This window comes from Bactrocera dorsalis, chromosome 1 (genome assembly GCF_023373825.1).
Source record: "Bactrocera dorsalis isolate Fly_Bdor chromosome 1, ASM2337382v1, whole genome shotgun sequence".
NCBI classification, from domain to species: domain Eukaryota; kingdom Metazoa; phylum Arthropoda; class Insecta; order Diptera; family Tephritidae; genus Bactrocera; species Bactrocera dorsalis.
The window spans coordinates 42,369,928-42,512,732 of record NC_064303.1 but is presented as its reverse complement, the minus strand read 5'-3'; the positions used below and the strand labels follow the sequence as shown (position 1 = coordinate 42,512,732).

General features: G+C 36.9%; 4 protein-coding genes across 18 annotated transcripts; 3 read left to right on the top strand and 1 right to left on the bottom strand.

Annotated features, from left to right (window-relative positions):
* Window positions 1–16,891: 16,891 nt before the first annotated feature.
* On the top strand, window positions 16,892–19,936 carry LOC105227308 (F-box/WD repeat-containing protein 5). 4 transcript variants are annotated; one of them, XM_029551702.2, is made up of 9 exons: window positions 16,894–17,088; window positions 17,141–17,423; window positions 17,554–17,711; window positions 17,794–17,977; window positions 18,030–18,820; window positions 18,874–19,211; window positions 19,277–19,427; window positions 19,492–19,595; window positions 19,654–19,936. In XM_029551702.2, exons 2-8 carry the CDS (start codon window positions 17,150–17,152, stop codon window positions 19,579–19,581), a joined length of 1,986 nt encoding a protein of 661 aa, XP_029407562.1. In that variant the 5' UTR covers window positions 16,894–17,088; window positions 17,141–17,149; the 3' UTR covers window positions 19,582–19,595; window positions 19,654–19,936. The 4 variants fall into 4 exon arrangements, with proteins under 4 accessions (XP_049318497.1, XP_029407562.1, XP_011204891.1 ...); XM_049462540.1 differs by having other exon boundaries at window positions 16,892–17,088; window positions 18,057–18,820; window positions 19,492–19,936; XM_011206589.4 differs by having other exon boundaries at window positions 17,145–17,423; window positions 19,492–19,936.
* LOC105227298 (uncharacterized) lies at window positions 19,937–20,798 on the bottom strand. The gene is made up of 3 exons (XM_011206568.4): window positions 20,569–20,798; window positions 20,406–20,514; window positions 19,937–20,350 (listed from the first exon to the last, which is right to left on the bottom strand). Exons 1-3 carry the CDS (start codon window positions 20,647–20,649, stop codon window positions 20,115–20,117), a joined length of 426 nt encoding a protein of 141 aa, XP_011204870.1. The 5' UTR covers window positions 20,650–20,798; the 3' UTR covers window positions 19,937–20,114.
* A 5,546-nt stretch (window positions 20,799–26,344) lies between these two features.
* Window positions 26,345–28,317, top strand: LOC105227337 (NADH dehydrogenase [ubiquinone] flavoprotein 1, mitochondrial). Of its 2 annotated transcripts, none has more exons than XM_011206623.4 (4): window positions 26,345–26,499; window positions 26,690–27,043; window positions 27,113–27,947; window positions 28,015–28,317. In XM_011206623.4, the coding sequence occupies exons 1-4, from the start codon at window positions 26,451–26,453 to the stop codon at window positions 28,199–28,201; spliced, it is 1,425 nt and encodes a 474-aa protein (XP_011204925.2). In that variant the 5' UTR covers window positions 26,345–26,450; the 3' UTR covers window positions 28,202–28,317. The 2 variants fall into 2 exon arrangements, with proteins under 2 accessions (XP_011204925.2, XP_011204917.2); XM_011206615.4 differs by having other exon boundaries at window positions 26,360–26,499; window positions 26,675–27,043.
* Window positions 28,318–30,495: 2,178 nt separating this feature from the next.
* Window positions 30,496–134,318, top strand: LOC105232893 (cholecystokinin receptor type A). 11 transcript variants are annotated; one of them, XM_049462575.1, is made up of 8 exons: window positions 30,496–30,675; window positions 30,855–30,955; window positions 83,589–83,747; window positions 83,992–84,083; window positions 102,740–103,267; window positions 103,337–104,025; window positions 122,088–122,347; window positions 130,028–134,318. In XM_049462575.1, exons 5-8 carry the CDS (start codon window positions 102,779–102,781, stop codon window positions 130,279–130,281), a joined length of 1,692 nt encoding a protein of 563 aa, XP_049318532.1. In that variant the 5' UTR covers window positions 30,496–30,675; window positions 30,855–30,955; window positions 83,589–83,747; window positions 83,992–84,083; window positions 102,740–102,778; the 3' UTR covers window positions 130,282–134,318. The 11 variants fall into 11 exon arrangements, with proteins under 11 accessions (XP_049318532.1, XP_049318531.1, XP_049318533.1 ...); XM_049462574.1 differs by having other exon boundaries at window positions 30,496–30,680; XM_049462572.1 differs by lacking the exons at window positions 30,496–30,675; window positions 30,855–30,955 and adding exons at window positions 82,489–83,425; window positions 83,498–83,532.
* The last annotated feature ends 8,487 nt before the right edge of the window (window positions 134,319–142,805 follow it).

The following is a 142,805-nucleotide window of genomic DNA, read 5'->3' as shown; positions in this document are numbered from 1 at the left end:
TGACATCTATATATAATATTAGCGTGCCTTGATAAAGTCGAATTCACTACCAGAAACAAGTTATTCGCATTCCATTGAACAAACGATTGAAAACATACAATTGCATTAAAATTTTATATAATGTATATAATTGTTCACTCCTTACATTTTAAAATAAATATTATGTATATGTGTATTTCATTTAACATAAATAAAGTTTTCAAATTTTTACATATAAACATATAATATAACAAGTAAGAAAGGGTTAAGTTCGGGTGCAACCGAACATTTTATACTCTTGCAACTTGCAAGACTCAAAGCCAGGGAAATACATTAAGCTGTGAAACGTCAACCAGAGGATCGAAATCTAAGAAGTTTTATATATACATACATACATTTTATATAACTCATACACTGACCGACAAATTTGGCATAACATTTGTTAGAAAAACGAAAGTCACTATATGTATGTTATGAAAGTTGGGTTATTATACATATTGATATTATCCATTAACTATTATCATTAAAGTAGCTCACTTACAATCACCAATCATATGGAACAAGGTAAGCCTGAGCACAATATGGACATTAAACATATTATAGGGCTTGGCCACGCCCGTTGTTCCAATATATCTTACATTTCGGTGCCCTTTCCTACTGTGATCCGCTATGACAAATTACAATTGGTCATTATATGTATTTATATATATGTATGTATGTATGTATATAAATCTATATCTATCTCGATTAGTTTGAGGTAATACGCATAATAAAAACAATAAAAAGTTGTCGTTGCCCACCCTTTAATAATTCTAATGTACATATCTCCTAAACTACTAAAGCTATATCAATCAAAATCAATAATATCTGCGCTCAGAGATATTATAAGAACTCCTATCAACATTGTGAAAATGGATGAAATCGGAATATGACTCCGGTTACTCCCCATATAACAGTACTGTCCAAAACTACTAAAACGCAATAAATCAGAGACATTAAATTTTACCTCTGAGATGATCGGATGTGCTTTATGGGATCCGGAGCAAAAATTAGGCGATGGGCGTGGTTCCGCCTACTTTTTGGTGAAATCACGTATATCGGGACCCGACAGATAAGTTTCGACTAAACTTAGTACGTGGCATTCTTATATTCCTATATCACACTACAACAACGCCTACTTTCCATACAACGCAATTTAAAGTTCCATTTGATTCTTTCACTTCTTAGTACACAAAACGAGAAGTAATTAGTCTAACGAGATAAAATTTTATACCAATAATTTCATTAAAGTACGCCACCATATCATCAAAAATTGTCCAAATCCAAACAAAACTGTTCAAGCTCCTATGTATCGAATATGTGGACACCAGGACTCATAGTTGACTTTTGACTAAAAATATCGACCAATGAAGAGAGAATCCTTTCCTAGCAATAGTTATTCTGTGTATTATAAATGAATTGAACCGGGTCAATACTTTCCTGAGCCCCCATATCTATACTAATATTATAAAGAGGAAAGATTTGTACCTATGTTTGTATGTTTGTAATGAATAGGCTCAAAAAGTACTGGGCCGATTTAAAAATTTTTTTCACCAATAGAATGCTACATTCTTCCAATTTGACATAGGCTACATTTCATTTTGAAAAAAATTAGGGATCCTTGGTAAAATTTGAACAATGTAACCGAAGGAGTAGAAAAATTAGTCTTAAAATGTCTTTCGTCGAATGCGCTGCCGAAATTATTAGCGATAGAACAAAATAATGTACAACAATATTGAAGAACATCATAATGTCCACAAAAAACTCCGCGGTACCATATGTCCAACTATTGTAGTTATGTCACTACAACAACTTTTTTCATTTTAACATTAATGAAAATGCTAACCAAATTCAAACCATGCTATTTATATGTTTATATTAATCCTTATCCAAATAAATTATTTTATGTTCAAGACCGTTTAACTACCTATAAAATAGTTTTTAAATTGGACTTTCCATTCAAAAGATATTACGAATTCAAAAATTCAAAAAGTAAACAAAACCGCCATAGCGCCGTGGCCGTTGTTTGCGATGCATTCTGAAAAGCGCGCCGGGCCAGAGAAGGTAAAGTATAGAGAAGGTGCAAATTGAATTCTGTATGATGTTCGATTTGGCGGCTAACAGAGCCGATAGAATCAAAGTAAGGAATTCGACGTTGTCGCTGCTATTTAGCAGAATTGAGCACGTGCAGTGGCAAAATATATTTAAAACGACTGAATTCATTATTTATTACTGTTATTTTAATTTTTTGATGATTATTATTTTTATTTTTTAATTTTTCAAAAGTGCCCGGCACTTAAACCATCAAAGAAGTTGAACATAAATAGACTTACATACAAATATAACTGTGGAATTTTTTTTAATACAAATAAAAATATTTGTGAAAAAAGTGTTTTATATCCAAATTTCCAAAAATAAATAATTGTCTACCCGGCGCGATGCCGGGACGGGCTGCTAGTACCAATTATAAAGATTTTCGAACATACAGGTGACTTTATACTGGGCATATTGGCCAATATTTGAGTTATCTCAATGAAAGTTAGAGAACGTGTTTTACTCATAACAGTATATGTATGTATATTTCTGCCTGAAATAAATACCAACATGTTTTAAGTATGTGGCATGCAATAATTAGTAGATAACTAAACTTCCTTGGTCAGTGTATGAGTTATATAAAGTATACATATGTATACTCGTATGTATATAAAATTGCTTAGATTCCGATCCTCTGTTCGACGTTTTACGTCTTAAGATATGTCCCTGGCTTTGATTCTTGCAAGTTGCAAGAGTATAAAATGTTCGGGTGCACCCGAACTCAGTCCTTTCTTACTTGTTGGTATTCAAAATTATGCATAATACTACTTTATATTAATGACGTCTTACGCTGTTCTCCACTACTCGTATAAACTCCTAACTACTGTACCTATTTAAATAAGATTTAGCATACTGTGTAGTTTGTTTCAACATACTCGTACGAGTATAAGGAAGAATAGTTTATATTTCATTCTGTAGTCGCGAAATATATATCGTTTAGTATTGTCTAATTACTGTCTGGTGATTTCCGACAGATCTTGTCAGTTATACCTCTCAAAATCTTGAATTTTGACTACCCCCAATGTTAAAATTTAATTTTCGGGAATCTTTGAGAAATTTAAGAGAAAAACGTTTATATAAGTATTACTGTGATGTGCTGATACAAAAACAGTGTCAATTTATCTATCTATCTTATCTGTCCATCTAATTATGCAAATTTTCCATTATATTAGGTTTCTCTGCTCTAAGTTTGTCAAAGTTGTGCGAAATTTTGATATTTAATTTCTTCATAACATGAATATTGCCCATATCTGAACAATTTCTTTGGATATTACATTTTTGCCTTAGAAAATAATCTATACCTAATTTCGTGAATATATCTTGTCAAATGCAAAAGTTTTCCATGCAAGAACTTGATTCCGATCGTTCAGTTTGTATGGCAGCTATATGTTATAATGGTCCGATATCGACAGTTCCGACAAATGAGCAGCTTCTTCAAGAGAAAATGACGTTTGCAAAATTTCAAAACGATATCTTAAAAACTGAGGGACTAGTTCGTATATATACAGACGGACAGACGGACATGCGTAAATCGACTTAGCTCAACATACTGATCATTTATACAAGTACATATATGTACTTCATAGAGTCTCCGCCGCTTCATTCTTGGTATTACAAACTTCGTGGCAAACTTAATATACCCTGTTCAGGGTATAAAAACTATAGCAACCCAACGTTCGTAGAATACAAGGTACATCGACCTTAAACCAGCATCTTCATACTTACAGTGGGACGAATTAAAAAAAAAAAAACAAAGAATTGTTATATATTGTTACTATGTTTTTATTTTTGCGTTTTTTGTTCAATTATCCGATAGTCCGAGGTCTTATTTGAATATTTGAAAATACGTTCGAGATTTAAAACAAACATCGCTAAATTTTGTCACTACATTCTAGGTAATCCTTCTAAACGTTTTTGAATGTAATTTTTTGATATTAAAAATTTTCCCAATTATATTTTTAAACATTTTTTCATATTGGACTTTCGCAAACTCAACCACTTCAGTTTTAACTCTTTACATACATATGTATTCCTCCAAATGCTCAAGACCGTCGAATGCGGGATCCAATAAGTCATTACTCTGTTTCTCAGAAACTTCCACACGGAGTTTTTCTAATAGAATACCTAGATGAAATTTTCTGTTAAGATTCCAAAAGAATGTTCCAGAATGCCTTAATTTAGGAGAGTAGTTAATATGTATTTGTTGGAGGTCGGCGTAGATGAACTGATTTGTTATTTGATTGAATAAAATATTTGCTTATTTTTCTAAATGCCAAAAATTTAAAGGCATGATGTATAGCCTTGTAAAAGTTCCAAAATCAGTAACTCCCTTCTCTAAATAAAAGCAGCAGCGGCAAATGACTGCCATAAAATTCTCATTCCCATTGATTTTGTATGGCGTAACCGAAATATCGCGGCGGCTAAACGGTTAAAAAAATCGATTTTAGTTAGCTGTAGCAGGCGAAGTAATTGCAATTTTTCTAAAAAATTTCTTGACGCACCATGTTTTTTGCTTGTATAAATGGATGTACATAAGTATTAATAATCATTTAGTTCGTTTTGAATTTCATTTCCTTTGTACTAATTTTATAACTCAATTGAGAATTTGACGTAAAGTTACTGCTTTATTTAAAGATGCCACGTCGGCGTTAACACAGAGCGGTATAAAACGCTCCAATCAAGGCCAGTAAAATGTAGATTAAACAAACTTGCAGGAAGTACGTTTTCTAACTAGACATTCATCTAACAATTATAAAACGAGTTCATAATGCGTTATTAAATGTTCCTTGCATAAAAAAAAATCAGCTGGCTAATGTGGCAATTGATACTAGTTTTAAACTAGAAGATTTGACTCCAGTGTGGCTATATTTGTCATTGAATTCGAATAAAATATTTATCGAATGTTACTTTTTACGATTTATACGTAGCATGTGTATGTATCTCCAAGTGTGCTGTATTAAAAATCAAGAAATCATTATCGCCGTTGTATTGTGCACTACAAGAAGGTTGAATTTTTTACTTTGACTGCACTTATACAAGTATGCGATTTTTTGTGAAAAAAAACTTGAAAGACAAGTTTTTAAATTTTTAGAGCTTAACCCTGAGCGTTCTATTGAAGTTCAAAATTGATTTAAATAATTGCTAAAATAGACAAGAGTCTAATACGTACAACATTTTAATATTTGTCAAAAGCTTTTAAGAAGCATGAGCATATGCACATACTACATATCTACATATGTACATAACATTTTATTGACGAATTTAATTGTAATATTTTAATTTTAGTATGCCAAATTTTGTAGTTAATTTCAGCAAAAACTTTTCTAAGATTATTACATTTTTTACAACTGGCTATAGAACTTATAAAAATCAAAAGTTCAAATAATTGCCACACTACATTTGCAAAGAGATACTTATACTTAGAGTTAAATTGCGATAAATTAATGCTTCATTCATATGTTGTGGAAGTGGTTATTATCCGATTTCACCCATTTTCACTCCATGTGACGAAATGGGGATCCGGACCTTTTGAAAACTTGTAAACCAAAAATAACCCTTCTAACTATAAAACTATAATACTGGAAACAACTTTCGCTTTCGAACCATAATTCGTGCTCCTGAGTGTGCTGACCACCTTATAAAAAACCAATAAGCATGAAGTACTCAAGTGCGATGGATGGGCCAAGGACTGAGACGAGCGCATATTCGGTGTGGGATTCGCGGTGGGAGAGTGACTCCGTCGCAGAGTTTTGGCATTCACCCCGGTGGATAAACGTTCAGCCACATCAAAGCGAAGTTCTTCAGCATATCGCTGATTTGCGCCCACGTCCCGACGGAAGAGAAGAACGATCCTGCTTGGCGACTTTAACGCCAGGGTGGGCAAAGAAGGTATCTTTGGCACAACGGTCAGTAAATCCGGCTTACATAATGAAACATTCCCAAATCGGTTGGTTGATGGACTTCGCCAGGGCACGAAAAATGGTTGTATGTATAATAGTACAAAATTTTAGCATTGAAAAATTCATGAAGCTACCTGGCTATCTTCGGATCGAAAAGCCACCAACCAAATCGATTATGTTGTGATAGATGGAAGACACGTTTCCCGTGCTTTATACGTGCGTTCGCTGCAAGGTCCAAGCATTGACTCGAACTACTATCTTGTTGCAGAAGATATGCACCCGCATTTGTGCAGCAAAAAAAGCAGGTCAACAAACACAGGGAAGGTTCGACGTCCAGAAGCTGCAATCACAACAGACAGCCTAAAGATTTTCAACTCGACTTGCACTCATGTTCTTTGGGAGCACTCATCAGCAACTCAGTATAAGGGAATTGTGGGGAAAATTGTGTGAGAATCTGTGTGAAAAATACGGCGACTAATAAAACGTTTCAATTGGGCATTATCAGTGTGGTTTTAGGCCTGAAAAAAGAGCCGTGAAAAGAGGATCGACACATACAAGCTCTTCATCAATTTAAAAAAAAAAACTAACAGTCGTCGCACTCGCGACTTGGCTCCCACGTCACTGTTGACAGTCATAACTTCGAAGTCATAGATAATTTCGTCTATCTTTGAACCAGTATTAACACCAACAACAATGTCAGCCTCGACCTACAAAGCAGAATAATTCTTGCCCACAGGTGTTACTTCGAACTGAATAGGCAATTGAGAAGTAAAGTCCTCTCTTGATGAACAAAACCAAACTCTTAACATCACTCATTATTCCCGTCCTGGTATATAGTGCAGAGGCATGGACGACATCTGGTGAGTTTTCAAGAGAAAAGTTATGCGAAAGATTTACGGTCCCCTTTACGCGTTGGCCACGACGAATATCGCATTCGATGGAACGATGAGCTGTATGAGATATTTGACCACATTGACATAGTTCAGCGAAATAAGAGACAGCGACTGCACTGGCTAGGTTATGTCGTCCGTATGGATAAAAACACTTCAGCTCTAAAAGTAATCGACGCAGTACCCGTCGGGGGTAGCAGAGAAAGAGGAAGACCTCTACTCCGTTGAAGTGATCGGGGGAAACGGACCTGGCTGCACTTGGTATCTCGAATTGGCAAATCGCCAAAAAAAGAAACGATTGCCGCGATGTTGTTAACTCGGTTATAACGGCGTAAGCGGTGTCTACGCCATTAAAGAAGACAAATTTTGAAGAGGCAACCTGAACATGCCTAACTTCGATCTCAAGATGGCAACAAAGATGAAATGGCAGTCTCCCATGTTTTTTGTTATGTCACGTAAAGTCCAGTTTAGCAAAATAGTATTCAAAACATAAATTTTAGCAAAATATCTAAAATAGTAACTAAACATATACATACATATGTAGGTATGTATGCATATGTATGATTAATATTTTAATGATATGTATGTATTTGTATATGTAAACATTATGCAACAATTTTTTAAATCATTTTTCTCAAAAAAACAACATTCCCAACATTTGTAAAAGAAAGTAATTTGTACTTTTCCACAAAAATTTTTTCATGCTCATAAAAATTGTAAACGGTTCAAGAGCTCAAAGCATGCGTTATTTTAGCTCCAACCTACCTACCCGACGCCTTTTCATGACGACGCAATTTTGAAATTGATTATATAATGTTATCAAATGCCCACACAAGCCTCAACCTCATTGGCAATGTATTTGACAGATTGCTGGCAATGTACATTGCCGGTCGAGATGCCCCGTAACTTGCAAACTTCCTCTTCCTAATAGATAGCAGTTTATTTTAAAAGTTTTGAATTCTACATAGGAAATATATATACATAGGATTATTAATATTGATATGCTAAAACCTTTCGCTTCAATGAAATTTTAATATATTTTTTTTTTTTTTAAAGTAGGAGGAAGCATCGAAAGCCGGAGTGCGGGACTTTAATCCGCTAAACCTAACCTACTCCCACCTTATGTCTCTCCCAGGGGACCACTGGACAAAGTATTACTTCATGGGAGAGAAGAAGACGTTTAAGTCTCCTCTATTGCACGGACTGACTGACGCCTAATCTGTTCTAATTGTCTCAATTTTGTCATTATTTGATTTTCCGCTTCACTGACAGCTTTCCACTTTACAGAGGACTCGCACATAAGTGCTGTCAAATTTTCCACCGTGATACTACCTCAAAGGGTGATTTTCAGCTTTTCCCTTATGCTTGAAAACCGAGGGCAATAAAAGAACACGTGTTCAGAGTCTTCTCTACACTCTGAACACGTCGCACAGTATGGACTAAAGTCATGACTATATTTGAAAAGGTAGCTTCTGAAGCAACCATGCCCACTGAGTATTTGGGTAAGATGGAAATCCAGATCCCCATGTTGTTTACCTATCCACGAATGTATGTCCGAAATCAGTCGGTAGGTTCACCGTCCTTTACATGAAGTTTGCCACTGTTGCTGCCACATTGCAATGCTTTTATTTCTCTCTTCTCTTTTTGCTGTGGTAGACGTCTCTGATAAATTATATATTCGCGCGAATTCGTCTCCCTGGATGTCAATCGGTGCCATACTGACTAATACCTCGGCGGCGTCATTTGAAATAGTTCGGAAAGCACTTATGACTCGTATTGCTGAAAGCCTATGCACTGTGTTAATTGGTCTACCATATGATTTTGTTTCTAGCGCCTGTATCCATATTGGAGCCGCATACAGGATCACTGAACTTATAGCCTTAGCTATTAAACATCGTCGGCTGGAACGCACACAGCCTTTATTAGCCATCATTCTAGATAACGCATTATATATTTTATTCGCTTTACGTGTCGCATTTTCCAAGTGTTCCTTGAACTTGAGCCTTGAGTCCACTATTACCCCAAGATACTTCAGCTGCGGCTGTAAAGTAATCTCACATTCACCTATGGTTAACGATATGTTCTCTTCAATTTTCCTAGAGCTTATGAGCAAGACTTCTGTTTTCTGCTCAGCCAGCCCTAGACTCATGGTAGTAAACCATCGGCGCAAGCCATTTATGCTATCATTGCATTTGACCCGGTGGTCATCCAGATGTTTGGCTACAGCTACCACTATGAGGTCATCCGCATATGCGATTGTTTTCACATTTTTTGGTTGCGGTATTCTTAACACCCCGTCGTACATCAGGTTCCATAGCAGCGGGCCTAAAACCGAGCCTTGCGGTACTCCACTGGAGATAGTGTAGCTCTGAGTGCCCTCGACCGTCTCGAATAGCAATCTCCTATTTTGAAAGTAACTCATTATAATATTTATCAGATAATGAGGAGCGTGTATATCGTGCAGAGCTGTTATTATATTTGCCCATTTTGCGGAGTTGAACGCATTCTTCACATCCAGGGTTATTAGCGCGCAGTATTTTTTTGTGCCACCTTTCCATCTTTTTCCACTTATTGCACATTTCGCAGTATCAACTACTTCCCTTAGTGCGTCAATAGTGGACCTCTTTTTAATAAAGCCGTATTATCTCTCTGATAATCCGCCGGCTTTTTGGATTGCTAACTCCAAGCGGTTTCTTGCAATGCTTTCGTACACTTTTACAATTGTGTCGAGCATGCAAAGAGGTCGATAAGATGAAGGTTCTTCTGGTGGCTTTTTTGGCTTTGGCAGTAGAACCAGACGCTGTATCTTCCACGGATCGGGGAATGCCTCTTCTAATATACACGCATTGTACATGTTAACAAATAAACTGGGCCTTAGGGTTATGGCTTCTTTAAGGGCTCTATTTGGTATACCATCTATTTCTGGCGCTTTGGAGTTTTTAATCTTTTTCGCAATAGCCAATAGTTCGTCTTCTGTGACTAGCAGGGGTGGCTCCGTAGCTTCGTTTCGTCTAATATAGGAAATGGGGGCATGTGTCGGGAATAACGCTTCGACAACGTTTGTCATAAATAATGCATTCTTGGGTGGCTGCGACTTATTTTTGAACTTTGACATACAAATTTTGTTCAGACGCCCTGGAAAACGTCGGTTTCAAATTCCTTTTGACGCCAACTTCGTTTTCGAGAGGTATTTCTCGGACAGCGTTCCGTTTCCTGGGAGAACGAAACTTCAGCAATTATCGCCATATGGTCGCTATTTGTATACATGTTTGACACCTTCCACTCAGTATGCCTGCTAAGCGCGTCGTTAGCAAACATTAGGTCTATTATTGAACCTTTATTTCCCTTTTGAAAGGTATTTTGTGTGCCACTGTTTAAAATCATAAGGTTTGTTTGGCTCAGAAATTCTAGAATGAGACGACCACGATGGTTTGTAATTCTGCTACCCCAAGCAGTAGACCATGCGTTAAAATCTCCCGCTATTATTATTGGCGATTTGCTTCTGATTTCTAGAGACAACTCCAGGAGGAAATCTTCAAATTCGCTAATTGTTGCACTAGGACGAGCATAGCAGCTTGCAAAAAATATTCCTTGTATTTTCGCCCATGTAAAGCCATTATGGGTTTCTTTGGAGCGAGATGTGTAGGCTTGTCCTTTGCAGGCCCATATTGCTGCTTTGCCACTTATATCTTTACACCAAGTGCTTTCCGAGCGTTGCGAATATTGTTCGCTTAATATGGCGACATCTATGTTTTCTTCTAGCACCGTCTGTTTAAGAAGGTCTTGTGCTGCAGCGCAATGATTGAGATTTAGTTGCAATATCTTCATTTTTTCGTTGACTTCAACATATCTGCGTATTTAGGACAGGCCGTACTTAGAACAGAGTGTTCCCCTTTGCAGAGCATACAACTCGGGGAATTCGTGCATGTCTTTGCCATGTGACCTGGGATTCCGCAACGAGTACAAAGGGATGACCTATCAATGGGGCTGCTACATTTGTGTGCTATATGTCCTAGTTGGAAGCACCTAAAACAGCGTGTAATAGGTGTAAACTCCCGGAGACGACAGATAGACAACCCGATCTTTACTTTACCGCACTTAAGTAAAGTTTTAGCATCCTTAGCTCGTAGGCATATATGAGCTATTTGGGTGCCACTCCGAGTTTTCCGCAGATTTTTTATATTTTGCTTCCCAAGGTTTTGGATCCCGCACTCCTTTTGTAGTGCCTCACATATTTCTTCTGGTGTGGTTATCTCATCTAAGTCTTTGCACGTTTTGGTAATATTATGAGTTTTTGGATGTATTACGGCCATCTCACCAATAACTCCTTCTAGGGCGTTTTCGAACTTGTCGGATCTCTTGTCTGCTTGATTTTTTAATTCAATTAGTAGGTCTCCTTTGAGGGTTTTTCTAATGTACCTCACGTTTGAACCCAGTTCTTCAAGGCCTGTCGCATTTTATTTTTTTCAGGATGTCCGCATACGACGCTCCCTCCTTTTTTGTTAAGATTATAGCGTCTGGCTTCGATCTGATCCTCGTCTTGATCGGTTTCTTTTTTCTAACGACGTCTACCCATTTCTCGCCTGCGGGCTTGTCTTCCAAACTGTCTTTGTGTATGCATTCAGTGACCTCACTACTCGTATATATTGCTTGCACTTTATGACTCATGTTTTTCGGCTTCTTCGTTGGTGGCAAATATCCCAATATCTCGCGAGCTCTCTTTGGGGCATTTTTATCACTTTTGATAGGGGATACCTGCGACGCATTACCATAACTTTTTTCGACGGGTTTTCCTGCTTTTCAGTCTTGTCATACAAGCTTGTGATACAGCTTACCAGATCACGCATAGCTTGGTTAATATGTCTCTGACCAGACATCATGCTTTCAAGTTCTTTAATTTTTTACCCAGTTTGCATAAAATACTGGGATTTTCATTATTCTAAAGCTGCAAAGGAGGCAAATTTGAACCTTTGCCTGCTTGGTCGGCATTTTCGTATATTTTGGCTGATCCAGCAGCGGTAGCTTCTTCAGGTTTGCCTTTTGGAGGCGTTCTTAAGATTTTTGAGTTCCTTTGAAAAGGATTCTCTGGTGTACATCCCAAGCTGTTCTCAGAGGCCATAACTCTGCCAGAGAATAGTTGGGAACACCTGTCAGTGGGTACGTTCAGTCCTTTCCCCTAATAAACCCTACTTATATTTTGGTGGTTGGCAATGCTGTAACCAAAGCAAAACGAAGAAGGAGAAAAAAGAGAAACAAAACAAAAAACAGCTGACAGACTAAATCAAAACGGCAAAAAAGAATTGAGTGCACGTTTTGATTAACTGTTACGTGTTCCTATTTAATTTTTATAAATTTACCAAAAAAGGGGCAGGTATGTGCCAAATAAATTCTATTGAACTAAATTAAAGTACTTATCTATTTTTTGGTGTTAGCATCCAATCAATTAAAAGTCCTGTTCCAGTCCCGGTAAGTCTTAAACAAAAACAAGTTTGCTATCACTTCCACGTCTACTTCCACAGACTACTTTCACGATCTCGTCACTGCCTGCGCATACCGATCTATGTTCGCGAAAATGTTTGATTTTTTACGATCGGTGTGCGCACATATGTTTTATTTTTTTTTTATTAGGAGATGTAAAAAAAAAATCATCAAAAGACACTGTTGTCCTTACAACAGTAGTGTGGGACTTTAACCCACTAAAAAAAACATATCAATAACAAGACATAGCTTTGATGAATTACCCTGCAAAACTACCGATTAAGTATTACTTCGCAGAGCAAGCTAAGCCTATTGACAATAACGTCTCAAGGATTTTCGAACTGGTTTAGGCTGTTAGCGGCCCAGTGCTTAACATAGTTCCACACCTGCTTTGACGGCAGCATGTGTGGCACTATGTTATCTAGTATTATTCTTTCAGAAATTTCCGTTTCTAAAAACGTCCAATCCTCCTCATATTTTGGACAATGGAATAAGATATGTTTGGCATTATCTTTTCCATTACCCCATGATGAGCATATTTCTACCTCCTCATGGCCATATTTGTGAAGGTATTCCCTAAAACAGCCATGACCACTCAGTAGCTGCGTCAAGTAAAAATCAACGTCGCCATGCTTTCTGCTAACCCAGGTTTCCACATTTTCAATCAACCTGTGCGTCCATCGTTCTTTGGGCGTTGAGTCCCACATAGATTGTCATTCTTTCAGACTCTGTTCTCTTTCTTCCTCGCGCTCTCTAGCTGTTAGAGGCTTGCCGTTACTTTTGCTTTTACTGTACACTCTCTTTAATTCACGAGCCATTATTTCAGGTGGAATTATGCACGAAATCACTCCTGCGGCTTCGTGAGACACTGTACGGAAGGCGCTGGCAACTCTAGGTGCACTTAACCGAAATAAGGACCTTACCGATTTCGCATACGTTTTTTGCTTTAGCGCATTAGCCCACACTGGTGCCGCATACATGACTATTGACTGAGTCACTTTTGCCAATAATGGCCTTTGGTTCTGAATTGGCCCGCCTGTATTAGCCATTATTCGACTTAAAGCCGTGTTAACTCCCGCCACTTTTTCGCAAGCCTTCCCTATGTTTGTTTTGTAGCTCATCCTCGTATTAATTATTATTACGCCTAAGTATTTTAGGAATGACTGTGACGTTATTTTATGCCCGTCAATATCCAAGGTGACGACTTCCACTCTCTTCCTGCTAGATATGAGCACTGCTTCAGCTTTCTGTCCTGCCAGTTGAAGCTTCGCTGTTGTTAGCCATCTCTTTTTTTTTTGTGCAGTATTGCTGCATAAGTCCTCGATTTGGGGAAGTTCTTTTGCCACGATTGTCACCGCTATATCATTCGCATACCCTATTATTTCCACTTCCTTCGGTGTTGGAAGTCGAAGGATTACATCATAGAGGATGTTCCATAGTAGTGGGCCTAGCACCAATCCTTGTAACTTTACCCCTTCATCCGTATCATACAGCAGTACTCGGTTCGAGAGATAGCTATTTATGATACGCAGAAGGAACGTTGGCGTGTTCAGGGCCTCTAGTGCTTTCATTATGTGGGCCCAACTAGCGGAGTTGAATGCATTTTTATTGTCCAGCGTGACAACGGCACAATATTTTTTGGAGCCGTTCATCCACCTCGATGGCTTTGTCCGCAATTTCGGTAACTTTTTTGATTGCGTCAATTGTCGAGCGTCTTCTGCGAAAGCCCTAACTTCTTTAAGGTGTTTTTCTAGCCGATCACTTATTATCCGTTCGAGGATTTTACCCATAGTATCGATCATACAGAGGGGCCTGTATGAACTTGGGTCTCCTGCCGTCTTGTTTGGTTTGGGTAGCAGAACCAAACGCTGTATTTTCCATTTATTCGAGAAAACTCCATCCCTCAGGAAGAATTAAAGAAGTCCGTAAAATATTTGTATTTTGGTGCTTTTGCGTTACCAAAACGTTCCGAAGCTTTCGTGACTTCATTGTCATCCACTGCCAGAAAAACTGGAGGCTCTAAGCTATCTAGGTCTACTGTTTGCGTTTGTTGCTTTGGAAACAGAGTCTCTACTATCTCCTTAAGTAGTATAGGGCAGGTCCGTATTTGTCCTTTGTCACCTCTAATTTTTGTCATTACCGCTTTGTACGCTCCATCCCATGGATTTTCTTCCGCTTTATCGCAGAGTTCTTTAAAGCACGCAGCTTTGCTTTTCTTAATTGCTGCTCTTAGCTCTTTCCGTCTTGCTTTAAATGTTTCGCGTAGTCGCTCAAATTCCACGCTTCTTCTACTTCTTTGGTATCTCCGCCGGATTTTGTTGCAGTCACTTCTTAAAACAGCAATTTCGCTATTCCATCAATATACTGGCTTTCGTCGGTGGTTATATTTTTTCCTTACCATAGCAGCATCGCAAGCTCTGCTAACGTGGTCAGTCAACAGTCAATAATTTTGCTTATTTATTCGCGCCATTTGAACTGCTTAGTTTTTCGTCCATCATTATTTTAAATAATTCTTCATCTATTGATTCGTCTTTCCATCCTTTACTTTGAACTTTTTTTGGTCACCCAGTTCTCTTTTGACATTTATTACTATTGCAAGTGTCTATTATTATCTTGGTGGTCACCATGTGTGTACTATATATATCACATATTTGCCACTTCGTCCTGCTAGGGATCTACTCCCAAACGCAGTGTCGATTATGGAACCATATCCATTTTTTTTTTCAAATGTATTCTTGGTTCCCGTGTTTAGCCGCACCACATCAAGAAGCGAGAAAGCTTTGAGCAAGGCATTCCCACGTTGGTTAGTTTTTCTGCTTCCCCATTCCAAGGCCCAGGCGTTGAAATCTCCTGAGATTAGATTCGGAGTTGTTGTTTGGGCATCTCTAACAAGTTCGTAAAGAATTTTTTCGTACGCTTCTATCGATAAACTTGGTAGCAACTATAGATGTGGGGTACCACAAACTTTTGCTCTGGCATAGAGCGATCGGCTAGTCAGTGTTCTTCCCTGCACCGCCTTATCGCCGCAGAGACATATTGCCACTTTACCTGTGCTATCTGAGACCCATGTTCCTGCCTTTAGATTTTTGTATTGCTCCCATATTATTGCGACATCTATTTCCTTTTCATACACTGTTTGTTTTAGCAGTTCCTGAGCTGCTTCGCAGTGGTTTAAATTAACTTGGAGGATTTTCATTTTCTATTGCTGCTTGCTGCTAGGTAAACTGGGCATCTTTTACTACCGATTTGATGGTTTGTATTCGACCTTCCATTGAGTTTGCAGGATACACAAAATGGTTCCTTCACCCATGCTTTAGCAAAGTGTCCCTTTTCTCCACACTTCATGCAGCATTGCTTCTGTCTTCTGGGTTTGTGTACTTGCCTGCTATGTGGCCATATTCGAGGCATCTATAGCATTTTTTAGGTTCGCAGTTTCCCGTATTATGCACACGACCCAGCCAATCTCGATTTTTCCTGCGTCTAGTAGATGCCTTGCGTCTTTCTCTAGGAGGCTTAAAAATGCTGTTTGTGTTCCTGCATACGCTTTTCTAATAGAAATCTTCTCCACATTGAGTTCTTTGATCTGCAACCGAACTGCTTGAACTACATCATCTTTTGTAGTAACATCGTCTAAGTCCCGAATTTCTATCCGTTTCTCGTGCATTAAGACTCTTATTTCCACCTTTTTGCTTAGAACGTTACAAATTTCTTCCTTGTATCCATTGCTTTTGTGTTAAAAGGTGAACCTGCTTTAAAGGCTTCAAAAAATAGATTTTTTTGGGAGGGAAAGTAATAATTTATTCAAGCAAAATTCTAGGCTTTATAGTTATATATTTGAACATCTTTCTCAAATTTTTTGGATACGAAGTCCTTGATATTCTGCCTTTGAGAAGCAATTGCCCGATGCACCTCGCATGTGCATTTTTCGGACGGCGGGCAGGATGCAGGCCGCAGTTTCTATCGGAAACAAAAAATTCAAAGAGATTCATTTTTTTTTAATAATTTATTTTCTAGTTAAACTAAGAAAATTCCAAAAAAGTGTAAAATTTTATATTTTTTTTTAATTGAAAAAAGTGATTTTTGACCAAAAACAATTTATTTTATGGTGTCTAAAAATATGTTCGAACTTGACTTTTCTTAGTTTTTTTTGAGTTTAAATAGAAAATAATTTTATGCCAAAGATAATAAACTTTCCCTCAATTCCATACAACGTTATAGATAAAAGAAATAAAATTACAAGAAATGTTCCGCTTGCCTGTCGCACATGTTCACTGTGTGAAGAACGAACGCAAAATGGATTTGTGTGTCGTGTATGGGCGAAACGAATTCACACAGATCGAACGCACATGTGTGCCGTGTATGGTCCTTTTTAGCGAGAGCGACAACTGAGAGCCTGCAGTCGTGCAGCTGTCTAAATAAATGTGTCCATAAGATCGTGTGTATTTTAATATTTGATAGATGCCGTTTGCAATCTGTCGCGCTCTATTTATTCAGCACATAACTTGCAAACTTCGTCTTCCTGATGGCTAGCAGCTGCTAGCACCTAAGGAACAGACTTGTTTATTGTTGACGTTTGGTGTTTTTATTTACTATATTATATATTTTTGAACGACACAGTTGAAGAACTTGTTACGCCAAGAAAAAGTTATTTTTGTACATTTGTTTTGCGTGGCTTAATTTTCACAACATACAACTTTTTGAAATATTGGGTAAAGTTGATTTAAATAAATAAAAACTGAAACTAAAAATTTCTTCCAAAAGTAAGGCTCTATGGAAAATAATTGGAACTTATATAAAAAATCTGAAGTGAATAACTGGGACGATGATGATAATTTTTGTAATACAAACAAAAGTAACAAATTAAAATGGTGGTCCATACCCGAACCAATATTATTTCGAATATATTGGTTGCTGCCAATAAAGGACTTACTCAATGCAGGAGTGACTTGTAAACGATGGTTCACCCTCTCAAATGACGAACTTATGTGGAAACAGAAATTTTTACTTCATTATAAAGTGGAACCTACAATAGGGCTCAAACCGGGTATGCCAAAAGCAAAATGTAAAACAAAGACTGTCGGTATCCATAAAAACACTAATTTTAAAAAAACAGCTTTATGTATTTTCTTGGCAAATGCGGGCCTTATATTTAATAGTTGAATTGTATGTTGTAGGAGCTGAATCATGGAAAAGTGAATATAAACGTTTAAACTGGAATATACCTTTTGTTCAATCGCAGCGCCTCGAAGCCCACACACATCAAGTGCTTCATGTTAGTTTTTCACACAATGGGGAAATGTTTGCCACTTGTTCAAAGGATGGTTACGTAATAGTACGTTGCTCTTTTGTGTAGTAAATTTCAAAAACTTCCTACATACAAATAACTTTTCTTCTAAAACTTTGATTATTAAAAGGTCTGGAATTCAAGTCATCCTTGTACAGAGAAGTATTCGCACAACATGAAGCAATTTAGCTGGAAATATACTCAATATTCCCAGTTTAATCAAAGTGATACCCTTCTTCTCGTATCTGGTGTACATTTCGGATCTCCAATTAGTACATCTGGAGAGATCGCAGTCTTCACTGTAGACGGAAAAGGTTAATATTTAAGCAATATTCTGTATTTTTAATTGATGAACTTGTTTAATAGATGGATCACGTTTACGTTGTCGTGTAGTAAATCGCCCATATGACATATTTGGGGCATGGTTCAGTGACCAATACCTAATATCTGGAGATTTACATTGGCTGGCTCATCTGCTTAGTTATTCTGAACTATGGTTAAATAAAGCAAATCAGGAAATTGATTCGGAGCATGTACCTATTATGAACAAGTTGTATAAATTCTATAACAAAAATGCTAGTTCCGTACGGGCTTTAATGGTAGCTAATTGTCCGTGGTTAGATAATTTAAATAACCCTTTGGTCGAAGAAGTTAAACTTAGCAACTCAAAGCAGTCTTTTGATGAAGTGTTAGTTATAAATGAAACGGAACCCACACCAACAACTTCTGCAGGAAATCCACTTTCCCATGCAGCCACATTACGAAGATCACAACGTAGTGCTACACCCGAGTATCTATTAAACAAACTTCAACAAAGTGCATCGACTTCCACCAACACCATTACTTCGTTTGGAAATATTTCAAATCATAACGACTCCACTATTCGTTATTTAGATGAGTATCGGCGTGAATACCCCACCGAACATGAACGAAACTCATCAGGGGAATCTGATGACGGTTTGGATTTTACGGATGACTACGATGATGAAATGGAGAGCTCTGTACCCAAGTACTTAATATTCTCAACTGGATCGAAAACTTATACACCACACCAAATAGGAATTAAACGTATACGAAATGTAACATTTCCAAAAAAACTTGATCCCGGACCTTCACTAAAAGAAAGAATTGCCGCAAAAAAGGCCGCCGAAAGAGAGGTACTTGTAGAATTATTTTATACTTGTTAAAATTGATAAGGAAAACATTTTAGAACCAATTGCGAGCTGATCCTGATTGGTGGAATTACGACTCTATTGCTCATTTATTTGACAAGGTAGACAAAGTAATAGACTTACATGGTCACATTATTGGTATGGCGTTAAGCCCTGATAATCGTTATTTATATGTCAATACTCGACCGTGGCCAAAAAATTATGTGATAACTAATGCGCTAGAACCACCTCCAATTGCGCAGGAAATAGACATTCATGTTATTGATTTAATGACCTTGAAACGTGTGGGTAACATGTTACGTGCCCATAAAGCTTACACTCCAAGTACAGAGTGTTTTTTCATATTTCTCGACGTATGTGAAGATTATGTTGGCAGGTATAATCTTAACATATCGAACAATATCAAACAAAAGATTTACTTTTGATATACCTTATTTTTAGCGGCGCGGAAGATATGCATGCATACCTTTGGGACCGATATTATGGTATATGCCTTGCGAAATATAGACATACTGATGTAGTAAATAGCGTTGCATTCAATTCTCGTGACTCGGAAATGCTCGTAACGACCAGTGATGATTACACAATTAAGGTTTTGCAATTTTATAACACCAATTTTATAATTAACAATTTTGATTGAAAAAAATCAATTTTAGATCTGGCGCTCTCGAGCAAAAGCAAAACAATTCAACATCGAATCAAGAAATCATAATGAGGCTTTTGAATTAAAAAAACCTTTTATATAACGCTTAAAAGAAAAGTAATATACGTAAGTACTTATGTTTGGATAAATTAATTCTAAAAAACAATTCCTTTAGCGTTTGAAAGGCAGGATTGCGCAATTTTTCTTCTTCAAGTATTCTCATAATAAAATTTTAGAGAATATGTTAATAAATACATACATATGTTCCTTAAACATTAAATATACGGAACAGAAATGATGAAATAAGTTTGTTGATAAATTTTTATTTATGTTTGATAATTTAAAGTATTTCACTTAATAAGTTTTTAATATGGTATGAAAAAATGTCAATTGGTAAATTTTTGGTTCAAAATACCAATGTAACAGACGTGCAAATAAACCAAAACAAAACAAATTAATTATTTTCAATATTATTTATTTATGATAAATTTAGGTAAACGAACCGAAAGGTTGCAATTTATTTAGAAAAGAATTACACTTAACTTGGGATTTACAAAGAAAATAACAAACTATATTGTTGCAAAATTTGCATAATGATTCTGTAATTGGTTCCCGTTAAAAGTTTGTAACTTAATATCAATCACTTAAAACGTGGGAGCCATTGTCATCTTTTGGTTGCTGTATTTCAGTAATATCTATTTCAGATTCTCTGTTTTCATTACTGTTGTTATCCGTTACATCTTTACCGTGATTATGGCTTTTATTGATATTTCTCCGGCGCTTTTCAGGATGCCCAAAACAGTGCTCACACTCGTCATCGTCGGAAGATGAGCTTTCTCCGAAACTTACAGGCTTTTTATATATGCAGCAGCCTAAGTAGAGAAAAGTATTAGAATATATTGAAAGTGTACATAATTTTGCGCTAACACTTCGATTTTTTTTTTCCCATGCCTTCATTATCAATGGTACCCTCACGCCAGGCAACTTGTCTGTCCGATTTGGGTTTTTTTAAACGAAGACGTAGTACTGGAGTTGACTGATTAAAACGCAGCAATTAATACAAGAACATTATTTGCCTTTGTTCACTTACATCAACCGAATCTTCCAAACTCGCAGAATTATCTACCACTACAACTTCAGTGGCGGAGTCTCGCAATGCAAGAGTATCCATTATATTTTTCTAATAATTATACGAATTACGTATTTTCCGCAATTGATTAACTATTCATTACAGTAAATTCCAAACAACCTGCGACATTAATCAATTAATAAATTTTATAATTTCTACTACCTGATTTGACATTTTTCCAAGTACCCAAATGGTTGCCATATGTCCACTAATTAAAGATATTTTTAACACATATCTTCGACGTACTAATTAATTAGGGGTATTCTCTTGCTCTTGCAAAACCCGGTGCACGGTGCAAGAATTGCAGATTTACAACGGCACAACAACAAACACATGCAGAAAAATATTTGCAATGGCTGTAAAATATGTCAGACCAAAACACATGTATATTTGCGTGCAATGTCACGCAAAAATAAAATTGCAACCCTGTTGTAGTTGTCATTTGACATAAAGACATATTACGTCGTTAAATTGTTGAGAAAGGTAAATTTTAATTAGATTTTATAATTTCTATTTAAATTATAAAGTTTTGTTACAGTTTTTTTGTTAAAAATGTATGCAGAAGGTGCGCCAATTCACAATAGCCATGCACAATAGTCATTTACAATAAATTGACTGAATGAGTCGCGCATATATCACTAGATTCTGCAATGGGTGCTCTCGTGCCCTTGTATATTTCGGTGTAGTATTTCTGCAATCTGCAATCTTGCAAGAGCAAGAGAATACCCCTATTGTAGTTACAAGTTGCGAGAAAATAAACAAAACAGATTAGGGTAAAGGTTCAGGAGAGCGGCTTTTCCGAAAACGTGCACCAATTTTCATGGGAAAGGTCTTAAAATTCGTGTTTTTAATTCCAATTTACGAATATATATGGCGCGTTATCTATTTTTCTGTTTTTTTGCAATAAAAACAATAAAAAGTATTTAGATTTTGCACGATATTTACGCTATAAGTGGCATCACTGTTCGAAATTCAATTGAGCACTAGTGATACAAACAGTGATCAGGTTCGAAATATCGAAACTCTTGATATTCGAGACTAAACAAGAATTGATAAAAATGAGAGATATATAATAGAAAAATATTATTAATTGGAAAAATAAAAAGAAGTTAAAATATCGATATACTCAATATTCGAGTCTGAAAGAAAATTGGTAAAAATAAGAAATATGTACATAATAGAAAAATAATAATAATTGGAAAAATATAAATAAACTAAAATATCGATATTCTCAATATACGAGTCTGAAAGAGAATTGGTAAAAATGAGAAATACATAATAGGGATATTCTCTTGCTCTTGCAAAACCCGGTGCACGGTGCAAGCATTGCAAATTTACAACGGCACAACAACAAACACACGCAGAAAATTATTTGCAATGGCTGTAAAATATGTCAGACCAAAACCCATGTATATTTGCGTGCAATGTCACACAAAAATATAATTGCAACCCTGTTGTAGTTGCCATTTTACATAAAGACATATTCTTCTTCTTCTTTACTGGCGTAGACACCGCTTACGCGATTATAGCCGAGTCAACAACAGCGCGCCAATCGTTTCTTCTCTTCGCTACGTGGCGCCAATTGGATATTCCAAGCGAGGCCAGGTCCTTCTCCACTTGGTCCTTCCAACGGAGTGGAGGTCTTCCTCTTCCTCTGCTTCCCGCGGCGGGTACTGCGTCGAATACTTTCAGAGCTGGAGTGTTTTCATCCATCCGGACAACATGACCTAGCCAGCGTAGCCGCTGTCTTTTAATTCGCTGAACTATGTCGATGTCGTCGTATATCTCGTACAGCTCATCGTTCCATCGGATGCGGTATTCGCCGTGGCCAACGCGCAAAGGACCATAAATCTTCCGCAGAACTTTTCTCTCGAAAACTCGCAACGTCGACTCATCGGTTGTTGTCATCGTCCAAGCCTCTGCACCATATAGCAGGACGGGAATTATGAGCGACTTATAGAGTTTGGTTTTTGTTCGTCGAGAGAGGACTTTACTTTTCAATTGCCTACTCAGTCCGAAGTAGCACCTGTTGGCAAGAGTAATCCTGCGTTGGATTTCTAGGCTGACATTGTTGGTGGTGTTAATGCTGGTTCCTAAATAGACGAAATTATCTACAACTTCAAAGTTATGACTGTCAACAGTGACGTGAGTGCCAAGTCGCGAGTGCGACGACTGTTTGTTTGATGACAGGAGATATTTCGTCTTGCCCTCGTTCACTGCCAGACCCATTTGCGTTGCTTTCTTGTTCAGTCTGGAGAAAGCAGAACTAACGGCGCGGGTGTTGAGACCGATGATATCAATATCATCGGCATACGCCAGCAGCTGTACACTCTTATAAAAGATTGTACCTGCTCGGTTCAGTTCTGCAGCTCTAATAATTTTCTCCTGCAGCAGATTGAAAAAGTCGCACGATAGGGAGTCGCCTTGTCTGAAACCTCGTTTGGTATCGAACGGCTCGGAGAGGTCCTTCCCGATCCTGACGGAGCTTTTGGTCCCGCTCAACGTCAGTTTACACAGCCGTATTAGTTTTGCGGGGATACCAAATTCAGACATTGCGGCATAAAGGCAGCTCCTTTTCGTGCTATCGAAAGCAGCTTTGAAATCGACGAATAGGTGGTGAGTGTCGATTCTCCTTTCACGGGTCTTTTCCAAGATTTGGCGCATGGTGAATATCTGGTCGGTTGTTGATTTTCCAGGTCTGAAGCCACACTGATAAGGTCCAATCAGTTTGTTGACGGTGGGCTTTAATCTTTCACACAATACGCTCGATAGAACCTTGTACGCGATGTTGAGGAGGCTAATCCCACGGTAGTTGGCGCAGATTGTGGGGTCTCCTTTTTTATGGATTGGGCATAGCACACTTAAATTCCAATTGTTGGGCATGCTCTCATCCGACCATATTTTGCAAAGAAGCTGATGCATGCTCCTTATCAGTTCTTCGCCGCCGTGTTTGAATAGCTCGGCCGGCAATCCGTCGGCCCCTGCCGCTTTGTTGTTCTTCAGGCGGGCAACTGCTATTCGAACTTCGTCATGGTCGGGCAATGGAACGTCTGCTCCATCGTCATCGATTGGGGAATCGGGTTCGCCTTCTCCTGGTGCTATGTGCTCACTGCCATTCAGCAGGCTGGAGAAGTGTTCCCTCCATAATCTAAGTATGCTCTGGGCATCGGTGGCTAGATCACCTTTGGGGGTTCTACAGGAGTATGCTCCGGTCTTGAAACCTTCTGTAAGTCGCCGCATTTTTTCGTAGAATTTTCGAGCATTACCCCTGTCGGCCAGCTTATCAAGCTGTTCGTACTCACGCATTTCGGCCTCTTTCTTCTTCTGTCTGCAAATGCGTCTCGCTTCCCTCTTCAACTCTCGGTATCTATCCCATCCCGCACGTGTTGTGGTCGATCGTAACGTTGCGAGGTAGGCAGCCTGTTTTCTCTCCGCTGCGACACGGCACTCCTCATCGTACCAGCTGTTCTTTTGCACTTTCCGAAAACCAATGGTTTCGGTTGCAGCTGTACGTAAGGAGTTTGAAATGCCGTCCCACAGTTCCCTTATACCGAGTTGTTGACGAATGCTCTCAGAGAGCAGGAGTGCAAGCCGAGTAGAAAATCGTTCGGCTGTCTGTTGTGATTGCAGCTTCTTGACGTCGAACCTTCCTTGTGTTTGTTGGCGTGCGTTTTTTGCTGCACAGAGGCGGGTGCGAATCTTGGCTGCAACAAGATAGTGGTCCGAGTCGATGTTAGGACCTCGGAGCGCACGCACATCTAAAACACTGGAGACGTGTCTTCCGTCTATCACAACATGATCGATCTGGTTGGTGGTTTTTCGATCCGGAGACAGCCAGGTAGCTTGATGTATCTTCTTATGCTGGAATCTAGTACTACAGATAACCATATTTCGGGCCCCGGCGAAGTCGATCAGCCTCAACCCATTTGGGGATGTTTCCTCGTGGAGGCTGAATTTACCGACCATAGTGCCAAAGATACCTTCTTTGCCCACCCTGGCGTTGAAGTCGCCAAGCACGATTTTGACATCGTGGCGGGGGCATCTCTCATAAGTGCGCTCCAAGCACTCATAAAAAGCATCTTTGGTCACATCGTCCTTCTCTTCCGTCGGGGCGTGGGCGCAAATCAGCGATATGTTGAAGAACCTCGCTTTGATGCGGATTGTGGCTAGACGTTCATTCTCCGGAGTGAATGATAGTACTCGGCGACGGAGTCTCTCTCCCACCACGAATCCAACACCAAACTGGCGCTCCTTTATATGGCCACTGTAGTAAATGTCACAAGGACCTACTCGTCTCTGTCCTTGTCCCGTCCATCGCATTTCTTGGACGGCGGTGATGTCAGCCTTTATCTTTACGAGGACATCTACCAGCTGGGCAGCGGCACCTTCCCAATTAAGGGACCGGACATTCCAGGTGCATGCCCTCAAATCATAGTCCTTATTTCGTTTGCCATGGTCGTCATCAAAAGGGGGGTCTCTCATCCGAGGCTGTGTTTGCTTTTTCATTGGGGGTGTTTTTTTACGTGGCGGGTCCCAAACCCAGCGCACAACCCTAAGTAGGGGATATTTCGCCTTCTCACTTTAGCTCGCCTTCAAACGGATGTTCTTAGGCTACCCAGAGGATACTTGGTCAAAGACCGGAAGTCGTGAGCTGTTGAGAAAGGTAAATTTTAATTAGATTTTATAATTTCTATTTAAATTATAAAGTTTTGTTACAGTTTTTTTGTTAAAAATGTATGCGGAAGGTGCGCTAATTCACAATAGCTATGCACAATAGTCATTTACAATGAATTGACTAAATCAGTCGCTCATATATCACTTGATTCTGCAAAGGGTGCTCTCGTGCCCTTGTATATTTCGGTGTAGTATTTTTGCAATCTGCAATCTTGCAAGAGCAAGAGAACAATTTAAATAGAATAAAAATAAAAATTATAAAATCCATTTAAAACTTACCTTCCTCAACAATTTAACGTCAAAATATGACTTAATGTAAAATGGCAACTACAACAGGGTTGCAATTTTATTTTTGCGTGACATTGCATGCAAATATACATGGGTTTTGGTCTGACATATTTTACAGCCCTTGCAAATATTTTTCTGCGTGTGTTTGTTGTTGTGCCGTTGTAAATCTGCAATTCTTGCACCTTGTACCGGGTTTTGCAAGAGCAAGAGAATATCCCTATTGTTTTTATTGCAAAAAACGGAAAAATAGATAACGCGCCATATATATTCGTAAATTGGAATTAAAAACACGAATTTTAAGACCTTTCCCGTGAAAATTGGTGCACGTTTTCAGAAAAGCCGCTCCCCTGAACCTCTACCAGTTTTTCATATATTTATAAAAATAACATAAAAACTAATTTCTCTTATTGATTAACTAAACAACATCAATAATTACGTGTTTATAACTTATAGAAAGTATAATTTTAACAACTAAAGACGTGTTAAGTGTAAAAGTAAATTTATCATTTCGGGAAATACGATGTTTTTTTATAAAAACAAAGAAAATATTGATTTTAAAGGCTCGCGCCATACATATTCGTAAAGTAGAATTAAAAACGAGTATTTTAAGGCCTTTCCCGTGAAAATTGGTGCACGTTTTCAGAAAAGCCACTCTCCTGAACCTTTACCAATTTTATTTGTTATTATAGTACTTCTAAGCGTGCGATTCTGTACTGTCATACAGTCACAAGTCTCTAAATTTGAGATTATAATTCTTCTTTTTTGAATTCGAGGTGTTCTGTACTTAGCTTCACACAATTTTCGATAGACGTCGCTATTATAAATTAGATTCAGCTGTCATATGTGACAATAGTATTTATATAGACCACATAATAACGAAAATGGCAGGAGCCCTGGTGAGAATAAATTTTCTTCAAAGACCAGCAATAAGTGAGTATCCTCAAAGTATATAATAATTAAAAATTTTAATAGTAAATCAAGATTACAATGTTGGAAATTCCAATTTGCTATTTATTATTTGTTATACCTGCAAGTATTGATTATTCACGAAGTACTTATGTAATTCAAACGAAACAAAAACATCGCACTTTGTCAAAAAACATAGTTTTATATTCAATAGGTGCCAGTTTGCCTGCGGTAGCACAACGACGATTACAAGGCACTTCTGCCCCGCCTCCAGGAACACCACCTCCTCAAACGAAAACTAAATTTGGACCTCTAGCCGATCAAGACCGCATTTTTACGAATTTGTATGGTCGACATGACTGGCGTTTAAAAGGTGCATTAAAGCGTGGCGATTGGCACAGAACCAAAGAAATTATATTAAAGGGTTCTGACTGGATCATCAATGAACTTAAAACTTCTGGCCTTCGTGGTCGCGGTGGTGCAGGTTTTCCTTCTGGTATGAAATGGTCCTTCATGAACAAACCATCTGATGGACGTCCAAAATACTTAGTTGTAAATGCTGATGAAGGTAAAAACTTACTTACATATATACCTTGCATATTAGCGAAGAGGTCTATTTTTTCTTAATATATTTCAGGTGAACCAGGAACATGTAAAGATCGTGAAATTATGAGACATGACCCTCATAAGTTAGTAGAAGGTTGCTTAGTGGCTGGTAAAGCAATGGGTGCGAGAGCTGCTTATATATATATTCGCGGTGAATTTTATAACGAGGCTTCTAATATGCAGCTAGCTATCGCCGAAGCATACCAGGCGGGTTTAATTGGAAAAAATGCATGTGGATCTGGATATGATTTCGATGTGTTTATGCATCGTGGCGCTGGTGCATACATTTGTGGAGAGGAAACTGCTTTAATTGAATCACTTGAAGGTAAACAAGGAAAACCTCGATTAAAGCCTCCATTCCCGGCAGATGTTGGTGTTTTTGGATGTCCTACTACGGTAAACAACGTGGAAACAATAGCAGTTGCTCCCACTATCATGAGGCGTGGTGGTGCCTGGTTTGCAAGTTTTGGACGAACACGTAATTCAGGAACAAAATTGTTTAACATTTCCGGTCATGTAAATAAACCATGCACAATAGAAGAAGAAATGTCGATCCCTCTTAAAGAATTAATTGAACGTCATGCCGGTGGCATTCGCGGTGGATGGGATAATTTACTTGGGGTGATTCCTGGTGGCTCATCTACTCCAGTCATCCCAAAAAAAGTTTGCGATGATGTATTAATGGATTTTGATGGTTTAATTGCTGCTCAAACTTCACTTGGAACAGCTGCTCTTATTGTTATGGATAGGTCCACTGACATAATCAAAGCTATTGAACGTTTGACCGCATTTTACCGCCACGAAAGTTGTGGTCAGTGTACACCGTGTCGTGAAGGTATTATGTGGATGCATAAGATCATGAAGCGGTAAGTAGAAATCAAGCTTAAAAACGTTATTATTTGAAATATGTTTGACTTATGTTATGTTTCTTAGCTTTGTTGCTGGTAATGGGCAGCCTGACGAAATAGATATGTTGTGGGAGATATCCAAACAAATTGAAGGGCATACAATTTGTGCTCTAGCCGATGGTGCAGCTTGGCCCGTGCAAGGCTTAATTCGGCATTTCCGGCCCGAAATCGAAGAGCGGATGAAGAAATATGCCGTTAGAGCCACTAATTAATCAACTCTTTAAATCCGAATAGAAAATTAATAAATGATTATAAATGTTGTATATTAAAGCCAGTTCTATGTATTATTGATGAATAAATACAATAATATTTAATACTGCTATAAAAAGCTATTCCGCTAATTGTTTAGGGCTATAGTAAGCTATGCCAAGACACCATCCAAGCGCAAAAGACAAAAATCACACAGCAGGCAATATTTTATATCTGCAAATGATTGGTGTACAGTTTGTGGTCAGAGTGGGAAAACACAACTCCAACAATGCAGTCTCAAAAAAATTTTGATCCGACATTTTTATTCTATTATCATCTTCTTCTTCTTAATTGGCGTAGACACTACTTACGCGATTATAGCCGAGTTGACAACAGCGCGCCAGTCGTTTCTTCTTGTCGCTACGTGGCGCCAATTGGATATTCCAAGCGTAGCCAGGTCCTTCTCCACTTGGTCCTTCCAAAGGAGTGGAGGTCTTCCTCTTCATCTGCTTTCCCCGGCGGGTACAGAGCTGGAGTGTTTTCGTCCATTCGGACAACATGACCTAGCTAGCGTAGCCGCTGTCTTTTAATTCGCTCAACTATGTCAATGTCGTCATATATCTCATATAGCCCACCGTTCCATCGAATGCGATATTCGCCGTGCCCAACGCGCAAAGGACCATAAATCTTTCGCAGAATTTCTCTCTCGAAAACTCGCAACGTTGACTCATCAGTTGTTGTCATCGTCCAAGCCTCTGCACCATATAGCTGGACGGGAATTATGAATGACTTATAGAGTTTGGTTTTTTATCGTCGAGAGAGGACTTTATTTCTAATTGCCTACTCAATCCGAAGTAGCACCTGTTGGCAAGAGTTATCCTGCGTTGGATTTCCAGGCTGACATTGTTGGTGGAGTTTACGCTGGTTCCAAGATAGACGAAATTATCTGCGACTTCAAAGTTATGACTGTCAAGAGTGACGTGAGAGCCAAGTCGCGAGTTCGACAACTGTTTGTTTGATGATGAGAGATATTTCGCCTTACCCTCGTTAACTGCCAAACTCATTTGTTTTGATTCCTTGTCCAGTCTGGAGAAAGCAGAAGGGGGGTCTCTCATCCGAGGTTATTTAATTTTCATTGGGGGTGTTTTATTACGTGGCGGGTCCCAAACCCAGCGCACAACCCTATGTAGGGGATATTTCGCCTTCAAACAGATGTTCTTAGGCTACCCAGAGGACACTTGGTCAAAGACCGGAAGTCGTGAGCTGCTTGAGTCATATGTAAAAGAATCGTTTCTGGCCACTCCCAAGTGAATGACAATCAGAGAACTTGCCTCACTCGCGTGAACTTCTATTATACAAGTGAATAAAAGTCGTGCAAGAATTGAAGCCGATCAGTCGAATTGCTACAAAAGTGGTCAAATGTTGGTCGATCACTTCCCAAAAATCATTTTTGAAACATACTTCCAAACCTTTATTTTTACAATAAAGCAAAATTCTTGGCCATAACATTAAATTATATTATCGTTTTATTTCTTCTCTATATTAACAATTACTTTTATTATGAAAATATGCTATTTTAAATATTTTTTTCTGCATAATGTTAGCATAATTGATTTGAAGTGAATAACCGAATATTTTCTTGTGAATTTGTTTTTCAGAACACACCTGTTTTCTTTTTCAGCTATTTAAAATCTAAAATATATCATTGTTTTACGATAGTGAAATAACTCATTACAAAAAATCAAGCATAAAACTAAAGAACCACCATGTTGCATTTCCACCCCCTACTCAAGCAGGAAAGCAAAAGTCGAACATTAATACTGAATTCATTGCGGGAGACCTAACTCATCTATATGTGTATGTACTTTAAAGCGGGTCGATTTACACGGAGCCAAAAAAACCGAAAAATCCCTTATGTGTTAAATGTTCTATGGATCATTCTGAACAACTTTTCCTATGAGACTAGGGCTTGAAAACTGGTTTCGAGCCAACGAAGGCGAAGTTTTTTAGGGATTATGAAAATTGAATATTATTTGAAGTTCAATAGGCAACTGCATTTTTATGTTTTAACTATGTTACATATCTATCATACAATCGATTATTCAGATTTTTTAAACTTCGCTTTAAAAATCGCTAGTTTGGAACCAGTTTTAGACGGATATTCTCTTAGGCCATTCATAGTAAAAAATCGACCCATTCTAATGTACATGCACATGTAAGTACTTGGTAGCTTTTTCTTTGTGATGGAGCTTTTGAACTCTCACCGAGGGTAATGCTTGGCACGAATTGGCATAAGAGTCGAGCAAATAATACAAGCTTTGGCTTAGACAGTCTTCCGCACAGTTCTTTTCAGTAACGTCCTGTATTATAAAACATATATGTACATATATACTTGTATAATATAGTTCTGTTTTGCAAAAACGTTAACCTTCAGGGAAACAAAAGAAGGGAGAACAATTCGTTTTTATATAAAAAAAATGTTATATTTCCTGGCTTGGTGAAGTGAATTTACGATATATTAAAAAAATAAGCCTATAACTGTATATGTAGAAAAAATTTCGTGCCTTTATATCTCTTTACTGAAACTCTGCACTTTTTTGGAGTTTTATACTTTAATTTTACTACATATACATATGTATACGTGTATGTAATTTTTTAAACGTATCTGCGCCATAGGTATTCGATTTTGTCGAAAGTCACGAAAGCAAATTATTGAACTGTGTAATGAGCCGCAGAAGTCAATTGAGTCTGGGAAACAGTGATTAACGAAAAACTTGGTAATTTAGACAATTGAATTTGTTGTTTTTAGTTAACATATACACACTATAATTTTTTATGTATGTACACACGGTTTGTCTGGCAAGTAAGGGGCCTGAGTCGAATTAAAAAAATTTATTGAATCAATCGTTACAATTCTTTGAAAATATTCAAAATAGGCTCCTTTTGCGTCAATGCAGCACCGCCAGCTTGATTTCCAAGCATTGAAGGCGTCATGGAAGGCATTCTCCGGAATAGCCTTCAGAGCCAAGGTGCATGCTGCTTAGATCCCCTCCATCATCTCAAAATGCTTGCCTTTCATCAGCTTTTTGAGGCAAGGAAGCAAAAATAGTTCGGGGGCCACATCAAGGCTGTAGGGCGGCTGCGGAAGTGTTGGGGGTCACACTTTCACTCCCCGCAATTTGTGGTCGTCTTTTTAACCATCTTCGCACACATCTTACGCATGCTCAAGTGCTCCGTCACATTGTCATGAACCATAGATTTTGATAAATTTAACATCTTGGCAATTAAACAAATACTTAGTCGACGCTCTGAGTTCAAAACTTTGCGCACACGTGTCACATTGTCGGTGTTTGTCGAAGTCGCAGGTCTCTCAGCACGGACTTCATCAGCGACCTCTTCCCGGCCCTCCAAAAGGGCTGGTGCCACCAAAATAAAATACTTCTTGCTAAGGCAACATCTGGGTAAGCGTGCTTGATCATATCAAATGTCTCTGTCGCAGATTTACCGAGATTCACACAGAATTTAACCACGTAACGAATGCTTCATTTTCGGCATGCGTCACTCACAGAAACACGTGGCGCGAAAACGTTTGCCCTGACTCTCCAGGTGCTCGGAGACAACCGCTCGTTCGTTAGCTAGGACCACCTTCTACCGAATCCAGTCGGTGCGAGCCCGCTCTGAAGTACAGTCGAGGTGGAAAATAATATATAATTCAGGTTATTCAATTATATCAATTTCAGGTCTTTATTTGTTAATGCTTTTACTAGAAGCTGAAATAAGGTTTTAAATATATTAACGCATATAATTACCTTTTCCTACTAGAAACAACTATGAGCAGAAAATATTAAGACTTTGTTCATAATATTTAAACTCTTAATTTATTCTTCAAAATCTATGTCGTTCCCCTCAAAGTCATCCCTCATGGTCCCAGTACATTTGTGTCAAGGTTTTAATCCAATCCTTGAAACAGTTGTTAAAGTCAATTTCCGGAACAACCTTTAATGCGCTTAGCGATTCACATTTAATGTCTTCAATTGACTCAAAACAATATCAGCAATATGCACGAGTATATGCAAGTGCTGTTAATTCTGCCATGGAAACTCTTCAAATCGGTAAGTTTTTTATTAAGTTTGTCGCCATTGGAGCACTAGTTTACATCAGGGCTGTTATTGAGTCGAACTTCAAACGGCTCTGTCCAAACTCCACCTCAGTTAGGTGTAATATATGCAAGGGACTGAGCCATTTTAAGACTGTTGCCAACGAACAACTTCCTCACTAGTCTCTACGGCTGTGCAATTTGTGCCCAGATCGAGCACTACGCCGCCACTCCAGTGGAGTCTTTCAAAAAACCCCTACGGTCCCAAAGAGCTCAACTAGGCAGTATGCCTTTGAAAGTGTTCAATTGTCTTTGACTTAGACACACACCGAAAGCCATTTTCACTATAGCCATTAATATTTTCGCCGATTCCCTTTCAGTGACTGGTGTACTTGGAGTCAAACTACCACATATCGCAGACAAAGAGCCGAATTGCCTCACAAGCTTAGAGAGTCTCTAGTAGAGACCCTTGCGCAAACTCATTCTAGATAGTGGTCTCCAGGTAAATTGGACGTAGGTAGGAATGTCGCCCCTACACGTTCAAGTTAATTATCTCCGTTATGCTTTACGCAGGATAGTTATAGAGCTGGGCACTCACTTCGGAAGTTTAAAATCGGAAATATAAAACCCTCGAGTTTGCAGCTACGGTAAATACATACTGTTATGAGACATTCCCATTTGAACCGCGAGTTCTCCACGCATTCCTGACAAATTTCTTCCAGTATGGGTCTGCTTGCCTTTTTAGGTTTCTCTTCTTTGATAAGTTGTTTTATAATAAGTTGTTTATACCTGATATATATAAGTTGTATATATCTGGTATAGAGATATTCTATATCTTAACCCTTTGCACTTGGCTATCAGCTACCCAGCGCCACCGTTCCTGCTGTAAACAAACATTTACAAATCCTCGTATAACTTATTATAATTTTATAACTAAGTAACGTGTTATAATGATAATAACTGATATGAATTAGTTGTGATCGAGGAATTTTTATTTGTAACAAAATCAATATTTTATTGTTTATAATTTGCATTTTAAAACACTCCCCAATAGGCATTGTAGGCTGGCTGTTGCTTGTTTGACAATAATATTAAAGTTTGGCTTTAAAAAATCTTTTCTTCCAGATTTAGACTTGTTTATTTATAAATACACTATACAGTGCGTGCTATGTTCGCATTTCAAACTTTTTTTCCACAAACTCCTCTTATCGCTCTTTTCAAGTGGTATATATCTCATAGTAATTTTACGATATTTTGATTCGATTTATAGCAGAAACAGCGAATTCCGCTCCTCCCTTCCTCAATTGCCGACCGTAGCGAGCAAAAGGTGTCAAAAGTTGAGCCCGTAGAAATCAGCCATCTTTTTTTGTTTTCATTTGAACAATGTTACCATTGCTCAATACGAATATACATATAGTTTTGTACACATCTAAGTTTTCAATTACAATTTTTCATAATATAAAATATCAAAACTGAAAACAACCTATTAAAAATAGTTTATATATTTATAAATACTAGCATTCGACTCTGATTTTGAGTTAGTTTAAGAAAATTTCAAACATATTGAAGACAATTTTCGTAATTACTACAGTATAGCGAGACTGGCAATCCTGTGTTTTAAGAGAGCAATCAGCTGACATGTTTTTACGGTAAAAATCCAAATACCGTGGATCTACGGTATCCTACGGTAAAGCGGGCGGTAGAAGCAGTGTTGGCTGATCTTTTACCGCTCTCATAAGATAGGTCGTATCAGCTGATTCGGGCTGCGGTTTTGCGGAATTCGCTGATCCAGCTATTATTGTGTAAACTACTATTATTAAACTTGAATGGGCCCTGAGAGGGGACATCCGAGTGATATGCTAGAATTACGATGTCCCCTGAGAGGGGACTGGGTTAATGCACCGCAGGAGTTTTTCGTCTGATTCCCATAGAGGGTGTTTCCAAAGGCGAGATCTCTTTGGGATACCTTTAGCAGATATGAGTTTCAGTTTTAGGCCATCTAAGGCGTCGCTACCCACCAGGAAATCAAAAAAAGGCCTGGTCTGCGCACTTAATTTCCCTGTAATCTCTAAAGGTTTCGCAGGAGTGAAACTTTGGATGGGGACCCGCTGGATTGTTGTAAACGTAGTTTACCACTAGACCCAACAATCTAAAGTCGTCTCCCCCAGGTGAGATGGCATTAGATGAGGTAGAGTTTTCGTTTATTATATGCCACATCGCAAAAGTGTCCAAATGTTGTTGTGCTGCTTGTTTTGTTCCCCCCGATTTAGCTTTTTGGGCATAGTTTACAAAGTTTTGTTGTGGGAGCGATTTCTCTTTTGCGCATTAGTTTCGGCGGTATCCGTGGGATGTACTCTTGGCTGCTTTGGATGTTGACAGTTCTAGGTTTAGTGTACATTGGTTGGTAGCCTCCCTTTTTGTTGCTATCACTACTTGTAGTCGTTGCGGTAGTGGTCAAGATATCAGTTTTTTTGTTGTTGTTGATCACAATATGGTTGTCTTGTCTTCATTGAGTATAGAGTCTGCTCATATGTTTCGGGTCATTGTCTTCTCAGAGTATTTAATGCAAATGCATAAGAAGAGAAGCATCCATAAACAACCAACTTTTGAATGATCAAAAAAAAACTTACAGATTTGTACGCGTCAATGATGGCATATGTTAATTGAAAAAAAAAATAGTTAGCCGCGAATTGATCATACAAAGGAAAAGCGTTATTTTTGAACGAACTGAATATCCATATCAACCTATCTTGTATTTGATATAGCCATGTCGAATGTTGAAAAATAAAACATATATGTATATAATACAGAAAAGAACTCAATTAAAGTACAGAGTGGGCCATCTAACGTTTTAAATTTGAATTATTTATATTTCGACATTGGTAACGCCAAATACCATTCCGAAAGTGACAGATATTCAGTAAAAAGTCTAAAATTTACGAAATGGGTCGCTATTCACTAGAATTGGGCAGAAGATCGTTTGACCGAGGATGGTCAATTTTACCGAAAAATAATCTTTTCGGACGAGGCTCATTTCCACCTCGATAGTTACGTTAACAAGCAGAATTGTCGCATTTGGGGCACAGAAAACCCGCACGTAATCGTTGAGAAGCTAATGCACCCAGCACGAATCACTGTATGGTGCGGATTTTGGTCTGGTGGAATCATCGGCCCATTTTTCTTCGAAAATGAAGAAGGAACCGCCGTAACCATCAATGGTGAGCGATATCGCGCAATGTTAACCGAATTTTTCTTCAAGCAAATTGAAGAAAAAGACTTGGACAACATTTGGTTTTAGCAGGACGGCGCTACGTGCCATACAGCAAACGCTACACTCAATCTTTTACGCTCTATCTTCGAAAATAGCATAATCAGCAAAAGAGGTGATGTGAATTGGCCTCCCAGAAGTTACGATTTAACTCCGTTGGACTATTTTCTGTGAGGAGCTGTTAAAGACAAATGTTACGCCAACCATCCAGAAACAATTCAAGATCTAAAGTACGAGATTCAAACTGTTATACCTGCCATAAGGCCTGAAACTATCGAGAAAGTACTCCAAAATTGGGTGTAAGCTACTGTAAACTCAGCCATGGTGGTCATTTGTCCGAAATTGTTTTCCACAAATAAATTTCATAACACAACCTTTTAAATAAATGTTAGACCTTTGAAAAATATCAAGCCTTTTTTATTGACTTTTTAAATTTAAAATTTTATATGGCCCACCCTTTATTTAAATAATATTCATGACTTAGCAGTTCATTAAATACATATACTATTCTTTGAGAGCTCCGCTTAAACTCTTTTCTTTTACTAAGCTAGACTTTTTTTTAAGCAGAATCTATGTGGAATGATTAGATGTATATCAAAACTTTTGGATTTGTTGAAGATTCTTTTGAGCTCCATGATTATTACATTTTTGCTTAAGTTGTCTACTATCTTAATTATTTCAATATTATTATTATCTATCTATTCAATATTATTATTATTATAGAAAATCTTATAGAAAAACTGGTGTTCCAAAACACTTGCGATGCAATCTTGCACTAATTTGGCCATGGACGCCTGGGCAATCGTGCTGTCTTTATTTATCTGAGGACGATATTCTTCTTTCCGCAAGAAAAGTTTTTAGGGACCTGTTCCTTTTTTAATTCTTGTGTCCTGCGTTTTCTATAAATAACCACAATTCATTTCAAGACTTGAGTTTTCAAAATCAATAAAACCAATGTTTATATTTTAATTTTGGAGAGTAATTTATCATATGAGCCTGATTGGTAAAACTTTTCTAAAATGTGTAAAATGTTTTAATAACGGTTCTTCTTTCTGCCTAAAATGGATACAATCGGCTGGAATCTTATCCTAGGTCACATATAACTAACAAATCTCAAGCATCTGAAGGTATTTCCCTAGCTTTTTCTTTGCTCTTCCTAACTTGTATTTCTGCCCATTCAATTTTAAACTAATGAAAACGCCCCTTACTCTCTAAAATTTTGAGAGTAATGTTTGGATTTAGTAACTTATTACGGTTATGAATCTTGCAAGTTTTAAGAGTATGAAATATTGGGTTACATCCGAAGTTAGCTTTTCCTTTCTTGTATTTAGTTTCATTATTTTTTGACATAAATATATTTTTAGTTGTAATACTCTATGGAATCTTAAAAAAATATGTTCAAAATAGTCGATGGCCAACCCTCTACAACATTGGAGACACAGTATATATGTATATTGAAATATGGTTCATTGACCCATCCGAAAACTATTTTTCTGTTTGATTTAAAGCATTTTTGACGTGAATCAAAGCTTAAACTTCCTTCGAAAACTTTGTGTAATATACTTAGCAAAACTTTACATTAATTTCTTCGTAAAAACAGGAACTATAATGTCGTCTATGTCATCATTTTAATTGGGACTCTACATTTGATTCTTCAAACTCACTTTTTATATATTCACAAGAACTGCAAAGTAATAGAGATAACTAAAGTGTTAGATAAGTATGTATATCAAAAAATAAAAAAACATAGTGTACATGGAATAGCTTGAGAAAAAATGTAGATGGATCTTCGTACAAGTGTTCCTTGACACTTTGAAAGTTGGTATGGTTGATGGAGGTGAACAGACCATAGCCACACCAACAAAGTGCCATTAAGCGAAAACCTTTAAAGTACTATACTATCCATCATTTTAAGAAACAAAGATGTATTTTGGTATAGGCAAATGCAGTAGCTGGGGCATTTCAAAACTGATTTTGACACTCCCCTTAATATTTTTAATTTACATAAGTATCTTAGAAATCGCTAAAAACTTGCTGTGGACAAATTCTTCTATAATTATATGGCATTAAAGCAAGTGAAATTGGATAAGAAACAAGCCCCACTTATAACGGTTATGTTGAAAACTACTAACAGCCCTATTCAGATACCCTTACAAAAATTATCACCCCCACTACTGTGAAGTTTTCCTTATGTTGACGTGATTTCAAAAGCTCAAATGCTTACAATTTCCTCACAAATTTGTGATGTGTGAAAGCAAACCTCACAATGAAGAATCGGTTGTGTTTGTTTTGTCAATACATATATGTATGTACATATCGTCACCTAAAATGCAAAATAACGTAATAAAATTTTTGGGAATTTGCAGGGGAAAGAATGAAACACGATATTAAATGGAACATGAGTGAAATAAAATTTAAATATTGATTAAAACTGGGTTATATCTGATAGCAGAACCTTGAAATGATGGTGTTGCGCCAAGCGTCATCTTTTGTAAATCTAAATCTAAATTAAAAAAAAATTAAATATAAAATTATTATAAGAACTTATGAAATTGAATTTATAAATATTGAATTGTACAAAATAGCATACTTACATATGTATCTTAATAATACATTTATATTACCTTCATTTATTACTTACCTTAACTCATCTATTACAATATTTAACGAAAGATAATTACTTACTCCTTGTAATTACATTACCACTAACTTAAGCCGTTAGTTTTAAGATTTAGGCTAAGCAATTCCAAGAACGGAATAATTGAATCATTGTATTAAAAACCTTGAAATCGAACGGACGTATCTTTTTCATTATCGGAATATTTTGCTCTCGTGATGGGCAATTAGGCTTTAATTTATTCGCGCATTCCCAGTACATATTTTTTCGCATCTCAAAAACGCTTGAGATTTTTCATGGCGCCCGAGCAGGGACTAAGTGCGTGAGCTTAGTATATATTTCATTACTTTCGTTTTCGTTTATCAGCTAATTTCGTGCTGATTGCCTGTCAATTCGTTCGTTTTCGGTCCTTCGTGAAAGTGAAGTGGAAATAAATTAAACATAAAAAAGAAAAAACAACACCTAAAACAAATATACAAATATTATATAAAGAAATAAAAAAGATACCAAAAGAAAAAATACACATACATAGATATAATTGGTACATATATGTACTTAAAGTGGTCAAGTGCAGTGATACCTGAAACACAAAAAAGGAAAAATAATTATAAAACATAAAACACAAAACTAAAGTGATAATAAAGAGAAGAAGTGATGTGAAAAGTGTTAAACAAGTTAAGTGAGAAAGCATAATTTAAACATACATACATACATATACATATAAAAAAAATATATACATATTAAGGTGGGCCAAAAATTAGTTTATATTTTATTTTTCGTAGTTACCATGAAAATCTCATTCAACATGACTAAAAACAAGTCCTGGTAAAATCTGAGCTCTTTATATTAATATTAAGAGGTGCCTCATCGACATTTTCGATTTCCCATATAAATTACATGGAAAAAAAATCATTTTTTTTTTGTGGTGGTTATTGTGCGGAGATTTTAATGTGCACGCGATGGCGGCCAGTAGGGATGGTAAACTCGATTCCGATACTACTCGAGAATCGAGTTTTCTCGTTAAATAATCGATTTTTAAAAATCGATTTTCAGTAGTCGTAGTGGATTAAGAATCGGTTCTTGACATTCGAAAAATCGATTATTTTACGAGAAAACTCGATTCTCGAGTAGTATCGGAATCGAGTTTACCATCCCTACTGGCCGCCATCGCGTGCACATTAAAATCTCCGCACAATAACCACCACAAAAAAAAATGATTTTTTTTCCATGTAATTTATATGGGAAATCGAAAATGTCGATGAGGCACCTCTTAATATTAATATAAAGAGCTCAGATTTTACCAGGACTTGTTTTTAGTCATGTTGAATGAGATTTTCATGGTAACTACGAAAAATAAAATATAAACTAATTTTTGGCCCACCTTAATACATATACATATATATAAAGCAATATACATACATACATATACGTGACGTGGAGTGTGAAAAAATTAGAAAAACACGTACTCTACTTACATATGTACGTTTCGAAATAACAAGAAGAACGAGAAGAAATTGAAAGTACAGTGAGTTCCATAAGTGTTGGAAATAATCTCGACTAAACGTGACAAGTGAAAAATAATAATTATATTGTTTAAAAGTGCCGTATAAGAAAAAAGTTAAAATTAAACTGTGAAGTGCCGCTAAAAACTCCCCCTACAAACCTACCGTTTCTTGTGCCGTAAAAGTGAAGTAGCACTATTATATACTTACCGCTTCCAGTGCCGCTACAGAAACCAGTAAGGCATACCGCTAAGTGTCCAGCTTTACATTTTACAACAGCAAATCGCTGCTGCCATCAAGTCGCTGTTGCCATTACTCTCTGCTGCCATCAAGTTGCTGCTGCCATCACTCGCTGCTGCCATCAAGTCGCTGCTGCCATCACCCGCCGCTGCCATCAATCCGCTGTCGTCGTGGGAATGAGCTGTGCCAAAGGGACGTAAGCGCCGGCAAACAGCCGACGCACCAGGTAACAAGTGCGATTTACTGAAAGCAGTCCAAAAAAAAAAAACAAAAGGGCAAACTGCAGAAAACAAGTGCACACTTTCAGTTTTTGGCTCTCTCTTTTCACTTTACATATATTATATTGATTTTATTGTATTGCCTTGTATTTAATATACAGACATACATATTAGGGTGTGTCATTCTGAGCAACCTTTTTTTCAACTGAAAAACAGGTTAAAACTTTCGAAAACGTGTAAAAAAAAGTCGCTCCAAAGATGAGCTCCTAATATTAATATTAAGAGGTGCCTATTTCAAATTTTCTGTTTTCCATATAAATAACATGGAAAAAAAATCATTTTTTTTGTGGTGGGTATTGTGCGGAGGTTTTAAATGTGCACGCAATGGCTGCAGTAGGGATGGTAAACTCGATTCCGATTCTAGTCGATTTTTCGAATGTCAAGAACCGATTCTTAATCGACTTCGACTACTGAAGATCGATTCCGAAAAAATCACTATTTTTCCATGTTATTTATATGGAAAACAGAAAATTTGAAATAGGCACCTCCTAATATTAATATTAGGAGCTCATCTTTTGAGCGACTTTTTTTTACACGTTTTCGAAAGTTTTGAGCCTGTTTTTCAGTTGAAAAAAAAGGTTGCCTCAGAATGACACACCCTAATACATATATACATAAGTATATTATAAAGGGTGATTTTTTAAGAGCTTGATAACTTTTTTTAAAAAAAAAACGCATAAAATTTGCAAAATCTCATCGGTTCTTTATTTGAAACGTTAGATTGGTTCATGACATTTACTTTTTGAAGATAATTTCATTTAAATGTTGACCGCGGCTGCGTCTTAGGTGGTCCATTCGGAAAGTCCAATTTTGGGCAACTTTTTCGAGCATTTCGGCCGGAATAGCCCGAATTTCTTCGGAAATGTTGTCTTCCAAAGCTGGAATAGTTGCTGGCTTATTTCTGTAGACTTTAGACTTGACGTAGCCCCACAAAAAATAGTCTAAAGGCGTTAAATCGCATGATCTTGGTGGCCAACTTACGGGTCCATTTCTTGAGATGAATTGTTGTCCGAAGTTTTCCCTCAAAATGGCCATAGAATCGCGAGCTGTGTGGCATGTAGCGCCATCTTGTTGAAACCACATGTCAACCAAGTTCAGTTCTTCCATTTTTGGCAACAAAAAGTTTGTTAGCATCGAACGATAGCGATCGCCATTCACCGTAACGTTGCGTCCAACAGCATCTTTGAAAAAATACGGTCCAATGATTCCACCAGCGTACAAACCACACCAAACAGTGCATTTTTCGGGATGCATGGGCAGTTCTTGAACGGCTTCTGGTTGCTCTTCACCCCAAATGCGGCAATTTTGCTTATTTACGTAGCCATTCAACCAGAAATGAGAAATGATATGTAGACCATAAATCGGACGTAAAGCGCGAAACACATTTCGAACCGAACACTGATTTTGGTAATAAAATTCAATGATTTGCAAGCGTTGCTCGTTAGTAAGTCTATTCATGATGAAATGTCAAAGCATACTGAGCATCTTTCTCTTTGACACCATGTCTGAAATCCCACGTGATCTGTCAAATACTAATGCATGAAAATCCTAACCTCAAAAAAATCACCCGTTATTAATACATGATCAGACATACATATATGTACGAATTCAAAGTGAATAAGGTATTTGGGGATTTTGCGGTAGCCCTTCATTTTGAGATAAAGGTGAAAAAATTATTAATTGCAAAATTAAATTATCTCGGGATTTTCGCAATTTTTGTCGATTTTCGTTGGGACATTTTCGGATTAATTACTTTATTTTATATACATTTATTGGTTTGGTTTTCGTATACTTGGGAATCGATATATATTTTGGGTATAAGGATAGTTGAATTGCGAAAAATCATATTATACTGTTGAAAAGAATGAGTTAATTATGCAACTCGACAAATAATTATGCACGTGATAATGAGGAGCTTGAAAAGTTGACCATGTACTACGTAAAATGGTGTGCAGGGACAGGTTATAGTGCGCATGGGTGCATAATAATGTGCATGATATATTACTAAAAAAGAACATGTTGATGAATATTTTCGCTTCTTTCGTAATATTATTTCAAACGTCGTTAAACTATTTTTATCTAATTATTATGTTTGTACATCCACTGGCCTTGTCCTATTAAAGTAAATGAAAACTCTCGACAACAAACAGTCGTGTAGTGTTCATTTACTTTATTTTTACCTAATATTTTTTAGCAACTTGACTAAAATATGGAAGATTATGAAATATGAACCGTTACTTACAAATAAAACTTTAATTCGATGCGAATTAACTGCAACGAAAGAATATCTTCTTCATTTAAAGCACATATAAGGAAAACCATGATTTCCTTACAAGATGTTTACTAACACTGTAAATTGCCAATTTATATCTAGTAATTACATTCTGCGCATTATTTGCACAATTGACCCTCGGCAACATAATTGCTATTTGCAAAGACACAAAAATTAATTAATTTACAAAAATGGAACTGAATAATCGCAAAGAGCAAAACATTGCCATACACTTGTAAAAAATAACATTTAACAGAAAATAAAGTCTGAGAGGCTTATTTTATGCGGCAGAGTAGCGTTAAGCGTACGATCAAATTTGCCTTTTTCTAGTTTTAGTTTTAGTTTAGGGGGTGTTTTAACACCAAAAACCCGCCCCGTTGTTCTCACGCCACTGTCAACTTTTATTGCTATCGCTTTGGCTTTCCTATATTTGGGAATCGACATTTATTTTTCGTTTTCGTTATCGATTCTTAATATATCTGTTGCCAACCTTTATATTCTTTTTTCGGAAATTTAATTTAAACAAGCAAAAATGAGCAAGCCAAAGCCAACTCTCGCAAACCTGTCTCCAAGTAAGGAGTTGACGGACTTAAAATCGTTAAGACGTCAAAGAACGGTTGCGAAAAGTAGTATTTCGCGCATTAAAACGGGCATCCTTGAGAAGACTATGTCTTTAGATCCAATAGAATTGGAATGTCGTTTAGATATATTAAATCCACATAGTGAAAAATTAATGAAATGCCAATCAAAGATTGAAGAAATTGATGAAGACGACATGGCCCGAGGGGAGTTAGAGGACATAATCGTTGAAACGACGTCCATAATTAAGTCAATTTTAGCAAAAAATAAAAATTCATTTGCCGAAACATCTTTCGTAGCTTCTCACAGCTCAGGGCTCCCTAAAATGAATTTGCCGAAATTCAAGGGAGAATATTCAGAGTTTAAAAATTTTATGAGTTTGTTTGAGAGCTTGATTCATAATGATCCAAATATCCCAGATATAGAGAAATTTAACCATTTGGTAAATTGTCTATCTGGAGAGGCTCTGAGAACAGTTAAAGCGTTTCAGATGTCGGATGAAAATTATCCGAAAGCGTTGGCAAGTCTCAAAAAGTTTAAGATAATAAATGTTTGATATTTTTCAATAAAATATTTAAACTTTTTGAGCTGCCAACAATTCCAAAGCCTTCCGCGCCATCCCTGCGTTCAATGATTGACGAAGTGGCAGCGGTATATGATTCATTGCTATCGCTGGGCGATGAAAAACAGATAACGAACGCAATAATCATACACATTGTAATGACAAAGGTTTGCCCTGCCACCCGATCCAAATGGGAAGAAGCGCTGGACTATGACAAACTGCCACTGTGGAAGGACTGTGAAGCCACCCTAAATGGAAGATACTAGCAGCTATCAGCGGAAGGAGCATCACACTCTAGGACGAAGCCCATACCTACAAGCAATGCGAATCATGGGAAACAAGAACATATGGACAGAACCAAATCGGCGCTAGTTGCAGCAAATACGAGGCAGCCTTTTTGCCAACAGGGCAAATCGAGGGATCTTCATTTGACTGCCTGCCCCACCTTCAAGGCGCTTCCGGTGCAACACAGGTTCGAGTTTGCCAAATCGGTACCCTTATGCATAAATTGCTTGCGTAAGGGGCATACCGTTTCCAAAAGCAGAGCGGATCGTTGCCGGATATGCAATCGTTTTCATCACTCGCTGTTGCACCAGTTTCCAGTCTCTTTCCCCACTGCACCTCATCCGCAACCATCCACCACACATGCCATGCATATAGTGAGTATGCCGGATCGGGTAATTTTAGTGAGGACCAGCTGTGGAGATTACCTGCCTGTGAGAGCATTGCTGGACTCAGTCGCCCAGGTCAATTTTATGACGGAGGACTTGGCACAAAAGTTGCGGATTCGACGTCAGAATAAAACATTAAGCGTAATAGGAATTGGCAATTCCAATTTGTATGGAATGTGGGGTTAAAACTAAGCGCGCTCGTCAAGTCGCGGTTAAATAATTATGAATTGTCGGCGGAATTCTGGGTAATGCGATGCTTTTCGGCAAATCATCCAGACCATAACATCAATGTTAGTGGCTGGAAAATCCAGCACAATATTGAATTGGCAGACCCAGATTTCCACAAATCTAAAAAAGTGGATATCCTTTTGGGTGCTGAAACATGTTTCGATCTTTTAGCTGTTGGCCAAATTAACAATGGTCCTAACCAGCCAACTTTTCAAAAAACCTTTTAGGATGGATTGTATCTGGCAAATACACCAGTAATATAAGTTCTCCTCCCATGTTAAATAGCACATTATGCCAAGCTGAAGAAGATTTCACGTCAATAGATTCAGTAGTCTCAAAATTTTGGGCTCTAGAAGAATTACCTTCGGATTCTAATGGCATTAAATTCACACAAAAGCAACAAGAGTGTGAAAATTTTTTCGTAAATACAACTCAAGTATTGCCTTCAGGACGGCTTCAAGTCAGAATGCCTTTTTAAGCTGACCGTAAGTTAGCCGCAGTTCGGCAGTTTCAGGCCCTTGAGAGAAGGACATTAAAAGATCCAGAACTTCGCAAAATGTATCTGGACTTTATGAATGAATATAAAGCATTAGGTCACATGAGCCCAACGAACAATAAGATCCCGAGTGAGCCACACTACTTCATTCCGCATCAAAGCGTTTTAAGGCCCGAGAGCACAACAACCAAATTACGTGTTGTATTTGATGCCTCGAGTCGATCTTCAACTCAAATAGCGTTGAATGAACTTTTGATGATAGGTCCAACCATCCAAGAAGAGTTATACTCAACTCTTCTTCGTTTTCGCTTACATAAGTATGCACTAACAGCGGACATTACTAAAATGTACCGTCAAATAACTATGCATGAAGAAGACAGAAATTGTCAGCTTATTGTGTGGAGAGAGCATCCTTCTGAGCAAATTAAAATTTTTCGTCTTAACACCGTAACATACGGCACTGCGCCTGCTCCATTTCTCGCAGCACGGTGTTTGAAAATGCTCAGTGATGCCAATACAATGAAATATCCACTCAGTTCATTGGCCATCAAAAGAGACTTTTATGCTGATGATTTATTAACAAGGTCCGAAAATTTTGAATCTCTAGATCTTCTGAGAAGTGAGGTAATTCAAATATTAAACTCGGCCGGATTCACCTTAACGAAATGGTTTTCGAACCATCCTAAATTTTTCGACATTGATTGCACTGAAAAGTCATTAAGCTTCAATGACAGAAGTTCCTCTAAAACGTTAGGAATCCATTGGTTGCCGAAAGAGGATTTGTTTCGATTCGTTTTAGATCACAAGTTTAATGATCTGCGAGCCACTAAACGAAACATATTGTCAGTTTCTGCTCGCCTTTTTATCCTCTTGGATTACTAGCCCCACTAGTTCTTCTTCTTCTTTCCTGGCGTAGACACCGCTTACACGATTATAGCCGAGTCAACAACAGCGCGCCAGTCATTTATTCTCTTCGCTACGTGGCGCCAATTGGATATTCCAAGCGAGGCCAGGTCCTTCTCCACTTGGTCCTTCCAACGGAGTGGAGGTCTTACTCTTCCTCTGCTTCCCGCGGCGGGTACTGCGTCGAATACTTTCAGAGCTGGAGTGTTTTCATCCATCCGGACAACATGACCTAGCCAGCGTAGCCGCTGTCTTTTAATTCGCTGAACTATGTCAATGTCGTCGTATATCTCGTACAGCTCATCGTTCCATTGAATGCGATATTCGCCGTGGCCAACCATAAAGGACCATAAATCTTTCGCAGAACTTTTCTCTCGAAAACTCGCAACGTCGACTCATCGGTTGTTGTCATCGTCCAAGCCTCTGCACCATATAGCAGGACGGGAATTATGAGCGACTTATAGAGTTTGGTTTTTGTTCGTCGAGAGAGGACTTTACTTTTCAATTGCCTACTCAGTCCGAAGTAGCACCTGTTAGCAAGAGTAATCCTGCGTTGGATTTCCAGGCTGACATTGTTGGTGGTGTTTACGCTGGTTCCAAGATAGACGAAATTATCTACAACTTCAAAGTTATGACTGTCAACAGTGACGTGAGAGCAAAGTCGCGAGTGCGACGACTGTTTGTTTGATCGATATCATCGGCATACGCCAGCAGCTGTACACTCTTATAAAAGATTGTACCTGCTCGATTCAGTTCTGCAGCTATAATAATTTTCTCTAGCAGCAGATTGAAAAAGTCGCACGATAGGGAGTCGCCTTGTCTGAAACCTCGTTTGGTATCGAACGGCTCGGAGAGGTCCTTCCCGATCCTGACGGAGCTTTTCGTGTTGCTCAACGTCAGTTTACACAGCCGTTTAGTTAGTTTTGCGGGGATACCAAATTCAGACATCGCGGCATAAAGACAGCTCCTTTTCGTGCTGTCGAAAGCAGCTTTGAAATCGACGAATAGGTAGTGAGTGTCGATTCTCCTTTCACGGGTCTTATCCAAGATTTGGCGCATGGTGAATATCTGGTCGGTTGTTGATTTACCAGGTCTGAAGCCACACTGATAAGGTCCAATCAGTTTGTTGAAGGTGGGCTTTAATCTTTCACGCAATACGCTCGATAGAACCTTATACGCGATGTTGAGGAGGCTTATCCCACGGTAGTTGGCGCAGATTGTGGGGTCTCCTTTTTTATGGATTGGGCATAGTACACTTAAATTCCAATCGTTGGGCATGCTTTCATCCGACCATATTTTGCAAAGAAGCTGATGCATGCTCCTTATCAGTTCTTCGCCGCCGTGTTTGAATAGCTCGGCCGGCAATCCGTCGGCCCCTGCCGCTTTGTTGTTCTTCAGGTGGGCAACTGCTATTCGAACTTCTTCATGGCCGGGTAATGGAACGTCTGCTCCATCGTCATCGATTGGGGGATCGGGTTCGCTTTCTCCTGGTGTTATGTGTTCACTGCCATTCAGCAGGCTGGAGAAGTGTTCCCTCCATAATCTAAGTATGCTCTGGGCATCGGTGGCTAGATCACCTTTGGGAGTTCTACAGGAGTATGCTCCGGTCTTAAAACCTTCTATAAGCCGCCGCATTTTTTCGTAGAATTTTCGAGCATTACCCCTGTCGGCCAGCTTATCAAGCTGTTCGTACTCACGCATTTCGGCCTCTTTCTTCTTCTGTTTGGAAATGCGTCTCGCTTCCCTCTTCCACTCTCGGTATCTATCCCATCCCGCACGTGTTGTGGTCGATCGTAACGTTGCGAGGTAGGCAGCCTGTTTTCCCTCCGCTGCGACACGTAACAATATAGTGGTCCGAGTCAATGTTAGGACCTCGGAGCGCACGCACATCTAAAACACTGGAGACGTGTCTTCCGTCTATCACAACATGATCGATCTGGTTGGTGGTTTTTCGATCCGGAGGCAGCCAGGTAGCTTGATGTATCTTCTTATGCTGGAATCTAGTACTACAGATAACCATATTTCGGGCCCCGGCGAAGTCGATCAGCCTCAACCCATTTGGGGATGTTTCCTCGTGGAGGCTGAATTTACCGACCGTAGTGCCAAAGATACCTTCTTTGCCCACCCTGGCGTTGAAGTCGCCAAGCACGATTTTGACATCGTAGCGGGAGCATCTCTTATAAGTGCGCTCCAAGCACTCATAAAAGGCGTCTTTGGTCACATCGTCCTTCTCTTCCGTCGGGGCGTGGGCGCAAACCAGCGATATGTTGAAGAACCTCGCTTTGATGCGGATTGTGGCTAGACGTTCATTCTCCGGAGTGAATGATAGTACTCGGCGACGGAGTCTCTCTCCCACCACGAATCCAACACCAAGCTTGCGCTCCTTTATATGGCCACTGTAGTAAATGTCACAAGGACCTACTCGTCTCTGTCCTTGTCCCGTCCATCGCATTTCTTGGACGGCGGTGATGTCAGCCTTTATCTTTACGAGGACATCTACCAGCTGGGCAGCGGCACCTTCCCAATTAAGGGACCGGACATTCCAGGTGCATGCCCTCAAATCATAGCCCTTATTTCGTTTGCCATGGTCGTCATCAAAAGGGGGGTCTCTCATCCGAGGCTGTTTTTTCCTTTTCATTGGGGGTGTTTTTTACGTGGCGGGTCCCAAACCCAGCGCACAACCTTATGCAGGGGATGTTTCGCCTTCTCACTTTAGCTCGCCTTCAAACGGATGTTCTTAGGCTACCCAGAGGATACTTGGTCAAAGACCGGAAGTCGTGAGCTGCTTGAGTCATATATAAAGGAATCGCTTCTGGCCACTCCCAAGTGAATGGCTATCAGAGAACTTTCCTCACTTGCGTGAACTTCTACACATGACTCCATCCTCCCCACTTGTTACCAAAGCAAAAATCTTATTACAAAAGCTTTGGATCCAAAAACTAGATTGGGATGAGTCGATTCCATTGCGCCTTTACACTAGCTGGCAGAACTTTAAAGCAGTACGGCGTACGGATGCTGCATATACATACGAAACCAATCTGCTAGTGGTATTACTGCTTACTGCAAAGTCTTGAGTGGCTCCGCTGAAGACCAAATCTATTCCGCGTCTTGAGCTCTCGGCAGCACATCTTCTTTCGAAATTATGGTCAAGAGTAGCGCCTATGTTGAATCGACATTTCGAAAATATTACATTTTGGACAGTCTCTGAAATCGTTTTACATTGGATTAAAACACATCTATCCTCACTAGAAACCTTCGTTGCAAACAGAGTGTCCGAAATCCAAGAGTTGACTGACAAAGTACTTTGGCGACATGTGGCAACGAAACAAAATCCTACGGATCAAGTGTCTCGGGGTTGTAACGTGGACAAATTGAATAATTCAATATGGTTTGGCGGTCCACAGTTCTCCTAGAAGATCCTGCATTATGGCCAATTAATAACCACTTCTTGCTCTCACCAGAATAATAATAGATAAGAAGAAAACTACATTTACATTAATTTCGACTGCTGAGAAAAATTCAATATTGAACCTCATTGAAAAATTCTCTTCTCATAAAAAATTGCTTCGTGTGGTCGCATATATATTACGATGGATCAGGCGACCACCAAAATCCTCCAGGGGACAAGATCTGACATCAGAAGAGCTAAACTTGAGTTTTCTAAAAATTGCACAGGCGGTCCAACATTCAGAATTTTCGGATGTTATTCAAAAATTGGATTAAAGGTGCCACCCTACCCACAGACTTGCAAAAACTTAACCCGTTTTTGCATGAGCACTCGGATATGTCGCTGTCATTCAAATTAATCCGAGTAGAAGGTCGCCTATTAAATGCACCTCTCCCATACGATGCCAAATTTCCGCTTTTATTAAATAAAAGTTCGCACTTCGTTATAACGTATTTACGGTTCCTGCACATTCGAAATCACCACGATGGGGCTAAAGCGTTGGTTGCGCTTCTTCGAGAACGCATATGGCTAATTAATGCGCGAGAAGCTTGCAGTAGAACCGTAATAAACTGTATACATTGTTTTCATTACAAGCCGAAGTTGCAAAACCAAATAATGGGAAATTCGCCAGTCGAAAGACTTCGAGCACTACGGCCCTTTCTTATATGTGGCGTAGATTTTTGTGGTCCTATATACACAACTTTAAAAATACGCGGTCGACCACCCGTAAAAAAATATATTGCAGTTTTCGTTTGCTTTACTTCCAAAGCAGTTCATTTAGAATTAGTTTCCCCCTACGGGGCAAAGCGTTAACTCCTCTTAATAGGGTGCTCCCTGCGATCATGGCAACTTCTTTGCTGTCTCAAGCAACAGTTTTGGCGACAGTGGTCCAAAACATACCTGACGGGTCTTCAGGAGCGCACCAAATGGTTACATCCGAAACGATTAAGCGCCCCATGCACAAATTAGCCTTAGTTCCAATGGACGTTGAAGGAACCTGATCCTGTCAAGGTGGCCGGTGTTGCGCCAAGCGACATCTTTGTAAATCTAATCTAAATTAAAAAAAAAAATTAAATATAAAATTATTATAAAAACTTATGAAATTGAATTTATAAATATTGAATTGTACAAAATAGCATACTTACCTTAATAATACAGTTATATTACCTTCATTTATTACTTGCCTTAATCCATCTATTACAATATTTAACGAAAGATAATTACTTACCCCTTGTATTTACATTACCACTAGCTTAAGCCGTTAGTTTTAAGATTTAGGCTAAGCAATTCCAAGAACGGAATAATTGAATCATTGTATTAAAAACCTTGAAATCGAACGGACGTGTCTTTTTCATTATCGGAATATTTTGCTCTCGTGACAGTTGAAGAGGGAAGCGAGACGCATTTGTAGACAGAAAAAGAAAGAAGCCGAAATGCGTAAGTACGCAGAGCTTGATAAACTGGCCGACAGGGATAATGCTCGAAAATTCTACGAAAAGATGCGGCGACTTACAGAAGGTTTCAAGACAGGAGCATACTAATGTAGAACCTCCCAAGGTGATCTAGTCACCGATGCCCAGAGCATACTTAAATTATGGAGGGAACACTTCTCCAGCCTGCTTAATGGCAGTGAACGCACAACACCAGGAGAAGGCGAACCCGATACCCCAATCGATGACGATGGAGCAGACGTTCCATTACCCGGCCATGAAGAAGTTCGAATAGCAGTTGCCCACCTGAAGAACAACAAAGCGGCAGGGGCCGACGGATTGCCGGCCGAGCTATTCAAACACGGCGGCGAAGAACTGATAAGCAGCATGCATCAGCTTCTTTGCAAAATATGGTCGGATGAAAGCATGCCCAACGATTGGAATTTAACTGTGCTATGCCCAGTCCATAAAAAAAGAGACCCCACAATCTGCGCCAACTACCGAGGGATAAGCCTCCTCAACATCGCGTACAAGGTTCTATCGAGCGTATTGCATGAAAGATTAAAGCCCACCGTCAACAAACTGATTGGACCTTATCAGTGTGGCTTCAGACCTGGTAAATCAACAACCGACCAGATATTCACCATGCGCCAAATCCTGGAAAAGACCCGTGAACGGAGAATCGACACTCACCACCTATTCGTCGATTTCAAAGCTGCTTCCGACAGCACGAAAAGGAGCTGCCTTTATGCCGCGATGTCTGAATTTGGTATCCCCGCAAAACTAACACGGCTGTGTAAACTGACGTTGAGCAACACGAAAAGCTCCGTCAGGATCGGGAAGGACCTCTCCGAGCCGTTCGATACCAAACAAGGTTTCAGACAAGGCGACTCCCTATCGTGCGACTTTTTCAATCTGCCGCTGGAGAAAATTATTCGAGCTGCAGAACTGAATCGATCGGGTACAATCTTTTATTAGAGTGTACAGCTGCTGGCGTATGCCGATGATATTGATATCATCGGTCTCAACACCCGCGCCGTTAGTTCTGCTTTCTCCAGACTGAACAAGGAAGCAACGCAAATGGGTCTGGCAGTGAACGAGGGCAAGACGAAATATCTCCTGTCATCAAACAAACAGTCGTCGCACTCGCGACTTGGCTCCCACGTCACTGTTGACAGTCATAACTTTGAAGTTGTAGATAATGTCAGCCTGGAAATCCAACGCAGGATTACTCTTGCCAACAGGTGCTACTTCGGACTGAGTAGGCAATTGAAAAGTAAAGTCCTCTCTCGACGAACAAAAGCCAAACTCTATAAGTCGCTCATAATTCCCGTCCTGCTATATGGTGCAGAGGCTTGGACGATGACATCAACCGATGAGTCGACGTTGCGAGTTTTCGAGAGAAAAGTTCTGCGAAAGATTTATGGTCCTTTGCGCGTTGGCCACGGCGAATATCGCATTCGATGGAACGATGAGCTGTACGAGATATACGATTGGCATAGTTCAGCGAATTAGAAGACATCGGCTACGCTGGCTAGGTCATGTTGTCCGGATGGATGAAAACACTCCAGCTCTGAAAGTATTCGACGCAGTACCCGCCGCGGGAAGCAGAGGAAGAGGAAGACCTCCACTCCGTTGGAAGGACCAAGTGGAGAAGGACCTGGCTTCGCTCGGAATATCCAATTAGCGCCACGTAGCGAAGAGAAGAAACGACTGGCGCGCTGTTGTTGACTCGGCTATAATCGCGTAAGCGGTGTCTACGCCAGTAAAGAAGAAGAAGACAGGCAATTAGGCTTCAATTTATTCGCGCATTCCCAGTACATATTTTTTCGCATCTCAAAAACGCTTAAGATTTTTCAGATGGACATATGTATTTATATGTATGTATGTACTTTTAAGTAGTGGATCGTAATCAATAAAACACTAAATTTCGAATTTTTCGATCATACATACATATGTACGTTTTTTTTTATTTTAGGTGATGACGTTATGTTTAAATAATTCAGACAAGATTTTACTTGTAAATATGTTTGTACATATGTAAACATTTAATACATGTGGAGGAACATCAGAAAGTTGTTCAAATTATGATTTTTAGCTTTTGCCACCATCGCTCGCAAAAAGACGATTGTTGGCAAAGACATGCTCGGGAAGACGTTACGGCGTCAGTTTTTATAAATTAAGTGAGATCGCTTGTTGAATGTGCGCCTGCGTTTATGAATGGAAATGTTTTTTTTTGTAAGATACTACATTGGGGCCTCGCCCGATGCTCGATGCCATGTTGACTTGTGATACTTATGCCATGTAAGACAATTGTTGTTTTTGTAGAACAATGTTTCAATTTTTTGTTGGTGACATATTAACATGTGTACGCATATGTTTGGAATTATGATTTGAATTTCTAAATGCGCACATGCGTTCTGGAAGGTGTATATTGTATATTTTTGTGATAAATTTAATTTATATTAGCAAGTAATATAACACAAAAATATTTATGAGGAAAATTTTGGGTTGTCAAAAAAGTCTTGCGGTATTTTCGCTAGTTGGCGCTGAAAGCGCGTAGTTCTAGTTTTATTCGTCGCATCGGGTCATGTTATACCTTTTTGGAAAGCTCATTTCACGCGCTAACACGTGAGTTATAGCGTCGTAAACATGGAGCAAAATATAGAGAAAATACGGCATATTTTACAGTACTACTACGATAAAGCCAAAAATGCATCTCAAGCCGCCAATAAAATTTGTGCAGTTTATGGACCCGATACAGTTTCCATTTCCACCGCACAACGATGGTTTCAACGTTTTCGCTCTGGTGTAGAGGTGGTCGAAGATGCGCCACGCTCCGGAAGGCCTCTCGTCGAAAATTGCGATAAAATCGCTGAATTGGTCGAAAGAGACCGGCATAGTAGTCTTCAAACCGTTATAAACCATTTGAAGAAGGTTGGAGTCACTAAGAAGCCCGATGTATGGGTGCCACACGAATTGATTCAATAAAAATACCGCAAGACTTTTTTGACAACCCAATATATTGCTTAAAAACCAAACTAAATTATTATTTTACTGGTCTGTAAGAATGCATGTACAATTCCAAATTGGCTATAAATATTACTTGCATGCATTCATACAAATTGGAAAAATTATACACATATCAATAAATACGATTGCATATATAAACCTATAAAAATTTAAAAAATTAAAGGAATGATCAAATAAGTGTATACCCTCCATTACTAACCTTAGGGTCGAATCGACCCAGACACGCAAACTTTTTAAATTAACAAAAAATAAAGAATATTTTTTAACGCAAGATATATGTGTAATCTAAATTTGTACATATTTAAACGTTTATAAACAATAAGAATAAGAAACATGTAAGATATTATGCATAAAAAATTTTTTTAAAAAATACAATGGGTAGATTTGATTTCATAATTTATTAATTTTTGCATTAGTATTTCGATTTTTTCTTTTTACCATTTTACTTTTATATTTCAGGTTTCAAATGCACTTTATTTGAAGTCAATATCTTTAAAACTTATCATTTTATGCGGAATCTGGCTGGACAATTTTTTTTCACTTTTTTAGTTATGTTGTAATGAATACAAACTTAATTTCAATTTAAGTATAAAAATTAATTTTTTAGCACATCATTTTATAAATTTAACAATAAAATACTACAATATACTAAAAGACGTATACGTTTTAGCAATTTATAAGTTTAAACGATTTTAATAGATAATACAAATGAGGGTCGATATGACCCATGGTTAGTAACCATGCGACATGATTTGAGGTTAGTAATGCAGGGTTAATGAAATTTTTAACACTGTGTGCAGTTTGGTCCAACTTGAAAGATAGGATAGTTTATAACTCTCCTTATAGTCGCATTATTTATTTATTGCAAATTATTTGTTTATTATTAGCAAAGAGCTATCCACCAGTAGATGGCGCTACAAACATTAAAAACATTAAAGGAAAATGCGTTGTTTGAAGTTTATATTATTTGTGGTAAAGTTATACGAGTCTATGTAAAAATTGGCGGGGCGAAGTTCGCCGGGTCAGCTAGTAAACCTATAAAAATTTAAAAAATTAAAGGAATGATCAAATAAGTGTATACATTCCTTCTGCACTTCTTAACCAAAATATGCAAAAATTGTAAAAAAGGTAAGAAAACCATTTGTGAAAAAAATATATTGCCTCCAATCTTTCTTTTATTTTCTGCTAGACTTCTTTCATTATTCTCGTTTCGTGGACTTTCCTCTGTTCGTAAACAGTCAGTCTTTTGCACATTTCTGTTAAATCAACATCATACAGAATTCAATTTGCGCCGTCGCCCCGGGCGCAAACGAAAGATTGGACAGTCTATGTTTAATAAGATGTTTTGTAGATTGATGCCACTGATTATCATATAGTATTTTATTGGATATTACAAAATTTTATTTTGCCATGGAACTGATCCAACTGTGTTAAAATACTGTTTGTATTTATTACGTACACATTTTGCTGCATTTCTTGCGTTTGCCCCTTGAAGAGGTCTTCATTTTCATCAAGTTCGCAAGTACTTTGCTGATACGTTTTAAGTTTGTGCTGTGGTAACATTTTGTATATCGATACTATCACTCGTGTATTTCTGTACATTTTCCGTGTTAAGAAATTATGAAGATAACAACAGCCAAAACTATTTTCGATCCTTTTTGTGGACTCAAATTTATCTTATTTGCAAGAATGTGAAATCGGCTGCACAAAATTCCGAACGCGTTTTCAACGACGCGTCTAGCTCTCGATAATATGTAATTGAAAATAATTTCCATCTCCAATAAAAACAAATGGAAATTGTTCCTAACCCAGCAGAGCATCAGATGCTCTTCCATTTGCACCAACTTCAACGGCTAGGAACTCATATTTTGCATTAAAGATTGCTGTCATAACAATAGAGTAGGATTTTTTTTGTAATTGTAATAATATGAGTCCGTTCCAGGTGGTTTCATAATTTCGACATGCTTGCCGTCTATTGCTCCAATTTAGTTGGGGAAGTTCCATAGTGTATAGAAGTCATCAGTAATAGATTTCTACTAATTTTAATTTTTTGGAGTCTAAAAGAAAAGTTAAACTAATTTTAGTTTCCTTTTTTATTTTTAGATGGATTCTGAAAGCACACGAAAACGAAAGAGAACAGAATTTCTTGAAAAAGCCATATAACATCTAGACCAAGTCAAGAATTCAAGAAAAGAACGCAATGAAGCTGACGTATTTGCTGAATCTTGGGCAATTTTATTTAGAAAATTGTCTGCAGAGCAGCAAATATTTGCAAAACAAAGTATTGAGGAGATTCTGCTATTCAGTTTAAATAATCGCCTTTCAAAAAAATTCAAGAATCTTCAGAAAATCCCGCGCCTCGATTATCGCTCGATATACACTTCATCGTCGTTTACTCCAGAACCTTTCCCTACAGTGATTATTTAGATACCACATCTACGTGTTTCTGAGAATGCATATTCGCAGCCAGTGAAAATTCCACCTCGACGCAGTCTTTTCACGAACTGTTTACGGGCACTCAATATAATTGAAAAATTTTCAAGTTTTGAATTATCTATTTTATTCTTATAAATATTAATATTTTTATTTTAATAATAAATAACCTGAATATATACAATTTGACTTAGACTAGGTGGTGAAAGGCTACCATAGATTTTAAATCCTCGAAGCTTTCTACGGATGACAAAAATCGTAGAGTAGCGGAAAGACGTTCATGGGGCGTAATTGCGTCTTTCATTAATGTATCGTTTTATATTATTAAAGGCTCCACCATCGACAGGAGTTCTTGATAATTTTCATTATTCATTCAAACAATTTTTTTAATTTTTTTTTTATAAAATTTGTTTCCAATTCCTTAAGAAGTGGTACGCATAAATACTTTGGACGTATAAAAATTGTTTCACCAAAACCGTTTTTTTTTCTCAGTGCACACAAAAAATATGTCGGATTCTCGTTAGGATTTTCCATATTTAATTGCACAGATTGTATACGGCGAATATACTTGATCACGCCACCGCCAACTTGAGATTACCCGCCAGCATTCTAGCATACCGAAAATGCTCGCCAGAAAATGCTGCAACGAAACTACTTGTATCTCTGTCTCTCGCAGTGGCTCAAGCATACACGCACAACAATCGTAGTGCGTATCTCTCTCTCAAACCTCTAACCTCACGCAACATCTCTCTCTCTCATATTCACATCGAACTATCCTGTCCATCTGGCGAATAGATGGAACAAAGCGTACCAACAAACAACCGTTAGAGTGCAGAGACGAGAATTGTCACTTGGTACACGTATTTGATTTAATGCTTTTACACTGATTACCATAATTTAAGATCCGACTCGGCCATTCTGACAATTACACGTCCCCGTGTACTGTAATCTTAATATTACAAATATGACTTATAAATCCGTGATTATAGCTTGTGTTTTTTTTACTCATCAATTTCAGATACCATTTATTTATTCGATATATTACCTTACGCTTAACATTTTCTCTTATTTCATAATCTTTCATTATTTTACATTCTACACAACATTATAAACAAATTTCAATTCTTATTCTCATTACATAAACAAATTCATTTTAACATTTAATTCATTTCATTTGCTTTCCAGCAATTCAAAATTCGACTCTAGTTATCGTCACTATGATTTCCTTTTGATTAAGAGCATAGTCCCGTCAAGAGCGCCACACGCCATGTTCCAACTTTCGTCTTTCACTAGTGCTTGCCCAATGACGCAGATAGTTCAAATCTCAAAACCATATCTTTAACTCATACATTTCAATCAAATATTGTCATACTTATATCAACCATGCATAAACTTTGCATCCGCCAGGTTACTTCCATTCGAATTCTCAAACACATCCGCCATTCACAAACATTTTCTTATCGAAGTCTATTGCAACTTCATTTCAAATATTCCATACTCTATATGGACATTTTGTTTTCACATAGCAACAAGTCTCAGGCGGGCACTCCAATTCACTCGGAACATAACCATCTGGTATCTTTCTCAAATCTTCATGACAATACTTATAAGTTCTCTTATTATGCAATGACTTCAAGATATACCTATCTCCTTCTAGAACTTCACTAACCAAAAATGGTCCTTTAAACTTTACATCCAATTTAGTTTGATGCCGTTCTTCATATTTCAGCAAAACAAAGTCTCCAATTTTATGTCGTTCAACTACTGCTTTATTTTTATCGAAACTTATTTTGTCGTAGCTAGCTTGATTGTTCATATTTTCAATTGCCCTATCTCTAGCATTAATTTTATCTACCTCCATCTCCGTATCATACGGTGGAATCAAACCCATAGGACGAGCCTCCTTGCCGACAAGTAACTCCAGGGGACTTACTTTGGTTGTACTACTAACTGTGCAATTCAAGGCAAGTTGTACCTCACCTAAAGCATCCTGCCAAGATCGGTGACTTGATTCAACCGCTGACAGTAGATTCTTAAGTGTACTCATTACACGTCCAACTTGACCGTTTGCACGACTTCTTCTTGTAGCTATAAGAAGAAGCATAATCTTTTGTGATGTACAAAATTCTGAAAATTTCCCACTAGTAAAACATCTACCCTGATCAGCTATTCCGAACAAAGAAATAGATGATTTCATTGCCTGAATACAACTGTCAGAATCTAATCTTGAAGTATGGAACAAATAAACAAATTTTGTTAAGGCATCAATTTTGTACTATCACGTATTCCTTAAGATCATTTTTCCCACTTAATTTTCCAGTAATGTCGATATGCACCGTGTGCCATGGAATTGAATGTAACTCGGCTTGTATCTTTCCAGATGAACCATTAACAGTTTTACATGGAATGCAGCTATCGACAAACTTCCTAACATATTTATTCATCTTAGCAAACCAATAATATTGGTAAGTCTTGTCAAGAGTCTTTTTCCATCCCAAATGCATGATGGACTCGTGCACTTGATTTATTACTGACCATCGAAATGCATGGGGCACTACTGGCAAAACAAAGGGTTCTTCCATTTCTCTGAACTTTACGAAACAAGACACCTTTTCTCAACTCATAAGTCTGTGCAACATCATCTGTCAACTCTTTAGAGTTAAGTTTGTTAATGATATCAGTAACTTCAGAATCCTGGCGCTGTTCAGCAGCAAGCCAGTCACTTGAGATTTCTGCCAAGTTTACACGCTTTTGAGGGACTAAAGACTTTTCAACTTTGGTGGCTTCCTGAATATGATTTCTTGATAAAAAAAAAATCCACATGCGCCATGCGCTCTATTCGATTTTGAAATCAAACGACTGCAAATACGCCCACCAACTTGGTGTTAGATCAATCTTTGTCCGCGAAGATTTAAGAGAATTACAATCAGTATACACTACAAACGTACGACCAACTAAATAATGACGGAACTGTTTAACGGATTCTACCACTGCCAAGGTTTCTAATTCGTATGAATGGTATCTAGACTCTGCAGGGGAAGTAGTTTTACTAAAATACTCTATTACATGATAATACTCTATTATGCAGTATGCACGATTCGTACTGCTCGCTAAAGGTGCACCTCATTCAGGACCACGCCTAATGAGTAATATCTTACTACATTAGACTTGCGATACAGTACGCCTACGTACTAAACCCTTAACTCCGTCATCTGTAGCTTTATGGAAGGCCCTGCGGGACCGCCGCTAAGCATTACGTCGCAGGGCCAGCTTAGCCTATTGGCTCAGCAGTTGGGCCTGGATATCTACGTCAGGATCTTCCTTCAGGTTATCGTCAAGCATGAATTGGAAGAGTTCTTCGTCAAGTGTTTCAATCCTCCATCCTTTGAACTGCACTCTTTGACGACAAGTGGTTCTTCGTAGTCCTTGCGTTGGTTTGCTGATATTTATCAATATAGCCAGGTGATCACTCTGGGTATATATGTCGCACACCCGCCAGTCCGTTGATCGAATTAAGGTTCTGCTAGCAAAGGATACGTCAATAATAGAGCCACGCCCATTCTTTTCAAACCTGGATTTTACAAAAGGACCCTCTTCTCCGCACTTAATACAGCACTTACTCCTGTCTTCCAGGTTGCTGCACGCCTTCGCCACATGTCCACATTCGAGGCACCTAAAGCACTTCTTCAGTTGATCCTTCTCCCTAACCCTGCAGATTGTCCAGCCGATCCTGATCTTTTGGGCCTGTAGTAAGTATCTTGCTTCTTGCGCAGGAAGACTTATCACGGCTATTTGGGTGCCCGCGTAGGCCGCTCTGATAGTTTTTACCGTTAAAGAGACCAAGTTCTTTAATTTCAGATCGGATTGCTTCTGCTATGTCTTCTTTTGTGGTGATATCGTCCAGGTCCCGCAGCTCCACTATGGTTTCTTGCCTTAATGTTTTAATTTGTGCCTGGTCGCATAAAATTCTGCCTATTATATTTATATCCTTCAGTGCTTCCTGTTGGCGGCTCCTTCTTTAGCTCAAGTAGAATTTCTCCTTTGGCTGTCTTTTTAACTCTTGAGACATTTTTACCAAGTTCTTGTAGTGTCCCATTTGTTTTGACTGTTCGAAGAATGTCTGCGTACGTCATTTCACCAGATTTTGCAATCACGATAGCATCAGGTCGAAGGCGTTTTGTCGTGTTTGCATCCTTTTTATTCGTTTTCCTCTGTGTCCTACGCTGGACCGTTACCCAGTCTTCCTTTGTCGCTGGTTTCCCTCCAACATCTTTTGGATAGCTACCTCTGTGCTCACTTGTAAGGTCGACTACAGTTCTCGTCGATAGCACTTCATGGGCGGTTTTGGTTTTTTTTTGGGGCGTTGTTCTCCCCATTTGCTTGCCGTTACGTGGCCTTTTAGGAGTTGTTTCGACAACTTTTGTCTGGCTTGACACATTACGTCTAAGTTCGCCCAGTCGGGCGTGCTCGTCCTTGGCACATGCGTGAAGTTTCACGATAGAGCCAAGTAGCTCCCGCATGGAATTGTTGATGGAGCGCTGCGGTGGGTGCATCATATCCGCTAGCTTCTTTATTAATTCACCTAATTCTGCCATGTGATCTCGTTTGCCTAGTCTTCCTATTAATGACGGCGTATCTTCCTGCAGCGCCGGTGGTGAAGATTTGGCTCGCGCAGGTCTATCCACCGATAGCACTTTTACAGGCGATCTGGCCAATCGCGAAGCCTTCTTAAAGGGATCCACCTCTGGGTACTCAGCATTTTTGTTGCTGCTATTGTTGTTGTTGTTGTTAGTTTTTTCCATTATTTTCTCCATATATCAGATTTACCAGCGCATCCTGTGCAGGGGGGCGGGCCGAAATAGACAGGAACGGGTGTAGCCTCGGGGACGATGCCCCTACCCCAGTTCCCTGAGGCCTGTCCTTCGCTTTACCGTTCCCGGAATACGCGGACGAACCGGTGCTCGCCCGGAGCAACGCAGACTACTACGGGAGGATGGTTGAGTGACACTCAAGCGTACGTGATGGTCAAAATGCAGTCAGTTACAAGTTGCATTTACTTGGCCTCACCTCTGTTGTTTTAATAATCCCCCTTGTACAGTGTTCGTCGCCCACCCTTCCCGTCACGTCAATGTTAGTGTGTTTGGGTTGTGGTTGTTCGTTATATTTAACACCTCTCTTCTCCGCCGCTGTTCGCTAGCACGTTGGGATTTCATAACCCTTGCTGCCACTTCGCTAGCCGCTTTCCATTTTTCTGCTGATTCGACCATTTGGTTCGACGTTTGGGATCAGTCGGAATGTCCACCGCCCGTTTTCGCTTTCCTCCCAGCGTTGTTGCCAGCGATTCACCGTCTCTGTCCTTGCAATTTCTTTTAGTGTATTATGTGATAACCTGTCATTTGTAAGACATTGGATTTCTTTGGCCAAGGGGTCTAATGGGTGTAGGCCCGAAATTATGAGTGCAGCATCTTCCGATACTGTGCGGAATGCAGAGCATACTCTCAACGCGCAGGTGGCATATATTGAAAAGAGGCCACGCCGATAAGATCGAGAGCTTTTCCCCTTATCTGGACGCCATACATCGCGACTGACTTTAATACACCGGCTAATAGCCGCCTTCTATTTTGCTTTGGCCCGCGGGTATTTAGCATTAACCGGGTTAGAGCTCTACACACTTTTGTGGCTTTTTCACATGTGTACGCTAAGTGCTCCTTAAAGGACATCCTTGCATTAAGAATAATACCCAAGTATTTAATTTCCGGTTGTGTAGTGATGCTTACACCCTTTATGCTGAACGTGGCAACTTCCCGAACTTTTCTGCCAGTAATGAGAACCGCCTCGGTCTTGCTCTCCGCTAGGTTCAGTCCGTTAGTTTCTAGCCATTCGCTTATTAACGTTATTGTCCTGTTGGTAATCATAACTATATCGTGTATGTGCTTTGCTGTAACCACAACAGCGATGTCGTCTGCGAACCCAATGATGTGTACGTTTTTAGGTACCTTCAGTCGCAGTACTCCATCGTACATGATGTTCCAGAGTAGCGGCCCAAGTACAGATCCCTGGGGTACTCCATCGGTGACTTTGTATTTTTTGGAGCCTTCGTTTGTGTTGTAGCTTAGAGTTCTTCCCTCGAAATAGCTTACAATAATGTTGTAAAGGTATAGAGGCACGGAGAAGCTTTTTAGTGCCCTCAATATACTATGCCAGGATGCCGAGTTAAAGGCATTCTTTACATCCAGCGTTACCACCATACAGTACTGTATTGTGCCTCCTTTCCATCTCTTACCACTTATAGCCCGTTCGGCCAGGGTCTTTACTAGAGTTACCGCTGCAGCTGTGGATCTTGCCTTTCTGAATCCGAATTGATTTGGGGATAATCCACCGGCATCTTCAATTGCCTTATTTAGCCGTTGGTATATGATCCGCTCCAGAACCTTTCCAGCAGTGTCTAACATGCAGAGGGGCCGGAAGTGGGACGGTTCTGTCATTGGTTTATTGGGTTTCGGCAGTAATATAAGATATTGCCTTTTCCAAATGGTGGGAAAGCGGCCTTCTTGGATGCATATATTATACATTGTTCGAAAAGGGGCTATGTTTCTGGCAATCGCCGTTTTTAGCGCTACATTCGGAATTCCATCTGGTCCCGGGGCTTTAGATGGGTTTAATCGTTTGCATGCTTCTCGGACTTCTTCATTCGAAACAGCCGGTATATTCTGTCTTTGTGGAACTCTCACGATCTCTTGATGGAGTGGGGGTCGGGTAGGGAAGAGTACGGAAACTATTCTCTCAATTATTGAAGAGAAGGTTGGCATTTGTCCGCCCGTTCGGAGTTTTCCCATTACCGTTTTGTGGGCAAGTCCCCAAGCGTTGTTCTCAACATCGTCGCACAGTTTAAGGAAACATTCCTGCTTACTTTTTTTGATTGCATGTTTTAGCAATTTTCTTTTCTCCTTGAAGTGTTTTTGGAAGTTGGTGTATTCCGATGTACCACGTGACCTTTGGTACGAGCGTCTTGCTTGCTGGCATTCCTTACGTAATTTTGCGATTGTCTCGCTCCACCAATGTACTGGGGGGCGGTGTTTGCGCCAAGATAGCTTGGACATTGAAGCGCCGCATGCACTCTTAATACAACTCATAATAGACCGAGCAGCTTTGTTAGCCGACAACAGATTGTCGGGAAGGGTAGTTGGTCTGAAGGCTTCTTCAAAGAGGTCTGGGTCGAATGTTTTGAGTCGCCAGTTACTTTTCTTTTGGGTCGATGAACCCTGTCGTGTGTGTGTAGCATTTATTTCGAAAATAATTGCGTAGTGATCGCTAAAAGTGTAATGGTTGCTGATTTTCCAGTGAGATCTGCGGACTAAACTCGAGTGAACAAATGTTAAATCAATTACCGATTGTCGGCCACCTTTGTTAAAAGTGCATTGATTGCCTACGTTTAAAATCTCCAGATCAAGAGAAGCAAAGGCTTCTAGTAAGGTTTTTCCTCTGCTATTGCGCCATTTTGTGGTCAATGACGTCACCATACGGCTTGCGTACACTGCAGGGCACTCATTGTGGGCTGGGCGGCTGTTCAGCAGATTCAGGAACATAGCTGCCGGCGTTTCTTTAATCTCGAAACGCTGTATAAATAGTTCTTTAAACTGCTCCCAATTAATACCGGGATAGCAGATCTGTGCAAGCCACGCTGAAGCACTGCCCTGCATGCAACTACTCAACATCATGATAAGTGCGCTGCCATCAATCTGCTGTTCGTCCATAATAATGGTTGCCGTGGCACACCATTGAGTCGCATCAGCTCCAGTTACATCTGGGTTAAATTTTGGCAAAACCACTTGATTTTGTGGACGCACAGACGCTTGCATAGCTTTACACATCTCGACGAAATTGCGATTTTGCAGTTCCATAATAGTACGCCACTGATCTTCAGAAAATGCAGGAGTTGGCACTGATCCCACTTCTGATGTCGGATTCTCGTTAGGATTTTCCATATTTAATTGCACAGATTGTATACGGCGAATATACTTGATCACGCCACCGCCAACTTGAGATTACCCGCCAGCATTCTAGCATACTCAAGCATACACGCACAACAATCGTAGTGCGTATCTCTCTCTCAAACCTCTAACCTCACGCAACATCTCTCTCTCATATTCACATCGAACTATCCTGACCATCTGGCGAATAGATGGAACAAAGCGTACCAACAAACACCCGTTAGAGTGCAGAGACGAGAATTGTCACTTGATACACGTATTTGATTTAATGCTTTTACACTGATTAATAAGATTCGACAAATACATATAAGCAGCGACAAAATTTCATCATCCGATGCCATAACAAACACTCACTTCAAATCAGAGATAAAGAGATGCCCAACTCTCCTGTCACTGGGAAAGTGAGAACCGATCACCTACTAAATTTTGACAGTTGACTGATTGGGTAGGTTTCGACGTTGGAATTTGAATGACTGGAACGGCCAGATTGAACTTATACAAAAAAATATATGTGAACGGAGGGATTTGTTGCCGCCGGTCAAGATTGCTAATAAAAATTGTAAAATAATGAAAATCAAAGAAAATGAAATGAAGAAAATGAAAATTAAATATATTTGATGAAACGTTTTGCAATTTGATGCATAATAGAATTAATTTTCAAACACAAATGCTTAAAAACATTTATTAAGTGAGAACTAACTATTTCACCTTATTAAGTATTGAAAGATCGAAAGTCAGCTGTTGTAATATACCATAAAATCACAAAAAAGGATTTAAGTAGTTTCGCCATATATTAAAAGGCCAATATGTAACATTTTGCAATCGTAATAAATGTTGGATGTTTTAATTTAAATGCCCAAAAGCTCTTATTTTGTTCGAACGGAAAATGTGATAAAAAAACGCTTATTTCGAGGCGCTCTCACACTAGAATAAGTTCGGTATCCCATTATCCTTGCTTCAAATATTGCAACGAAATGATCTATTGACAACTCGTCGCATAAGTGTATAGTGAACTGACTTGCGACCCTGTATGCAAATTATGTTTGCGCGAACGTGGGGTGGTTTTTAAAAAAGATTACGAAAAGTAAGTAAGTTTTAAGTTCATTTATATTTATACAATTGATATCTTAAGCATAGATACAGAGTTTCATCTTACAGAAGAAGAAGTGCAGACTTAGGTGTTAGATGATGTGCTGTCAAATTCCAAGTAAAGCGTGCCATACATTATAGTTTATGGCCGCTTCCTAATTGGCGATGTGTCAATAACATGTTTGAAACATTAGTTTTATAATGAATTTATATGAATATTGTTTACTTTAGGCAAAAGTGCCCTTAGCTATTGGTGGGGTTATCTCCCCCACCTCTAAATCGAAGCGTCCCGTCTTCGAATATAAATGTTATTAATTTGTGTCGATAGTTTTATTAACATCTTTTCTTTTGAATTTTTAACTTTAATATTTAATATAATATATGTTACTACTTTTGTAATAAAATTACCTATGTAATATGATTATCAATAATAAAGTACTAAATATCCACCAAAAATGTCTGAGTGACTTACTTCGCTTGAATTTGTTAAATTATTTAAAAATTGCTTTGACAATGCGTCAGCAACCACATTCGTTGCTCCCGGTTTATAAATTATTTCTTATTATCTAATGAACGCTCTCCATCTTTTCATTTTTACGTTTGGATTTTTTCAGACATTGCGAATGCCAATGGCTGATGATCTGTATGGATTTCCAAACCCTTTACTGCATAAAGATAATGTCGTAATGTTTTCAATACCCATACTATGGCGAATAATTCCTTTTCGTTAGTTGCATAATTTTGTTCAGTAGAATTTAAGATTTTTGAAATGAATGTAATTGGTCTTCCTTCTTGGGATAAGACTACACATATATACAGCTACATTTGACGCATCTGTGGTTAGAACAATTTTTTTTTTTCAAAATCTGGTTAAAAAAGTTCAATTTGTTCTTGTAATGCTTTCTTTAAAGTTTCGCAAGCAGTTATTTCTTCCTGATCAAGGTTAATAACTCTTTTTTTTTTACATATATTGTGATATTTTCTCATTTTCTCCTTTCAAATGTGTGGTTAATGGTTTAGCAATTGTTGCGTAGTTTTCAATAAATTTCCTGTAATATCCCGTTATTCCTAGAAAGTTCTTTATTGTTTTTATTTTCCAATGTATTCGTAATAGAATATTGTTCATTGCTCTTTGAAATTTACTTGGAGTATTTTTTAATCCAAATGGCATTCTTAAATACTCATATTTTCCATTATTCACGGAAAATGCAGTTTTTACAATATCATTTTCTTCCATTAATATTTGATAAAATCCAGACTCAAGGTTTATTGTAGAAAAATATTTAGGATCTCCTAAATTAAAGGGTTTACCTCTGGATTAGGTATTGAATATCCGTTATTATACTCTGAACAGGGTATATTAGGGCAATTCAGAATCTTTTGCATCTGAGTTTGCAAAATTATGCAATTGCAAATATTTGCCATCAACAATGAACGTCTTTTTTGTGATTTCTGTGCAACCCTTGCAAAGACCATTAATTCACAGCTGATCGGCGAAGAATAACATTTTTTGTAAACAAAATTTTCGAAAGGAATTATGGACATTGAAGGTAACAAATATTTTTATGCGGCACATAGCACAAATTTCACTTTTACTTCTGGAGCTTCCTGCAATAAATTCAGTATACTCTGGATTTCTTTTTCGCTCCACTTTTTATTCGAGTTTTCGTGTTTTGGCCTTATTTTATTCAAACCAGTTTGCTCCATTTCTTCTCTTTGTTTACAATGTTTGACAGCAGCTGATAATTTGCAAACCAGTGTTGCACATACATATGTAATACAATGACATTTTAGTGTTGCTTAATTGCAAAAGTGTAGCAAGTGCATCGCTATACATTTTGTTAGAGTAAAGCAAAAATATATCGCTGTTTTGCAATTTCAAAGATGCAAGACCATTTGCACCAGATTCTGAATTGCCGTATTAAGTTTGTAACACCCAGAAGGAAGCGTCGGAGATCCTATAAAGTATATTTACAAATGATCAGTATATTGAGCTAAGTCGATTTAGCCATTTTCGACTGTTTGTCTGTCCATCCGTCTGTCTGTATATATACGAACTATAGAAAAATTTTGCATCCGACAAGATATATTCACGAAATTTGGTATAGGTTATTTTCTAAGATAACAATGTAATCTCCGAAGAAATTGTTTAGATCGGTTACCTATAGCATATAGCTGCCATACAAACTGAATGATCGGAATCAAATGCTTGCATGGGAAACTTCCTCATTTGACGATATATCTTCACGAAATTTGATATGAGTTATTGTTCATAGAAATAATGAAATATTGGAAGAAATCGTTCAGACGGCTCACTATAGCTGTAGTTGCCATACAAACCGAATGATCGGAAATCAAGGGCTTGTATGGAAAACTTTTGCATTTGACGTGTTATATTCACGAAATTTGACATAGTAATAATATAATCTCCGAAAAAATTGTTTAGATCAAATTACTATAGCATATAGCTTCCATACAAACTGGACACATAGTTACTAAAAGAAATGCATCTGTGAAGGGTATATTAACTTCGGTGCAGTCGAAGTTAACGTTTTTTCTTGTTGTTTTTTTGTTCAATTTTTTAAAATCGATGACCATTCTTTGTTTTGAACTACCGTCCTCATTTATATCTTTTTCGGAACAACCCAAGCAGGAGAATTATATGGGCTTTTGCTATGATGTTAATAATATTTTTAATTTCATTACTTTTGTTTTTATATTTTTCTGCAAATTCTTCAATATTATTTTCATCGGCAAAATTGAAATTATTATTTTTTAAATATTAGTACCTACAATTTTTTGGAATATATTTTTTTTTATTGGCGGTATAGGATTTTCTTTTCCAAAGTAGTTTAAATTTTGTATTTTTATATTTTTATTTGGTTTTTCACCATTCCTTTTTTGTTTTATTTTGCCGGTAAAAACTTCGGCTGGCGTTTTCGGCTCTTTTCTTCCCAAAATAAATTTTTTTAATATAATATTCTTCTTCTTTACTGGCGTAGACACCGCTTACGCGATTATAGCCGAGTCAACAACAGCGCGCCAGTCGTTTCTTCTCTTCGCTACGTGGCGCCAATTGGATATTCCAAGCGAGGCCAGGTCCTTCTCCACTTGGTCCTTCCAACGGAGTGGAGGTCTTCCTCTTCCTCTGCTTCCCGCGGCGGGTACTGCGTCGAACACTTTCAGAGCTGGAGTGTTTTCATCCATCCGGACAACATGACCTAGCCAGCGTAGCCGCTGTCTTTTAATTCGCTGAACTTTGTCAATGTCGTCGTATATCTCGTACAGCTCATCGTTCCATCGAATGCGATATTCGCCGTGGCCAACGCGCAAAGGACCATAAATCTTTCGCAGAACTTTTCTCTCGAAAACTCGCAACGTCGACTCATCGGTTGATGTCATCGTCCAAGCCTCTGCACCATATAGCAGGACGGGAATTATGAGCGTCTTATAGAGTTTGAGAGAGGACTTTACTTTTCAATTGCCTACTCAGTCCGAAGTAGCACCTGTTGGCAAGAGTAATACTGCGTTGGATTTCCAGGCTGACATTGTTGGTGGTGTTAACGCTGGTTCCTAAATAGACGAAATTATCTACAACTTCAAAGTTATGACTGTCAACAGTGACGTGGGGGCCAAGACGCGAGTGCGATGACTGTTTGTTTGATGACAGGAGATATTTCGTCTTGCCCTCGTTCACTGCCAGACCCATTTGCGTTGCTTCCTTGTTCAGTCTGGAGAAAGCAGAACTAACGGCGCGGGTGTTGAGACCGATGATATCAATATCATCGGCATACGCCAGCAGCTGTACACTCTTATAAAAGATTGTACCTGCTCGATTCAGTTCTGCAGCTCGAATTATTTTCTCCAGCAGCAGATTGAAAAAGTCGCACGATAGGGAGTCGCCTTGTCTGAAATCTCGTTTGGTATCGAACGGCTCGGAGAGGTCCTTCCCGATCCTGACGGAGCTTTTCGTGTTGGTCAGCGTCAGTTTACACAGCCGTATTAGTTTTGCGGGGATACCAAATTCAGACATCGCGGCATAAAGGCAGCTCCTTTTCGTGCTGTCGAAAGCAGCTTTGAAATCGACGAATAGGTGGTGAGTGTCGATTCTTCTTTCACGGGTCTTTTCCAAGATTTGGCGCATGGTGAATATCTGGTCGGTTGTTGATTTACCAGGTCTGAAGCCACACTGATAAGGTCCAATCAGTTTGTTGACGGTGGGCTTTAATCTTTCACACAATACGCTCGATAGAACCTTATATGCAATGTTGAGAAGGCTAATCCCACGGTAGTTGGCGCAGATTGTGGGGTCTCCTTTTTTATGGATTGGGCAGAGCACACTTAGATTCCAATCGTTGGGCATGCTTTCGTCCGACCATATTTTACAAAGAAGCTGATGCATGCTCCTTATCAGCTCTTCGCCGCCGTGTTTGAATAGCTCGGCCGGCAAACCGTCGGCCCTTGCCGCTTTGTTGTTCTTCAGGCGGCCAATTGCTATTCGAACTTCTTCATGGCCGGGTAATGGAACGTCTGCTCCATCGTCATCGATTGGGGAATGGGGTTCGCCTTCTCCTGGTGTTATGTGTTCACTGCCATTCAGCAGGCTGGAGAAGTGTTCCCTCCATAATTTAAGTATGCTCTGGGCATCGGTAACTAGATCACCTTTGGGGGTTCTACAAGAGTATGCTCCGGTCTTGAAACCTTCTGTAAGCCGCCGCATTTTTTCGTAGAATTTTCGAGCATTACCCCTGTCGGCCAGCTTATCAAGCTGTTTGTACTCACGCATTTCGGCCTCTTTCTTCTTCTGTCTGCAAATGCGTCTCGCTTCCCTCTTCAACTCTCGGTATCTATCCCATCCCGCACGTGTTGTGGTCGATCGTAACGTGGCGAGGTAGGCAGCCTGTTTTCTCTCCGCTGCGACACGGCACTCCTCGTCGTACCAGCTGTTCTTTTGCACTTTCCGAAAACCAATGGTTTCGGTTGCAGCTGTACGTAAGGAGTTTGAAATGCCGTCCCACAGTTCCCTTATACCGAGTTGTTGACGAGTGCTCTCAGAGAGCAGGAGTGCAAGCCGAGTAGAAAATCTTTCGGCTGTCTGTTGTGATTGCAGCTTCTCGACGTCGAACCTTCCTTGTGTTTGTTGGCGTGCGTTTTTTGCTGCACAGAGCCGGGTGCGAATTTTGGCTGCAACAATATAGTGGTCCGAGTCGATGTTAGGACCTCGGAGCGCACGCACATCTAAAACACTGGAGACGTGTCTTCCGTCTATCACAACATGATCGATCTGGTTGGTGGTTTTTCGATCCGGAGACAGCCAGGTAGCTTGATGTATCTTCTTATGCTGGAATCTAGTACTACAGATAACCATATTTCGGGCCCCGGCGAAGTCGATCAGCCTCAACCCATTTGGGGATGTTTCCTCGTGGATGCTGAATTTACCGACCGTAGTGCCAAAGATACCTTCTTTGCCCACCCTGGCGTTGAAGTCGCCAAGCACGATTTTAACATCGTGGCGGGGGCATCTCTCATAAGTGCGCTCCAAGCACTCATAAAAGGCATCTTTGGTCACATCGTCCTTCTCTTCCGTCGGGGCGTGGGCGCAAATCAGCGATATGTTGAAGAACCTCGCTTTGATGCGGATTGTGACTAGACGTTCATTCACCGGAGTGAATGATAGTACTCGGCGACGGAGTCTCTCTCCCACCACGAATCCCACACCAAACTTGCGCTCCTTTATATGGCCACTGTAGTAAATGTCACAAGGACCTAATCGTCTCTGTCCTTGTCCCGTCCTTCGCATTTCTTGGACGGCGGTGATGTCAGCCTTTATCTTTACGAGGACATCTACCAGCTGGGCAGCGGCACCTTTCCAATTAAGGGACCGGACATTCCAGGTGCATGCCCTCAAATCATAGTCCTTGTTTCGTTTGCCGTGGTCGTCATCAAAAGGGGGGTCTCTCGTCCGAGGCTGTTTTTTTCTTTTCATTGGGGGTGTTTTTTACGTGGCGGGTCCCAAACCCAGCGCACAACCTTATGCAGGGGATGTTTCGCCTTCTCACTTTAGCTCGCCTTCAAACGGATGTTCTTAGGCTACCCAGAGGATACTTGGTCAAAGACCGGAAGTCGTGAGCTGCTTGAGTCATATGTAAAAGAATCGTTTCTGGCCACTCCCAAGTGAATGGCGATCAGAGAACTTTCCTCACTTGCGTGAACTTCTACACATGACTCCATCCTCCATAATATTACCGGTAAGATTTTCGGTTGGTATTGTAGAACTTGCTTGTTCCACAATTTTAATACTTTGTTTATTTTTAATATTGTCGGTACTTTCTTCGGCTGGCGTCTTAGGCCTTTTTTGCCCCAAAGTGTTAAATTAAATCATTGAAAAAATGCATTTTTTCTATTTTATTATTTCCATAAATTAGTTTCCGATTTGGAATATCTATTGTGGCTCCGATTTTAATTAATAACTTAATTCCAATTAAGAGATCGCTCTCTAAGTTATCAATCTTAAAAAAACGTTCTTGTACGCCCAATACTTTAATATTATGAAAATGTTTTATGATGGTCGAACCATTAATGGTTCTTACTTTCTTCTTAATTACTAAAGTGTTTTTGTTATTATAAATTCCAGTTCGTATATATGAACTGGTTGCCCCCGTATCTATTAAAATTCGAATGATTTCCCGTGTTTTCATATCTCTTTTTATAATATAGGGAAAATCAGAGTTTACCCTAAAAAATGGTTTTCTCCAATGTTATTAATTCTTTGCATTTTAGGTTGAGGATGTATGCTTACTTGTGCACTTTCATTTTGCCTTTTTGGTGTATTTCTTTGTTGATAATTGGTTTCCCAATTAAATATGTTACTCCTAGCCTGTACTTGGTTTGTTTAGGCCTAGGTTTATATGTTATATTATTTGATATGATTGATGCACGTTCATTGATTCTGGACGATTGGGATATGTTTGGTTCATATTAGTGATCCGGATATCGCAAATTATTTTGAAAGTTTTTATTAAATTTTTGTTTTCGAGAATAAATTTCTTGATTCTTTTTGGAGAAATGTAACGCGAATTGTGACCTCATTTGGTTTGACTGAAGTTCTTGCGCTTTGCCAAGAGCATTAGGCAAATCAGTGGCCATTTAAGTAAAAAGTTTTTTAAAGGGTAGTTTAAAACAGTTATGAATGTTCTAAGTGCGGTTTCCCGATTTTTAATATTTAATTGCTTGGTTATTTCGGAATTTGTTCCGTGCGTCATTATTGTTTTATTTATGTACAATGTCAATTTCTTATTGACATCATTGTATTAGTCTATTATGTCTAAGTATGCTCATTTCTTGGTCATTTACGTGTATTTGCCTTCTATCAGCATACGCAAAATCTAATCTAGAAACTATGGCCTCTAAATTTAAAACTGTGCCATGGTTTGTCAAAATGTCGTTAGCATTGCCAACAATCTTGTTTTTCAGTATTATTAGGGCTCCAAAATATCTCCTACTCCCTTCTATATAGAGACTCATTGAATTTTTTACAGCTCCCTCCAGCTGACGTATGGCCTTCCCTTCTTTTTCGAAACTTGTTGCCTTTTTCCTTTATGCTTGGTCGCTCATTGTTCGCTTTTAATGCGGAATTTTCACTGGCACACTGTTTATTTTGTTTTAAGGAATTCTGCGTTCTGAATATTTTTGCAATTATATTTATTTATTTTATTTTTTTTTATTATATTTCAATAGTCAAACTAAAGATTTAGTTTGATTGAGTAGATTAATCGCTTCGGTTGCACTTTTAGTTTTTTCTTTGTGATTTGATTTTTACGCTCATGACTTTGTGGATCGCTCGCCGTTTAAGGTTGGTACGCAGCTCTCAAGTAATTGCTCAAGAACAAAAATTCATTATTTCTCAAGTAATTTTGACAGCTGGTTACGCATTGTGAATGATCCACATTAGAAGAGCAAGAGAGAATAAACAAAGTAAACAAACTTTGTGCGTATGTATGTAGTATGTATGTATGTATATGGTAACACAAATATTTTCATTGAGATTTAAGGAATGTTGTTGATGATTGGTTGATTTTATACAACATTTCAAAATGGAACATACTTTATAATAATGATTTCAACTAATTTAGGATGAATTTGACGATTGCTTCGAATTTCCTGCAAGAAACAATTGTTGATTTGATGTTTCTTTGCAAAACCAGGTTTGCCATATTCACATTTTATTGAAAAAAAAGTATTAAAAATTAGTACTAGCTTTCTTAAGAGCTGCGTACTAGCACAAGTAACTTTATCGCAGGAACGTTTCTGGACCGTTTCTTAAACGTTTTTTTATATGAAGTTTTTACGTTTCTTGAGAGCTGCGTACTAAGCTTAATGAATTGTTGTGTTGTGATTCAATGTAATCGTTAAAATCGTCTCAAATTAGTTAAAATCATTGCTATGAAGTATATTTCATTTTTAAATGTTGTATAAAACTTACGAATCATCAACAACATTCCTTAAATTACAAAAAAAATCATTATGTTACTTCACACATGCATACATACATATTACGCACAATGTTTATTTTGTTAGTGTGGGCACTCACATATGGCAACACTGTTTTGTCAGTTATTAATTCTCTGCACATTCTTGGAATTTCAGCTTACACTGAATTCTTAATTTTTAGTTTTAAGAAGCGTCAACAAGAATACAAGCGTTATTACAATAAATAGTTTTAGATTTTAAATAATTGTGGTGTTTCATTCCCCACATAATTGGTGACCCCTACGACTGAACAGCACGCCATAATTGGTACAACTACAGTGTAATAACACTACATCACCTTGCCGCCCAGTTGCGCTTACGAGGCCGCGCAACTGCAACTGGCGTAAACGACCAACGTAATACGTCAGCGCCTCAGCAGCGGACAAGAAATCCAATGGGCGCCCAGCACCGATCTTACGGATCTCTCGCCAGCCATCATCGAGGCGCCAGCCATCATTCAGGCGTCAGCCGCCGGCGATGGCACCGGTATGTCGCCGCATCTGACTGGTATTGCGCAGCAACATGGCCACAACCATCAACAACAACAGCAAAAACCAACACGTACAAATGCAACTGCAATCGCAGGTGCAACAACAGCGCAGTAACAGCTACAACGGACGCTACAACTGCAGTTGCCAATTCAACACCACCTATATGAAACTTAAATCACTATATTTTCAACAGGACCTGTCGCTGGAGCAACGCACATAAGTAGAGTACCGCTTATCTACCAGCAACAATAGCAAGCACCACCACCACCGCCGCAAACTTTGTACCAGCAGCAATCATCATCATAATCTTGTTAGCAGCAGTTCCTCCATATCCTGATGTACGAACTACCCAACTTCTGACCTCATCGTCAACCAATATCACAACCTTCGACCACATATCAATTGTCGCAGGCACTACAAGCCGTCATCATGCAACACGCACAACCAAAAATGACGCTACAATCACTGCAGCATATGTCAACGTGAATTCGGCTCAACGCACTTTGCATCAGTCACCGCTTTCACGCTACATGCAACACTATCAAGTGCACAACGCCACAATCAACCCTCGCGCAGGTTGCCAACCGGTCGCCTCAACACCCTACACTTCGCACTACAAACAATGGAAACACATCGCCAACTATTCATTTACGATTTCAGCAACTCCGCTTTCTCGTAAACTCAAAATAGTAACTCATTTTCGACTGCAAGTTGCAAACGGTAGCAAAGTCGGAACCTACAGGGATAAGGCGCTCAACTCAGTCTCGCACGTTTAGGCTCCTATGCAACCGTCATAGTCCTAACCGAGAACTGCACAAATATCCAATCGGTCGCTTGTAGACCCTAACCCAGTCTCGCACGTTTAGGCTCCTATGCAACCGCCATAGCCCTAACCGAGAACTGCACAACAACAACTTAACCATACCAATTGGCCAGTGACAACAGTACGCCGCACAGCCGTACTCTCACCGAGCAAATAAATTCGCAACAACCACTTAACCATACCAATTGGCCAGTGACAACAGTACGCCGCACAGCCGTACTCTTACCAAGCAAATGAATTCGCTACATACAGTGGCGGACAAAAGTCTACACACACCCCCTGTTTTCTTCGATGTGAGAGTACAAAAAGTTTTTAGAAAAATGTATTTATACAGTTTTATTCTAATATTTATTATAATAGCAATTAACTAAAAAAATCCATTATTTAACATAAAACAACAAATTTATGGAAGAAAAACTCAAAAACTGCTTTGACAAAAGTCTACTTGGAATTTCAGCTTACACTGAATTCTTAATTTTTAGTTTTAAGAAGCGTCACTCTTTATCCAGACGTCAACGAGAATACAAGCGTTATTACAATAAATAGTTTTAGATTTTAAATAATTGTGGTGTTTCATTCGCCACATTAGTTTATTTTCTCTTGTTCTTCTAATGTAGATCATTCATCAACAACATTCCTTAAATCTCAATGAAAATATTTGTGTTACCATACACATACATACATACATACGCACAAAGTTTGTTTACTTTGTTTATTCTCTCTTGCTCTTCTAATGTGGATCATTCACAATGCGTAACCAGCTGTCAAAATTACTTGAGAAATAATGTATTTTTTTTCTTGAACAATTACTTGAGAGCTGCGTACCAACCTTAAGCCGTTACTTGAACGCTTTATGTGTTTTTTTAATTTTGTAAATTTTATGATTGATGTGCCGTTACTTGAACACTTTATGCGTTTTTTAAATTTTGTAACTTTTATAGTCCAACAAAAGCTCTTTTGTTACCCCTGGCAGGATCGCAATTATGTTTTGCGCCAACTCGAGGTGGTTTTTAAAAAAGATTACGAAAGACGTGGATCTAGTGAGTTTATATTCTAAACTAAACTGCAATATCTTTATTTCACTTATATTTATACAATTGATATCTTAAGTTTGGTACGCAGCTCTCAAGTAATTGCTCAAGAACAAAAATACATTATTTCTCAAGTAATTTTGACAGCTGGTTACGCATTGTGAATGATCCACATTAGAAGAGCAAGAGAGAATAAACAAAGTAAACAAACTTTGTGCGTATGTATGTATGTATGTGTATGGTAACACAATATTTTCATTGAGATTTAAGGAATGTTGTTGATGAGTGGTTGGTTTTATACAACATTTCAAAAAAATGGAACATACTTTATAATAATGATTTTCAACTAATTTAGGATATGAATTTGACGATTACTTTCGAATTTCCTGCAAGAAATAATTGTTGATTTGATGTTTCTTTGTAAAACCAGGTTTGCCATATTCACATTTTATGAAAACAAAAAACGTATTAAAAATTTAGTACTAGCTTTCTTAAGAGCTGCGTACTAGCACAAGTAACTTTATCGCAGGAACGTTTCTGGACCGTTTCTTAAACGTTTTTTTATATGAAGTTTTTACGTTTCTTGAGAGCTGCGTACTAAGCTTTAAGCATAGATATAAAGTTTCATCTTACATTCTATGAAGTGCAGAGCTTGGGTGTTAGATAATGTGCTGTCTAATTATACTTAAAGCAGAGAACGTTTAATATAGAGAAGGTTCACGGCGCGAATAACGTAAAAATATTTTTGGCTAACTCGGCAGAGATGGAAGAGTCTCACCACAGATAAATTATGAGCGAGTTTCACCACATTTAACAGCGATTGAGGGGTTTTAGAGTCTATGAGAATAACATGTAAATGTAAATAAAAGAGAACCAATGCAGGGCAATATACATACATGTGTATTTATATGCAGGTGACTTTTGGTTGGCGGAAAAGTTCCTGTATGCTTTTGTATACTATATACAAGTAGTTACCCTGCAAACCATCAGCGGGTAGAAAACCAGATAATCAGTGGGTAACATGGTGGTAAACGAGGGGATAAACATATAGAGTGTGTCTTAGGCCGAGCGAATATTTTACCCACTCACGTACGTATACATGTGATCATACAACAAAAAATAACCCGAAAATGTGTGTTGGTGTTAATGCATAGAGAAAAAATGTGTAGTTGTATTGAAATATTTGTCACAAGCGGGTAGCCGTGGTTGGCTGGGTAGATTTTTTCTAAGTCTAATATACGTATGTATGCATGCTCCTTATGATACTCCCAACAATAGCATTGTGATATTTTCATGCGTCATGTTAGCTTTCAACCAGAGGATCGCTTGTGTGTGATACATATGTAAATACATACATATGTATGAATGTATGCTTTTGCGTTTTGCCGTCGGCAATTCAATATTGACATATAAACATAATTATGATATGAGTATAATTTTATATGAATGCATAGTACTATTTTCAGTCAATTTGGACTTGAATATTTAATAATTTTATTTTTGATTTTTACATAATTATACTATACTAATAAATAGTTTTTGTATTATTTCTTAGTAATAGAAATTGAATTTATCACAACATTATATGTATAAATACATCGTTTATCATATTAATCTTAACTATCTGCTGCGACTATGATTGCATGTACATAAGCATGTGCCGCGTTCAGAAATTCAATATCATTTTATATATTACATGTGCGCGCATTGATCTGCATGTTCATATACGTTCATATATACTTATAATGTACATATATTTGGATACGGCTTCACGAACAAATAATGCACAAGCATACCAAACTAATACCTATGCGTACACATGTGAATATGTCACCATACAAAAATTGAAGCATTTTTGTTCTACAAAACAACAATTTGTCTAAATAGCAGAAGCATCAACAAGTCAATATGGCAGCCGAATTGGCGAAGCCCCCAAATGTAGTAAATTTTGCAACAAAACGATTTTTCAGTTCATAAACGCAGGCGCATATGCCACGAGCGACCTCGCTTCAATTCATATAAACAGACGCTTAACATCTCCCCGAGCATCGCCTTTGCCTACCAATGGGGGGGCTCTTTTCGCGACGATGGCCAAAAAGCTACTGAAAATCATTAAATTGAACAACTTTCTGATGATTACTTCACAGAAAGAAGTGAGAAAAAGTGGCAACAGATAGGAGTTGTCGATTTATAATAGTTGTCTAAAATATTATTCCGGGACTCGCAAAAAATCTGCGTCGTATGTAAGCAAGCTCATACATAGCATACATATTTACGCTAGTTTGTTGGCGAAGCTGTTACAGCGGCAAGGGAAGCGGTCAATAGGCGGCCATTCGTTTTATTTTTTTTCGGCACAGCTTGGATTTTTCTATCATCACACACGAAGTGCTGAACACATTGAGTGCGACAAGGGGGTGGGGGGACTGTTCTGTCAAATATTAGAAGACACACGTTCTTAGGACACAGTTATTGGAGGCAGCTGCAACAACTACATAACTGTGTCCATAAGAACGTGCGTATTTTAATATTTTGACAGAACAGTCTGTCGCACTCAATGTGTTCAGCACTTGACTCTTTGAAACAAAGCGCCAGTTTTTTCGGCCATTGGTTGATCTTGACAACGGAGATGCGAAAGATGCGTGCGGATACAATTTTGAGCTGCCATATTGACTTGTGACGATCGCTGATGCTATTTCAAAATCGAACGACTTGTTGTTTTGTTGTTAAAAGCAATGTTTTGTATTTTTTTTTGCGGGGGGACATATCTACATGTGAACGCATATATGTAAGTATGTAAATATGTTGTATGTGTGCCATAATTGTCATACGCACATATTTATGTATGTACATATGAAGCAGCGCGCACAAATGTATTATTGATAAGTGATTATATGATTTAAATTCTTCTGTTAATGTGAAAATAAAGGCCTATTTTATAATTATTTTTTGAATATATCAAAATCATACTTATATGTATACTTTCATAACATACAGATATACGTATGTATATAACAAACTATCATAATATTATTAAAAAATGAAATACATATATTACAATTTGTGACAAATGTACATACATTAATCGTAAATTTTATCATTCAAAGAAACTTAACCATATTATGCACATTAGGGGTGTCCTTATTTTGTAAGAGGGGAAATTGTCAAAATGATTTATATATTACAGTTTCACCGGTCAAAATTTAGTTCCTTTATGTATTTAAAGTAAACAGTTAAATTTGGGGTCAATACGATAACATTTAGTGGGCCCGGAAGCCACCTGAAAAATTTAATAGGTCAGTATGGGCAAATATTGTACATTTTTATTTTTTTTTCATACATATTACAGATTTAAATTTATATTTTACATTAAATCAATTTTTTTGTATGATTTGTATTTTTTGCGATACGACCGACAATTTGGAGCACCAACTGCTTTTCCTCTTCATCATTCGTTAAAATTTTGTTGTAGTCCTGCAAAAATTTTATTCCTCTTTCAGCAGGATCATTAACAACTTGTAAGTTGCGGAAAAAAGTAAAAAGTCCAATTATTTTCGAAATCTGAATTATTTTCCCATTGGAATGGATCGACGCCCAAAAAGGCTGAAGATAACCCAAAATTATTGAAAAAAAATTGTCTTTTCTGAAACAAAATCGCTAAGTTCGTAAGTTCGAAAGTCTGTCAATTTTGAGTGGCTTCGGCTATTTTTAAATGAACAACTGGTTCCTTGCTTATTATTCTTGTTTTATAATTTTACGTTTGTCTGCGTGGGTAACTGATAAGTCAAAAAACGATAACGCTACTGTTTTTCTTGCGGCGATGTACCATAAGTGGTTAGACATTTTTTAATAATAGCTTCTGAAATTGGTTGAATCTGTATCTGTATAATTTAGAGCGTCTTTATAAAGAAAAGATAAAAGATCTTGATTAGGTGCTGAATTCGCATTTGTTACTTCCGAACCAACTTTTGATGTACATCTTTAACCAATGAAATACAAATATCGCGGGATGCCACTCAATTCCCTGGTTGTAAGTTTAAACTGATCAACGTAATAAATAATATTTTGAGAAAATAGATGTGCTTTTGCCATCCACCGTGCGTTGCTGGTTGCACCTGGAGCACATAAATTAAAGCAATCGGTACCAAAGGAAAGTTAAAGCAAGTTGTAGCATTTCTTTGTAGTCATCGCGGCTATGCGATTTTTTAATTGGTCCTGCAAGACAGCTTACAAGAGCGTCCCGTTCCATTTGGCTTATTTTTGATGCCACAAAATTTAATCATCAACACATTTTAGTTTTAAACAAGGTTTTCTTAAGGTTTGGCCAGGTACCTTCACAAATCGTTCAAACAAGAGTATTTCTGGAGCTGAGTTTGACATCATCTTTGATTCAAAAACGGTGCGCAAAATAATTCGTACATTATGATGACGGCATTGTAGGTGCATGAGATTGCGTTTGCAGTTTTTTTTTCCGACTTATGATAAAGGGGACTGCGGCTCCATTTTAACACCAGTATTGACAGCAGTTGTATCATAAGATATGCCTTTAACAAGTTCAACAATGTTCCAATCGACTAATCTCTGATAAACAGTTTCAGCAATATTTGCAACAGTCGACGAGTGTATCTTTGGTGCTCCAAGAAATTCGATGTTCCATCGTAGCTAATTAAAACAGCAATTCTTTCCGCTTTACTACGACGTTTTATATTTGACATGAACTTCCCATCAAAATGAACAACTAGTGCTCCATTTGCATTGGCCTTGTTAAGTGTTTGAATAAATTAACATTAATAAAAGTGCATTGTTAACTATAGGGAATTACACTTTTCTTAAAATTCAGTGAAAACATATCTTTGAATTCTGCAGACCGATTTTGTTGACGCATACGATGAATTGTTGATCGAGTTAATAACAAGTTCTTCCACACAATGGATCCAATGCTTCAGCAGCGGCTACTAAAATATGTACTGGCCATTACCATTCTGACACTTTGGCATTGTCTAATGCTGCTAACAATCGTGTGTGTTATGATACTTTTGAGTGTCTCGTTGCTTTTTAACACTCAGTTTGCAAAACAATTTTTTCCAACGAATTACTACATTTTCATTTCCAGCTTCCACAAGTACAATATCATTTTCATTGCTTTCCTCGATTATATTAGAACATTCAGAATTTTGTTCTTCATACCGCCTTTTTCGTAATGCTGCTTTCTCCTGTCTTTCTTGTGCACGCACTTCACGGTCGTACAAAACCTTATCAACACCCATCATGCAACCTGGCCGTCCTTTTTGACGTTGCATTTCAAGAAATTTCTTATCTTCTACTAACTTCATTTTTTCAAGCGCATTAGCGGTGGCCATGTCAAATAAATCATCCAAACTTCCAACAAACATATCAACGACTTCTTCCTGTGAATTGGATCTCGTTTCTGGAACTGTTTTCAGGATTTTTTTCCAACTTTCGTACAGTTTCAATAACTTCTCAACACATTTATCTTTTTTTCTTATCGGCATTCGTGCTTGTTGCCAAAATATTCGTGCTGCTTTGATAGCAAGATTTGCTAAACTAGACATATTAGTTTATTTTATATACTTCACTTTTTACACTTTAAACACAACCGCCCACCGAAATTCAAACAATTTTAAAGTATTTATTAAACCAAATAATTATTCTTCAAAATAATTGTTATTTCTTGCTTGTGAACGCTTACAATTATATGTATTTACTTATTAAAATCACAATATGCACAAAAACCTCTTGGATGCTTTTGGAAATATTTCACAGCAGAAATGTTCCGTTATGAGAAGTTACTATTTTATTTTCTGAACGACTTATTGTCGCCACACAGTTCACTTTTTCTCAGGCCTACAAACAGCGCACTCAAAATGTAGAAACAAATTTCGGTAAATTTGCAAAATATCAAGCTTGTGTTGCATGCCTTTTTTTAAATACGCAAAATTATCACAATTATTTTAAATGTTATTACCCAATAAGAATACAAAAATATAATATATAATATATATAAATAATTATTTTCGTATACATATATATTTTGTTAAATATACTATAAAAACTGCGTCTAATATAAGGCGAATGTATGAACATTGATATTTGCCCATACTGACCTATTGAATTTTTCAGCTGGCTTCCGGGTCCACTAAATGTTATCGCATTGACCCCCAACTTTTACCGTTTTATCTAAATACATAAAGGAACCGATTTCTGGCCGGGAATATATAGAAAACCGATGTTTGAAAATAAGGACACCCCTAATGCACATGTATGTATATGTGTTTATGTTCGCTTTCGCGAATTCAAATCATATAATCACATGTATGTATATTGCCCTGCATTGGTTCTCTTTTATTTACATTTACATGTTATTCTCATAGACTCTAAAAACCCCTCAATCGCTGTTAAATGTGGTGAAACTCGCTCATAATTTGTCTGTGGTGAGACTCTTCCATCTCTGCCGAGTTAGCCAAAAATATTTTTACGTTATTCGCGCCGTGAACCTTCTCTATATTAAACGTTCTCTGCTTAAAGCGTGCCATAAGTTATAGTTTATGGCCGCTTCCTAATTGGCGAAGTGTCAATAACATATTTGGCACATTCGTTTAATAATGATTTTATATGAATATTGTTTATAAGTGCCGTTAAGTATTGGTGGCATTAACTTGCATACAAGTCTAAAAATGTATTTGCCGCTTCGAAATAATAAGCGATACCAACGAAGGCAAAAACAAATTTATCGAGTTGAATTTGTGTTAGAATGTACCTTATTAAAATGGTATAGCCGCTATTTTCAGCTATCGAGTTTTGTTTTGCACATCTTAGATCAGTTTTACTATTGTGATTGTTTTAAATGACAAATAAAATGGAAAATATTTTTTTATCCTGCATTTTTAAAACAAACAATTTAAAATCAATTATAGTAATTTATAGAAAACAAAAATAAAGGATTATAGCAACATTTTTAACGCGAGAAAAATATTACTTTTAAGGTTAGGTTCCAGGTCTCAAGTAAATGCTCAAGAAATTATCGGTATTATTTCTTTTGTGTGAAATAGTAGTTAGGAAGAAATTTTGACATTTCATATCGCACCGTGAATGTTAAAAAGTAGAAGAAGAAGAGTGTGAAAAACTAATCAAACAGAAATGATATTTGAGCAAGAGTAATTGGTATACAAAAAAGCAAAGCGTTAATCAAACAGAAAATATATTTGAGCAAGAGCAATTGGTAAGTTTCCCATTAGGTACATTTAAATTTATTTAAAAATATCATGATTAATTATTATTATTTAATTTTCAGGTGGTCTTTTTAGTATCCATAATGGAAGACGAGGAGTAGATTTTATATAATATTTCATGAAATCTATACAAATGTATTTCTTATATTTTAGGTTCAATTTTATGATGTTGATGAACTGTGGCACATCATGGAGTCTGGAAATAACAAAATAAGACGCAGGAGACCCTGTCATTGGGTGAGCCCTTATCACAAGGCAAGGAATGAGAAGGGGAGGTTTTTCACCGATTTCAAAAACTTGCGAAAAAATTACGTAAATTCTACATCTGGCAAAATAATGCAACATTTCTTTGAATTTTTCAATATTTATGTTTATTTATAAAAACAATAATTACTATTTATTTTATGTATACCATGTATATATGTTTTTTATAAAAAGAAGTTTAATGTTTCCAAATTTCGTGTTTACTTATCTCATATCTAATCAGAAGATAAGATTGTGTAAAAACATGTTTGTTTTAATTTTTTGATTTAAGTTCATTATCTTTCTGTAACAGCTTACTGTAAAATTCCATACACATATTATCACCAACTGACCCCGAAAGCTTATTCAACAACCCGTCAAAACTATCAAGGACTTGTGCATATGGTGAGTTGTTCTTTGTTGCTTCCAAATCTTCTTGTTTCTTTAAAATGTTGTTGAATCGATTCCATGCCTCGTAATTTTGGCTTCCACTAAACGTCCGACTACTTGTGATGGATGTTGGATTCTGCAAAATACACAAACAAAAAAATAAAACATGCACTTTATATGCATCCTTTTACATGCACATTATATACATACACTTACATAATCATATTACGGAACACTTAACACCTCCACATTCGTTCCATTTATGGGGGATGATGAATCAAAGTCTTCAAATGTTGGACTTGTGAAAGGTCTGCGAAAGACTTTTTCTTCTGTTCTTTTGTGTGATATCTTTGGCAAAAACGCCATTTCTTCAGCAAACTTCCAATCAATCGTGCTTGAAAAAAGGCTCCTCCTGCGTGTCTCCAGCAGCTCTACCACTTTTGTGCTTGCGGGCTTCTTTGGCGTGATAGTGATAGCTCTCCCCTAAGCTAATCCATCCAGCTTTGCACTCACTAACTAAATAAACATAAAACAAAAAAATCAAGTTAAGAGATTCATAAAATAAAACTTTAATTTATATACACTTAACAGTTTTACCAACCGAATTGATTATGTGAACCCAGGCATGATCAACAGCATTTTTATTCGAATGCATAACGTTTGTTATGCCCCATATTCGGCGCCACTTCTTTAATAAGTTGTCGTTTTTCACCTGCTGTGAAATTTTTTATTCTCTTTTGTCGCTTTGCTACAGGTATTAAATCTTACATTTCCAAAGGATTAAACAAAATAACATAAAAAATTCAAATAAAACCACAAACTTTCTTCTTCTTCTCACTCAATTTGCGTCAGAAATATATACAAACTGTTACGTTTCTTCGCAAAACCAGTGTTGCCTATACACAATTTATAAAATAAAAGTAGTAAATATACTTACTGAGTTTCTTGAGAGTTGGATGTTGCCATAAGAAAATTTAACACCAGAAAACTTCTTGATCTTTTCTTAAGCGTTTTTTATATGAAGTTTTTGCTTTTCTTGACAGCTGGAAACCCACCGTTAAGGCCGTTTTCTCAATGTCTGGTTAGCATCATCTGTCAATTAAGTTCTGGTTAACTTAACCAATACTTGTTCTTTTGGTAGAGACCTTTTTTAAACTGAAATTTCGGACCTTTTTTTTAATTAAACATGGAGATATATATTCTGATTTAAAGGAAATAAAATCTGGTGTTCCTCAGGGTAGTGTGTTAGAACCCATCCTTTACTTACTCTTTACATGCGATATACCACATAGAAAGCGACACGACATGACTGCAGGACGTCGTGAAGCCTGTTACATGAGCATTTGTAAGAGGGCAGCAATATAACAATGACCGGCATGTACATACATAAGATAAAACAGCTGTCCATTTTGTATGTACACGATTCCGTTGCTGCCATACGAATACCTTTGTTTGTTTAAAGTGAAATTTTTTATGCAAAAAATAAATAAATAGATAAACTTGTTTGTTTTAAATTATCAGTTGTTATTACAAATGATATAACAGAATAATTTTACATTTAACAATTTAGTGACATCTCTCTTCTCTACTGTCGCCGGCAAATTTAGACATATTTTCAAATTAGCGACAGCGGCAACTGAGAGCCTGATGTCGTGTACTCGTGCAGCTGTTTAAATAACTGTGTCCATAAGAACATGTGTATTTTAATATTTGAGATATGTCGCTAGAAGTCTGTCGCTCACTATGCGTTCATCACATTAAACAAAATAGTTGAAAGGACAGCTAAATGGCGAATAATTTCAACATTTCAACAAGCTATTTCACTACATTTAACATACTTTGCGCCCATTTTTCACTTCAAATTCTTTAAATAAAATTATAGACATTAACCAAATTCGCATTTTACACTTTTCGCAGGGTTTTTAAGTAGGAAACCTATACTTTAAAAATTACTTTTTACTCTCGTAGTGGACATCATTTATGTAGAAATGAGGAAATGGTTTTGTTTGTATGGGTTGGGTTCCAGCTCTCAAGTAAATGCTCAAGAATCAAAATTATCATCAAATTTATTTCTGGAGCTGTAGTCAAATAAATTTGACAGCAGGTTACGCATTGTGAATGATGCATATTAGAAGAGCAAGAGAAAAAAAACCAAGAAGATATACTTATGTGTGTAATACTATGTTCAGACCGACACTTAATCAAACGATTTCGGCTGTTCAGTGATTTATCCCACTAATCTTATAAATTTATCAAGATTTCGCCATTTAAAAATGACGGTTCAAAATCACTTCATCGGAGTGATTTGAAACTGATTCACGCTAAATCTCTCTGTGCGACTCTGATTTTGCGCCATCTACTTGTCAGCATTGGGAGTACATTATCACAGTTGATTTAGACACTACAAACGGAAAAAATGTAAGCAAACAAAATTTTTTTCAGCAATGAATCTAATTTCACCTGAAAATCGACTTCCCAAATGAAAAAATGCGTCCAAATATTTAAAAGAATACGGTTTTTATAACGAAATACTATATGATAATGTTTTCTTTTGATAAATATTGAGCGATATGAATTCTTGAATGGCAAAAACAGCTGTTTTTTCATGTTTCCAACGACAGTGAGAACGGGCTGATTAGTGAATGTAATTAAATGTAATCTAATCCCTTTAAATTTTCGGTCTGAACATGGTATAAGGATATAAAAATTTTCCTTGCGATTTAAGGAATATGGTTGATGATTGGTAAGTTTAATACATCATTTCAAAATGAACTGTAAACTAAAACTTTTGCATTAAAAAATAAAAAAGTGCTTATAGAATATATTTCAAATTATAATGAGTGTAAACAGTCTTTCACTGTTTTACTGGCACTGAGGTTAGGCACTTCGTGTTCGATATCAGGGACCTTGAAAAGTTATAGTCCGATCACGACAATTTTTCCACAAGGGATACCTCAGTTCAAATACCGTATTTGTGTAAAGTTTTATTTCCATATTTCGTACATGTCATCAGGGTGTTAAGAAAATATTATATACCGAATATCATTGAAATCGGTCGAGTAGTTCCTGAGGAATGACTTTTGGTCCATAAGTGGGCAACGCCACGCCCATTTTAAATTAAAAAAAAGCCTGGGTGCAGCTTCCTTCTGCCATTTCGTCCGTAAAATTTAGTGTTTCTAACGTTTTTTGTTAGTCGGTTAACGCACTTTTAGTGATTTTCAACATAACCTTTGTATGGGAGGTGGGCGTGGTTATTATCCGATTTCATTTTTGAACTGTATATGGAAATGTCTGAAGGAAAAGACTCTATAGAGTTTGGTTGACATAGCTATAGTAGTTTCCGAGATATGTACAAAAAACTTACTAAGGCGCGGGGCCACGCCCACTTTTACAAAAAAATTTCGTCCAAATATGCCCTTCTCTAATGCGATCCTTTGTGCCAAATTTCATTTTAATATCTTTATTTATGGCTTAGTTATGACACTTTATAGGTTTTCGGTTTCCGCCATTTTGTGGGCGTGGCAGTGGGACGATTTTGCCCATCTTCGAACTTAACCTTCTTGTGGAGCCAAGAAATACGTGTACCAAGTTTCATCATGATATTTCAATTTTTACTCGAGTTACAGCTTGCACGAACGGACGGACGGACAGACAGACATCCGGATTTCAACTCAACTCCTCACCCTGATCATTTTGGTATATATAACCCTATATCTAACTCTTTTAGTTTTAAGACTTACAAACAACCGTTATGTGAACAAAACTATAATACTCTCCTTAGCAACTTTGTTGCGAGAGTATAAAAAATTCTGCGAAAGAATTCAACATTCATTGTTCGACGAAACCGAATTTGCAATCCAACTCGTACCTTTTTATACTCTCGCAACAAAGTTGCTAAGGAGAGTATTATAGTTTTGTTCACATAACGGTTGTTTGTAAGTCCTAAAACTACAAGAGTCAGATATAGGGTTGATCGTTTCCTTCAGGCATTTCCATATACAGTTCAAATATGGATGAAATCGGATAAAATCCACGCCCACCTCCCATACAAAGGTTATGTTGAAAATTACTAAGAGTGCGTTAACCGATTAACAAAAAACATCAGAAACACTAAATTTTACGGAAGGAATGGCAGAAGGAAGCTGCACCCAGGCTTTTTTTTAAATAGAAAATGGGCGTGGCGTCGCCCACGTATGGACCAAAAACCATATCTCAGGAACTACTCGACCGATTTCAATGAAATTCGGTATATAATATTTTCTTAAAACCCCAAAATTTGGGTGAAATCGGTTCACAACCACGCCTTCTTCCAATATAACGCTATTTTGAATTCCATCTGATGCCTTCTCTGTATAATATATACATTAGGAACCAATGATGATAACGGAATAAAACTTTACACAAATACGGTATTTGAACTGAGGTATCCCTTGTGGAAAAATTGTCGTGATCGGACTATAACTTTTCAAGGTCCCTGATATCGAACACGAAGAACTCAGTGCCTAATCCAACCTAACCTAATGTTTCACCGAAAATATCGGTAAATCTCTCAGAATCTCGGTTATCACTCTATCATGCGAGAGAATAAAATGTTCGGTGACACCCGAACTTAGCCCTTCCTTACTTGTTAACTTATATTATAGTCCATAGTATCTGACCTAAACCCAACTGAAGAAGCTAAATTTAATATATTGAGTTGATGAGAAGAACTCAACCATAGGACCGGAATTCATTATCACAAACTGAGGCACATGTTAAAATTAATATTAATATTAGTACAAGTATAAATAATTTTAGGTATTCTTGGTTTATCCAGCACTATCTTCTTCTTTATTGGCGTAAACACCGTTTACGCGGTCCAGCACTATAAGTTCATTTATTTTTGCTAGGTTTTCTTACATATGGACCGATCTGTACGGTCTAAAGCCAAATGGAAGTTTGAAAGTCTTATATATATAGTCTATCTCGAACAACTTCACTTTAAGGCATTAAAAAATTATTTTGTGGGCTTTTTCGGTAACAACCTCTTTTGGGCGTTCACACGTTCACCGTTTTCAGTGCTCACATCATCACGTCTAAATTTAGCATACCAATTCTTGATGGTTGATTTTACTGTAATAAAGTGAAGTTTTAGCTTCAAGTACATTTCTCCCTTCACATAACAATATTTTATCAACACGCAGAATTCCTTTTTATCTATTTTTTACACAATAAAAAATGTTACAATGATGATAATTCACAAACTATTGTTCCGACAGTTGCCAAATAAAATAAGGTAGCGCCATCTCGATATATGCGGTAACAAGTCATCCGGAAAGTAAAAAATTTTATGTGTCCACGCCCTCTAATAAGTTTGGTATCTCCAAAACTATTAAAGCTACAACAACCAAATTTGCTTAACATAAATACAATACTATTAGAAAAATGTGAAAATTGGACAATGGGCATGGCACCGCCCACTTTCTAGTGAAATCCCATATCTCGAGAGCGGACTGACCGATTTCCACAAAATTTTAAAACGTAACTTTCCTTTCATATTCCTATGTTACTCTGTGAAAATGAGCGAAATCGGACTACAACCACGCCTACTTCCCATATAACACAATTTAAAATTCCATTTGATTCTTTCACTTTTCAGTACACAAATAAAGAATTAATTAATATAAAGGAATACAATTTTGCGGTAATAATTCCCTTAAAGTAAACCACCTTTTGACCAATTATTGTCCAAATCCAACCAAAACTGTTCAAGCCCCGAGGTACCGAGCATGTGGACCCGATACCAATAGTTGGCTTTTGACCGAAAATATTGTTCAATGTGTGAGATATGAAATTGAAATTCGCACAGAATCCTTTTCTGACAATAGTATTTCATTCTGTCAAAAATGGGTTGAATCGGGTCAATACCTTGCTGAGCCCTCATATACCTAATATATATAAAAATTTTAGAAGTTATAGGTGACTTTATGTTGGATATATCCACTAATATTTGGACCAACCCAATGAAAATTGCAGAACATGTTTTATTCATAACATTGTTTCTTTGCGCCTAAAATAGATACAATTGCGCGAAAACTTGAAAAAATATAACTATTACCAAGATTTTCGGACCTCTACTTGAACTTGCTCCATATGCTTGGTGATTGTATGTAAGGTACTTAAATGAAACCGAACTAACATTTTTTTGAGTATGTGGCATCTTAGTAGTATCGGGGATGAGCAAAAATAGATAAAATCTGGTCGGCACTACCTCGTACTCAAATATATTTAATATTAAATAATCGGTTGCACCCGAATACTTGTTTTATTTTAATATAATGCATTATTATATTCAACCATGCAGTTCAAAACTACTAAAAGCGCAATAAATCAATAACTAATTACGCCAGAGACATTCAATTTTACCTCCGGGATTGTAAAAAAGAGCTTTATGGGAGGCGGAGTGAAAATTGGACGATGAGCGTGGCGCCGCCAACTTGTTGGTGAAATCCCATATCTCGGGACCCGACCGACCGTTTCGTACAAAATTTAGTACGTTGAGTTATCTTTATGTCGGTTGCACCCGAACATTGTCCTTACTTACTTCTTATTATACTGCGGTCATCATAATAAAAATATATGGTTTTAGTTTTAGCTCCCTCATTCGCATAAATTCAAAAAACACCAAAAAAGCCAGTGATCGGCAGGCCATTGCCCGTGGGCACTCTGAGTATACGTATTTCACAAATGTTGTCAATGCAGTTATTCAATAGAAACCAGGGATAAGAGGATACTCAACTTATTCCAGTGAGATAGCGCCTCAAAATAAGCGTTTTTTATAACAATTTGCATTGTAGTCCAAATAGACAGTGATAATTCATAGTGCGTCGAAATATGATAATATTGGATTTCATTACAGATTGTATTTTACTTTCTTAAATGCATTGTCCTGGTCTCCTCCCTAATAAATTTTCATAATATGCTGCAAATTTTACGGAACTGAATTCACTCCAAATTAAAACCTAAAATCCTTCGAAAGTTTTAGAACTTCCGGTTGACTTTATACCAGGGTTGGGCATTTTTGCACTACCACTAAATCCACTATCACTGAAAATTTAGTGATAGTGAAAAAAATGCACTATCACTAAACCTTTAGTGATAGTGAAAAACAAATTGCACTATCACTAAACCTTTAGTGATAGTGAAAAACAAATTGCACTACCACTAAATATTTAGTGATAGTGAAAAAAAAATGCACTATCACTAAACCTTTAGTGAAATATGAGCTTTAACTAAATACATTTGAATTTATATTTTATGGCCGATATTAATTATCAACTAGTTTGTTGATAAAAATATTTCTTGGCATATAGGCGGTATAATTAAACGTTGTCATTAAGCCAGTCCAACGAAATAAAACATGATTTCTTGGTGTCAAGTGCAGGCTACTTGATTTGGCAGTCTCAAAATTGCACTGCAGCTCAGTAGTAATGCGATACATATGTTTATATGAATGTTCAAATGTACACTGGGGAGCAAAAAGGAATGCATGTTTGCTTTTTTGTCCAGTAGAAATATCACAACACCTACGACATGTTAAATAATTACAAAACAATGAAAAATGTTTACGTTATATGAAAAACAATCATCATTAAACTTTCAAAAAACCTATGGTAAAAATTGTATCATGAAAATCAACTCTAAGATCTGAAAAGTGCAAATATGTACTCTAATAGCCCTGACAGACGAGCAAAATTAATGCGCCTTAAGCAACGCTAATGCGAATTGAAATTTTATGGTGACAGACGGCAGGTTTGTGCATTTAGACAGCTGATAGTGAAATTTGTTTCTTTATTAAACAAAAAAGTGAAATAAAAATGAATAAGATAAATTATTAAAAGAAATTTTGGTAATTTTGGAAAATCAATATAAATTTAACGAAAAAATTCGTTTATTATTATCTACGTTAAAAGATAATAGAGTGAAATTAATAGCAATAATTGATTGTAATGCGGAAAAAGTGTGCAAAAAAGTTAAGAATATTGGAAAAATGGATAGCAAAAGTGCGACATCTGTTAATAAATAGCAAAAATCGGCCATTTTTGAGCAGTGTTGCCTACTCAAATTTAGTAAATTCAACCAAATGTACGGAATTCTTGTGCATTACAAACTTGCATTAACATGGGTCAAATACGCAAATAAATGTAAATTAAGCCCGCTAATGCATATTAGCGCTGTCGTCTGTCAGGGCTATAAGAGTAACAAAACAAAGTGGCAAAATTCTAATGAGCACTTGTGCTAGCAAAGGTACATACATACATATGTGCACTATCACTAGCTTATAAGGAAAAGCTGATAAGTCCAGTTTTCAACAAATATTTGACTTTGATGCAAAAGGAAAGGCCACATTAAGATACGTTGTTGTTTTCATATCTCCTTTAATATTTTCAAAATTGCACTTATCAGCTTTTTACGCTAAGCCGACGATATGTAAGCATGCATAAGTTAGTTTGTACGTTCGTTTGTAAAATTGAACTAATGTTACTAAATGGGAGTTATTGAAATGCAATATTTAAGTGAGTGCTATTTTTGATTCATTGCCGCACGTGTTTTTAATAAAATATTGTAGTGTTCGAAGTGATTTAATTTATTAGTGGACAAAAATTATCTTTTAATAAAAGACTTGTAAAATGAGTGAAAATGAAATAGATTTTGGAAGTGACGACTCATTGGCTGTCTACGTACTATCACTGATAATCCGAGCACTGAAGAGTTTCATCATAACCAACTTTCTGGCGTGAATGAAATTCTTTTTGACGGAGAATTTTTCAAAATAGTGGAGAAGGTATTTTTTAAGTTCAATACTTACAACTAGAGAACGACCGAACTTCAGCTTCGGCTATGTCCGGCCACTAAAGTTCGATTCGGTTTCCGTTCGGCTTCTGCCAAAAAAACCGAACTTTGTCCGATCATTTGTCAATTTTTATTGTGTATGTCTCTTGTAGTGAATGGAGTATTTTATTACAATTTTTATTTAACAGAGAGCTTCAACTAAGCTCTAACTTTATACACCACTTACGCGAAAAACATCCAAACACATTTAAAGATTTTCAAAAAAAAAAATCTGAAACCAGAAAAGGTTTCCGTGCTAGATCTGCAACTGATCGAGATCTTCTTTCTTTTGTTTGCGAAACGTGCTCTCCATTGTCTATTATGGAGCATCCTAGTTTCTTAAAATTGCTTTCCGGAAGAAGGATCTCCAGTACACGTACAATAACCAGAATGCTTTCCGAGAGCCACACAGAGTTCAAACAAAAGTTGTCAGCGGATTTGGCCAAAATTGAATTTATTTGTGCAACAGCTGATATTTGGTCTGGAGGAAAAAAAGCGTTTTTTGGATACACCTGTCACTGGCTAGAGGCTGATACCTTAGAAAGAAAATCTGCAGCCTTAGCATGCTGCAGGTTTAAAGGTACACATTCTTTTGATTGAATAACAGATATTATTCGCGAAATCAATAGCCAATACAATATACCAGTCGGAAAAATAGTATATACCATAACCGACAATGGATTAAATTTCGTCAAGGCGTTTAGAGAATTTGGAGTTATCCTCAGTAAATAATATCTTATAAAACAGTTAAGTGCTAATAAATTATTTTAGAGAAAAGAGGTGAAAATGAGAGCGACAGGGTACTAATTTAAAGACGCAAAACTTTCGCAAACTGTGCAATTTGAAATGTGAAAATTTGTATTTTGTTTACTTTAATTTTGATTTAAATTTGGTTTGACTTAAATTATTACTTAAATTTGAGTTTAAATTGTTCTTGTCATATAATTTATACTTATATGAAATATACTGCGAAAAGTTGTTCAAGCGCCCAAATAAGAACTTGTGTATATAGATGAGTACCCTTATTATATGTGTATTAACTTTTTACATTTTATTAACACAGATGAACAAAACTGTGGAATAAATGTAATAGGCCAAAATCTGCAGAAATAATAAAGACAGTTGTATCTTCGTATCTGGTTACGCCTTGCGTTACAAGATGGAACTCGATGTACGATTCAGTTCAGAAGCTAATAGAAATCAAAAGCAGATTAACCGTGCGATTCTGTAACGTGAGACAGTCTCAACTCTCTAAATTTGAGATTTTGAGTTAGAGACAATTTTTGAGACTTGAGATGATTTTGCTATTCTGTAAGTGATAGTCTCAAAATCTATTACATTTCATTATTCAGAGATGTTTTTACACTTGAATGAAAATAAATATGTCGATAACACATATGAAATTTCCTATAACATAGTCAAAAAACATAATTATCAATAAAATTAAAAATATATGTTGACTTTGTTTCATAATATTTACGAAATTTATGTAAAATTGTTTTATTTTTCATCTTTTCGTGTTTGAGTTGCTTACAAAATATAAAGAAACGACAATCGATTAATATCTATGATGATCTCTATTCAGTATATTCAAAATGACAGACAAGAGCTCTTTTAGTTTTGTGACCTGCTAACTACCAGGTCTCAATATTTTGAGACTAACGCTAGAGACTGTTTAGTGAATAGTAACTAGTCTCAAATTGAGACTTTGCCTCAAAATGTCTCAAATAGAGACTAGAGACTGGTTACAGAATCCCGCTATAAGTGAACTATGCTACAAGCTGGAAATTTCTACTTTTAATGAGGAAGAAATATAGTATTTGGAAGAATATGCAAGTGTTGCAACCTATCGCAGAAGCTATCGACTTCCTGCAAAGAGAACAAAATATGTTCTTTGGGTATTTCATTCCCACTTTAGTGTCTATCAAAACAAAAATGCAACGTTTAGCTTCTGAAAACTTAAAATTTCTTACGGAAATTAATATTGAAATGCAAACAAAGTTACTGGAAAGGTTTGAAAAATATTTTCGTCTGCATTCTGACTGCTGGGATTCAGTTATTGCAGCAATCATCATTCCCGATATCAAATTAATATTTTGTTAAGTCTTGTTGGAAAGATGATGTTCGAGAAAAAGTTAAATCATATGCGCTGGAGCTTAAAAGACAACCGGTAGAGAAAGGAAATAATTTACAGCCATCCATAAGTGCTAGTACATCAATTCTCGAATTCGATGACGAGTCCACAGGTATTCGATTTAAAGAAACCAACCTACGAAATTTTTGTAAATAACTTCCTTTTTCAGATGAAAATCAATGTATACAAGCATACTCCCACGGCGGAGCTGTAGCAACCGAAGTAATTTTGTACTTGAATGACGCTGATAGAAGCACTGATGCTTTGCACCGCTTTCCTATTATAAAAAAAAAAATTTTAAATAGTTATGACAGCGACATTTGTGGATGACACAGCTTTGTTAACAGCTGGAGAGTTAACTTCAGTATCTAGTCGACGAATGTAGACAGCAGTCAACGCTATTACTAAGTGGGCATCTAAGTGGCGCATCAAATTAAACGACACCAAATCAATTCATGTCGACTTTACCTTGAAAAAGTCGGCATATTGTCCAATTTATATAAATAACATTCCTATATCATAACAGTGCTAAGTACCGAGGTATCACCTTAGATGCTAAGCTACGCTGAAAAGAGCATGTCAAAAAAAAGAGCGAGCTTGATATGAAATTTGGCAAACTAGTAAGACAACAGTAGCAGCAAATGTATTTCTTAACATTTAGCTTTTAAATATCTCTCCTAATTATTTAGACCAGAATTGTTGTAAGTATTTTATTTTTATATACTAGGTACAATGTAAAATAATAAATAAAAAAAATAATATGCTTTATAGCGCTTGGTAACAACTTTTTGATAAATAACAGGATGACGACCCAAAACAAACATCCAAAATCTTGAAGTAATTGCTTGCCGAACTAAATTTCTTATTGATGCAGTGATCAGCCCAAAGTTCTGATCTCAATCCGATTGACAATTCGTGGTCAATATCAAATGTAGATACGGACAACAAAGATCAACCGCTATGTCCATAATCCTTCCTATTCAAACTTCGTAATTTCTGTATCCTTACGGCAGAACATGCTGCAACTTTCTAGTAAAGGCGTAAATGGGCAGCTGATGCAGGAATGTACCGAGTGTATTAGTCAGCCGTGACATTATAACGCCGGATGCCTTTCCGGACTCCAGTTAGTTTTCTGATATTATTGTGCCAGTGCCACCTATATTAGAATTGGCCTAATGACGGCCGTATACATTCACACGACAATATTTGGTTTACCTCTTAAGTATTCTTTTACAGGTATAGTAGGCCATATACGCTTTATTTGCTATATTTTCGAGGTTAATCTTCCAAATTTAGTTTAGTATCGATTTCAACCCCAAACATTTAGCTGTGGGGAAAAAAGGAATTGAAGGAACGGCATCATGTCTTTGTACCCACTTTGTCTCACAAAGCTGCACAACTGAATGAGAATGGATTCGTTCCTGGATGTGCAACAAATTACCGACAAGACGTGTTACTTCGGCAGTGTTGCTTGAATTTTCGCAAGTTTAGAAATTTCACGAAGGAAGTGGTTCCGCTTTTTTAAGTTACTAGCAGAGAGACAATATAATATAAATTCATTTTCAAAGATTTTTTCAATTGTAAGTGTGAAAGTTGCTGTCTAATGTATGTTATACGGACTGAGAAAATAAAACAGCTGTGGTTCCTTTGGGATAACAATTCACTTTTTGACAATTTATATTTGTTGTTTTAGGACGTTAAACGCAATCGAACTGCACGAAAATCATACAACAGCTTATTTAGAAGAAATTTGTCTCAGCTTCTCATCAACGTCTCCACAAATAAAGGTTCCGCATGCGAAAATAATAACGACAATACTATGATGAAATTAAATAGGAGCTCGTTTGGCGACAAAAAATAATTCCCTGTTTTGCACGCAACCAGTGGCGTAGCTACAACTTCGGGCGCCCGGGCCAAGGATGTTCTGCCGCCCCCCTTTATTTACCTACCTACAAGTTTTATGAGGTGTTTCGAACAAAAGTGAACTTTTATAAAATATCTTTGACATTAAGTATATAAAATTTAGGAACTAGAAGCCACGCAAATTCTGAAGTTCCAAATTCTCACAATACGGTTTTTGAGGAAATTGATAGTAAATTTGCAAGACATCTTATTAAACTTAGACTGTCCAATTTTGCTATTCTCTTGATAGAATGTGAAACTGCTTAAACTTTTAATTACAATGACATGATATGTGATTTTGCAGCGATCAAAACTAGAAAAGTGCATCTTTAAGTTCTATCACTATTTCTAAGAAAGATATAAGACAAATTCAAATACTGAAGAGTATTCGAGTAAAAATTAATATTTTTCATTGTTATTCCGATTATTATATTGTGAGTGTACAAATCTTTATCTTTTATAATAAATTTTGTACATAAAAAAGTTTGTTGAAATATTTTTTTGAATATTAAAAAACAGCGAATATCGTTTTGCGGCTCCCAAGACGTTGCGCCCGGGGCGACGGCCACCTTTGCCCCCCTAGCTACGCCACTGCACGCAACCTTAATTTGATTGTCACACAGGTAGTAAGGTGGGTGATATTGTAAAGCGCATTAAAATAAGTGTTAATACCAGTGATGAATTACGAAAGAAACAAATAGATACTGGGGCTTCTACAAGTAATACAAAGTAAATGATTATTGACGTTAGTATGCGATGGAAAATACGAGATTTTTATACATACTTATTTTAGAGAGATTTGTCCAGTTAGCAACAATCATACATCAGAGAAACCGCTTGACAGGGAAAAGGCTTTCCAAGTTGTTATTTTTAAAATCGGTTTTAAATAAATAACTTTTTGTGTGTTCAAAAACCTTTTATAGATAATATTTATTGAGAAAAAGTTTTAACAGATAGCTAGCAAAATATACCAACTAAAGGCTTACCAATTACTGCAGTTAATGGATTTATGCTTCTGAAATTAGCTTTTTATCCTCGATATTAATATACAAAGTTAATAAATACAAGGTGTGTTCCAAAGTAAACTTTTTGAATCTAGCGCCTCTTGGTAGCGCCATCTATATGTCGACTAGGGGTATAACTCTTTTGCAACATAATATTTACATGGCCGTACATGATGAGCATCTGTGAAAAAATATTAACTGCGTTTTTACTTTTTTGTTTTCTTGCAAAAAGTTCCCGCACCTACGCAATTGAATTTTTTTTATTTTGATAAAAAAAAAAAATGTGCAAAAAACGCGTTTAAAGTTTTCAAATCCCATAAGCCTCAATGTAAAAATTTGCACTATTTTGTGGATATCTCAGAAACCATGCATGATATTGATATAAAATTTTGATACGGTATAAAACACCATAAAATCTACGTTTCGGCATCATTAACACGAAAAACGTTTTTTTTTGAGTAGGTATGATTTCTTTATCAGGAGCAATATTCCGATAAGAAAACGCAGAAATATTTCTACATTTTGTGAAAAAAAATAATACACCCATAAATAGAAAAAAAAGCATCACCGAATATTATCTAATACGTAAAAGAACGCAAAACCACACAACAAAACTTTACGATATGTGTCGACTAACTGTAATATTTTCCCAGTAATTCAATTGCTTTTGTATTCATTGGCGTTGCTTCTCTTCCTCACGCAACGTAAATATGCGATAAGCGTCGACTAACTGTAACATTTTACAGTTAATTCAATTCGTTTTGTATTCATTGTCTTTATATTGCTACTCTTTACCAGTCTTGGTTTAGCCAGCATCGCGAAAGCTATTGAATGTGGACAAATAACTATTTAACATCAAAAACATAATGTCTTTTAAAAAGAGTGAAAAAGATGTTCTTAAAAATTCAAAAGTGTGGACAAATAATTTAGTTGCTTTTAAAAAAAGTACAACGAAAAGACGTGAAATAGTAAACATTGAAAAATGTTTAACCGAATTGTGCAAAATTCCGAAGCAGGCCGCTATAATTGGAAGATACAATGCATTGGCAAAAATTGAAAAAAGCAAAGTGAAGAGGTGCAAGATTATTGGAAAAGAACTGATTGATTTGTGGTCAAAACTTAATTTTCCAATCATAGCAAAAGTATCCCTTGAACGTAAAATACAAAAACTCATAGAAACATACCAGAAATCGTTAAAAAAACGCAGTGAAACAAACATGGTAATCGCATTCAACAAATTATTTGATGTAACGAATAAAAACGGTATGTGGCTTGGTACTGAAGATAAAGAGGCTGTAATGAACTCCAAATAAGAACGACGGAGAAGTTGGGTACACAACTACTAAGGATGTAAAGCTTCACCCATCCATAGCTTTCAAATGAAAGAAAATACCTCCGTCAAAAATAATAATATATTAAACTCATCAATATCTTCAATATCATCAAGCGACGCGAACGATGATTGCTGCGTCCCGAATTATGAAGAATTTGAAGTACCTTCAAGGCTTAAACAAGCGAATTGTTCAACAAAGGCAGCAGTGAAAATAGTAACAACTGCCAATGTGACCACCAAAAATGCTGCTAAAATATGCAAAGAATTGGCGAAATCAGGAGTTAATATAACAACACCAACACAGCCAGGAATTTTAAAAGCAGCAAAAAAAGCAGCAGAACGTTTGGAAGAAGATTATAAGACTTCACTCAAGAATAATATTTGGTGTCTTCATTTTGATGGGAAGAAATTCGGTAAAAGAGAAATACAGGCCGTGGTGCTAAAAAATGAGTTCAGAGAAGTAAGATTGGCGGTCTTGGATCTTGATAATGGAAGAAGTTCAACTATATTTGAAGGCATCAAGGAAGTTCTCGATAATTTTCAACTGTGGGGATCCATCAAAATGATTGTGTGTGATACAACAACCGTCAATACAGGACATAAAAATGGAGTTGTTGTCTCACTCCAAAAATACTTTTCAACAAAAGGTTTACATTCACCGCAATATGTGGGCTGTCAACATCATATTTTAGATCTGATTTTAAGACATGTAATGGATGAGTCACTGGATGGAAAATCAATATCACAAATATTCCCATACGATATATTTTCAGAAATGATCAATAATTTCGATGCTCTAAAACAAAGTTTCGCTCAAGGCAAAGAAAAATTGAAAGTAAGATGCATCAAATGGCGCGATGACATGCAGTATCTGTATGAGCTGGGACAAGCGTTCAAATATTATGAAAAAAAATAAAATCTTTCCTTATATAAAATTTAAGACTCTACCATCGCTAAGCAACGCCCGTTGGAACTCAAGGGCTATACTTTGCATTTTGACATTCATACTCATTGCCAAACACCGAACAAAACTGTTGCCTATTTGTCAATTTATATGCGGCGCTTGGTATGACGTATGGTTTCCCGACCACCGTTTTCATGCAAATGACTTCACAAAATTAGAAACATCGGTAAAGCCTTTTAAAGCAGCGCACAAATGTTTTTTAAAACACTGGGTGAAGGAAGACTCATTTATTGCAAACCAACAGCGCTCGAATTTATTACTATTTTTAAGTTTCTTAAAATAAAATAGAAGATTTTTCCTTTAATTTGATGTATCATATGTATCATTTTTAAGATGTTCACTATATGATTGGAGGGTTCCATCATTGGCAATGCGCGTGTCCGGTTAGACGTGTGAGTCACTGTATGCGCAGAACGAGCCATCAAATTGATACAAGACATTTATCCGAAATGTAAATCTAAGCGCAGTTTAAATCTTAAGTTTATTGCTTCTAACTCTAAATAAAATATATGTTTAATAAAAAATAAAGAAAATGAATTAACAAAAACTGTATTTTTCTTATATATAAATAATAATAAATAATATTTGTTGCAAAATAATCAAAAAATACTTTTTTTGAGTTAATTATGCCGAAACGTAGATTTTATAGTGTTTTATATCGTATCAAAATTTTATATCAATATCATGCATGGTTTTTGAGATATCCACAAAATAGTGCAAATTTTTACATTGAGGCTTATGGGATTTGAAAACTTTAAACGCGTTTTTGCACATTTTTTTTTTTATCAAAATAAAAAAAATTCAATTGCGTTGGTGCGGGAACTTTTTGAAAGAAAACAAAAAAGTAAAAACGCAGTTAATATTTTCTCACCATTGCTCATCATGTATGGCCATGTAAATTTTTATTTTTGAAAAAATTGTTAAAAGTTATACCCCTAATGTCGACTGGTGCGTTAGAATTCGCTATCTTTATCGATTGTCCAGTAAGAATTTCTTCACATTTCATGGATTGGAACTGAAGTTATTGCGTTTTAAGTGTCGGTGCGAAAAATAGCTTCGAACAAAGAGCAAGCATTTTGTTTTAAAATTGGTAAAACTTTTACTGAAACGTTTCAATTGATGAAACAAGTGATGATTGCCTATCCCGTATCAGAGTGCACGAGTGGTTTCAACGTTTTCAAAGTGGTCGTATAGACATAAATAATGTTCAACATGTGAGCCAATCAAAATCCGTGATCACCCGAAATTCCATCGGAACTGTGCGATTTCAAAAATCAGCCGAAATCATCATTGAAAGTCATAGAAATGGAATTGAACATCTCCAAAACATCGATTTTTCGCATTTTGACCGAATATTTGGTCTTACGCAAGGTGTGTGCACAGTTTGTTCTGTACAAATGCACTTTGATATGGCACCATGCGACTTGCAGACGTAGAGGCCATTGAAAAGGCTTGCACCGGCATACTGGCGGCCATACGAGTACCGGCCAACGAGCTAAAACACTCGTTCGACATACTTTTAGACCGTGCAAAAGCTGTATTCAAGCAAAAGGAGACTATTTTGAATAAAATAAATTGATTTTGCCGAAAAAACATTTGTTCTGCTTTTTTTTTAAGTTCTGTTTACTTTGGAACGCACCTTGTATATCGATGTTCCAAAGGGCGGTGTTTTTGACTTCGATGTTTTTTTAAACAGTTTCAGTTTATCGACTTTTTATGAATGCATGTTGCGCTTTCGATAAGGTATCCGCTAGGATTGATCTTATGTGCAATTGCATTAGTCTTGAGTCTTGGGTCTAAAGCCTTTTGCGTTATTGTGTGTTCTTCAATCAGTTTAGAGAGGAAAACTACTTTGACTTTTTTTCAACTTCCTGGGATGTAAGGTAGTTGAATGCTGGCCTTATATATCTTTTCTAGCCTTAGAACCATAGATTATTTTAGCTTCAATAATGATTGAATACAACATTACACCAATGATTTACCGTTACTTTTTCGGTTTAAGTAGTGACAATTGTTACAAAAATTGCAACTATTCCGACATGTTTTGATGTAATTATTTCGGTAATGGTAAGCACTTTTGTTAATTCGTGCAATAAACTTAACTTATTGGGGTTTGGTGAAAAAATTGTAGTGAAATATATAGAACAAGGTGGCGCGAAAATATTTGGGTATTTTTTAAATAAATACATTTAATTATAGGCAAAATTTATTAAATGTGTAGAAGTGTATTTAAGTCTTTCTACCAAAACTTACATCCAGTTTAGCTGCTCAAAATATATGACTCTACATTATGTAATACCAGTGAAACAGGTAAATTTTAGCCAAAAATTGCATATTTTTTACTCAATGTTTACACAAAAATATGGCAAGGATTTCGAAAATACATTTTGCATTATGTTGGCTAGAAGACGAAGTATTCAGTATGATACTACATTTTATTTCCTTCATTCAATTGTTTTTCAGAATTAAATGATATGAAATATCAACGTTTATTTTACTACAATGAACAGTAACAACTTGCAGCAATGGTGGGAAAATACTTATCGCCATCATCAGCTGAAACATGCTTTCAATCCACACGATATGCACGGTCTCCAGATACCTACACACACATCAAATGACATTGGTTCAGATATATTAAAGCAGATCGGTAACAATGATTATGACGCCTTTTTAAATTACACTATAACGAATTCTCCGATTAACATTCCTGACTCAGAAGATAACCTCTTATCTTCAGTTACGTTATTAATTATGGTCATACTATTTGGACTAGTTGTATTTGGTGGCGTATTAGGTAATGCAACATTATTGTTCACGCTTTGTTCGGCATCATCAGTGCGATTGCGAAATCCGCTTTTATTAGCTGTTTGCCTTGCCGACTTGTTAGTTACGGGCATTTCCGCACCAATGACTTTATTAAATGTAGCCCTGAATCGTAAGACGAACACTTTACCACTGATGATATGCAAAGTAATTCATTATGTGCAGGCAAGTATACAAATCTTATTGAAATATAAATTTTGACTATCAAAATTTTATGCTAGTGTTACTTTACAGATAATGCCAGTGGCTGCAAGTACAATTTCTTTCTTCATGCTGTCACTTGATCGTTATGCCACAGTAAGACACCCTTGCTTGTCACAGTTACGTCAGCGTCGATATTTGCATATTTCATTAGCGCTCTTTTCTTGGATCGCATCAGCTGTTCTCAGCGCGCCATTTCTGTACACATACAACATAATTGCGAAAAGTGCAATAACAAATCTCAATGACAGCAACAAATATGCAGCATCGTCTGAAATTTTGTTAGGTACCAATGAAAACGCTAAACTGGGACCGTTTTTGCTTACCACCACAGCTTTACCAAACGTCAGAATAAGCTGTACTTCCGACCTCGGGTCCAGTACATTTTTAATTTCATTTATTATTTTTCATACCTTTGCCGTTTTTATTATACCCGGATTTGGTGTGCTATTAAACCATTATGGTGTACGTCAGAAGTTATGTGCACTTTCTTTAACAGCGCGAGCCGCTCACGGTGAATTACCACTTCCTATGCCCATACTCCGTAGACAAACGCACATGGTTATTGTAACTGGAATCGCCAACACTCAGCAGACAAACGGATGTCCGGTCACAAATGACCCCTCTAATGGACCTGATATACAAATGCAAAACTTAAACCCAGGTTCCATTATCGGAAAAAGTCATGATTTCATCAAATCTTCCAACCCCATATCACCAAGGTATATTATATGTTATTTAAATAGCCAGATACAAGTATTTATATATCTTGAGCTATTTGCGTTAGAATATTTTGTAAACATGAATGCTAAAAATCATTTGAACTGAAATTTATATATGTATATATGTATAAATAAGACAGGTTTACAGTGGTTTTTTTGCCCTAAATATAAGATGTTTATGAAACTATCAATGGTTTTGTAAGATTTGCTCTCGTTTTTTTTGATTTTTCACCATTCCCATTTAACAGTTTTAGTAAACAGAAAGAAAAATGTCGAAAACACGTCTTATATTTAAGTAAAACGCCTTTTATGAGATTTTCTATTATAATTTCCCAGGTGATAATGTCTTTTTAAGGAAAAACAGTAATCTGCCATCATATGACGACCTCAAAAATCTTTATACCATTCTTCCATCACTTTATGATCCTGCTTGAACCGCTCTATCTGTTTCTTATTATAATTTTAATATTAAAGCGAAAATGTATATGATATAGACGTTTGCGAAACGCAGTATATTTTTGACTAAAAATTAGGGGTACTAAAACTTCTGTTATAGGAAATAGTTACAAAAAAGTACTTGTTGTTATACCATGTTCAGACCGACACTTAATCACACGATTTCAGTTGTTGAGTGGTTTATCCCACTAATCTCATAAAATTATCAAGATTTTGCCATACAAAAATTACAGTTCCTGAAATCTCTCTGTGCGACTCTGATTTTGTGCCATCTACTTGTACTTGTCAGCATTGGAAATCTGTTAAATTATCACAGCTGATTTAGACACAACAAAGGAAAAAAATGTAAACAAACAATTTTTTTTTTTGAAGCAATGAATCCAATTTCACCTGGAAATCGACTTAACAAATGAAAAAAATGCATCCATTATTTCTATTATATGGAAAATATTAAAAAAAAAAAGATTTTTATTTCAAAATACTATATGACAATTTTTTCTTTTGATAAATATTAAGCGATGTGAATTCTTGAATGACAATAACAGCTACATATTTTTTGAACATGGTATTACCAAGAGCGTTGAAAACAAATGAAATTTGGCTAACGACTATTCTAATACACGTTCCATCATGATAATGATTTCTAATTCCTTCAAATAATTTAAAAATGTTTGAGACAGTCTTATCAAGATAGTCCTATCAACATGTCATTGTTGAATGAATTAAAGTTCAATTGAAATATTTTTTTTGTAAAATAAATTTTCAATTAAACACCACCATTGGCAAATACATATGTATATATATTTCTTAATCTTACTCTGAGTTATTTTCGACTGCTTTTCGATTAAGAGGTTGTATACAATTATTTTCTGAAAAAATCGGTTTTTTTACATTTTACAGTCCCCGGATCTCTATAAAATTTGAAAAAAAATAATCTTTAAAGGATATACTTTAAGAAAATAATGCAATAAAATAATATCGATTTTTTAACTCACACAAGTGAATATAACCCATTACAGTTTGGTCGTGATAGACCTTGATATTCTTGCCATTGTGATTGGACACACACAAATACATAATATTGTCCTGCCAAAGTTTCAATTTACTAATATTTAATATCAAAATACTGCTTTTATCCATGCAAGGTGCAACTTGAGTAAAAATTGAGTTTTTGATGAAATTCAGTACGCTGCACAGTGGTCGGTCTTGTATGGAATCAGCGGCCAAAAATACTTCCACTGGCTATATTAAAATTAAACTTTTGCCAAAGCTTTTTAAAATCTCCCTCTCCCGTGTCCCACTTCGCCACCCCCCCCCCATGGCAACAAATTTTAATTAATTGTATTAAATTAAAAAAGTTGATAAACGAAAAAAGGAATTTTAATTTTGATTTTAATAAAATTGATTTACTTTTGCATGATAGTTTCTTTGCCTGGTGATGAAGATAATTCCAGGAATATTTTGAAGTTAATTCCTTTGCAGGATTTAGCACAAATCCAGTGCATTTAGGGTTTAATTCCTTTTGAAATTGAATTCGAACAGGAAGGCAATAGCGGGTAGACGAAGGGCTGCAGTTTTTCTAAATTTGTTTGTGCTCTTCATCATTTTGCGATTTTATTATCAATTGTACAGGGACATATGTCGTGACAAAGAAATTATTGTATTCCAAATTATAATTTTCAAATTTCTGCTTATATTCGCTCTGACCGGAATTGCCATCAAAGCCATTGGATGCGTGGGCATATTCCTATTGATAATAGGTAATTAGAGGGCTCATTCCGTTCATTAATTACATTTGTGAGGCTATGTGGTGCAATAATTTTTTTTATCTCAACTTCAACATCAGATTCTGAGACCTTTATTTGCTCAGGAAAACTGTTTTTCCTTTAAAATGTTATCATAGCAGGGTAAAAAGTTAATATCAAGTTTTTTGTTAACGAAACTTCTAATAAGTAGATACTGAAGCTTTATTAAATTTACTGCGGTGATAAGTGATACAAGTATTTCTTCACACGTTTACTAAACACCAAATATATGATTTGATATGATGTGCCTAAATAAAATTAAAACCAAAGCTCATTATGTATGTATATACGAGTATATGTATGATAAAAAACATAAAAAACAATAAAATAAGCACGAATATACATACATACACGTAAATACAAAAAATTCCAAAAAAATAGCATAGACTTAGAAAACATTAACTAATATAAAAAAACTTGATTCATTTGAGGTCGAGACAGGGATCACAACTTTTCGTATACCTGAAATCGAGTTCGTAGATGGACGTAATCGGACGGACCGCTGACACACCCACAAATCGCTATTAACTGAAAACCTGTAGTCCATAACTAAGCACTAGTTGCAGAACTCGTGCCATTTTCCTCTTATTCCTATGTTCGCTGTGTGAATGGACGAAATCGGACTACAATCACGCCAACTTCCCATATAACACAATTTTAAGTTCGATTTGATTCCAGTATTCAAATTTAATGAATCTATTCTTGAGACTTGAGGGACAGTTTTTTCGCATGGGATATGAAATTCTGTCTGCACCGGGTGTCTTGCCTGACATTGAAGATAAAGTGAAATCGAATTCTGCCATGGTTATATGTGATTCGTTAATAGATGGGGTGAGTGATCTTTACTGTGCCTTCTTCTGAGAAATTAATTTTTATTTGATACAAACGAGCCGTGGAAATTTTAGTCGCTCGAATAATCGGACAATATAACTAATTAATATAACGGGATCAAATTTTACACTAATACATCCTTTAAAGTATGCCACTTTATGACCAAAAATTGTCCAAGTCCAATAAAACTGTTCAAGCCTCTAGGTACCGAATTTGTGAACCCCAGTATTTATAGTTGACTTTTGACCGAAAATATTGATCATCCCTTACATTGACAATTGAAATTCGGGCAGAATCCTTTCCTGACAATAGTTATTCTGTATATCAAAAAAGCGTTGAATCGGGTCAATACTTCTCTGAGCCCTCATATACCTAATATAAAGATTTCCGAAGTTCCAGGTGATCTAATTAGAGATATATTAATGAAAATCGACACCCGGTTGACTTTACTCCATATGATTGGTGGACCCAGGGAACATTTTTTTAGTATGAGGCATATTAATAGATAAAATCCGGTCAATACTACCACAACTCCCGTATACTACCTATAATGGTCGATCCTCTAGATGACGTTTTCCACCTTAAGGTATTTCCCTGGCTTTGATTCCTGCAAGTTGGAAAAGTATAAAAATATCGGTTGTACCGGAACTTAACTCTTCCTTACTTGTTTAGGATTCAGTTTGTATGGCAGCTATATGCTATAATAGTTCGATATCGCCGTTTGCAACAAATGACGAGCTTCAAATCGATGTCTCAAAAACTGAGGGACAACGAGGACGAGAATTTTTTTTTCAGAAGTGAGGGCTATCAAAATAATATGTTTATCGTTGCCACCCATCTGGAAAAATGCTCTGTCTTCGGACACTTATAGAATCCAAATACAAATAGAGAAAGTTTGATCCCTGCTTTGAAACAATATTAAAAGGTGTGAGAACCATGTTTTAGTGATTTATCAAATACATATATGTATGTATATTTATTTTTTGGCTGCATGTCAAATAGGCAATAAAAAAGGAGAGCGGGTATGACCATAGCATTCAATACCCAGAATCATTAGAGTCATTGTGACAGTACCTATTCTAGGCGTACAATTTTCATGGCCGTAACCTTCCACTCCTCTAATTTTTTCATATTTTGTATTGTGAATGATTCTTAAGGAAAAGAAGACTGCGTGAAGCCTCGACTTTTTATTTCTAAACACTTTAGAGAACTATTACTACAACCGGGGTCTCGAAACTATGAAATAATTGTTGTCTCTACGACCTTTTGAAACTATTTTTATACTCTCGCCACATGTTGCTATAGATTCCTAGTATTGCAGTTTTGTTTCCCTAACGGTTGTTTGTCTCACCTAAAACTATTCGAGTTTTATATGGAGACATGTATTTATAAATTATCAGGTTGACGAGGAGAGAAATATTCCGAGAGACTGCCTCTTTGTCCATCCCATCGTCAGTCCATCCGTCCGTTCAAGCGATAACCCGAGTAAAAACTTAATTATCCTATTAAACTTAGTACACACGTTCCTTGTCCCCTAAAGAGATTTGGTATTGCAGATAAACGGAATAGCTACGTCTACAAAATGCTACTAAGTGAAAGCACATAAAAGCCTGTAACTAAGGATCAAATTAAGATACTAACCCTTTTTAGGTACAAGATATCACAGTGGAAAGGGAAACTGTGGTCTGAGAATATTTGAAATATGAGCGTGGCCCCGCTTTCCAATACGTATAATGGGTATTTGGCACAAACCATTATTGTTATTTCCAGAAAACTTTCTGAAAGGAAGCCTTTCGAACAAGGCATTATAAGCGTCGGTATCAAATCTTTACAATTGGCGACATCGTATATCTCAGAAACTAATTGACCATAGCTTTTTAATTATCCAGGCTCTGATCATATAGACCTTAGTGCCTGTGGTTAATTTTTACCGAAACAATCAATTATGGTATATTACTGAAACGCAGCGAAAGCCGTTTTCTAATAGTAATGCGCACTTGAGTTCAAACAGGATAAAATCGGATGAATACTTACATTAGTTCTCATATACTTAATGTAATGATTTTTGGACTTCCAGTCGACTTTATATCGTATACGAGTATTTTGGTTAAAATGATTTTCATGCATTTTTCTTTTCCATCTGATTGAAACCGTTTATTATGGTGAAATTTTTTTACTTTATTAGTAATGAAATTAAGTCGATTTCTCCTATAATATTCAGAAGTAAATAAATTTTAAATTTAATTGTAAACTATTCATTTTCTTTGTATAATTAATGTTGAATTCTGCCGCAACATTTGATATAATAGAATTTCACCTGCCGATTGTTCGTATCACAGAAAACTTATCCACATACTTATGTACATAGATATTGAGTTATGCAAAGAACAAATGACGCCACTAATCGAAAACACATAAAGTGTTATATTAGTCTCCAAATTAAGATACAAAACTGTAATTTGAGAAGGATTACAATGTTAAAGGGTCGCTGTGGTTTGAAGATGTTTAAAAAGTTAGCGATCCCTAATTAGTTCAATGTATATATTTCCCAAGCAACTTTAGATAAATCAGTTAAACTTGCTCAGAATAAATCTTTTTAGCATCTCCCCATATAACGGTTTTGATGAAAACTACTAAAAGCGCGATAACTCGGCAAATAAAAGCGTAAGTAACACTATTACACTACCAGATAATGGACGTGGCATTATTTTGACATTTCGATATGAAATTTTCTGTCTTTCTTAAATTAAGAAAATAAAAAAAATCGATTTTATGAAAATTCTAAGAATATATAACCCCTTAAAATAAAATTTTAATTAATGATTTGTTAGAAAATTGTAAAAATATAGAAAGTTTGGTTTCACCCGAACTTCCTTCCTTACTTGTTAAACATAAAGTTTTGCAAGACATGAATATATTTCCCTCATTTAACCCTTGCAAATGTAAAATGTTCGTTTACACCCGAAATTAGCTTTTCCTTTCATGTTAAAAATTAGTATTAAACAAGGTACATACTTATAAAGTACTAAAAATGGGAATAAGAAAGTATAATATTAAGGGGTACTGGTAGTTAGAATTTTCAAAAAATAAATTTTTGCATTTTCGTTAAGTGTAATATCTTAAAAATATTCCCTGAAAATTTCACGTTGATCGGTGACAACCGTAACTCGGAAACCGTTCAGTAGATTTTAATGGAATATATACATACAGCTTTTAGAATACATAATAAACTCGAGCCTGATCGAAGGTTTTTTCGAATATTTCGATTTTTTAAGGCCAAAAATTTCCTGAGGCCGCCATTTTGTTAATTTTGAAAAAAAAGATAAATAAAATCCTTCGATCAGGCCCGGGATTATCTATTCATAAAACTAATTTTTGTTGTCCGATTGTTTTTAGATGAATCTCCAAGGATTTATGCTTTTCACCGCAAGTGCCTTTTTTTAAAACAGGGTCAACACAAACAGTTATAACTTTGGAAATTATTATTTTTTTTTAAATTTCGTGACTGCAAGTCAACACATCCTATAATAATGCCATATTACTACTTTTGTAAAATAACATGATTTAGTAGCAAAAAAAAATACTGAAAACTCTCATTTTTTCGTGCCTCAGACTACCCCTAACCCCTTAAGTAATGTCGTTATTTCTTATACAAAATAAAAACTTAATAGCTATGTAAAGTTCAGCCAACTGATTGTGTACATATTTAATCAATAAATTTAATATGTAAATTATTGCCGGTTACATTGAAACGACAAAAAAAATTTATTTTTTGGTCAAGATGACCTTTATTGACAAACGTTCTGCTAAGTGTAATTACATTTTTAATTTATCCCTTATTTATACCTTAAAAATTACTTATGCTAGCACTATTGACTTATTTACTTGTGCCGCGTAATTCTGCGTATGCCGGATGTTGATTTGCAATTGTTGCAATGCTTGCATTACTGTTGGTCGGCCTGGCTGTAGTTTACACTGCGCGTGCCGGATGTTAGTTGGTTAATTGCTTATCCAGCATTATTCTGCTTATGGCAGTTAACTTTAGTGTTGCTAACTCCTCCGCCGTCAAAAACGAACGTCCTCGTTTGTTCAAACTATTAGGGTTATTGGCACTTGTGACGTGGGAGTTTCCGATGTGTCTTCTTTGTTATTGGCCACATTCACGTTTACATTGTAGCTCGATGGTTCTATTAGTTTTGTCTTGCAATTCTTCCTTATGATTGGTGCAGTGCCTATTGTTGCTAGACTGATCAGGCAAATAACTACTAATGAAAAATTTGTTATTAGAGCTGCTGTGTGGGTTGTCTGCAGTGTTTGTAAATGATTGGTGTTATTTATGTGGAGTCATCATCTCAAGGCTGAGAATTTCTTCCTCTTTGTTCGAAGGGATATTTGACTGTAGGATTGCGGGTAATGGTTTGCTAGTTAGTGTTTCGTCAAAGGAGTGTTTTTGGTTGTCGATTAAATCTGTGGAATTGCGATATTGAACGGCGTATGATCCCACAAGATTTATTTTCTGATTATCAATTTGAATTGTGCCATTATACTGGTTTAATAATATGATGCCAGGGAAGATGTTTTCTATCGATGGGATGTGCTGGTTATTTATTTGAGTGCATTCTGCTGGTTCGCTTCTGAGTAATTGCGGGACACAAGTAGTGTTACTAATATCTATCATATTCTTATAGTTACAAATTCTTATATGATTATTTTCATTAATTTTGTTTTTATTCCAAATACCTTATGTTTACTACATGTTACGATATCCTCATAGGGAATTTTATTAATATATCTATTTTTCTTTATGGGTTTGATTACAATTGAATCGCAAATTTCTTCGTTTATTAATGGTATTCCTATCATATAAAATAACATTGTTTCATTTGAGGCTACTTTTATATTCACAAATTCTAGCGATTCTTCTACATTATTTAATGTGAAGTTATTTTTTATAAAAATGGATTTTGCTAATGCTGCTAGTTCTTCATTTGATAAAATATACGAATTGACGATTCCGGCTTTGGCCCAATGAATCGCATAATCAATATTAATAATTTCTTCTTTTACAATCTTTAATTTATATTTTAGTTCTATAGCAAAATTGCGTTGTACATCTTCATTAGATTGTACCGTTTTTAAAATCTTATTTGATACTCTCGTAATATTATTTATCCTTTCAAAAATTATTTTATTTATTACTACTTGATTATTGTTATTGTTTATTATATTATTTATTTGATTATCTAAAATTACTAAGTCGTCATGATCGGGATTTCCCGCGATCCATTTCAAGACTTTTCCTACTGTATCTATGGATTTTTTAAATCTTTTGGGTCGTAGCCTATTTAGGTAAGTTTGGGTAAGGGTTAATTCATTTATCAAGATGGATAGAAAGGGATTTTCTGATGTTATCTTGGTTTTAATAGTGTTGTCCATTTGAAATGCGTCTAGGTCTACTTTACGTATTATTCGGTAGGTTCCTGTTTGTATTCTTGTCAATCCTCAAATCAAATGTTGCTAATTGTGAATTTGTATAGTCTATTATTTTAAAATCTGCGTACACTAGGTGCACAAAAAACCTGCAAGGTAAAAGAAAAACAAAAATTTACTATTGTCTGATGTTGTTTTTATGTACCGTCCGTCCTTTTTCAGTGATTACTACACTGGATTTGTCTTCCTTAACTGTTTCCTTTCTATATTTTGCTGTAAGTTTTGACCCTATTCGTTTGTTTATTCTGACATAAATTACATCTCCAGGAGTATATATTTTCATAGGGTTTCGTGTTTTATTATGGTTTTCTAAATCTTTTGCCTGTCTTCTCCGAAGGGTTTCTATATTTTCCTGTCGTGCATTTTCATACTGCTCTGGGTCTACTGTAACACGTCTGCCAAAAAATGTCTCTATGGGTCGTTTCCCTGTTGCGGAATGTATGGTGTAGTTATATTCGTATGTACATCGGTCTAAGAGTTCTTGGAATGAGCGGTGTGTGCGTTCCGTTTGAAGGCAGCGCATAATTTCAGACAGGGTAGAGTGAAATCTTTCTACTTGTCCGTTAACTGTGCTTGTGTATGGGGGAGTTTTAAAAATTTTAATACCTAGTTGGTCTTCGACCATAAATTGTATGGAAGCTGAATTTAAAGATTTCTCGTTGTCGATAACTATTGTTTTGGGTATACCAAAAGCGAAAAGTATTTGACGTAAAGGTTCTCTGATATCTTCTATTGATTTTGACTCTATTATTTTGACTTGAGCATATTTGGAGAATTTATCTACTGCTGTTAGAACTAATTTTTTTTCCGTACTGTAAATATCTATATGCACAATTTCTCCAGGGTATTGAGGTATTGGGGTTTCTAATAGTTGCGGTTTATTAGGGTTGCGATCATACTTGTTTTCCTTGCAGACTCTGCATTGTTTAATTATATTTTCTATTTTTGCTTTCATCTTTGGAAAGTAACATCTTTGTATTAGTTGTTTTTTATTTTCGTCTCTATTCCTATGTGCTCGCTTGTGTTCGTTTAGTATTTCCTCGTTTTGTGCATCCTCACTTGTTATGTCTTTTACTTCTGTTTGGGTGTAACGAATTTTATAATTACTAAAGTGAAGTGGGTAAATTTCTTGGATTTTCTCTATTATTCCTTCAGATGTAAATATACCATTTATCACTGAGGGGTTCAGGTATCGTTTCAATAGTGTAGTTAAATTCTCTGTTGAAGAGTTGGGTTTAGTTATTATATGTCTATGGTAGGTCGGGAATGGTATTTTAAACTGGTAGCTGTCTTCGTCTGCTAACGAGATCCAAATTTGGTTTTTGAATGCATTTATAGGTCCTTCGACTGCTGCTCCGAGCTTTCGTCGGAATGTGTAGCAACTGATAGGGAGTTTACTTCAAAAGGCCTGGATAATGTATCTGCAACTACATTGGCTTTCCCAGGTTTGTATTTTAATTCATAGTTGTATTCTTCTAGTATGGCTTTCCATCGCTTTAGTTTGGAGTTATTATTTTTATTACTGAGAGCGTATGTAAGTGGTTGGTGGTCTGTATGTATTACAACTTTTGCTGTACCGTATAGATAGTTTCTAAATGAGTTCAGTGCCCATATAATGGCAAGCATTTCTTTTTCGTTGACTGCGTAATTTTCTTCGGCCTTGTTCAATGTTCTTGATATAAAGTTTATTGGTTTGCCATTTTGCTCTAAAACGGCGCCTATGGCATACCTTGAGGCGTCAGTAGTTAAGTCAAATTCTTTCTTGTAATCGGGATATTGTAAAATTACGTCTTTAGACGTCAGTGTGGATTTAATTTTGTTGAATGCAGATTTAGCTTCCTCATTTAGATTTATTTGGATTTTTTTCGAGGTTCTTTTCGACATTCTTCCTTCCTCACCTCTTAGAAGGAATGTAAGTGGCTTGGCCAATTTGGCGTAATCCTTGATAAATCTTCTATAATATCCAGATAAGCCTAAGAATGATCGTAAGTCCTTGATCGTCTGGGGGTATGGAAAATTTAATATTGATTGTACTTTGGAAGGGTTTGTAGAAATTCCTTTGGAAGATACAACGAATCCTAGGAATTCGACATGCTTTTTGAAGAATTCGCATTTATCGATTTGAACCTTCATGTTTGCTTTACTGAGGGTATCAAAAATTGTGTCTATGTGTTCGGAGTGTGATTTTTCGCCTTTACTGAATATAATTATATCGTCTATGTATACATAGCATATTTTGCCTATGTATTGTCTTAGTATGTCGTCAAGCGTCCGTTGAAATATGGCCGGGGCGTTTTTCAAACCAAACGGAAGTCGGGTGAACTCGTATTTTCCATTGTTCACTGAAAATGCTGTTTTTTTCACGTCAGATTCCTTAAGAGGAATTTGATGGAAACCGCTTTTTAAATCGATCACAGAGAAAATTCGGTTTTCTCCTAGTTGGGAGAGAACTTCATTTATTTCAGGTATTGGATACCTATCTGCAACTGTAACTGCGTTTAGCTTCCTGTAATCTATAACCATTCTAAATTTGTTTTTGCCAGACGCGTCCTCTTTTTTAGTCACTACCCATACAGGTGAGTTATAGGGTGATCGTGATTGTCGTATGATACCGTCGTCTAATAGTTTATTTACTTGCTTTTCAATTTCCTCTTTAAGGCTAATAGGATAAGGGTAGGACTTGGAGTATATAGCCGTGTCTGAATTTGTTCGAATTCCTGCAACTACTTTTGTTGTGTAGGTTAGTTTTTCGTCCGGTTCCGAAAATAGATTTCGGTGCTTTTGTACCAGTTTCCTAATTGCATGTTTTTCTACTGTACTCATATGTTCGTCACGGATATGTATTAAGTTAACGTCCTGTACACTATATTGTCTTAGATAGATTCTTTTCGTATTTGCTACTACCATGTAATTTTCTTTTGTGTGTATGATTGCTGAAAGTGCTTTTAAGCTATCGTTTCCTAATATGGCATGGAAAGTGGTGAGTGTTGGCAATACGAAAAATTTTAATTTGCAATTTTTCAAATTGAAAAGATTTAGATATGTATGGTGAGTAATTTTTATTTTGCCGCCTAACCTGAGTTGGCTAGAAAAGGAGTATTGTTCGCTATTGCTTTTTCTACTAAGCTTGATTGTATGTAATTTTTATTGGATCCGGTGTCTACTAATATTTGCATTATTTCGCCGCTCTTCGTCCTGCATCTAAAATAAGGTAGCGAAGAGCTATTTAGTCTAAAAAATGTACGTCAGTGAGGTCGAGTGTTTCTTCAATTGTGTCCTCGTGATTTGGCTCATTGTATGTTTGCTCATTGTAGTCGTATTGGTTATTGTAGTTGTATTGGTCATTGTAGTTGTATACGCTTTCGTTGTATTGGTCCTCTGGTGGTTCGTTAGAATTTATGTGAAAGTTTCTTTGCATTTTTTGTGGGGGGTTATGTATCATTGAAGCGTTTGATGGTCTTTTACCGAATTCTTGGGGTTTTGGCCGATTTGCGTAATTAACGGCTCTTGTCCTTATACTCTCATCCACGTCCATCGGTTGAGGTGGTTTAGGGGGTGTGGGAGGAGCAATGTTTTGCTGTGGACTATATAGATTTTGGTTTTGTTGCCGATATTGTTGACTAAATTGATTTAGATTCCGATTTTAATGTTGTTGGATGTTAGGGTGATTAAGGTTTAGTTGGTTGCTATGGTAGTTTTGTGGGTTGGAATATGTCAAGGGATTTGGTAGATAAGCTAGTTCAGGATAAAATTTGAATCTAGTTTGAGGGTTTAATGGTTGATGATATCTGGGTTGGGTGTATTGCTGTCGTGGCTGTTGCTGATTTATGAGTTGTTGACGAGAAGTTGATGGTGTGATAAAGGTTTGGTTATTAGCGTGAGAAGCTCTGAAGCTTTGGTTTTCTAATTTGAGACAAAGATGGAGGGCTTCAGGTAGGCTTTTTGGTTCTTTAATGCCAAGTAGCCGGGGAAGATCACCAGAAAGTCCTCTTATAAAAGTATCGAGGGCTTTAGCGCGGTAATTCTCCGTTAACAAGTGAATTGCTTCTTCTCCTATCTCCATACATCCTATCCTGTTCAAAAGTAAAGATAAGTGTCCATATACCTTTTGGTAAAATTCGTTAATTGTCATTCGTCCTTGTATGAGACATGTCATTTGGTACTCTAGAGTGCCTATGTCTCGTTTGTCTGCGTAGTGAGTGGTTAAGCAGCGGGAGATTGCTGTCCAGTCTAAGGGGGTATTGTAGGATTCTAAGGCTATATCTGCCTTTCCAACTATCTTATTTCTGATGACATTTAAAATGCCGAAATATTTAGGTGTTCCTTTTGAGGGTTCGTAGATTCTTAAAATGCGTTCAACACTTTTTTTCCAGGAACTAAATTCTGAGGCATTGCCTGAAAATTCTCTTAGGGATCTCACAACGTTTGGGGATCTTATCCATTTCATTCATGTTGTTTTGGAATTGTTCGTCTATTGTTTGGTCCGTAATGACCGGGTTTATTTTATTATTAAGAATATTATGGACTACATTAGGTACACTTGCCTCTATTGCTAAAGTTACCATGTTTTTTATCATGTTCGCCAATTCTGGCGGAATTGTGTTATTAGGGCCTGACGGTGCTGTTGATGCAGCAGGAGGATTAATCCCAAATACGGGGGGTCTAATTAGATTGTTTGGATTTGCCATTTTTAAATTTTATTATTTTTCTTTCAAAAAAAAATTTTTATACCACTATTTTAGTTTGAATATTTATGTTTTTTGTTATCCCTTCTAGGAAGGGGCTTTTTTACCCTGGAGGGTCCGGTCAACTCCTGAGTTGGCTACGGAATCGCAGAGTTAAGCAATATTATTTTCAGTTTAGTTTATGTTATTGGCTGTACAAGCCGTATTTTATTTTTTGGTTATTTATATTTACTTACACTATAGCTTCACTTAATAATTTATTTATTATTAATAACAAAAATTTTTTTTTTTCCTAAACTTTTTCTACAATTTTTCTTCTCTGGTCTTATTATTAATTATATTTCTTATGCTACTTACACTATATACAGCTTCATGATGATCCTCGAAACCGATGAGTGTGTATTTGTCCTGTTCCGTGTTTGTACTGGGGTACACTTTCTCACACTGTTTTTGTTTTTGTAGGCTTTTTGCTGCTGTTCCTTGTCGGTGTCGCTGGAGCGTCCAGGAAGGATTTTCCTATCCTTTTCACGCTTTTAATGTGTTGGTTACTTTTTTATCCTTTAATCCGCTCGGCCTTTGGGACCACTTGTCACCAGTTAAAGGCTAACCTTGTCTTTTTCGCGGCGTTTTTCCTTTTTTTTTAACGGCACTTTTAACTTTCGCGAGCCGAACAAGCTTTCTTCTTTAGCTCGGGCGCCAATTATTGCCGGTTACATTGAAACGACAAAAAAAATTTATTTTTTGGTCAAGATGACCTTTATTGACAAACGTTCTGCTAAGTGTAATTACATTTTTAATTTATCCCTTATTTATACCTTAAAAATTACTTATGCTAGCACTATTGACTTATTTACTTGTGCCGCGTAATTCTGCGTATGCCGGATGTTGATTTGCAATTGTTGCAATGCTTGCATTACTGTTGGTCGGCCTGGCTGTAGTTTACACTACGCGTGCCGGATGTTAGTTGGTTAATTGCTTATCCAGCATTATTCTGCTTATGGCAGTTAACTTTAGTGTTGCTAACTTGTATATACAATATACATACATATGTACAGGCTTTGTCCGGAAAGTAACAGGACTAATAGCGGGATTCTGTAACCAGTCTCTAGTCTCTATTTGAGACATTTTGAGGCAAAGTCTCAATTTGAGACTAGTTACTATTCACTAAACAGTCTGTAGCGTTAGTCTCAAAATATTGAGACCTGGTAGTTAGCCGGTCACAAAACTAAAAAGAGCTCTTGTCAGCCATTTTGAATATACTGAATAGAGATCATCATAGGCATTAATCGATTGTCGTATTTTTATATTTTCTAAGCAACTCAAACACGAAAAAGTTAAAAATAAATAAATTTTACATAAATTTCGTAAATATTATGAAACAAAGCCAACATATATTTTCATTTTTATTGATAACTATGTTTTTTGACGATGTTATAGAAAATTTAATATTTGTTATCGACATATTTATTTCCATTCAAGTGTAAAAACATCTCTGAATGATGAAATGTAATAGATTTTGTGACTGTCACTTACAGAATAGCAAAATCGTCTCAAGTCTCAAAAATTGTCTCTAACTCAAAATCTCCAATTTAGAGACTTGAGACTGTCTCACGTTACAGAATCGCACCGTAAGTTGATTTAAAAAAATTTGTTGAACCAATCGTTACAATTCTTCAAAAACTACGCTCTTCACCGCTGGGTTTTTCATCCTCAATTCACTTAGGTTGGTTTTGTCATCGAGGCATTCAAGGACGCCTCTGATGACGACAATCAGGGCTTTGTCCTGATGGAGCTGGTTAGTTGTGTAAGGCATGTCGTGCCTTTCCAGCGCAGATGTTAGTTGGTGAAACCTGTAAACGGTTTCGGGGTAAACCAAGATGGCTTCAGAGACCACTTCGGAGCTTACCTTCTCTCACGATTCATTTCGATGAACGCGGTGTTATCGGTTTGGTCAATGCTCATTTGAGCATTTTCGGGAGAGCAAAAGGTAGCAGCGTCGTTGGCGTTTGCGTTCAGGGTTAGATAGAGGTTTTATGGAGATCCTCTATAGAGTGCAGATACGCACGGATCGATTGAGTGAGAGCGGTAAGCTCATCCTTGCTCAGGGAGGAGGGATTTGGAAAATTTATTACTGAGTTGTCACAACTCGGACTGCAATGTTTTTCCTTTTTATTACTTTTTATAATTTCAATAAATTGTCAGCAGTCGCTGCACTGTTTACTGCTTTGTTATGGTTTGCAGCCATGCAGGAATATGCGAACATACGGCCTTGTAGTCCGGTCAATTTGGACAATTGAAATAAATAAAATTCCGATAAAGCTGAATTTTTGTAGAGACCTTAGGTTTACCATAAAAAATAAAGTGTCAAACGTCCCTATCGATCCCATGTGTGCTAAAGAAGTTATTCGGTGTCAAAGGTCAAAGTTTTAGGTTTTTTGGGACTTCAATCAAAAACGGTTTGTTTTATTGAAAAAGTACCCCATTTCCCAGATATCGCGCTTGTAAAAATCACCTTCTACATAATGTGTACACATATTGCACGTATATACATATTCAGGTAGTGAAGCAAGCAAAAATGCCTACTTGTGTCCCTTTTATGTATATATTATACTATTCTAAGAAAATATACTCTCAAAAGACCACTAGTCCCTAACAGAATCCCCTTTCCTTCGATGGCCTTGAATAACATCTGGCTATCCCATACCTGCTCTTTTAGTGTTAAACGTGCAGTTCTAGTGAATATACAGGGTAGGCCATTTAAAGTTGACCCAAAAAAAGAACAAAAGAAAACAATGTTTTTTGTTCATTTCAAAAATAATTTATTTTGGTCCAAGGGGATTTGTTTCAGCTAATATTTAAAAATTAGATCGCGTAAATGGGCACCTTTAGCTTTGACAGCTAAATGCACTCTTTTTTCGACATTTTCCATGACTTTGGCCAATGTTTCGGATGATATGGCGGCTGTTTCACGTCGAATGTTGGCTTTCAGTTGAGCTAAGGTCTTTGGCTTATTAGCGTATACCTTGGATTTCAAATAACCCCACAAATAAAAGTCTGGTGGCGTCAAATCTGGTGATCTCGGTGGCCAGTCAACATCACCATTTTTCGATATCAATCGCCCGGAAAAATGGTCGCAATAAATTGATTGTTGGTCGAGCTGTATGGCATGTAGCCCCGTCCTGTTGAAACCAGAAGTTATCCATGTCATTTTCGCGAATAATGGGTATCACAAAATCCGTTATCATGGCTCGATAACGCTCACCATTGACTGTTGTCGTGGCTCCATCATCGTCTTCGAAAAAATACGGTCCGATGATCATATTCGCGCAAACACCGCACCAAACTGTTACTTTTTGGTCGTAAAGAGGCTGTTCTTCAATTAATTGAGGATTTTCGGTGGCATAAAATCGGCAATTTTGCTTGTTTACGCCTCCATTCAACGAGAAATGTGCCTCGTCTGACATGATGATTTTTTTGCGAAACGCACGTTGAGTTAACACAATTGAAAAGTTATTTTGAATATAAAGCTGAACAATTTCAGCGCGTTCTTTTGGAGTGTACTGTTCCATGGTATAAATTGTCTTCGAATGACGCTTCTAACGCGGTATGACATTAGCCGATTTGTCAGCGCTGTTAAAAGTTACAGTGTTGCCAGATGGGTCAACTTTAAATGGCCTACGTACGTTTACCATTATTACCGTTTTACCATTTTTTATGGTAAACCTAAGGTCTCTACAAAAATTCAGCTTTACCTGATTTTTCTTTCTTCGATCACTATTTTTATGACCGAACTATTGCTAAGCTATTTTAATTATGATTTTCGGTACGCTGTTACCTAAAACCCTTGCACGGTGCACGAATTGCAGAATTTTCCTGTTGGTGCAACGGCACAACAACAATCACAAGCAGAAAATTATTTGCAAAGACTGTAAAATATGTCAGACCAACATTTATTTTCGTGCAATGACACGTAAAAAATAATAGCAACCCTGTGCTAGTTTTGACGTTAAATTGTTGGGGAAGGTAAATTTTAAATAGATTTTATAATTTCTATTTAAATTATAAAAATTTGTTACAGTTTTTTTTGTTAAGAATGAATGCAGAAGGTGCGTGAATTCACAATAGCCATGCACAATAGTCATTTACAACAAATTGACCAAATCTGCTTTTCATATGTATATCACTAGATTCTGCAATGGGTGCTCTCGTGTCCTTGTATATTTCGGTATAGGATTTTTGCAATCGTGCAAGAGCAAGAAAATCCCCCTACTGTGTTCTGTGTGTGTGGCTGACTAACTTATTACATGGTTCTTACTTTTATTTATACTAACTAGTATGTTTACTTATTACTTTTCTATTGTTAATTTGTTTAGATATAATATATTGTTTGTTTACATAAATCCTAGTGTTACTTATACAATTGAAATGCTGGTTGTTTACTAAGTAGTATATAACTATTTGGGTTGTTATTGTTTGTTGTACTGTTAGTGCACTGCTATTTTTTCAAGATATGGTTGTTTTGATGAATTTTCTCTAATGTTGTTCTGTTTACTGAAACATAAGGTTATTTTGTTGATTGTTGTTTAGGATATTTTGATAAGACATTATTATAAGATATACATACGTTCCTTTTCTCGCGCACGCTCCGAAGTACAGTTGCGGTGGAAGAAAATCAGTGCTATTACTTTCCGGACAAACCTTGTATATAGTTTTTTATTAGTAGAGTATGTCTGTAAACAATTTTTTTGTTTCAACAACGCATATGCATTTATAATTCTTTTGTTTACATTTTCAGGGCAATGCGTGAAATTCGGGCACATGCCCAACGTCAACGTATTAACCATAAAACATGTTTGCATGGTCCAGCTGCGCCCGGTATACCGCTACCACGAACTTCAACTCTCCACTCGAGACGACGCCTAGCCAATATACTCATAGCATCAGCCATAATATTTATTTTATGTTGGGCGCCCCACGTATTTTGCATATTTTACACAAGCCTCGGTTATAAGCATTATTGTTCTAAGACTTCCAAGTACTTTCATTTGCTACTAGGTGAGTATTGAAATTTTGCCTGGCTGTGATAACATCAAATTGAGTATGAAGAAAACCCAAAACACATGAACTTGAATTTATTCTTGTTTAAATAATCACGATTTCAATCGTATCGAATTCTAGGTAGGAAAATTGGTTAGTGGACTCTTTTAAAGTACATACATACATATGCACGAATGTCTTAGCAAATTATAATAGATTTCTGAGGTGTGTTCAAAAATTAACGGGCATTCTAAAGCAGAGCCGCTCAAAATAATGCGCAATTTATTTACCAACGCATACAATCACACATTTGATATCTGCTAGCGTGTGATTGTGTGCGCGCGCTTGCTTAGTACACTGAGTGAAATCGTGCTATTTCGTTATTTTGTTATTAAAAATTTAGAAAAAAATAAAAAAATATGGGTTTTGATTAAAAAAGCAATTAAGAACAACAATAATTTTAAGTTAATTTTTTCTAACTTTCCAAGATTTTTTCCATATCGACTTCACGATCGTAAGTTTTGATTCTCATTAAGTCCTCCATATGCTTATTCGAAACTGAATTCCTGTATTTCGAGTGTATTTTTGACGCTGGCAGAATTAGCGTCATAGCGTACATGCCTCGACTGCATTTGCTTGCCTATACTCCGAGTATAGGCATGAAAAATTTTGAGCGGCTCTGTTCTAAAGCTTCGTGGGTTTCATATACATAAGTATGTATGTCTCCCTGAAGTACGATACAATTTTCAACTGTATTCATTGCCTACTTTATCTGTAGCTTATCCTTGATAGAAAACTTTCATGGAAACCGAATATTGAGGTGAGATCTAGAAAGGGTTCGGTTGTCTTATATTGCTGTAGAGGAGCTATAGAGAAAGGTAACGTAGTCAAGAATATAGTGTTCGTCGGTGTATTCGTCTGGTAGAAGGTCTCGAAAAGGCTACACTTATTAAAACGCTTGAGCGTGTCCAAAGAGCGGCTCTCATCGGCATCTCCAGTGCACTATGCACTACACCAACATTATCACTTAATGCAATTTTAAACATAGCACCCGTGGACTTTGCCGGCAGATGTATGACTGCGAAATGTGCTCTAAGGCTCAGGGAAGCTGGATACATGAAGGCATCCGAACAAGGACATGCTGAAATTTTCTCTTTCTTCAACTGCATCACTGGAAATTCGGTTCACTGCGGCGCAGAGGCCACGCAAGGTGATTTATTTTGCTCACATACCGACGAGGTATATGTGGAGAAGCTGCTGAAAAAAAGGCATAGTGAGCTTTCGTAGCTGTATGGGGGAGAGTGAAGTGGAAAGACTTAAGCATTTTCTTCTCCATTGTCAAGCTTTTGCACGACTGAGGCTGTAGTTGTACCGTCGGTAAACCAGAAGACATATATAGATGAAACTGGCGTTAGCCGTCTCAACAGATTTGTAGGATGCTCAAAGCGCACCATAAAAGGGAAATGGCTAAATTGATTTAGCCAGTAGCGGATTTACAGATTTGCCGCCTGTAATATTATCAATTTTGCCTCTAAATTTTGATAAGTTCATAATATAAACTAAGTACATTTTCTCTCAAATGTTCAAAGTTTTAAATTTTTATCGGATAGTTTTTAATTTTGTTCTATTGCCCATAAAACAAAACAAATTTTTACCTTATTTGGATTGCGATAACCCGTGCCTACTTGCATCGAATTATGTTCATACATGTTGCGCGGCAGGAGCGGCGGGTATTCATGGCTTTCGTCATTTGTTCTCAATTATCCAGTGCAAAAGGAGTAAGAGAGACTTTTTATCGGCAAGTTTCGTTAATTCACCTTCAGTGATAATTAGGGCCAGACCCAATTTTTAAAACTTATCAAATCACAGCCAGCCTTCGATTTCGTCTATCTGCATCACCAACGAATACCCGACATACATAAGTACGAGGGCTGCTATATATATTTCTGGCCTAATAATGAAAATAGGAATATTTATCAACGAAAATGTTCTTTTTTAGTTGGATTTGGCTCGTCTTGGAAGATTCACACTGTCGATTGCTGTCTTGTTTCGGGCTCATACGCATAGATCCATGATTCGTCACCTGTGACGACCTTATAAACGTCTTTTGAAGCACCGCGATCGTATTTTTTCAGCATTTCTTTACACCAATCCACACGAGCCTTTTTTTTGAGCGATTGTCAAATTGTGCGGGATCCAACGAGAACAAACCTCTTTTACGGCCAGGTGTTCATGCAATATCGAATGTATGCTAGTGGGAGAAATGCATAGGCATGCCTCTATCTGAAGGTATGTTACATGACGGTCTTGCATTATCAGTTCATGATGTTTTCTGGCACAACGGCTGTTTTTGGACGACCTTCACGGAATTCGTTTTTGAGCGAGCGTCGGCCACGATTGAATTTATTGTAACAGTTTTTCACAGTGCTATAGGATGGTGCTTCATAGCCATACAAAGATATTAGTTCATCGATGCACTCTTGTCGTGATAATCCACGTCGAAAGTTGTGAAAAATGATCGCACGAAAATGTTCACGAGTTAATTCCATTTTTTGGCCGAGATGAATGTTTTAATTCCCTGTAAATAAAACAATTCACGATTAAATGACAAAACGTTCTGAGTGATGCTAAAAAATGTCAAACTTTCCAATGGAAATGTCAGATTGCACCTGGCAACACTTAGTGTTGCCTAGTTCAGAAATATATATAGAAGCCTATGTATATTGGGTTGTCAAAAAAGTCTTGCGGTATTTTTATTCAATTTTTTTTTTTATTGAAATTGAAATGAATTTTTGATGACTCATACCCAGCTCTTGACCGATGCTACGGCTGCTACTATGCCGGTCTCTTTCGACCAATTCAGCGATTTTATCGCAATTTTCGACGACAGGCCTTCCGGAGCGTGGCGCATCTTCGACCACCTCTACACCAGAACAAAAACGTCGAAACCAAATTTTATTGGCGGCTTGAGATGCATTTTTGCCTTTATCGTAGTAGTACTGTAAAATATGTCGTATTTTCTCTTTATTTTGCTCCATGTTTGCGACGCTATAACCCACGACATACATAACTGCATGACCCGATGCGACGAATAAAACTAGAACTACGCGCTTTCAGCGCCAACTAGCGAAAATACCTCAAGACTTTTTTGACTACCCAATATAATGATTTCAAACTATACAGCTCACTTTAAACCTTTCGTGTTAGTTAATATGTGCGAATTTTTTTTGAAATTAGTGAGCATTTTCTTAACATGATGAGGTTTAACGCTGAGTATGATTGAAATTGGTCCCGACCTCCGTCAATCCCTAAAATATGGTAATGATTTCCAATTATTTGGTTGACTTTTTCCTCATACACTCAATATATTTGTATGTGTGTATATTAAATTTAGCCCTTTGGATTGAGTTTATTAGAACTTCAAACATTTTGTTTAACACTTACGCATTCTTATGATATTCGAATTCTCTGCCAATGTGGTCGTCTCAAAATCCTAGCTTTATGTGTTTGAGTTTATTTGTTTTTATTAGAGCTAAATAAGTTTATCAATTTGGATACTCTCTGTTCTCTCTTTACCGACCATGACTTTTTCAATCCAATGTGTTATTGAATTTATTGTGCACGCATTAGGGTCGTGGATACAATGCTAAACACGATATCTGAAATGGATACGATAAAAAAAATTGGTACTAACTTTGATTACATCATTTGTCAATAAACATTTTTCCATTGTGCCATAGCTCTGCAATATAAGTTAGCCCTATGTACATTATTCATTCAAGTTTTGGCATAATTGCCTGTATAGTTTATGCACCTATTACCATTAAGAACTTCATTCTACTTTAGTTAAAATATTATACATACATATATGTATCTGTATAATCGATAACAAGTCGATGAGTTTTAAGGAAACATTTTAGATTTTTATATGTATAAATAACTCCAATTGTAATATTATTTACTCTCCCGGTAACATGAAACATACAATAGTACAATTTAGATTGATCTAAGTTTCCGTTTTGCAAATGAACAGCTGCAACTTCAATTGAAATGTACAAGGGAAGTTGGGTTGTAAACCGATATTGCAGTATAAATTACTACTGTTTTTTCTCATTTTTAACCCTCTCATGCCCGAATTAAAATGGGCGGAGCTAAAACATTTTTTAGGACAGATCTACAGACAGTGATAAAAATTTCAAAGTCAAAATTATTGTAAACAAACTAAACACTTTTCTAATTACTTATTTTCATTTTTAATAAATATCTTACTTTTATTTTGTTATGTTTTTCCCTTGTTTTTAAAATAAAACAGCTATGTTAATCTTTTTAAACACTTTTTGAGCAAACGCTTTTTTCGCGATCTTGACAATTTCTTCTTCTTCTTTACTGGCGTAGACACCGCTTACGCGATTATAGGCGAGTTACCAACAGCGCTCCAATCGCTTCTTCTTTTCGCTACGTGGCGCCAATTGGATATTCCAAGCGAAGGCAGGTCCTTCTCCACTTGGTCCTTCCAACGGAGTGGAGGTCTTCCTCTTCCTCTGCTTCCCCCGGCAGGTGCTACGTCGAATACTTTCAGAGCTGGAGTGTTTTCGTCCATTCGGACAACATGATCTAGCCAGAGTAGCCGCTGTCTTTTAATTTTTCGCATTTTTTCGTAGAATTTCGTAGCCAGAGTAGCTGCTGTCTTTTAATTCGCTGAACTATGTCAATGTCTTCATATATCTCATACAGCTCATCGTTCCATCGAATGCCATATTCGCCGTGGCCAACACGCAAAGGACCAAAAATCTTTCGTAGAACTTTTCTCTCGAAAACTCGCAACGTCTACTCATCAGTTGTTGTCATCGTCCAGGCCTCTGCACCATATAGCAGGACGGGAATTACGAGTGACTTATAGAGTTTGGTTATTGTTTATCGAGAGAGGACTTTACTTTTCAATTGCCTACTCAGTCCGAAGTAGCACCTGTTGGTAAGAGTAATCCTACGTTGGATTTCCAGGCTGACATTGTTGGTGGTGTTAATGCTGGTTCCTAAATAGACGAAATTATCTACAACTTCAAAGTTATGACTGTCAACAGTGACGTGGGAGCCAAGTTGCGAGTGCGACGACTGTTTGTTTGATGACAGGAGATATTTCGTCTTGCCCTCGTTCACTGCCAGACCCATTTGTTTTGCTTCCTTGTTCAGTTTGGAGAAAGCAGAACTAACGCCGCGGGTGTTGAGGCCGATGTAACAATATCGTCGGCATACGCCAGTAGCTGTACACTCTTATAAAAGATTGTACCTGCTCGATTAAGTTTTGATTGAAGAAGTCGTACGATAGGGAGTCGCCTTGTCTGAAACCTCGTTTGGTATCGAACGGCTCAGAGAGGTCCTTCCCAATCCTGACGGAGCTTTTGGTATTAGTTTTGAGGGGATACCAAATTCAGACATTGCGGCATAAAGGAAGCTCTTTTTCGTGCAGTCGAAATCAGCTTTGAAATCGACGAAGAGGTGGTGTGTGTCGATCCTCCTTTCATAGGTCTTTTTCAAGATTTGACGCATAGTGAATATCTGGTCGGTTGTTGATTTGCCAGGTCTAAAGCCACACTGATAAGGTACAATCAGTTTGTTGACGGTGGGCTTTAATCTTTCACACAATACGCTCGATGGAACATTATACGCGATGTTGAGGGGGCTTATCCCACGAAAGTTGGCACAGATTGTGGAATCTACCTTTTTTATGGATTGGGCATAGCACACTTAAATTCCAATCGTTGGGCATGCTTTCGTCCGACTATATTTTACAAAGATGCTGATGCTCCTTATCAGTTCTTCGCCGCCGTGTTTGAACAGCTTGACCGGCAACCCATCGGCCCCGCCGCTTTTTTGTTCTTCAGGCGTGTAAGTGCTATTCGAACTTCTTCATGGTCATGCAATGGAACGTCTGCTCCATCGTCATCGATTTGGAAATCGGGTTCGCCTTCTCCTGGCGGTTTACATTCGCTGCCATTCAAGGCTGGAGAAGTGTTCCCTCCATAATTTAAGTATGGTCTAGGCATCGGTGACTAGATCACCTTTGGGAATTTTCCAAGAGTAAGCTCCGGTCTTGAAACCTTCTGTAAGCCGTCGCATTTTTTTGTAGAAATTTCGAGCATTACCCCTGTCGGTCAGCTCTGTATACTCACGCAATTCGGCCTATTTCTTTTTATTTCTGCAAATGCGTCTCGCTTCCCTCTTCAACTCTCGGTATCTATCCCATCCCGTATGTGTTGTGGTCGATCGTAACGTTGCGAGGTAGGCAGTTTATTTTCTCTCCGCTGCGACACGGCACTACTCGGCGTACCAGCTGTTCTTTTGCACTTTCTGAAAACCAATGGTTTCGGTTGCAGCTGTACGTAAGAAGTTTGAAATGCCGTCCCACAGTTCCCTTATATCGAGTTGTTGACGAGTGCTCTCAGAGAGCAGGAATGCATGTCGACTAGAAAATCGTTCGGCTCTCTGTTGTGATTGCAGCTTCTCGACGACGAACTTTCCTTGTGTTTGTCGACGTGCGTTTTTTGCTGCACAGAGGCGGGTGCGAATCTTGGCTGCTACAAGATAGTGGTCCAAGTCGATGTTAGGACCTCGGAGCGCACGCACATCTAAAACACTGGAGACGTGTCTTCCGTCTATCACAACATGATCGATCTGGTTGGTGGGTTTTCGATCCGGAGACAGCCAGGTAGCTTTATGTATTTTCTTGTGCTGGAATCTAGTACCACAGATAACTATATTTCGGGCCCCGGGGAAATCGATCAGCCTCACCCCATTTGGGGATGTTTCGCCGTGGAGGCTGAATTTACCGACCGTAGTGCCAAAGATACCTTCTTTGCCCATCCTGGCATTAAAGTCGCCAAGCACGATTTTGACATTGTGGCGGGGCAGCTCTCATAAGTGCGCTCCAAGCGCTCATAGAAGGCATCTTTGGTCACATCGTCCTTCTCTTCCGTCGGGACGTGGGCACAAATCAGCGATATGTTGAAGAACCTCGCTTTGATGCGGATTGTGGCTAGACGTTCATTCACCGGAGTTAATGATAGTACTCAGCGACGGAGTCTCTCTTCCACCACGAATCCCACACCAAACTTGCGCTGTAGTAGATGCCACAACGACCTACTCGTCTCTGTCCTTGTCCCGTTCATCACATTTCTTGGACGGCGGTAATGTCAGCCTTTATTACCACGAGGACATCAACTGGCTGGGCAGCGGCACCTTCCCAATTAAGGGACCGGACATTCGAGGTGCATGCCCTCAATTCGTAGTCCTTATTTCTTGACAATCTCTTCTTTTTAATTGGTGTAGACACCAATCGCGGTTACGCGATTATAGCCGAAGTTTTCATTGGGTGACAGTCTCACTCTACGTAAAAACGATTACTGAATGAATCCTTGTATAGCTTAAATTAGAACAATTCACTATAAGCTTACACAATATATCAGACTACATAATGCAAGAAACCGCGCGTCAAAAAAATTTAAATAACGGGACTTAGAAGCATAGAAGTATGTAGAATGTTGCCTATAGGCAACATCGGGCATGAAATTGTTATGAAAATTGGCTATTTGTGTTTAGCTAATTTTTTGTTTGAAAAACATATGATCAGTGATAAAATTTGAATACATGCAAAACTCTAAAACATATTCATTAAAACAAATGTATTTTTTTCTTTTATAGGTTATACGTATTCTACAATTAGTCCTCTTATTTATTGGATTCTCAACCACAACTCACTTAGGCAATCTCCCTGTGCACCAATTATACGTCTCCGTTCAATGCAGAATTTTTTGCGGTCACACTTTCGGGCCAATACAGTACCACCACCGCCATCTTCTACCAATGAAGCTGCTCTTGGCGCTTTCAATCCAAAGTTAATTAAACTTACCCCAAAACAATACAGAGCTCAGGCATCGTCTCACTATCTCTACTAGCTAGTGTGATATTTTTAATTGAGTCTTTTGATTTTAAATTATTGTTTTAATTATATACAGTACGAATACATATACCTCAAAATAATGCAGAAAGTCGCCTTTTTAAGCTGAATTATCGAACTACTAAGCTTTTGACAATATTATTTTATTCTATATACTTATATGCAATAAAACGAAACTTAAATTGTTAATATATGTATATAAATAATCGTTATTAATATATTTTAGGTACTTATACTTCCATTACTTACACAATATGCATACATGTGTATTCACAATTTTTTCAGGATGTATTTGTCAAAATTTATAACTCAGAGTTGCTTTCTTTTAAAGTTATCTAAAACTTTCTTTTAGAGCAATATTATCTGAATTTGGTGAAATTACTTATCTATTTGGTGACCTAATAATAAAATAGTTAATTACTTGCTTATAGAAAAATATCTACATTATATATATAGATTGGAATAAAAATATGTATATATATATATAGATAAATATGTAGTTTGGAGATTTCGTAATCAAGTATGTGAAATGTTAGTCAAATGTGTACATCACTTTAAGAAGAACTATTTTTAAGTTTATGTATGTATATGTATTCCAAATATTTAAAGAGTAGTTGTGTAAGTAACTATCCCTTGGATTAAAAACTATATATGTATATTTTATACATTAACTACTTTAAGGAACACAACTGTATAAGAATGAGTACATACTGTAATATTTAACATGTATGTATATGCACGACTTCACAAACCGAGTTTTCATTTTATACAATCCAAATAATTTTTATTTTATTTTTTATTATCGGAAATAATTATTAACCAAGTTTAGCCAATCCTTAAGAAACAAGCGCAGATCACATTCACTAGGAATAAGGTCTTTCTAAAAAGTAATACTTAAATAAATCTGCCGATATTGAAAATAAAATGGAAAATATACGAATATTCTCGCCTGTGTATGTATGTATGTAGTATATAAATTGATCAACTCCGAAAAATAACATACAATACAATTCCATAAGCTTATAAGACTTCACTTTTGGGAGTTCAATTCACTTTTTAGTAGTTCTTTATTTAGTCCATCAATAGTTGTGATGGAGTTGTGGATACTCAATACCTTTTAAATTCAATTTACAACTTTTTTTCCTTTACCTAACACGAACTTCAGACATTTGCATTGACAGATATCGAACTTATCTATTTTTGTATGAATGCGTTTACATTGAGGCAATTCAAAGCAAAATTTTGGGCAACTCGCATATTTTTACCCTTTTCCAAGCAAAGCGTTAATTCTGAATGAATAAATATGAATTGTCAACCAAAGTGAGGGAAGTTGAATGTGAAACGGCCACAAGTCGTATTAAATTATACATTTACATTTACCCATTAACATATTACATAGAGTACGATACGAGCCGAAGAGAGCACACAGATCAAATTTAAAGAAACCAATAGAAACGAAAAAAGTACAAGGAGCATAAAATGTTGTATTATCATATCAAATATATTATTATATAATAACTTTGTATTGAATAACTTACTTTCTTTGAAAAAACTTATCATCAAGCATCAAAATTTGTGAAATCACAATCAGTTAAATTAAAAAAATAATAGATTTTGTACTTTTATGAATTAGAAATTTACAATTTTGGTAGTACAAAAACACGTTTACACTTACACAATAAGTTATTACTGTTGTCTTCTACATTATCTTCGTCAGAAATTTGGGTTTTCTGCTAATATATAGTATGTAAGAAAACTCCCATATTATATTATATTTGTCTAAAACTGAATATATACCACACATTTCTTCAATACATACATATGTATTTCCATTACAACATATTATATCTTTAAGTGGTTGTTACAAAAATTTTCCTCCTAAATTGACTTTCCGTTCTTCACCGATAAGTAATCGGAAAAGTACTTTTTATACCCTGAACAGGATATGTATATTAAGTTTGCCACGCAGTTTGTAACAACCAGAAAGAAACGTCGGAGACCACTATAGATGTCTTCATGAATTGTTGGCACGGATTATTCTTCAAGGCAACTGTACAATCTCCAAAAAATTGTTCAGATCAACCAATACTTACACATTTCCATAATTTTTTGTTGTGAAATAATTGTTGAATTCGAAATGTTTTTTTGATTTACTAGCATGATTGAAACAATATGAAAAAAATAAAAAAAAACCATGTTATGGATGTACTAGAGGACCCCGCGCATGCTGTAGCCAGGATATTTTTATGAATATATACGAAAACAATTTTTTTCAAAATTTTAAATTATTGGTAAACATTTCGTTAGATTTGTTTTTAAACACGAATATATATAACATATGTATATGATGTTGAATTTTTTTATTTTATATTCAAGTTTGTAACAAATTTGTAATATTCAAAGTAGTTAGTTGATTACATTGGAGATAATGAAATAGGGTAGATCAGTCTTAATTTTTAACAATATATATAATTTGTAATTATAGACAGTATAATATCGGTATTCTGCTTGAGACGATTGTCTCATGTCTCTAATAGTGACTATAGTAATTTAGTGACTCTGTTAGTCAGGAGTCTCATTTTGGTATTCTGGCAGATACAGTGTAGTAGTATATTGTATAGTAGTATACTGTATCTGCCAGAATACCAAAATGAGACTCCTGACTAACAGAGTCACTAAATGAAGATTGTCATCTCAATTCGTTGCATATTATTATTGGTTCAGCTTAAATAGATTCGATGGTTTTCCCACTCTGCAATGGGGAATTGTAGCCTTCTGTATGGATTCGTATATTCTGACAGTATCAGTGGTTTGATTGTTTGCTCTATGCAGCGCTTCTAGAATATTTATATGCCATTATCTACTTATCTCAAACTATAACTTTTTCTCAACACTGAACGGCTTGTTTAATAACAACAACCATATAGTCAATATATATATGTATGTATGCGTACGAAAATTTTCGATTTTGAAATAATAAAATATTCACATAATTCTTACATACATACATGAATTTTGAAGCGATTTGAAATATGTACTATATATTTTTTTATTATGTATTGTTTTGACTTTTTACATTAAATGATAAAAATCCCATTTCCGTGTCGTGATTCTAAACTTAAAATTCAACCAATACCTTAAAATTTTTTAAGTGTCTTCCTTCTTAATAGATTCTGTCTTTTTAGATTCATTTTCATTTTCATACGAAAAACTGAAAAATTTAAAGTCACAGGAGTTATGCAACAAAACGAATTATGTAAATTTAACTCAATGTTAAGTAGATGTAGATGTGTGAATAAATCTATACCAATTCTTTTTTGCATTGTTATATTTGTATGACTATTACTTAATAATATACCATTTTATATTCTTGATACATATGGTTAAATATACATATGATTGTGACGAAAAAATGCTAATCAGTAATGATTTCTCAAAATAACTACACTGTTAATATGGTAATCGCTTCAAAGCTTAAATGCTTAAACATCGTTCTTCTTTAATATGAATGGTATTTGGTAAATACCATAAAAGTAGAACTTGAAAATACACGCTTATGGACAAAATAATAGGTCAGTTTTTACTTAATAACTTCCAATTATTTACCATTAAAACAATTTTGTATTAGTTATATTTTTGTTTACTTTATTACACCTAAATATGTCGGAAATCTTTCATTCTGAATATAAAAACTATTTCTTTACCTTTATTCTGGCATACAGTTCTTTTACAATCATTTTCGTAAATATTAATCTTATATTCATTACTAAATAAAATATTTCGCCACTTTTATTCTCCGGCGGGACCGCGACAAAAGCGTTTCCTTACTGTATGTGGTTCTTTCGTAGAAGGGGATTTTTTTTGGCATTATGCGTTCACTAATCGACGCCGATTTGTCCGCGAGCTAACATTTAGTCCAACTTCCGCTGCAATTTTTCGTGAAGTCACGAGGTCCTTTTTCGCCATGAGAAATAAAGTGATCATCACTCAGTTCAGTTTTTCTTGGACGACCACGAGTTTCCTTTACATTTTTTTGCTTTAGAGCATTAGTTACAAAGTTTTCCGACCGCGTTAAGATAATGAGTTTTTTCATAACACAAATTTTTTACCAATCAACGCTCTACATCGGTGCAGTGGCTTTTATGACCCATTCTTAATAATTTCTTATTTTCAGCTTATTTTGTGCAAAGGAATAAAAAATTACTAATACTCCAATACTTAAATTGTTATGAAAAATACTTTTTAATTATTATACCTATTATTCGCCGAAAAAATAGTACCAGCTAAACTCACACCTGTTATTTTGTACATAAGTGCACACTTTTTCACCAACTAGCCAAGTTTCTACTGGAAAAGCCTTTCTTAACACAAAAAACTAACAAAAGAGACATTCTGATATTTTCTTGCTCTTTTTGAGAGTAGCTTGCATTCCATGATAGCTATCAAAAATATTTATTTATTATTTATGTATATTTACTTTTATTTGATTTTATTTGAACTTAAAATAATTTTCAAAATCACTTAATTTATACAATATATAAAAGGTATAGTTTCATATTTTGGCATTCTAATACGAATTATAAACAACAGCAGGAGTATTATTAATAAGTGCGTTGATTCTGAGTATTCCGTTGATTAGCACATAAGTATAATTTATTTATTTATCTACTACTGTCATAGACATTTGACTCACTTGCATATTTTTTGTTATTTTTAAAATGTTCAATCTTACATAATTTTATTTTAAAATAGCACTCAGCATTAAATTAGATATAACTTTAAAAATAGTTTTAATTCACTAAAATTTATTTCTCAAAATAATTTATTTTGGAAAATATTTTTAAAATTCTTAGACATTTGTAATTAGTTTAATAATTAATTACACTTTCTTCTGATGTAATGATTTTTATATTGGTGATTGTCTGTACTAGTTTTCTAAGGATATCGAGTTCATATTGCACCCAACAGGGATTGCAATCTGGACTTCATGCGGGCAATTCCAAAAAATTGTTTTATTTTCATTGAAACTATTCTTTCGTTTCTGTTTCTACATTGTTTTCTATAAATGTAATTAAAACATCGCTTAGCTTCGTCGCGAATTCGGACGGTTTCTCGCAAGCTCAGCTTTTTATTACCCCGTGCCTTAGGTCTCTTATCATAAATTTCACACTTTTTCAATAAATTTCTAACAGCTGTTGCAGTTCTTCCAATTTTACGTACAATTTGTTGATTCGACAAGCGTTATTCAGTAAAAAGTGATTTTTTCCAATTTCCAAAGCAGTTAGCGTTTTTCAAGGCCCATGTTAAGTTTTTTTTTAATTATCCAAATATCCCATTTGCGTTGTTAATTACCATTACTTACTCGTATAATTAAAAAAGTGAAACACTTTTTGAAAACTTATAAATTTTGTTGTTAAGGCAGAATAGGAATTAGAAGTGACACCGAATTTAACATTCGACTAGGGCGATAAATTGTTTCGGGCCGGACCTGATATAAAATTAACATTTCCAAGTGTTAATTGGAATGAAAAATTTTGATAACTGAAATTTAAATAATTCGTTGGTGAGACATTTAAAATTGTGTCATGTTAATTAAATTTGTAAATACATTCTTAAAATTAATAATATTAAAAGAAAATCCATTACGCGATTATAGCCGAGTTAACAACCGCGCGCCAGTCGTTTCTTCTTTTCGCTACGTGGCGCCAATTGGATATTCCAAGCGAAGCCAGGTCCTTCTCCACTTGGTCCTTCCAACGGAGTGGAGGTCTTCCTCTTCCTCTGCTTCCCCCGGCGGGTACTGCGTCGAATACTTTCAGAGCTGGAGTGTTTTCATCCATCCGGACAACATGACCTAGCCAGCGTAGCCGCTGTCTTTTAATTCGCTGAACTATGTCAATGTCGTCGTATATCTCGTACAGCTCATCGTTCCATCGAATGCGATATTCGCCGTGGCCAACGCGCAAAGGACCATAAATCTTTCGCAGAATTTTTCTCTCGAAAACTCGCAACGTCGACTCATCCGCTGTTGACATCGTCCAAGCCTCTGCACCATATAGCAGGACGGGGATTATGAGAGACTTATAGAGTTTGGTTTTTGTCTGTCGAGAGAGGACTTTGCTTCTCAATTGCCTACTCAGTCCGAAGTAGCACCTGTTGGCAAGAGTTATCCTGCGTTGGATTTCTAGGCTGACATTGTTGGTGGTGTTTACGCTGGTTCCAAGATAGACGAAATTATCTACAACTTCAAAGTTATGACTGTCAACAGTGACGTGAGTGCCAAGTCGCGAGTGCGACGACTGTTTGTTTGATGACAGGAGATATTTCGTCTTGCCCTCGTTCACTGCCAGACCCATTCGTTTTGCTTCCTTGTCCAGTCTGGAGAAAGCAGAACTAACGGCGCGGGTGTTGAGGCCGATGATATCAATATCATCGGCATACGCCAGCAGCTGTACACTCTTATAGAAAATTGTACCCGCTCGATTAAGTTCTGCAGCTCGAACTATTTTCTCCAGCAGCAGATTGAAAAAGTCGCACGATAGGGAGTCGCCTTGTCTGAAACCTCGTTTGGTATCGAACGGCTCGGAGAGGTTCATCCCGATCCTGACGGAGCTTCTGGTGCCGCTCAACGTCAGTTTACACAGCCGTATCAGTTTTGCGGGGATACCAAATTCAGACATCGCGGCATAAAGGCAGCCCCTTTTCGTGCTGTCGAAAGCAGCTTTGAAATCGACGAAGAGGTGGTGTGTGTCGATTCTCCTTTCACGGGTCTTTTCCAAGATTTGGCGCATGGTGAATATCTGGTCAGTTGTTGATTTGCCAGGTCTAAAGCCACACTGATAAGGTCCAATCAGTTCGTTTACGGTGGGCTTTAATCTTTCACACAATACGCTCGATAGAACCTTATATGCGATGTTGAGGAGGCTAATCCCACGGTAGTTGGCGCAGATTGTGGGGTCTCCTTTTTTATGGATTGGGCATAGCACACTTAAATTCCAGTCGTTGGGCATGCTTTCGTCCGACCATATTTTACAAAGAAGCTGATGCATGCTCCTTATCAGTTCTTCGCCGCCGTGTTTGAATAGCTCGGCCGGCAATCCATCGGCCCCTGCCGCTTTGTTGTTCTTCAGGCGGGTGATTGCTATTCGAACTTCTTCATGGTCGGGTAATGGAACGTCTGCTCCATCGTCATCGATTGGGGAATCGGGTTCGCCTTCTCCCGGTGTTGTGCTTTCACTGCCATTCAGCAGGCTAGAGAAGTGTTCCCTCCATAATTTAAGTATGCTCTGGGCATCGGTAACTAGATCACCTTTGGGGGTTCTACAAGAGTATGCTCCGGTCTTGAAACCTTCTGTAAGCCGCCGCATCTTTTCGTAGAATTTTCGAGCATTACCCCTGTCGGCCAGCTTATCGAGCTGTTCATACTCACGCATTTCGGCCTCTTTCTTCTTCTGTCTGCAAATGCGTCTCGCTTCCCTCTTCAACTCTCGGTATCTATCCCATCCCGCACGTGTTGTGGTCGATCGTAACGTTGCGAGGTAGGCAGCCTGTTTTCTCTCCGCTGCGACACGGCACTCCTCGTCGTACCAGCTGTTCTTTTGCACTTTCCGAAAACCAATGGTTTCGGTTGCAGCTGTACGTAAGGAGTTTGAAATGCCGTCCCACAGTTCCCTTATACCGAATTGTTGATGAGTGCTCTCAGAGAGCAGGAGTGCAAGCCGAGTAGAAAAACGTTCGGCTGTCTGTTGTGATTGCAGCTTCTCGACGTCGAACCTTCCTTGTGTTTGTTGGCGTGCGTTTTTTGCTGCACAGAGGCGGGTGCGAATTTTGGCTGCAACAATATACTGGTCCGAGTCGATATTAGGACCTTGAAGCGCACTCACATCTTAAACACTGGAGACGTGTCTTCCCTCTATCACAACATGATCGATCTGGTTGGTGGTTTTTCGATCCGGAGACAGCCAGGTAGCTTGATGTATCTTCTTATGCTGGAATCTAGTACTACAGATAACCATATTTCGGGCCCCGGCGAAGTCGATCAGCCTCAACCCATTTGGGGATGTTTCGTCGTGGAGGCTGAATTTACCGACCGTAGTGCCAAAGATACCTTCTTTGCCCACCCTGGCGTTAAAGTCGCCAAGCACGATTTTGACATCGTGGCGGGGGCATCTCTCATAAGTGCGCTCCAAGCACTCATAAAAGGCATCTTTGGTCACATCGTCCTTCTCTTCCGTCGGGGCGTGGGCGCAAATCAGCGATATGTTGAAGAACCTCGCTTTGATGCGGATTGTGGCTAGACGTTCATTCACCGCAGTGAATGATAGTACTCGGCGACGGAGTCTCTCTCCCACCACGAATCCAACACCAAACTTGCGCTCCTTTATATGGCCACTGTAGTAAATGTCACAAGGACCTACTCGTCTTTGTCCTTGTCCCGTCCATCGCATTTCTTGGACGGCGGTGATGTCAGCCTTTATTTTCACGAGGACATCAACCAGCTGGGCAGCGGCACCTTCCCAATTAAGGGACCGGACATTCCAGGTGCATGCCCTCAATTCGTAGTCCTTATTTCGTTTGCCATGGTCGTCATCAAAAGGGGGGTCACTCATCCGAGGCTTGTTGTTAATATTCGCTGGGGGTGTTTTTTTTACGTGGCGGGTCCCAAACCCAGCGCACAACCCTATGCAGGGGATGTTTCGCCTTCTCACGTTAGCTCGCCTTCAAACGGATGTTCTTAGGCTACCCAGAGGATACTTGGTCAAAGACCGGAAGTCGTGAGCTGCTTGAGTCATATGCAAAAGAATCGTTTCTGGCCACTCCCAAGTGAATGGCGATCAGAGAACTTTCCTCACTTGCGTGAACTTCTAAAATTGTGTCATGTTAATTAAATTTGTAAATACATTCTTAAAATTAATAATATTAAAAGAAAATCCATTATTCTGTTAATGACAATATTAATAGAAGTCGTAAATCTTTATTATTGTTTGAGAATTGTAGTTAACCTGTTAGTGTAATATTATACTACTTGCATTAGGGATACATGCATACCCATATCTTTATATTTACTTTTAAAGTAGTTTTTAAAGAATTTCGTTTTTCTTCTAAAAAATATATATATATATATAACTATAGATAGCAATAGCATTATGTTATATATTAAAAACAACAACCCAAAATGAAATTCACCAAACCCTTTCCTTCTTCTGTTACCTACCTTTCACAAGTTTCTTCGTCTATTGCGAAACGTAAGTAACATTTAAACTGTTTATGTATAACCATATATTATATTGTTTTATAGTAAACCATTCTATTGCAACATATCCCCTCCCGGATCAAATGAAATATTTCTTCCACTCTTTATAAACACATATTCACATTAAGATCTGCTAATCAACTAAATATGTATAATTTTAGTTCTTCATTTTATTGGCACTTTTTCAGTAAATAAAGCCATTTTTTATGTTTCTTTTTTTAACACCCTTTATTAATAGTATTGTTGCTTTTTTCAAATAGAATAAGTAATAATATAATTAAATGAATTTGCGACATTATATTATATAACTCATCTCTATATAGAATTTTAACTTTTTTACCAATTGGCACACAGCCATAATTATAGGACAAATATTATAAACGTAGTGTATAAAGTATTAAGAATAGAGTTAAAAACGAAAAAATGTAAAATTTTAAACTTTTTTCACAGCAAGATTTCATATGAGTATAAAATTAATAAATTTAATTAAGGGGTTAGGGGTAGTCAGACGCACGAAAAAATGAGAGTTTTCAGTATTTTTTTTTGCTACTAAATCATGTTATTTTACAAAAGTAGTAATATGGCATTATTATAGGATGTGTTGACTTGAAGTTACGAAAATTTCAAAAAAAAAATTTAAGTTCCAAAGCTATAGTTGTTTGTGTTAACCCTGTTCCAAAAAAAGGTACTTGCGGTGACAAGCATAAGTTCTTGGAGATTCTTCTAAAAACAATCGGACAAAAAAATTAGCTTTATAAAAAGATAATCCCGGGTCTGATCGAAGGATTTTATTTTTTTTTTTTCAAAATTAACAAAATGGCGGCCTCAGGAAATTTTTGGGAAAAAATTATTGGTCTTAAAAAATCGAAATATTTGAAAAAATAAAAATCCATCGATCAGGCTCGAGTTTATTATGTTTTCTAAAAGCTGCACAAATTTCATTAAAATCGACTGAACGGTTTTCGAGTTGTCACCGATTAATTTTTTGAAAATTCGAACTACCCCTAATCCCTTAAAAGCCTTTAGTATGATATTACATATATCTATATAATTATATATATTATATTTTGCAAATACATGCAATATCAAAGCCTCTTTCCGTTCATCATGCATATATTAGACAGTTTTAATTATTCCATAAATATAAAACAGAGCGGAATTCAGATTTAGACTGGAGCTATCAGATGTAAAGAGATGCCCAACTCTCCTGTCGCTTTAAGTTTAAAGCGGACATCACCTACCCGACCTTCACTGGATCGGGTAGGTTTAACGTTTAGCAATTGGCGCGACTGAAACAGCCAAAAAAATATGTGATCACAGAAATTTGTAACCGCTGTTCAAGATCACTTCCAAAAATTTTTAAATAATAAAACTAATAGGATACGCGAAGTATTAATTCACCATTGAAAATTATAACAACAAATTTATTGCAGTTTGCATATTAATTCATTTTATTTAGTATTGACAAAAAAATATTTAAATAGTTACTCAATATATTCCTGTTTTTTTTTTTGTTTAATATTAATACACAGTAATGAGATTTTGGTCTGATCTAGCTAAGTATAATGCAATACGGTATAAAAATCCTTAATTTTTGCGCTCTCAAAGTGGAAATAGGAATCCCTTTATCCCCGACAGCTATGCTCGCTTAAATCTCACTACTTTCACATATACGCAACCCATTGTTCAGTTCACGTTGATCAAACTTCATGCGAACACCAATAATAAGGCAGTATATAAATACATATGTACATATGTTTGAAACGTTAGATTGGTTCATGACATTTACTTTTTGAAGATAATTTCATTTAAATGTTGACCGCGGCTGCGTCTTAGGTGGTCCATTCGGAAAGTCCAATTTTGGGCAACTTTTTCGAGCATTTCAGCCGGAATAGCCCGAATTTCTTCGGAAATGTTGTCTTCCAAAGCTGGAATAGTTGCTGGCTTATTTCTGTAGACTTAGACTTGACGTAGCCCCACAAAAAATAGTCTAAAGGCGTTAAATCGCATGATCTTGGTGGCCAACTTACGGGTCCATTTCTTGAGATGAATTGTTGTCCGAAGTTTTCCCTCAAAATGGTCATAGAATCGCGAGCTGTGTGGCATGTAGCGCCATCTTGTTGAAACCACATGTCAACCAAGTTCAGTTCTTCCATTTTTAGCAACAAAAAGTTTGTTAGCATCGAACGATAGCGATCGCCATTCACCGTAACGTTGCGTCCAACAGCATCTTTGAAAAAATACGGTCCAATGATTCCACCAGCGTACAAACCACACCAAACAGTGCATTTTCGGGATGCATGGCAGTTCTTGAACGGCTTCTGGTTGCTCTTCACCCCAAATGCGGCAATTTTGCTTATTTACGTAGCCATTCACCAGAAAAGCCTCATCGCTGAACAAAACACGCGCGCGAAACACATTTCGAATATATTCCTGTTTTTTTTTTTTGTTTAATATTAATACACAGTAATGAGATTTTGGTCTGATCTAGCTAAGTATAATGCAATACGGTATAAAAATCCTTAATTTTTGCGCTCTCAAAGTGGAAATAGGAATCCCTTTATCCCCGACAGCTATGCTCGCTTAAATCTCACTACTTTCACATATACGCAACCCATTGTTCAGTTCACGTTGATCAAACTTCATGCGAACACCAATAATAAGGCAGTATATAAATACATATGTACATATGTATACCAACGCTACAGTGAGTTTATAAATGAATGCGACATCGACCAAATACTTCACATTTTTTCAAGATATAGTCAATCAATATTGAACCATAATAAAATAACAAAAATAAATTTCTTCTGCTTTTAAAAATTAAAATTTACATCGGACTTGTATCTAAATAATTCTGCAATAACGGAACTATCGCACTTGTAAGATGATAATATCAGCTGGGCGACTCCGCAAACGAAAACCATTTGCACTTGTGGAAAAGGGTTAGAAAAAATGAGCAGACTCACCATTAATATTCTTTCTATGTTTTCACAAACTAAATGACTATAATAGACTTATTAACCTTGTCAATGTGTGACTAGTATGATTGCAAAATGTAATTTCATAAATATTTCATTTTCTTACTTGCATATTGAAAGTATTACATAAATTTAATTGTTATTTCATGTTTTAATAAAATATTAGTATTTGCAAGGTTTCTGAAGATAAATTAAAATAATATAATATGTAAGACTCATGAACTATATTTTTGAAATTGGTATGGAAGTCTACCGATAAGCAATATCGAATTAAAGTTAATAAATGGG

Bases quoted from the DNA above. Each gene is read 5' to 3' on its own strand.
- LOC105227308 (XM_011206589.4), top strand. From the start codon at position 17,150: ATGGAAAATAATTGGAACTTATATAAAAAATCTGAAGTGAATAACTGG. The intron at 17,712-17,793 runs GTACGTTGCTCT...GATTATTAAAAG, and splicing joins CAAAGGATGGTTACGTAATA to GTCTGGAATTCAAGTCATCC. The intron at 19,428-19,491 runs GTTTTGCAATTT...AATCAATTTTAG, and splicing joins GTGATGATTACACAATTAAG to ATCTGGCGCTCTCGAGCAAA.
- LOC105227298 (XM_011206568.4), bottom strand. From the start codon at position 20,649: ATGGATACTCTTGCATTGCGAGACTCCGCCACTGAAGTTGTAGTGGTA. The intron at 20,515-20,568 runs GTAAGTGAACAA...CGTTTTAATCAG, and splicing joins GTTTGGAAGATTCGGTTGAT to TCAACTCCAGTACTACGTCT. The intron at 20,351-20,405 runs GTTAGCGCAAAA...TTCTCTACTTAG, and splicing joins GGGAAAAAAAAAATCGAAGT to GCTGCTGCATATATAAAAAG.
- LOC105227337 (XM_011206615.4), top strand. From the start codon at position 26,451: ATGGCAGGAGCCCTGGTGAGAATAAATTTTCTTCAAAGACCAGCAATA. The intron at 26,500-26,674 runs GTGAGTATCCTC...CAAAAAACATAG, and splicing joins TCTTCAAAGACCAGCAATAA to TTTTATATTCAATAGGTGCC. The intron at 27,044-27,112 runs GTAAAAACTTAC...AATATATTTCAG, and splicing joins AGTTGTAAATGCTGATGAAG to GTGAACCAGGAACATGTAAA.
- LOC105232893 (XM_049462573.1), top strand. From the start codon at position 102,779: ATGAACAGTAACAACTTGCAGCAATGGTGGGAAAATACTTATCGCCAT. The intron at 104,026-122,087 runs GTATATTATATG...TTACATTTTCAG, and splicing joins TCCAACCCCATATCACCAAG to GGCAATGCGTGAAATTCGGG. The intron at 122,348-130,027 runs GTGAGTATTGAA...TTTCTTTTATAG, and splicing joins GTACTTTCATTTGCTACTAG to GTTATACGTATTCTACAATT.